General features: G+C 32.5%; 1 protein-coding gene and 1 long non-coding RNA gene across 3 annotated transcripts; one reads left to right on the top strand and one right to left on the bottom strand.

Moving 5' to 3' along the window:
* Window positions 1-32,883: 32,883 nt before the first annotated feature.
* On the bottom strand, window positions 32,884-141,647 carry LOC114338034 (uncharacterized). Of its 2 annotated transcripts, XM_050649824.1 has the most exons (4): window positions 141,508-141,647; window positions 138,013-138,253; window positions 55,421-55,560; window positions 33,221-33,363 (listed from the first exon to the last, which is right to left on the bottom strand). In XM_050649824.1, the coding sequence occupies exons 1-3, from the start codon at window positions 141,590-141,592 to the stop codon at window positions 55,452-55,454; spliced, it is 435 nt and encodes a 144-aa protein (XP_050505781.1). In that variant the 5' UTR covers window positions 141,593-141,647; the 3' UTR covers window positions 33,221-33,363; window positions 55,421-55,451. The 2 variants fall into 2 exon arrangements, with proteins under 2 accessions (XP_050505780.1, XP_050505781.1); XM_050649823.1 differs by lacking the exon at window positions 55,421-55,560 and having other exon boundaries at window positions 32,884-33,363.
* On the top strand, window positions 72,367-76,208 carry LOC126884036 (uncharacterized). Its single transcript, XR_007697812.1, has 3 exons — window positions 72,367-72,822; window positions 73,377-73,530; window positions 75,323-76,208. It is a non-coding gene; the product is annotated as an uncharacterized LOC126884036 (long non-coding RNA).
* Window positions 141,648-144,179: the final 2,532 nt, after the last annotated feature.

Below are 144,179 nucleotides of genomic sequence, written 5' to 3'. Positions count from 1 at the left end.
AGCCGAGAGCCGATTGCAGAGCTAAGAGCAGTACCAAAGCCGAGAGCCGATTGCAGAGCTAAGAGCAGTACCATAGCCGAGAGCCGATTGCAGAGCTAAGAGCAGTACCAAAGCCGAGAGCCGATTGCAGAGTTAAGAGCAGTACCAAAGCCGAGAGCCGATTGCAGAGCTAAGAGCAGTACCATAGCCGAGAGCCGATTGCAGAGCCTACCAGAAGCGAGGGACCCTAGACGTCTAAGGAAACAAAAAAAAACCGTAAGTTTTTGAATAATTACAAAATCTTCCAACTGTTACAAGCGTACAATTTAACAAGTTTGTATTTTTATTATAATTCAACAATCTAGAACAACACTCTCCACTCTATCAATAGTAAAATAATGTACTTTAGAATGTATACCATATAAATAATACAGAGACAAAAATATATTTGAAAAATAATTTGAAAAAAAGAAACGTTCATAAACATATAGCTTGCTTTAATTTCAATTAAATACTTTATTTCGAAAAAATTAAAATACTACGTAACTTATAGAACGATAAAAGTCCACTCTATATAATAATTTCAGTTAAATTTTCACTATTTTAGAAAATGAAAATATTTTACCTATTTCTGTAAAAATTAATCACATAGATATCTAATTGCCAAATTTGAATAAGATTCCAGTATTAATATTACATATATCATTTACAGATCTTTTATAAATACAAAGGTTCATTAAATTATCCAACCAAAGAATTTCAATTTTAGCGTTAGTGAAATCGTAATACTATTCAGTTTATTTACAAACAGAAATCACTTCGTCAGGCAAGCGACCTACGGTAACGTTGAAAAATTGCAAACTTGACAAGGGCATACAATTACATTTTTATTTATATACATTCTGGCTTACGAGAGAGCGTGATAGTACAGGTATAGTAAATAAATATAATTGTTAATAAGCAGATATTTTTTTGTGTGTGAATTTGATGGCCTTGGACTAGCCAATTAGCCAGACATTATAGGCATATTTAAGTACATTGCTTAATAAATAAAATACAGTTCATATTGTTTAATATATTTACCGCTGAATTTAAAATTTTATAAAAATAACCATGGAAAGTGTATACGTTAAGCAAGCGGAGATAGGGGCAGAATTAGCGAAACTAGTTTCAAATACTAAAAAGGATTCTCAATCTCGGAGGACTCAACAATACATCCGGGATAGGCAGGAAAAATTAGAAGAATATTGGGCAAAATTTCTGAATAACCACGAAAAGCTGCTAGAAGGAGGTATAACGAAAGAAAAATATTTTGAAACAAAATACCATGATCAGGTATTTAAGACATATATTGAGGGGAAAACCCTGTTGGAAGAATATGGAAGGGTGCTGAAAAGAGGAAAAGCACCGAAAGTAAAGGAGATACAGATAAGGAAGCAAAGAATCGAGGAATTATTACGGCCAGAAAATGAACAAGATTTGCAGGAGGATGAAGAGCTGCAGTCAGAGTTAAGAGAATACATGGAAAAGGTGAATACACTAATAATTGAAGCAGCAGTAAATGAGGAACTAGACGCTATAGATAATGGAGAAGTAGAGAGAATAAATCAACTAAAGAGGAGAGTCAGGGAAACCTTGAAGAAAATAAGGCCAGGAATGCAACGGCCAGAAAGCACACAGAGGAGGGACGGTGTGACATTACCGCAGGTAAAAATCCCTGTGTATGAAGGCAGGTATGAAACGTGGAGAACTTTCCACGATCTGTTTACTAAAGTAATACATGAAAACGACCAGTTATCAAACGCAGAAAAAATGCAGTACCTAAAAACTCAACTAAGAGGGGAAGCCAACAGAATGATACAACACTTAAACATATCCGAGGCCAACTACGAAGTGGCCTGGAACATGCTAAAAGATAGATATGAGAATCCAAGGATGATATTGTTTAAATTGATAGACAGGATGCTACTAGCACAGAAAGTCAAGGGATCTTCTGCTAGAGCATTGAAATCACTACATGACACCTTCCACGAAAGTCTGGAAGCCATAGGAGGGTTAGGAACAGACACGGAAGCGTGGAGCCCATTGGTAGCCCGAATTATCATAACGAAATGGGACAATGAAACCAGGAGGCTGTACTAAAACCACGTTGGAGACAGTAGAGAGATACCGACGTACAAATCGACACAAACATTCTTACAGCGAAGATTCCAGACACTGGAACTGCTGGAGTCAGAAAAAAGACAAGAGAAGCAAGGAGGATCTGGGAGGAAACCAAGAACACGTTGCGTGATATGCAACGGAGATCACGGAGTACCGAACTGCAGAGAATTTCAGGAACTCAATGTAAGAGACCGAAACAGGATGATAAAAGAAAAAGGATTGTGTGCAAACTGCCTAGCACATAAAAAAGAAAAACAATGTTATGTACAATATAGGTGCAGACACTGTGGCGGAGAACATCACCATATGTTGCATTATGAGAAAGGAACCACAGGCAACAAAAGAAACTCCAATGAAACGAAAGGAGAACAAACACAAGAAAGAAATGGAAGAGATTCGAATAATAGAAGAAACGGGTATCAAGCTAATAGGTACAGAGGAGGAAATAATAATCCATACAACGCCAGAGAACAAAATAACGGAAGGCGAGAAAATACACAAGATACCAATGGGCATAGGAATATCAACGACCACCAAAGAGGGCAGAATTCAGTAAACTGTGCAAGCCATAAGGAAGGTGAAGCATTACTAGCGACAGCTGTTGTACGCATAAGAGGTGCGAAAGGAGATTCACACATAATGAGAGCATTAATCGACCAAGGGTCACAATGCGCATTGATAACGGAACAAGCTGCGACGACGCTAGGAACAACAAGGAAGCCTATACAGGCGACCATATCCGGGATAGGCTCGTCAGGAGAAAAAACAGCCAATTGGAGTATGAAACTTTTAATCGAAACTCATTACGAAAGTGACTTCGAGATGGAAATAGAAGCACTAGTATTACCGAAGATAACAAGGAATTTACCGGAACAGGATATAATTCTACCGGACTATAACGAGAAAAATGCAATACTGGCAGATCCAAGATATTACAAGGTAGGGAAAATAGACTTACTACTAGGAGTAAAAGAATACAGTTACATATTGACAGAAGGGATGCACAGAATAAGTAATGGACTCCTGAGTCAAAACACCAAACTAGGATGGATAGTTTCGGGGATAGCATGAGAGAAGGAGACTACAAAAGCAGAAGTATGCTGTATGATATCCAGACAAGAGATGGACATACAAATAAAGAAATTCTGGGAATTAGAAGAAGTAAATCAGGAAACAAGTTTATCAGTAGAAGAACAAGAATGTGAAGAAATGTATCGACAGACAGTAAAAAGAGATGAAGACGGGAGATACGAAGTGAGAATTCCGTTTAAGGAAGACGTAACAAAGATAAGAGAATCTAAGCAGCAGGCATTCGCCAGATTGATGCAACTAGAAAGGAAGTTTGCAAAAGACAAACAGTTAGAAGCGAATTACAGACAATTCATGGAAGATTATGAAAACCAAGGTCATATGGTAATAGCAGAAAACCAGGGAGATGGGTACTACCTACCTCATCATCCAGTGAGAAAAGAGGACAGTACTACAACGAAAATAAGAGCCGTGTTTGATGCATCAAGTAAAAGCTCATCGGCAGTAAGCCTGAATGATATTATGCACACAGGGCCGAAATTACAACAAGATTTGACAAATATACTATTACGATGGAGATCCAATAAGATAGCATACTCAGCGGATTTGGAAAAAATATTTAGACACATCAGAATGGCAGAAGAAGACCAAAAATATCAAAAAGTTTTGTGGAGAAAGGACACAAAGGACCCAATACAAGAATATAACTTAACGACGGTGACATACGGCACGGCAGCAGCACCATTTTTAGCGTTGAGAACAATACAGCAATTACAAGAAGACGAAGGAGCGAGGTTCCGGTTGGCATCGAAAATTGTAAAAGAAAACATGTATGTAGACGATATACTAGGAGGAGCGGAGACAGTGCAGGAAGCAGAAATAGCCCAAAAGGAATTAATACAACTGTTCAGAAAAGGAGGTTTCATTCTCAGAAAATGGTTGAGCAACGAAGAAAAAATAATGGAGAACGTACCGGAGGAAATGAGGAACGTAGACTCCAAGGCATTCAAACAAGAAGAAGTACGGAAAAAGGTTAGGAATACACTGGTCCCCTAAAGAAGATATAATCACATTCAAAATAGGGATAACGACAGCAAAGAAAATAACGAAAAGACAGGTACTGTCAGAAGTAGCAAAACTATACGACCCACTAGGGTGGATAGCACCTGTAGTAATTCAGGCGAAAATGTTCATACAGGAATTATGGGAGCAAAAAACCAGTTGGGATAAAGAATTAACTAGCAACCAACAAAGCAGGTGGAATAAATACCAGGCGCAATTAGTAAATCTGGAGAAAATAACATTGCCCAGGTGGAACAACTTAAGCAAGACAAACAGAGTAGAACTACATGGATTTGCAGATGCATCTATGAAAGGATATGGAGCGGTAATCTACTCAAGGGTGTTAGGCCCAGAAATCAAAACGAATCTAATGATAGCAAAATCGAAAGTCGCACCATTGAAAGGAAAAACGACATTACCGAGGCTCGAGTTGTGTGCCGCGGTGCTATTAGCAAATTTAATGAAGAAAACCCTACAAGCATTGAATAGGGAAAACATTGAGGTATATGCATGGTCAGACTCAATGATAACCCTGGCTTGGATAAGGGGATCATCAAAAAGGTGGAAAATGTTCGTCGCCAACAGAGTAGAGGAAATAAGAGGCGTTATAGGACCGAAAAATTGGCATAAGGTAGATACGAAGGAAAACCCAGCGGACATCCTCTCACGTGGAAGTACCGCATCAGAATTATTAGAAGCAGAGCTATGGTGGAAGGGACCAACTTGGCTGACTAGTAACAAAACGTTAACGCAGGAATACGAAAATAACGGTGCACACGACAACGATAAAGGAGGACATATGCGAGAGATTCTCAAATTTAGAAAGAATGAGAAGAGTACTTGCATACTGTAGGAGATTTGCAGACAAATGCAGAAAAAAGAAGGACAATGGACAAAGTCAGCTGACAGTCCAAGAATTAGAGGAAACGCTATTAAAGGTGATAAAGCACACACAGCACGCCTACTTCAAACAAGAAATAAAGAAGCTGGAGAAGAAACAGCAGTTAGACAAGAAAAATAAATTAGCGTCATTGGTACCATTCCTGGATAGACAAGGAATTCTAAGAGTCACCGGAAGACTGAGACACACGAATCTAAAGTACGGAGAAAAACATCCGATAATTTTGCCAAAGGATAGTGCATTAACAAAGTTACTTATAGCAGATAGTCACGCAAAAAATCTACATAGCGAATTACAACAAACACTACAGTATATAAAAAGGAAATACTGGATAATCAACGGCAGAAGAACCGTGAAAGATCATCTAGCAAAATGCTTAAGGTGCAGGAGGTATAAAAGCCAAGCAGCACAACAACTAATGGGAGATCTACCGAAAGACAGAGTGAACCCGAGTCATCCCTTTACTAACACAGGGATAGATTATGCCGGGCCAATAAAAATAAGTACCACGAGAGGCAGAGGACAGAGGAGCTATAAGGGCTACATCTCAGTATTTGTGTGTCTGTCAACGAAGGCAGTACACCTCGAAGTAGTAAGCGATATGTCTACGGATGCATTCATCGCGGCGTTCAAGAGATTTACGGCACGCAGAGGACAGTGCAACAACGTATACAGCGATAACGGAACCACATTCGTAGGAACAGCAAATTTGTTGAAAAAAGAAAATCAAAAAATAGATGACGAGATAAAACAAGGATAACTGGCACTAGGTACCCAATGGCATGTCATACCTGCATATGCACCACATTTCGGAGGAATATGGGAGAGCGCAGTGCGGATAATGAAATATCACTTGAAAAGAATCATCGGGGAAACAGTTCTAACATATGAAGAATTGAGTACGGTGCTGACACAAATAGAAGCATGTATGAACTCGAGACCATTATGTGGGTCATCAGAAGACCCTGAAGGGAAAATAGCCCTGACACCAGCTCACTTCCTTATAGGGAGAGAAATTATATCACCAAATCGGGAAGAAGAGCTTACGACTTATTTGAAGATGCCGACGAGGTGGAGATAATTGGAGAAAATAAAAAGAGACTTCTGGAAAATTTGGAAACAGGAATACCTGCACCAATTACAACAGAGAAATAGATGGCATAAGGCGCACTCTAACATAAAAGAAGAAGAAATAGTTATAATAAAAGCTGAAGATACACCTCCAGGCAGATGGCCATTAGCGAGGGTAACAGAAACACACCCTGGAGCGGAGGGACTAACCAGAGTCGTAACAGTGAGAAAGGCGAACGGGAAACTGACAAAAAGACCCATACATAAACTAATACGACTGGAAGAAGAGAAACAGGAAAAGCCGAAGAAGGCAGCAGCACTAAGATGGAAGAAAATACTAGTAGCTATAATGTTTTTAACGATGTTAAAACCCATAAAGGCAGAACCGTATAAAATATATAATCCGGAACCAGGATTTTTCACAGAAGATCTTGGAGAGGTCGTTATAGACCGGGGAACATTTCGAATAAAGGTGTTACTAGAAAAGGGAAGAATTCGAACAGAGCACCAACTAATAGGAAATATGATACAAGGAGTACGAGAACTGTGTCAGGATATAAAAATCGTGAATTGTAAGGATATAATAGGGAAGTTAGAGGAAGGACAAAGAAAGGCGGAATCAGTAAGCGAGGGGTTGACAGTAGAAATAAAAGCGAGGGAAAGAAGAGGAATATTAGGAACAATATTAACCTCAGTATTTGGAGTCAATGACGAAGCCTACAGTAACATTGAAGCATTAGACAATAACCAAAAGGAGCTAATAAAGGGATCACAGCATCAAGCGAAGATAATGTTAGAAACAATAACAGCAATCAATCACACAGAGAACAGGATAAACGAGCAAATGAACAAGTTTAACAAAGCACTAATCACAGGCCTACAAGAAATATCTAAAGCACTTAACGAAGTAGAAGACAAAGCACAGAGACTAGAAACCGAATATAGCACGTTGCGAATACAAACGATAGCGTTGCAAGTTATGGAATTCATAAACGAATATACTCAATTTTACGAGGGAATATTAAACCTTCACTATAACCACGGACACTTCATTGATATAGTGAAACCGGGTGAGATAACCAAATTGATAGAGAAAGCAGGGCAGATACTGCCACAAGGGGTCGAAATACGACGACAGCCCATTATAGAAACAGAAGTCAGTCATGACGACAGATATATAACAGTCATCGGCTATTTCATAGTGACAGGGAAAATTAAGTACAGCATGCTGAAAGTCACGGCCATACCACTTAACGTTGAGGGGTCGGTGTTGCGCACATTTGTCGCCCCAAGGAATCTACTGGTCGTAGATTATAACACACTGCACTACTTCGAATTGACCGCAGAAGATAGGGAAAGATGTTTACTGTTGACAAAGACGCAGATAGCGTGCTCACCAACGGCTATAAGGAACATGGATACCCAACCAAACTGCATACTTGAAGAAATTTATGAGCGATCTAAGAATAGCACATGTCCAGTGGTAGCCAGGACAATACAGACAGCTCAATGGAGTAAGATGGGTACCCCCAACCTCTGGCTCGTTATCACGCCAGTCACGATACACATATCCATTATTTGCGATGGAAATCGGAGCGAAAGAGTACTGGAACGAGTCACATTCCTGAAACTTTCACCCAAATGTATCGCCCAAACGAAAAATATTACATTACTCCCCACTAGCAGTGGGATGGAGAGAGCGGTAACAAGCTACCTGAAGGCGCCAATCACTCCCGTGGCCCAATTGGTGGCGAGGACACCCCGCAGGTTTAACATGCCTCTAAACACCTACCTGGACATACCAGGAGGAGAGCTACGTCACGCGTTACTTGAGGAGGAAAGTCTAGAACAAGAAATGACGCATACGCAGTGGCAATCGATTCCAGAATCTAATTGGCATTATTTTGTAGCCACCGGGACCATTACTATAATGGTAATAATTGGGATACTCACGTTATGGAAATACCGTCCTGTTGTACGACTATGTCGTTCAGGGAATCCACATACTCAGACTAACGAACAGGAAGTACCTGTATTAAGTAGTAATCGGCATAACAATGTACCGTCGACTTCAAAGGCCGACATCCCACTCTCCACATTTTCATCCAATTGCCCTAATTTTAATCTAGAGATAGAGTCGGACATTGATAGCTAGAGTACGGTTGGAAGATTGTTGATTATTCTTAAACTATTTACTTATTAACATGTTTGAATTTGACTATTTTATGTAATACTTATATGTAAACTTTGAGTATGGACACTTGGGCCAGTTTTTGCCCGATTTCGCAGTATGTCCAATATCAAATATTCAGTATTCATATCCGAAATTGGACAGTATCATTTTATCACCCAGTAGATCGAATGCATTTATTTGTTATTAAACACACACACGTAATTAATTAAATTACATACACATTTGGTCAATTATCAATAATATAATTTGGACATCAGCCAAAAGTTGCTGACATAAGATAAACAATTTACCTTAATTAGATACACAAAATCACGCGGGGCCCGTGTTTACATTGACCCAATTTAAACTTATATAAAACTAAGATCTCTTGTCTAGAAATTCAATTATTATTAATTCATTAACGCGAGTGATTGTCTTCAACGCTCATCATTTAAGTCTCTACTCAAATTACCCCGGGTCAACATCCATAGTGTAAGTCTCATCAATAAACTCTGCTACTATTATTTGGTGTTTCCATCACAACTTAAAAACCATCTACACTGAGCCAACGAAGGGAATTTGTTCACTTAGAAACACACAAAAAATACAAAAAAATATTTTGTTTTGCGAAAAATCGCTGTTATGTAATCCCTCAAGTTCTTTGTTTATAACAATTTTATCGACATCCGGATTAATTGTTATCCAAAAAATTCGTGTTCTACGGGTCAAAATACATATTATTAAAAAAAAGTTGGGTAAGTCCATCTGAAATAAGGAGGCAGTTGTACCCCCTCCCTGGCGAGATGACTATATTACGGAATATTACGGTTTTTAATTTAATGTTACGTACTTACCGTGCAATTTGCTATTTTTATTATAAGAGTGCCGTTTTTATTAAGATCTCATAGATAGATACAGATACCTATTGGACACTGATTAAAACGAAAAAGGAGCCACTTCTAAAGATGTTCGTCGTTTTACACTAATTATTTTTATGATTATATTATTTTTATTTAATTACAGTTAACAGTGCAGTCGATATGTGAAACAATTGTGCATTTGATGATAGAAGCATATAATTTGGATCACATATACTACACATATAAGGGTTCAAATTTAGATATGAGGTCATCTCAGATTTTGCCTTTTACAAAAATGGCGCGCATTCAAAATGGCGACTATACATATGTGACTAATAGCACGATAACTTTTGAAAGAAAGGTCTGATTTTAACCAAATTTGGTATATAAGTTCTTTTTTTGATGTGTAAAATTAAGGTCTTAAACCGGAAGAATCAGTTTACCAGAAGTTGTGTTTTTCCTGGTTTTATATGTAAAAATATGTTGTTTTTATGTCAATTATTTCACTCTGTTATTACATATTAATTTTTCAAAAAGGCATAACGCCATTGAAAAAGCGTAAGAATATCTTTTAGGAAATATTTTGAACTTTTTAGTTATGTTAATTACCATTTAATAAATGCATAACTTATCTTCACATGTACCTATGTGCGGCAGATTCGTGCAAATATTATAAGAATTATTGTGCATTTAATGGTAGAAGCACATAATTTGGACCACACATACTACACATCCAAAGGTTCAAACTTAGATATAAGGCCATCTCAGATTTTGCCTTTTACAAAAATGGCGCGCATTCAAAATGGCGACTATACATATGTGACTATTATCACGATAACTTTTGAACAAAAAGTCCGATTTCAACCAAATTTGGTATATAGGTTCTTTTTTTGATGTATAAAATCGACCTTTTGAAACGAAAGAATCGGTTTACCAGAAGTTGTGTTAATTACCATTTAATAAATGCATAACTTATCTTCACATGTACCTATGTGCGGCAGATTCGTGCAAATATTATAAGAATTATTGTGCATTTAATGGTAGAAGCACATAATTTGGACCACACATACTACAAATCCAAAGGTTCAAACTTAGATATAAGGCCATCTCAGATTTTGCCTTTTACAAAAATGGCGCGTATTCAAAATGGCGACTATACATATGTGACTATTATCACGATAACTTTTGAACAAAAAGTCCGATTTCAACCAAATTTGGTATATAGGTTCTTTTTTTGATGTATAAAATCGACCTTTTGAAACGAAAGAATCGGTTTACCAGAAGTTGTGTTTATCCTGATTTTTTGTAAAAATATGTTGTTAATTTTTTCAATTCTTTCACCCTGTATATATTAATTTTTCAAAAAGGTAATACCGGCGTTGAAAAGAGCGTAAAAATATTTTTTAGGAAATATTTGAACTCTTTAGTTATATTAATTACCATTTAATAAATGCTTAACGTATCTTCACATGTAGGTACCAATGTGCGGCAGATTCGTGCAAATAATAATATAATAATTATTGTGCATTTAATGGTAGAAGCATATATAATTTGGATCACACATACTACACATACAATAATTTAAATTTAGATATGAGGCCATCTCACATTCTGTCTTTTACAAAAATGGCGGGTATTCAAAATGAATCTGCCGCTCATAGGTACATGTGCAATGTGCACATACGTTAGGCATTTATTAAATGGTAATTAACATAACTAAAATATTTAAAATATTTCCTAAAAATATATTTACACTCTTTTCTATGGCCGTATTACCTTTTTGAAAAATTTATATATACGGGGTGAAAGAATTGAAAAAGAAACAACATATTTTTACATAAAGAACCAGTAAAAACACAATTTCTGGTAAACCGATTCTTTCGGTTCAAGACCTCGATCTTATTCATCAAAGAAGGAACATATATACCAAATTTGGTTGAAATCTGACGTCTCGTTCAAAAGTTATCGTGCTGTTAGTTACATATGTATAGTCGCCATTTTGAATGCCCGCCATTTTTGTAAAAAGAACAAAAACTGAGATGGCCTCATATCTAAATTTAAACCTTTATGTATGTATTATATGTGGTCCCAATCTTATGTTTTACCATGAAATGCACAATAATCTTATAATATTTGCACGAATCTGCCGCACACAGGTACATGTGAAGATACGTCATGCCTTTATTATATGGTAATGAACATAACTAAAAATTCCAAATATTCACTAAAAACTATTTTTACGCTATTGTCAATGGCGGTATTGTCTTTTTGAAAAATTAATATATACAGGGTGAAAGAATTGAAAAAAAATACAACATATTTTTACATAAAAAATCAGAAAAAACAAAACTTCTGGAAACCGATTCTTCCGGTTCTGAAGCTCAATCTTGCACATCAAATTAAAGATCCTACATACCAAATTTGGTTAAAATTGGATGTTTCGTTCAAAAGTTATCGTGCTATTAGCCACATATGTATAGTCGCCATTTTAAATACCCGCCATTTTTGTGATAAGCAAAATCTGAGATGGCCTCCCATCTAATTTTAAACCTCTATATGTGTAGTATATGTGTTCAAAATTATATGCTTCTATCTATAAATGCACAATTATTCTTATAATATTTGCACGAATCTACCGCACTATAAGGCTTTTAGCTATAAAGATAGCAAAATTTTTGTTACTGAACTGTAAATTTTCTAAAGAAAAAAATAAAAATGATAAATTTGAAAAATTCTTTTTATTTTTTTTATTAACAGAGTTTTAGAGACTTGACGGCAGTCAAGATAAGGCCGGGGAAGGGAAGGGTGTCAAGAGCGATTACGCTCGCATCGGCGTACCTTCCATATGATGCACCTGGTTCTCCTCCAACTAAGGAAGTGGAGCAGCTGGTAAGAGACTGCAGGGGATCCAGAACCCAGCTGATCATCGGCTGTGATGCTAATGCACATCATACAACGTGGGGAAGTACGAACACGAATGTAAGAGGTGAATCTATACTCGAATTTGACATGGAAAACGAGCTGAACATAATAAATTCAGGTAATAAACCGACTTTTGTGACTAGGGCTCGAAAGAAGGTCATAGACATAACGATAGCCACCAACTACGTTAGCAATAAAATTACAAATTGGCGTGTGTCTGATGATGCGAGTTGCTCGGATCACAGACATACAATTTGAAGTAGGGGAAAAAACATGTACCCTAGCAACCTATCGTAACCCTAGGAAAACTAACTGGGAGGCTTATAAAGCAGACCTGGAATATAGTTTAAAACAGACTAAGGATACGATAAGAAATACAACAGACCTCGAAATGGTTGTGGAGCAGCTGCAAGACACAATCATCTCGGCGTATAATGACAACTGTCCTTCAATCAATAAGGAATCCAACAGGAAAGTGCCCTGGTGGAATGAGGGACTTAAAGAATTAAGAAGGAAAGTTCGTAAAAAATTCAACAACGCAATGAACAAGAATGTCAGTTGGGATGAATACAGAAAGGCCCTAACTGAGTACAATAAAACTCTGAGGAAGCAGAAAAGAGAATCATGGAGAAGGTACTGTGAGGATATAGAAAGAACTCCAGAATACGCCAGACTCCATAAGATTCTCTCAAAAGGACCTCAGAGCCCGATATATACTCTCCAAACAGAAAACGGAGAGTACACAGAAACAGGGGAAGGAACTATTAGAGAACTGCTGAAAGTCCACTTCCCCGGTTCCCAAGTTACAGACTTAACTTTGGAGAACTGCCAGAAATCAGAACTAGATACCCCTCTGTGGGCATCCAAGGAGAAATGGCAGGCAGCAAAGAAAGTAGTAATTGGGGAAAAAGTAAAATGGGCATTACACTCATTCGAACCTTATAAATCGCCAGGATTAGATGGGATTTATCCAGTACTGTTGCAGAAGGGATCCGACCTTCTGGCAAATAGAATATGTACAGTGCTTCGGAGCAGTTTGGCTCTAGGATATATTCCAAAGGCATGGAGAATGATCAGAGTAACTTTTATACCAAAACCTGGAAAAACTGGACAGGATGGGGCAAAGTCTGAGACCAATAAGTCTTATGTCTTTTCTGCTTAAGACGCTAGAAAAACTGCTAGATAGGCATATACGGGATGGCGTATTGGAAAACAGACCGATACATAAGAACCAGTATGCATATAGAGCAGGAATGTCAACAGAGACAGCATTACACCAGCTTGTAGAAAAAGCTGAATATGCCCTCAAGCACAAAGAGGTACTATTAGCGACCTTTTTGGACATAGAAGGAGCGTTCAATAACATAACCTTAGAAACAATCTCAAGAGCATCGAAGAGAAAAGGGATCGATGAAATTTGTTGCAAGTGGATAGACCACATGCTACAACAGAGACTCGTATATACGTCCATTCTAGGGGAGAGCATTATCGCCCAGGTCCGACGAGGGTGTCCGCAGGGAGGTGTTCTGTCCCCGCTAATATGGAACCTTGTCATGGACGATTTGCTTGAGTCCCTGGAATTGAACGGCCATGAAACCCTGGGCTATGCAGACGACTTGGTAGTCCTTGTTCAGGGAAAATTCCAAACCATAGTAAGGGAACGCATGCAACAGGCCCTTAATATTGTCACCAAATGGACTGAGGAAGAAGGGCTGAGAGTCAGTCCTTCCAAAACAGTCACAATTGCGTTCACCAGAAGAAGGAAGCTGGAGGAATTAGGGCCTCTGATCCTTAATGGTGAACAATTGGAGCTGTCTAAAGAGGTAAAGTATCTAGGGGTTATACTGGACCCAGAACTTACCTGGAACCGACAGCTTGAAAGAGTAATTAAAAGAGCGGAGGCGACATTAATGCTGACCAGACGCACACATGGAAAAACATGGGGACTCTGTCCGAAAATGGCGTACTGGACATATACAACGATAGTGAGACCCATGATAACATATGCATCCTTGGTATGGTGGACAAAGATGCAGCAAAGAACCGCTATAAACAAGATAAGCAGGATACAAAGACTTGCATGCTTGGGAATAACGGGAGCAATAAAAACAACACCGACGGCGGCACTGGAAACCCTGTTAGACCTACCCCCTCTTGATATATTTATCAAAGGGGAAGCGAGGATGGGAGCATACAGGCTGCAAGGAAAACCAAGGGATAAATACGAGAACCTTGGGCATAATCAGATTTGGAACTATGGTGGGGTAAATATATCTGATACATACACTGACCACATGGTACCAAAATACACATTTAATAGGAACTTCGGAATAGAAATCAATGACCGAAGGGAATGGAACAGCATCAGTAGCAAAATCAGAGGAACGATCTGGTATACAGACGGATTAAAAACCGATGAAGGCACTGGAGCCGGTATTTTTAGTGAAACAGAGAATGTAGGACTCAGTTTCTCACTAGGAACATACACAACTGTGTTTCAAGCGGAAATGTACGCAATTCTGCAGTGTGTCGCAATGAAAAACTTGAGGGCCTATGAAAATAGACGGATCAATATACTCACAGACAGCCAAGCATCACTGAAGGCACTAATGAGCCCGAAAGTGACGTCAAGGCTGGTATGGGAATGCCGGCCAGAACTGGAAGAACTGGCCGAAAGAAATAGTGTAACTCTATTCTGGGTGCCAGGACACACCGGGATAGACGGTAATGAGAAAGCAGATGAGCTGGCAAGGAACGGTTCATCAACTTTATATTTTGGCCCAGAACCTGCTCTAGGAGTACCTAAAACAATAATTAGGGGACAGGTCAGGGAATGGGTCAAAAAAAAACACAAAGAATACTGGGGGAACGTACCTGGTCAGCGACACGGGAGGCCCTTAATAAAGGAACCCTCAAAACGGAGAGCTGAGGAACTAATAAAATTACATAGGAGTCAGCTCCGCATAATGACAGGTCTTCTCACGGGTCACTGTGCCCTAAAAGGACACCTGAATAGAATTGGGCTGTACGAAGGGAACCTTAACTGCAGACTGTGCAATAGGGGAACTGAAACAGCACATCATGTACTGTACGAGTGTGAGGCTTTGGATCACAAAAGGCAGGCTATTTATGGACAACCAAAATTAAGTCCAGCAGAATATGCCACCCAACCCATGCTAGGGATGTACAATTTGGTACGTGGAACCAAGCTTGTGGATTGGGTGACATAAAAGGTAGGATGGTTGGCACAATAAGCCCATGAGGCTGCAGTGTCATCGGAGACATACGTCAGACGACTTCCAAAAAAAAAATTAACAGAGTTGTTAAAAATTATTTTAAAACAAAACCTGAAGAATGTATGGGCTCCTCTAACTCGCCGAACTTCTGCATAACCTTCAGGCATGCTTTCGATCACATTTCGAATAGTTCCTTGATCTAGTTGTTCCTATTCTTTCACGAGAACTTCCTCGACAGGTTCTAGGTTTTTTGGTGGATAACGATCCTCCAAGGGCTTTGCGAGTATATCCCAAATATGTTCAACGAGATTTAAATCTGGACTCCGCGCTGGCTACTCCATAACCTGAATATTGTGGGTAGTCAAAAAATTTTGCTCTATTCTGGCCACGTGCGGTCTCGAATTACCTTGCTGAACCATAAATGCTGGATCCATATTTTCAGCAAATGGGACAACATGTGTTTCAAGAACTTTGTTAATGTACCGCTCTGACGTCATCGCTCCCCGTCGAATAACTACTAAGTCAGAACTGCCATTTAAAGTTATCCCATCCCTAACCATAATGGAACCTCCGCAAAAATCCTGGGTTTCTTAAATTAAGGAATCCAAATAGCCTTTGCCTGGTATTCTCTAGACTCTAGCACGTCCATCAACATGATTTAAAAGAAATCTGGACACACCAGTAAACATCAGGTTACTCCATTGTGCCCTAGTTCAGTTCATGTGTTCTTTTGCAAACAAGCGTCTGGCTCTACGATAGGCAGGGGTCAAATGAGGTACTCTAGCTGACCTTCTTGCATCAAAAATATGTTCGCGCAGCGCATTACGTATAGTTTGAGTAGTTACTCTTTCACACGTAGCTTCCACCAACTAATTTTGTAGCGTTCGAGCAGTACTTCGACGGTATATGACGGCCCTTAGTTGTAAAAGTTGATCATCTCTAGCTGTAGTTGACCTTGCAAGATGCGGTTAAGGTTGTTTTCTGATAACTCCATACATTTCATGTCTGGTCCAGGCTCTATTTATTATCGCAGCACAAATTTAACATTTATTAGGAACGACGTCTTGAGTAACCCTTTTGAACTAAAGTGATTGCCCTAGCAGTTTGTAGCTCTGTGAAATACACTCCGCGCATTCGGGGCCTTCCTAACACATCAAAATCCATCATTAATTTTTAACTACTTTAACGTAGATATCGACAGAAGTTCAAAAACGGAATAAATGTGATTCCAAAATGTTATCAACGTTTGATTTGTGACTGAATAGAAGAAAAACGAAGATAAGAGACTTGTTTTTATCTTTTATTTATAAAAACTATACGTGTTTATTGGGTAGACGTACATTTTTAAGTTTCTATCTAACAAAATAAACAAGTTATATTACATTAAGTTAGTGGCTCCTTTTTCGTTTTGATCAGTGGATTTAGTATCGAAAGTATAAGTAGAAAGAGCTAGAATTAAGATGTGTTGTATAAGATACACTTTATCTACTCTAGGTCATATTATGTATAAGTTTTTAGTTTGTGAAAACTGTCATAGATAGCAGTGCGTGAAGGATTTAAAGTGTGCGTGAAGTAACAATGTATTTTAAATGGGATTTACTTTTTCACACACTTTCAATGGGTTTTTTGGCACACTTTCATATAATCAAATATCCTTAATTTTCGCGTTGTCATGGTGAAGGCAATATGAGCAATGACTTACAACAAAATTTTTGACAGTTATGTGGTTTGAAAGTAGTTAGGATTTTTAAATGTCAAATTCTAAAAATTGTAGAATAGAAATCAATTCCAGTGACGAAGAGTTACAGTTTTTTTATTTGTTTATCGTAGATAAAATATTGTATGAAACTGTGAAGTACTTTTTGCGAACTTACGCAATGTATAGCACGAGCGACAATGGAGCGAGTATTTGACAACTCGCTCCGTTGTCGCTCGTGCTCTAAAAATCGCGTGCGTTCGCAAAAAGCATACTTCACGAACTGTTTCATAAATAACTATTTTGGTTCATTAATAATTAGTCTATGTGCCGTATCCTTCCTTCTTCTTAAATAATTTGAATAAAATCAACAACTTATTTTTTTGTGTTATGACTTTGGTTATAGTTTTTAGACTGTCGTAGTAATGTAGTAAGTACCTATGTGTCTAATTCACTACCACACTCTATTAAAAAAGTTTCGCAAATAAAAACTGTTGAATTAAATGAATTTCTTGTTAGTTGATTTATTTAATTTTCATTAAACTCGAAGTATCCAGGGTGTAACAAAAATACTGGTCATAAATTATACCACATATTCTGGGACCAAAAATAGTTCGATTCAACCTAACTTACCTTAGTACAAAAATGTGCACACAAAAAAAGTTACAGCTCTTTGAAGTTACAAAATGAAAATCGATTTTTTCCAATATATCGAAAACTTTTCAAGATTTTTCATCGAAAATGGACATGTGGTATTCTTATGGCAGGAAAATCTTTAAAAAAATTATAGTGAAATTTGAGCACCCCATATAAATTTTATGGGGGTTTTGTTCCCTCAAACCCCCTCAAACTTTTGCGTACGTTCCAATTAAATTTTTATTGTGGTACTATTAGTTAAAAACAATGTTTTTAAAACTTTTTTGCCTCTTAGTACTTTTTCGCACATCCATTTTTTATCGAGATATTATGTTGAATATTTATCAAATCCACCACATTTTTGTATATTATAGAGACCTGGTAAAAACATGAAAATTTACATTTTGAGGTATGTTTTGAACTAATTTAAAAAATAATCTCGATAAAAGATGCCTTGTCGAAAAAATAGTAAGAGGCAAAAAGTTTTAAAAACACTGTGTTTAACAAATGGTACCACAATAATAGTTTAATTGGAACGTATACAAATATTTGGGGGGATTAAAGGAACAAAATCCCCATAAAATTTTTATGTAAACATATTAAAAAAGAAGCGGCATCTCGATAAAAACTAGATTATTGAAAAAATACTAAGAGGCAAAAAAGTTTTAATAATATTGTGTTTAACTTATGGTACCACAATAATAATCTAATTGGAACGTACGCAGAAGTTTGGGGGGTTTAAGGGAACAAAACCCCCATAAAATTTTTATGAGGTGCGCAAATTTCACTATTATTTTTTTTTAAGATTTTCCTGCCATAAGAATGCCACTTGTCCATTTTCAATAAAAAATCTCTAAGAGTTTTCGATATATGGAAAAAAATCGATTTTCATTTTGTAACTTCAAAGGGCTGTAACTTTTTTATGTGCACATTTGTACTAGTAAGGTTAAATCAATCTATTTTTGGTCCCAGAATATGTGATTTAATTTATGACCTGCATTTTTGTTACACCCTGTATATTTTGCGGTCATATATTTCAAAAACTTTACTTTATTATAGTACAAATAACATATCTGAAATGTTTAACTTCGAAAAAGTATGATATAAAATACGCTCTGGCACTAGTACGCTATGCTAGTGGGACTGTGTAAAATGGCACTCATACCAGAATTGAGCTCCAATATTTCCGATGAACGCTATTCTTGACGCGCAGTCGTCTCCGGATCGTTGGAAAATCTCGAGCGTCATGCTCTTGTCTTAATTCAAGGCGGGAAAATATCGTCCTATTTGCCTTCTTGCTTATATACAAAAATTGTAAAATACTATCGCTACGTGCACATATATCGAGGAGGTCATTGTAAGCTCTGGAGGCTTGTCCCCGAGATAGTATGCTTTCTGTCGGGGGAAAAGTACAGTGGACGTGTTAACCGATGTGCTTCGGGTGACTGGAGAATTGGAGCTGATCACCGATTGGTCATCCTGATCCTGTTTGACGTCCGAAATGAATGCTTTCCATACATTGCAGCGAGGTCTTTAGAAGCAAGAAACTGCCTAGGAGTATTTTAGGAACGTGGACACCCGTTATATTTAGTAGAGGAAGATTATGGTGGAGTAAATTAGTAGTCTGACTATGAAAACATCAGATGTATTTTGTCCGACAGAACTTCCAATTGATTTGTTACGCTTTCATTATACTTTTATGCAAAAGTCAGACTGCTATTACTAACTAACATGATTTTTGCCATTTGACATGTTCTTCGTGTTCCACTCAATAAATTTCCCGGTTGGTGATACATACCAGTCTGATTTTTGCATGAGATTTTAATGAAAGGGCAACAAATCAATTGGAAGTTCTGTCCGACAAAATACATCTGACGTTTTCGTAGTCTGACGTTCCAAATTTTTAACCTGTTCCACCATTAAAACTTCCCCTGTTCCAGTATTCCGATACATCAAAGTTTGTCCGAATAGACACCGTTAAGCTATTAACAAATTTTAAGCTTGCTATTATAGCCCAATAAATGACCGTTTTTAGTGTAATTTCCAGGGGCAACTCCGAATTGCATGAAAATTTGGATTTAGGTTCTACTTACCCTCCACTTCAAAGTTGAATTTGTGCCGTTGGTTGCTTTTACTAGGGGGGTGACATTTACCCCTTCTCGGGGGCTGAAAAACGTGAGTTTAAAATAAGGCCGGAAATGGATAAATTAACTTATTTTAAGCACCTTTTGTTCTATAAAGTTTTTTACGTAAGACTATACTTTTCGAGTTATTCTCGATTTAAAATGTTGATTTTTCGACAAAAAAACTACGTTTTCAGACAGTTTTTCCCAAATAACTCAAAAAGTAAATATTTTATCGAAAAAAATATTTTTAGCAAAAGTGTAGCCCATAAAGAAACGAAAAAAATGGTGTACAAGTAAAGTCTACAGATTGAGTAGAAGCAAAGTTGTAGCTCATGAAAAATACGTTCTTATTCGTCTAATTCCAAATCGAATAATTCAACGCGAAATCACCGAGGAAAGAAGCGTTTTTCGGGAAAACCTTATTAACATTTTTAAAGCAACGAAAAAAAGCTTTTTATTTGTTTTTACAAAAGTTTACAGCATCAAAAATAAACGAGGTACACTGAAAAAAAAAGTTGGCCTCTTTTTTTTGGTAAAAAAATCGTGAAAACCTCCCTCTATTTAGCACCCTAAATGAAATTAATCGTTTGTCTTTACCATCTATTTTAACTGTATGTGTATTGCTTATATGATCTGTAAATTTGATTGGTTTGAAATGCTTATTTTTGAAAACATTTGGTTTTATAGCAAAAAAAAAATTTCTAAAAATTTCTGAAAAATTTCATTTTTTCAAAATAACTTAAAAAGTATTAATGGTTAGAAAAATCTTAAGGAGTAAAAAAATGTAGTTTTTGCTATTATAAATATGTTAGTTTCATTTTGTTTCTCCGTAAGACAAAAATTGGTTAAGATATGGTTGTTCAAAATTTGCATACATTCGTGATTAGTGACCCATTCAAGTTTCTCAATTATAACCCTTTCAAAAATAAACACTTTAAACCGGTGAGACTGACAGATCATATAAAAAAGAGGTAGGTAAGTAAATTGTTTGTAAAGCGGTTGCGATTAATTTCATTTTTGGGAGCTAAACACGGCGAGATTTTCATGATTTTTTACAAAATAAAAGAGGGTCAACATTATTTTGAGCGTAATTCGCTTATTTTTAATGCTAAAACTTTTGTTAACAATTAAAACAAAGCTTTTTATAACACTTTAAAAAAGTTTAAATGGGGTTTTCCCGAAAAGTGCTTAATGTTTCGGTGATTTCACCTTGAAATATTCGATTTGGAGTTAGACGAATAAGAACGTATTTTTCATGAGCTACAACTTTGTTTTTATTTGATTGATATACTTTACTGATACACCATTTTTTTGGGTTTTTTATAAGCTACACTTTTGATAAGGATATTTTTTTCGATAAAATATTTACTTTTTGAGCTATTTGCGAAAAACCGTCTGAAAACGTAGTTTTTTTTGTCGAAAAATCAACATTTTCAATGGCAAATAACTCAAAAAATATTGACTTACGTAAAAAACTCTATAGAAAAAAAGTTGCTTAAAATTAGTCAATTTATCCATTTCCGGTCTTATCGTGGACGTACGTTTTTTCACCCCTGAGAAGGGGTGAATGTTACCCCCCAAGTAAAAGCAACTAACGGCACAATTTCAACTTTAAAGTGGAGGGTAAGTAGAACCTAAATCCAAATTTTCATGCAATTCGGAGTTGCCCCTGAAAATTACACGGTATCGCCGAAATTCCCGTTCATTTACTGGGCTATTATTCAACTTTTTTTTCTTATGCGGGATCCAGACCTATGTGGCAAATATCAAAAACTGCAAACTGTATGGTGTTCCGAATGTTTTTGATAGACAGCGAATGTGTTAAACAATGAAAGTAAAAAATAAAATCAGATTCTACCGTCTAGAGTAGATTTAATTTGTTTAAACTTAGTTTTAATTGATGAAAGCACTTGGAGCCAAAATGATCCCCTCGGGCTTTCTAGGTAGGTATGCTAAGCCAGACTTTCTAGTGTTCAATATAAACGGCACAACTCAGAATAATGCTCTTTCACGCATTCAATAACCCTGAATGTTGATTAACAACTGATTTAATTTTTGATGTCCCCTCTGTGGCTCAGTGGTAAGAGCGCCTACCTTTGGATCGAAAGGTCCGAATAGTCGTGAGTTCGAATTTCACTTGCAAAGTAACAATACTCTTACTCAACACACACACTACACATTACACTAGGTATCTAATTAAAAAAACTTACTGTACCAAGCCAATGGCCATTAGTTTTCGAGGCTTTAGCTAAATGAAACATTTTTTTTTTGATTGTGCCACTTCAGGTGTTGGATTTTAGCGCAGCTACCAGCTGTGTAGAAATGACAGTAGTTACCTCCATATAAGAAAATCCAATTAAGGTTAACATGTGACGTCTCTCCGTATATAGATAGTAGTTTTTTGAAAACGGTAATGCAATAATACAAAAAATTGGAGTTGTGTCATTTCTGAAGTGGGGGAAGGTGGGCAAGCATGCGAAATGGAATATTTGCGAGCGGAAACCGTGCTGACCAGATGTGATCGTATAAGAAACGAAGAAATACGTGACAAACTTGAAACGAAACAGTTATCGTGGTTCGGCCATAATAAGAATGAGTGAAGGTAGAACTGTAAAGAGAGAATAGAAAGCTACATTAGACATTTATTTTATTTTATTTAGCGTATTGCTTAATTACATCACAGAATATTTAGAGTTATGCATTATACAATGCATCATAAACAGATGTCCAGTTTTTTTATATATTCGATTGACCCTTCGGTTGCCATTACAAAGTCTATAGGGTCACCTGTGTATGCTCTGCGTGGGCAGTCCTGAACAATGTGACTGATCGTCTGTCTTGCAGCGCCGCAGTCACAAGAAGGCGAGGGAAGTTTACCCCATCTGTAGAGGGAGTCGGCGCATCTTCCACAGTTTGTTTTAATTCGATTAAGGGCTGCCCAAATCTTACGGGGACGTTCAAATTCGCTAGGTTTTCCTATGATGTCCGGTAGACTACGGTAATGCGGATCTGTCTTACTTTCCCAATCTTCTCTCCATCGGGTATTTATGTCAAAGTTGGATTGCTGCAGCGCTTGAGCAGATTGTAGAGGGGGTAACCTGGATCGGAGAGGGTTTCCAATAATATCGGGGATATCGTTGTGGACTATAAGCTGGCGACTCTCCATTATTTTGTTATATTCTTTAACCAATGCATGTTCGCGGCGTAGGTTGAGTGGTGCTATATTACTAAGGGTAGGTAGCCACATTGTAGGAGTGGGCTTAATTGTGTCTGTTATCATACGCATAGCACGGTTTAGTTGGGTGTCGACCAGGTGGGTGTGCCTGCTATTTAGCCACACTGGTGCACAGTATTCTGCTACCGAATTAATCAGGCCAAGAGAAGAGTATCTTAAAGTTGAGGCTGTGGGCCCCCATGTAGTGCCGCAGAGTTTCTGTATTATATTGTTGCGTGTTTTCAATTTTGCTGCTGTTTTCGTCAGGTGTTCTCTGAATGTGAGCGTTCTGTCTAGAGTAACCCCAAGGTATTTCGGGTATTTATTGTGTTTCAACAGCTTGTTATTAAAATACACTCGCAATTCTCTGTTTGCCAGCTTGTTGTTGAGATGAAAAGCTGATACTTCAGTTTTTGTACTACTTGGTTGTACTCTCCATTTCTTAAGGTATTCGCTGAGGATGGATAAGTTATTCGTGAGAGTGATTTCTGTAGTTTCTAAAGATAGGTGGCTTGTTGCAAGGGTCCAGTCGTCAGCATATCCAAACTCTCGAGATTCGGTTTCAGGCATGTTAGCAATATAGAGGCCGAAAAGTAAAGGGGCAAGGACAGAACCCTGTGGAAGGCCATTGTTAAGTTTCATCTGTCTACTCGTCTCCTTTCCCATTATAACCTGAAAGGCTCTGTTTGTCAGCATGTTGTCAATGAAGCTAATTATCTTTCTGCAGGGAATAATACGGGCCAGTTTATATATTAATCCCTGTCTCCAAACAGTATCATATGCTGCTATTAGATCTATAAATACTGTTGCTGTCTTTTGTTTCTTTTGAAAACTAGCTTCCTATAAAAGTTGTTAATGACAGCACTTGGTCCGTACAGCTTCGATGAGGGCGGAAGCAAGCTTGTTCAATGGGGACATTTTCTAGTATCCTGTGAATAATTCTGTTGAGGAGAAGCTTTTCTAATAGTTTATATACCATGCTGAGTAGAGCAATCGGGCGGCAGTTTTCTGGATTATCGTTTGATTTGCCCGGTTTCGAAATTGCAATTATCTTTGTTCGCTTAAGTGAGAAAGGAATGTTACCTGACTGAAGTATGTTATTAAAGAACATTGCAAGCCAATGTTTCTTATATCAAGAACTTATATCAAGAAGCTTATATCAAGAACTCAGGATGGATACCATCAAACCCAGGTGCTTTACCTGATTTCATTTCTTTCAGCGCATGCGTGATTTCAGAAATAAGTATACTTGCTGAGTATTCGGAGTTCGTTCTGTTTATTTGTTTTAATGCCCTTAAGTCTCTTTTCACGTTGGTAGTATGTGTTCGATCTCGTGAAGCTCTGGATAGAGATACTATATGGTAGGCAACCTTGTTAGAAGACATTTTAGACTCTCTGGATTCCAGCTGGTTAGCTACTCCAATTTTCTGCAACAGGGACCATGCCTGCCGGCTTGATTTTTCGATGTCAAGGTTTTCGACAGTCTTTATCCATTTTTGGCGTCTAGCTGTATCAATATTGTGTAAAAGCTCGTCGGCTATTTCTCGGTCACCACTTTCGAGAAACTTCGCGTATAAGTCTTCTCATGTTTCAGTTTGCATTAGACAAAAAACGACAAAGAGGCTAGCTAGAAAGAACATAGAACGCATATATTAAGAAGGCTTGCTCAAAAAGAAATATTTAGTGGAGAGAGGCAGAGAGACTAGCTACTGATCGAAAGGCATAAATACATCTGATTTCTCTACTTACCTTGACACGGTAAGGTATTAGAGAACTGCTTATGTAAGCAAAATAAATTTTTAACAGTGCTGCGTCTACATTAAAGAAACTATCAGGGTATAGTCAGCGCGGCAATCGGTTGGAATGCGCATTTTATCAATACAATTCGATATGTTTAAGATATTCCTAAAGCCGCTAAAGATAACATGTTTAACAACCCACTATTCATTCTGGATTAGTCGACGGATATTAGTACAGTGAAAATAATTAGACGATAACTGGACAATAATGATTATGCAACAGACATTTAACGTTTTTCTACTTTTAACGACAAAAAAATCATTAGCGGGTCCGAATTCAAAATAATTTTGCACATCATATTTGAAATATTGTTTGGTTAAAATATCTCATTTTTGTTGGCAAAAAATACACTAATTTGTCTGGATTAAATTACAGTTCTGTTTACCTTAGAATAGTGCGACCGATATGTTAAACAATTAAGCGTTTAACGATACAAGCATATAATTTGGACCGCATATACTACACATATAGAGGTGCAAATTTAGATATGAGGCCATCTCAGATTTTGCCGTTTACAAAAATGGCCGATATTCAACATGGCGGCTATACATATGTGTTTAATAGTACGATAACTTTTGAACGAAAACTCCGATTTCAACAAAACTTGGTATATAGGTTCTTTTTTTGATTTATACGAATGATGTAGTTAACCAGAAGAATTGGTTTAACAGAAGCTGTGCTTTTCCTGTTTTTTTTTTAGATAAAAATATGTTTTTTACTCAATTTTTTTACTCTGTATATATCACCGGCTCGGAATAAGAATGACAAAACTGCAAAAAGCCAAATTTCTCAGGAGGGCAAATATACGATTTTCAACGAAAACTTTTCGTTTATAAATTTGCAAAAGTCTGTGTGTTATTGCGTTGCCGCTCCTGCAATACTTAGAGCAGGTGTGTCGATGGATTCTTATGTAGTTTTGCCTTCTGAATCCAAATATGAAAACGGCATTTCGATGTATCTAACCGTCTTCGAGATAATCGACCTCAAATTCTAAAATGTGACGTCACAATCCGGTTATCTCCTACAGACACACTAAACGTCATGTCAGCTCAAATGGTTGGTTAGGAAGTAGGCTACTTTTTTTTAAATCTCGATTTGCCAAGCATAGGTTATTTACATTTGAGTTTGACACTTCGTGAATGTCAAACTAAATTTTAAATTAAGTATTAATAAAACATCAATGACATTTGATAGTGAATTTAATTATTATCTAAAATAAATAAGATGTTCAAAAATACAATTTGAGTATAAATATTTTAAAAGCAATAATTTATTAACAGTTTTAAAAAGGTTTATACCAGTATAAATACGGCCTCCCCTTTATGATAAATGGACTGTTCCATTTGCTATAAAATTAAAATATTATGTATACCTAGTCGTTCCCTAAACTCGACACAACTGGATAGTGATTGTAGAAGGTAATTTTTTTGTTTTTTGAGAATTTTGCCGAAATTGGCAAAATTACTAATTATTTAGTAATAATTATTAACTATTTAGAAATTATTTTTTTGTCGAATTGGCAAAATTATTGACTAAAATCACTAGCCAGTATTGTGTCTGTGTACATCCTTCTAATGGAAAAAAATATTTGAAGATTTTTCTCAAATTATGGATACCAAAAACATTTTCATTTATAACTCTTTTATTTTTAATTTGACAAATAAAAGTTATTCTTCATAAAAAGCTCTTCTTGTTCTAAGATTTATGATGCAACCGTGTCCCAAAAGTAGGGGAACGGTCGAATATTTCGCGAACTAAACATCGGATGAAAAAACTGAAAAATAAGTGTTCAATCATTTTCAAAAATCTATCCAATGACACCAAACACCAACTCCCACTACACCCCCTGGAGGTGGGGTGGGGGGTAACTTTAAAATCTTAAATGGAAACACCTAGTTTTTCTTGCAGATTTGCATTCGTTACGTAAAAGTAAGCAACTTTTATGCAGGACATTTTTTCGAACTGTGGATAGATGGCGCTATAATTGGGAAAAACGATTTATCCTGATACCATAGGTAAATTATAGAAACGGTCTAATATCTCGAGAAATACACTTCCAAATAAGAAACCAAAAAAGAGGTTTTTAATATTTTTCGAAAACCTATCGATAAACACTAAACATGACCCTCCAACCTACCCCCTGGAGGTGGGGTGGGGGTAACTTTAAAATCTTAAATAGCAACCCCCACTTTTTATTGCAGATTCGAATTCGTCATGAAAAATTAAGCAACATTTATTCGAAACATTATTTAAAAATGCTGATAGATGGCGCTAATAAATCGTATTTTTCCAATTAAAGCGCCATCTATCAACAATTCTAAAAAATGTTTCAAATAAATGTTGCTTAGTTTTTCATGACAAATCCGAATCTGTAATAAAAAGTGGGGGTTGCTATTTAATATTTTAAAGTTACCCCCACCCCACCGCCAGGGGGGTGGGTTGAAGGGTCATGTTTAGTGTTGTTCGATAGGTTTTCGAAAAGTATTAAAAAAATTTGTTTGGTTTCTCATTTGGAAGTGTATTTTTAGAGATATTAGACCGTTTCTATAATTTACCCATGGTATCAGGATAAATCGTTTTTCCCAATTATAGCGCCATCTATCCACAGTTCGAAAAAATGTCTTGAATAAAAGTTGCTTACTTTTACGTAACGAATCCAAATCTGCCAGAAAATATAGGGGTTTACATTTGAGATTTTAAAGTTACCCCCTACCCCACCTCCAGGGGGTGTAGTGGAGGTTGGTGTTTGGTGTCATTGGATAGATTTTTGAAAATGATTGAATACGTATTTTTCAGTTTTTCGATCCGATGTTCAGTTCGCGAAATATTCGACCGTTCCACTACTTTTGGCACACCTTGTATAAAATTTTATTAATTTTATACGAGGTATATAAAAAATATGATTTTCGATCAAGAGTAAACTACCTTTATAGTTCATAACATTTAAATTAGAATGATATAATTGCACATTAAAACATAATTATAAATTCTAAACTACTTTTCATAATAGAAATTTTCCATATTATGAATTAAAATACGTAAATATACAAAGTTTTCGTTATGACAATGCTCGCATTTTCAGCTTGTTAAATTATTAAAATATGGATTAGATGAGGAGTAATCGTCCAGGAGCATCGGTATGGCGTTTATTCTTTCAACTATGGCTTTTATTTTTTTCCCTATTGGCTAGAATTTCACCATCTTAATTTACTTCCCCCATTTTCTACCCTTTTTACAGTTGCGTCATTGTTTGAAAATAGTAATCCGTCCGGAGCATCCGTATGGCGTGTGTTCTTACAATAATGACTTTAACGCCCGGTTTCATAATCAGTTAAAGTGGACATTAAGTTTTAGGTTGGTACCCTTGTCAATGCAATTCATATGGGTAAATGTCAACGTTAAAGTGGACTTTAGTTAATGTTCACTTTAAGTTGATTATGAAACCGGGCGTTAGTTTCATCCCTATTAGTTCGAATTTCATTATCTTAATTTAATCCCCCCATTTCAACCCTATCTACAGTTGCGTCATTCTTAACCTTAAAATTTTTCGGTACGAAAATCTATTTATAAATATTTGGTATGCCGTTTATTCTTACAGCGATGGCTTTTTTTTCATCCTAATTGGTCCGAATTTCATTATCTTAATTTAGTGCCTCCATTTTCAACCATATTTACAGATACGTCATTATTCATCGGAAACAAGGTCTAAAATGACGCATGACGTATTTCAATATCGACGCAACTACCCTGTAGTGACTCAGCACATAGTTACAGTTCTGCCGATTTTGCATCATCTGTACACATTATTTTAGAAGTTAATTACGCAATAAACAGGAATTTGACCAAATTGGCAGTTACGTCATTCTTATTCGGGACTGGCGATTATAATTTTTTCAAAAAAGTAATATCGCTATTAAGAAGAGCGCAAAAATGTATTGTAGGAAATATTTTAAACTTTTTAGTTATGTTAATTACCATTAAATAAATACATAACGTATCTTTACAGGTGTTCTTATTAGTGCGGCAAATTCGTGCAAATATTATAAGAATTGAGCATTTCATGATAGAAGCATACAATTTTAAACACATATTCTACAAATGTAGAGCTTTGATTTTGGATATGAGACCATCTTGTATTTTTAATATAACGGTAATGGCAGACATTCAAAATGGCGGCATTCGAATAATTTTATATTATATCAATGTTTTATTGTTTAATGAACTATATCTAATGATCATACTGTGTATACCTATTATTATATCACTACAAATATGTAATTACTACAATCGGTAGTGAGGTTCTAACGGTACACCTTCAAGATGTCTTGAGACTAGCTCCCTGCACACTAAAAGAAACCGACACTAGAATCTAGCAAGAAAATACCAAAGCTGAAATACGCATGGTAGACATAGATGTTTTAGCTCTTGCAATTTTATCAGCACAACGTCTAAATATTGAGGAACTCTGGGTTCCTTTGGAGTGGAAAAGAACTACCGGATCTTTGCTGGACATAATTTAGCAAGATCTTTGGGTGGTAATGGCTGTACTGCCTTGCCATTGTTTCACGCTGTAACTGGGTGTGACACCGTATCGAGCTTTGGAGGAAGAGGGAAAAAACTGCATGGGATACCTGGAATGTATATCCAGGCATTATTAAAACATTTATTATTAAAACAGTTATTATTAAAACATTTTGTGCATTGGCTGACAGACCTACTCAGCAAACTTTACAAGATCTGCTGAAACCATTGGAGAGGTTTGTAGTATTGTTATATGACCGTACTAGCAGTCACGAGTCGGTTAATGATACACGGAAATATTTATTTAGCCAAAAATGTAGAGCAATCGTCAATCTTCCTCCGACACAAGATGCTCTCATTCAGCACATAAATAGTGCGATTTACCAGGCTAGTTACTACTGGGCCCAAATGATGGTCGCAGCCCCAGTGCTCCCGTCACCAGTAGAATGAGGCTGGGAGAGAAAAGTTGAAGGCGGCTGGGAAATGTGTTGGATAACATTACCAGAGGCTTCGCAAGTATACAGAGAACTAATTCGGCGTGGCTGCAATAAAGGCTGCACACGATAGTGTCGGTGTAATAAGCCTGCCTTGTAGTGTACCGCACTTTGAGCTTGTGGCGATATTTGTTTCCAATAACATATTACTTTAAATTTTTTCTTTATACATTGTATCATTCACTCCACTTTGTTATAATTGAGGGGTCTAGATTAAAAACCGGACATTTCCACTTTACGCCATTCCGAGTAAACTAAAAAAAAAAAAAATTTACAACTTTATTGTTCCCTATCTCAAATTGGAAACTACTACTAGGAACTGTCCAATTTTGCTCTTTATCAAATTGTTAATATAATATGGATCTTTAATCATAGATTACACAGGTGTATTCAACTAATTTTGACCAAAAAGTGGAAATGTCCCGTTTTGCATCTAGAATCTAGACCCCTCAATTAGAGTATTATGAATATATATATATATATATATATATATATATATATATATATATATATATATTATGATTAAATTAGTTTTTCTAATAACCCTATCGTAAAAACCTGCGCCTTGACACTAAAACATGAAACTCATACTTTCAGCATTGGACGCAGGGGGAAGTTGCCCTACGAACCCCCCTCCTAGTAATTATTTTTGGACCTCCCATCGACCCATAATAATGTATAATTTCCAATGCAAATATTTAGCCAACTTAGACTTACTTTAAATTGTGTAGTTTTACAGAAAAATATGTTCATAAGAATACATGTAAAGATACGTTATGAATTTATTAAATGGTAATTAACATATCTAAAAAGTTCAAAATATTCCCTAAAAAATACTTTTACGCTATTTCCAATAGCGGTATTACTTTTTTAATAAAATTAATATATACATGGTGAAATTATTGAAAAAAAAACATATTTTTACATAGAGACCAGGAAAACCATAACTTCTAGTAAACCGATCCTTCCAGTTTACGACACCGATATTATATATATCACAAAAAGGACCTATGTATCAAAGCCTATAGCGGGATAAGATGGTCAAAAATGCCCCCGCACCGATCAGCCCCGCTGCTTATGTTTTCGATAAAGGATATAAAATTATGCCCTCGTGCAAATTTTTAGCTTCCCAGAGGTCCTAGAACCTCTTAAATCGAGAAAGGAAATAATTTTTAGGTTTTATTTTTTTGTGAGCGCAATTTTACTTTAAAAAATCTGAAAAATTCAAGAGGATGTATATTTTGAATACAAAACAGCCTGATTTTTTTTCAGATTTTTGTAATGAAAAATGAGCCCAGGAAAAATTTTTGAATTTTTCAAAAATTTTTTAGGTTATGATAATATGATTTGGCCAACTTTTAAATAGTATTTTTTGTGTATTTTTTTGTCGTTATTTTGAATGGCAGAGGCAGAATTTTTAATATCTGAGCAGAAAGAACGAAAAAATTGAAAAACCGTTTTTGGCTATCTCGAGATCCATCTCGGGACAGTCAATTTTGAGATTTAGGATCCTGACTACAGCAACTGAAAATAACACTACAAGTGTGAATTTTGTCATAAAATTTGGCACGTGGGGTTATAATAACATTTGGAACAGCTTTTCCAAATAACTTTTTTCGATCTCTAACGCGAAGCAAATCCAATCGCATATCGAAAATTCATCCTGTTTGTGGATTCGTAGTAAACCGCGTTTAAAATTTAAATTTCAGTTGACTATTTTAAAAATTGTGTTCCATCAACCTGTATAACTGTGCCACATTTCAAATCTGTATATATTTTGATAGCCGAAATATAGGGGTATCTTCATCTTAAATGCGACACACTGTATTTTATCAATTTGATAATTTATTGCAACTAATATAATAATAATATAATATAATAATAGTGACCAAGTCAATTTTGAATGTATATTTTGAATCTAGGTATAAAAATACGACTATATTAATTGCAATAAATTATCAAATTGATAATATACAATGTGTCGCATTTAAGATGAATATTTCGGCTATCAAAATATATACAGATGTGACATTTGGCACAGTCATACAGGTTAATGGTTCACAATTTTTAAAATAGTCAACTGAAATTTAAATTTTAAACGCGGTCTACTGCGAATCCACAAACACTGCGAATTTTCGATATGCGATTCGATTTGCTTCACGTTAGAGATATCGAAAAAAGTTGTTTGGAAAAGCTGTTCCAAATATTATTATAACCCCATATAACAAATTATATGACAAAACTTACACTTTTAGTGTTATTTTCAGTTGTTATAGTCGGGATCCTAAATCCTAAAATTGGCGGTCCCGAGATATATATCGAGACATCCAAAAACTATTTTTTCAATTTTTTCGTACTTTCCGCACAGGTATTAAAAATTCGGCCTCTGCCATTCAAAAGAACGACAAAACAAACACAAAAAATACTATTTAAAAGTTGGCCAAATCGTATATAACCTAAAAACTTTTTGGAAATTTCAAAAATTTGTCCTGGGCTCATTTTTCACTAGAAATATCTGAAAAAAATCAAGCTGTTTTGTATTTAAAAGATACATCCTCTTGAATTTTTTAAGATTTTTTAAAGTAAAATTGCGCTCACAAAAAATAAACACTAAAAATTCTTCTTTTCTCAATTTAAGAGGTTCTAGGACCACTAGGAAGCTAAAAATTTGCGCACCGATAGCGGGGCTGATCGGTGCGGGGTCATTTTTGACCATCTTATCCCGCTATAGTCTTTGGTTGAAATCGGATCTTTCGTTCAAAATATATCGTGCTATTAGGCACATATGTACGTATAGTCGCCATTTTTAATGCCCGCCATATTTGTGACAGGCAAAACCTGAGATGGCCTCATATCTAAATTTGAACCTTTATAGATGTAGTAGATATATGTGGAGCAAATTATATTATATGCTTGTATCATTAAATGCGCAATTCTTATAATATTTGCACGAATCTGCCACACTAGATGGGAATGTTAATAATATAAGCATTCACACGATGTTGCCAAACTAAATTTTATTATATTCTATAGCTACTTCAGTACTCAGACATTATTTTATATTGTTTATCAGTGGCTTATCATAAAAAATAAATAATTTAGAGGTAAAACGTATAATACATAAATATAAACTGCATAGGTATATAGCACAATAATATTTGACATATTCACTACCTTATTATGAATACAACTTTATACTAAATATAAACAAAGACATATTGTATAAATTTCTCTGCAAAATATGTACACATTTTTTGTTAAATCTGTTCGCCACTTGTTTAGTCTAATTAGGGCACAACTTGGAAACATTAAAATAAAATAAACTACTAGGAGCCTTGTAAAATTTTGCTGTTGTTCTTCGCATTAAATTCACAACAGTTGGCGCGTCCTGGATAATCGCAGACTTCCAAAATTTTATTAAAGAGTAGAGGCGGAGGGCAAAATTTGTCTACACATCCTCCATCGCATAGTTCATATTGCCTGCAAAAATGAATAAATTATATTAATGAAAAATACAAATAATTTACTACAATGTAAAAGTTAATTATGACGTATAATAAAGATAAAAGAGAAAGAGGTTGATTATTGAGGAAGGAATGGCGGCTGTAGCTCAGAGGACACGGTTCTTAGACATACTACGGTTGCCCAGATCGACGGTGGTGGGGAGGCTTCAATTTTTGACTTTACGTCACAAGAATAGAGAATCACATATTTTTAAATGATTTTCGATCATTGAATGCGTGTTATTGTGTATATATGTGTAGTATTTTTGTTATTATTAAATAATATGAAAAATAATACACATTTTATCTTATACCGGGTGGTGAATCATCGTAAAACGGGCCATAGAAAACTGAATGTAAAATTATAAACTATTGAATTCCTGCTTCTCTAATTACTTTACATCAAAAGTCATCAGAGAATATTTGTAGAGAATTAAAATCTGTATTCAAATCAAAAGTTAAAATTGTTCTACGATTTAAACGCATTTAACAATTTTGAAAAATATAATTCATTAGCCACAATAGGTATGTGTGTAAAAGTTAGGCCAAACGTTACTATTTAACTGATAGTGCTCAGTGCTCACACCATCGACTGAATAAAAAATATTTATTATTAATACTTTCCACGCAGCTGAGGGTATCTTATCAACTCTATTAGACCAGTGAGGAACTGTGAAAAAACGTCTATTTTTGGATGTGAGAGGTGGCATTCGGATTTTGGCAGATAAAGTTAGGTGACACCTTCAGTAATAATAATTGACTTATGCTCCTTCTCAAATATGCCTATTATTATTCTCAAATAAAAAAATTAAAATATTTAAAAATTTCGAAAAACGTCAATTTTTTCTGCTTTCTTTGCTTATAATTTTAAAACGATTCGTTTTGGAACAAAGTCGTAGAGAAATAAAATAAAGATAATTGAATTTTGTATGATGTACGACTAGTCAAAAATGTCCTAACCTATTACCTTTTCTGCAATATAGCAATAAATACAAAATAAGGGGGCAAAATACGCCTGTTGTTATTCAATGTTTTTAACCACTTTGGTGGCACTTAGATCCTTAATAATTTACTTAGGAAATTCCTTGTAATATACTTAAACCGTGTACCAAACTTCATTAAAATCGACCTAAAAGATTTTGCTTAATAAATTTACCATCTAAATGTTTTCAAAAAAGTTGAAATTATTTAAAATCTTTCTGAACAAAAAGTAGACCATTTAGAAGTTTGCTAATTTTTTTTGCATATATAGAGGTGCCTTACCTATCTAATACACTTTACAGAATTAAAATCGGATTATTTAAGGGGCCTCAGCAATGTTTTAAACTTATAAACAATTTTTTGGCTTATAAACAAATAGCTTTGTTTAATAATAAAAAAAATTAATTTTTAGCAATGCAAATAATTAAAACCGGTATAATTTGACTTAAACTTTCAAATGCTGTCAGCAGAATTGCTATTTTATTTTTTAATAAATAGTTATTCGCGTTCAAAAATTGCAATTTTTCGGTTTTTTGAAAGTTCCACTGCGTTTATCTCGAAAACTATGCATCCTACGAAAAAACTTGTAGGAACATTTTTTGCTTAGAATTACCCAAGGAATACAAAAAAATATATTATTTTGCGAAAAATCGATGTTATGTAATTCCTCAAGTTCTTTGGTTATAACAATCTTATCGACATCCGCATCAACTGTTATCCAAAAAAATCGTGTTCTACGGGTCAAAAAATACATAAAAATATTCTGTAAGTCCATCTAAATAAAGGAGCCCGTAGCACACCCTCCTGGCCACAGCACTAATTTGTTAATAAGCCAAAAAATTGTTTATAACTTTTAAACATTGCTGAGGCTGCTTAAATAATCCGATTTCAATTCTGTAAAGAGTATTAGATAGGTGGAATGCTTCTTCATATGTAAAAAAATTGACAAATCTTTGTATGTTCTAGTTTTTGTTGTGCAAGATTTTAAAAACTTTAATTTTTTAAAAAAAGTTTAGATTGCAAAATTATTATTCAAAATCTAGTAAGTCAATTTTAATGATATTTGGTGTACGGTTTAGCACATTACAAAAATTTTCTAAGCGAATTAGAAGGTTCCAAGTGTAACCTAAGTGATGGAAAATCATTGAATAAGGACATACTTGTTTTGCCCCCTTATTTTATATTTATTGCTATTCTGCAGCAAGGGTGCTAAATTAAGACATTTTTAACTAATCGCATCTGATAGAAATTTTAATTATCTGTTTTATTTCTATACGACTTTGTTCCAAAATGTATCGTTTTAAAGTTATAAGCAAAAAAATAGAAGAAAAACGAAATTTTGTGAAATTTTTGAAATATTTTATTTTTTTTATTAATGTTTTGGGCATATTTGAGAAGGGGCATAAATCAATTATTATTGACGAAGTTATCACTAATTTTATCCGCAAAAATCTGAATGCCACCTCTCACATCCACCTAAAAACAGATCCTTACTGGTCTATATTGCTTTTAATGATAAAATAGAAATATTGACAGTTCAAAAATGTGAAAATAATAACTGCATTGTGGCACATTATTGCACTGTGTGTTGGCTAATTTTGGGCTGGAAAACGTATTTTTACGCAGTTTTACAAAATTTTGGAATATGTTTAATTCGAAGCACAATTTTAACAGTTGTTTTCAATACAGATTTCAATCCTCTACAAATAGTTTCTAACGTCTTTTGATGTAAAATAATTAGGAAAGCACGAATTCAACAGTTTATAATTTTACATTGAGTTTCCTATGGCCCGTTTTCCAATTCACCATCCGGCATATCCTAGCTTACTTTATATTTTTGTATTTGAAATTTTGTTGTTGTTTCCCGTAAAAACTTATTTTGAATTACTCATGAAAGTTGTACATCCTACCTATTGCAAGGAGTTTAAATAAGAATATATAGTCTTAAGGTAGAAAACGTTAAAATCCCATTATGTATTAACGTAATAATAATGTTGATGATATTTTAGAATGTCAGGTACAGGCTGTACTGTGGCCAAATTTATTAGGTACCTATTATTTAAATTCTTACAATAAATTATACAAGTAATTCTAATTCACATAGTCCTAGCTGACCTCTAAGGATAGTATGAATTCAGTAGTTAATCCAGTATTAATGGAAATTCATCGACAAATTTTCAGTGCTGAATGGAGATTGAAGTCCTAGATATCCGTAAATATTGCATGGATAAATATCAACAGTTTTCCATAATCAGGTATTATAATTCACTAAATATCTTTATTTCTTAACTACCTTGACTATTTTCCATACATCAAAGACATATAAATACCTATTAAGGGGAAGGAGCAAAATGCAAAATTTTGACGCACGTCAAAATTCTCAATGTGTTTTAAATGTATTAATTTTTTTGAATCCTGAAAAAACTAATCAATATTTTTGAAAAATTTAAACGCAGAATGAAAGACTACATTATTACCGAGGGCCGAAAGTCCCTGAAAACTACTATAATGTTTATTTTAATAAATTACAGGGCTGAAAATAGACGAGAAGTGTGATTCTTAATTGCAAATATTTCATTCAAAAGAAACCTTTTATTTACTCTAAGGGACTTTCGACCCTCGGTAATAACGTATTCTTTCATTGTGCGTTTAAATTTTTCTAAAATACTTATTATTTTCTCAGGATTCGAAAAAAATCATATTACGATATCACGAGTATACTCGTGACGTCATCGCACCCTTAACGTTCATTGGTTAGTCGATCTGGGCAACCGTAGTAATGTCTAAGAACCGTGCTCAGAAAATACTGGCATTATGGGTCGACTGCAACTGGTCAACTGTCATTAACACTCCTAACTTCACGCGCTACTTTGATACGAGTATTATAAAAAAATTTGTAATAAAATCCAGATCCCGTAACATTTTGAGTATTACAAAGTGAGTACAAAGACATAAACTAGAAGTCGAACAATAAGGAATTTACGTAATTTTCCCATTGTTGCCATATTCTAAATTTGAAAAAATATATAGGGAATAATCAAATTTTTTTGACGTGCCATTCCTATTACAGCGAGCATTTTATTGGCTAGAAGTAGTGACGATTACATATGACGTCATTATTATATAGCCCGTTCCAACATGCTGTCAAAATTAAATCAATATGGCTACTGGGAGTAAAAGATAAATGTTATTCTATCTGTTCTTAATGTATTTTAGAAAATTTTAGTTGTATTTCTTTGTAATTTTGTGTTGTACAAAGATTAATTTAGGACTTGTTTGTGAGACCTGTTAGTAAACACACGTTTTATAATTTACGGTCGATTTAAACAAATTACCGCTAAATAAAAGCCTTTTAATAGTTAAGTTTTACTAGTGCAGTGACATAAAACACCAAGAACAGCAACTGTGAGTAAATTTTTAATATTAACTGCATCCAGACGATTTTTGTTAGGCTGATTGAAGTTAGATATCAGATACACAAGACTGAAAAGTAATTAGCTAGTAAAAACTCGCCTAGCGAAATAAAGAATTTTTAACAACAAAAGGCAGGGTCGGCCTGGGAAAAATGTTTTGGACAATAATTATATTTAACAAAATAACTTAGCAAATTTGAATATTTTAAATAAAATGTCACAACCAACATTTACAAATCAATCTTCATCCACCAACACTCACCCAGATAATAATTTAAATAATATGAATACCTCCAACACATCTTATGCAAGCACTGTCTCAAAAAATATCTACAAGTATCCTAACAAAGACCAGGCACTTATCTTCGGCTCCATTCAGGGAGCAAAACTTCAAGATTATCTTCTCCAATTGGGACCTCTGGTAAAACCAATAAACATAATTTTCTGTAGCAGAATTTCACACAACAGAATATGTGTTTATCTAACCAATAAATCACTGGTTGATGAGTTTTTAACTAATCATGGTCAAATTGTTGTCAATAATGAAGTCATCAAAGCAAGACGTCTAATTTCACCAGCAGACAGACTAGTATTATCGAATGTAAGCCCAACGATCCCACACGAAACTCTTGTAACCTTACTGGAAAATATTGGATTAAAATTAGTTTCTCCAATAAACTTTCTTAGAATAGGTGCATCAAATCCAGAATACCAACACATACTCAGCTTCAGAAGACAGGTGTATATCGCTCCTTCCCCAGATATTACCATACCCGAATTCTTAGAAATAACACATGATAATCTATCATATCATATCTTTTTAGCCCTAGACAGTCAACGCTGCTTCACCTGCAAATTATCGGGTCATGTTGCATCCCAATGCCCTTCGGGCAATATTAACCCACATTCCCAACAATCATCACAACCCACACATAATGTTCCAATCTCGTCAATATCTCAACCGGATGAAACATCTCCTAATGACTTAAATTCCCACTCAATAAATAATATTCTACCCGAAAGTTCCTCAGTAGTAGAAAATTGTGCAAACATCGCCAATACTGCTTTGATCACATCCAATCTGGTAACAAATCCAGATCACACTACTCAATCTGAAAATATCCCAACCTCGGACAAAACTACTAAGTCAACAACTTCATCCGCAACAAAACGAACAGCTGAAGATATGACCCCAGCCACTCCAGAAGAACAAATGCCACCCAATACTTCTACCTTCTCTCTTCCCCAAACAGTCGTTCAGAAAAACAAAAAACCCAAATCTAATACATCAGATCCAGAAATAGAACTTACTGAATCTATTATAAACTATATCGACTCTCATTCTCCTCACTTCATAATCAACAGCCATCAGCTTAAACAGCTCCTAGAAAATACATACGGATCGAGGGATGTTCTTAGCATTGCGGAAGACTTCACAGAAGATATTCCAAAACTAATAGATATGTTAGAAGAACTACATCCTCACGCAAACACTAAGAAACTAAAAACTCGTGTCACAAGGCTAAAAAAGAAATTACTAAAGCAATCCCAAGATTTAAGTGATACCCAATCTGATATCTCAAATACATCTCAAGATACCCAATAAATACATTCGAGTCATTACTCCAGTGGAACTTAAATGGGTACTATACCCGTTTAAATATGCTACAGCATATCATAGCCCTCCATTCTCTGGACATATTGTGTCTACAAGAAACTCACTTCCGAGACGAAAATGTCCACAAAATGAGGGGATACAATGAATTCGTTAAAAACCGAAATGTACAAGTTGCGAGTGGCGGCGTAGCCATTTACGTCTCAAAGAATCTACAAGCAACACAAATTAGAATAAATACAAACCTAGAAGCGATAGCCGTAAAAATTAAAGCACAACTAAATTACACCATCTGCAACATATACATTCCTCCTGACCATTATTTAATTGAGGATGAACTGGAGTCTCTAGTTAATCAACTTCCAACTCCTTTCATTCTTCTAGGAGATTTTAATGCCCACAATTACTCCTGGGGTTCTCAAAAAACAGACAGAAGGGGACGAATTCTATCAAACATATTCAACATCATGAACATAAGTTTACTGAATGATGGCAGCAATACTAGATTCAATATAGCTACTGGCAATTCTTCTTGCATCGATCTTTCATTATGTAGCCCAACTATTAGTCCTTACCTTGAATGGAGAGTTATGGATGACTTACTAGGCAGTGACCACTTTCCTATAAAATTAACGAATTCAATTATAAAAGACAAAATATCAAACGGAGATAGTATCCATCAGAAATGGAAAATAAAGAAAGCCGACTGGAGCTCTTTCTCAAAAACCATTGAGAATAACATAGGTATACAAAATTAATGAGTGGAAGGACGCAAATACAGCAGTAACTCAACTTAACGAAATAATCATAAAAGCCGCTGAATTTTCAATAGGAAAAACAAAACATATCAAGAAATTTAAACCTGTGCCTTGGTGGAATGACGAATGTGCCGAAGCAATACAAAACAGCAAATCTGCTCTAAATAGATGTAGGAGGGAGAAAACCGCAACAAGTATAATTGAATACAAAAAACATAGGGCAAAAGCAAGATATATTACCAGCAAAAGTAAAAAAGAGTCATGGAAGAAGTTCGTAGGAAGCATAAACAGAAACACTACAATATCATCGGCATGGAGGAAGATACAAGGTATTTATGGAAACAAAACTTACCATGTCATTAAAGCATTAGATTATGACGGCAAACGAATAAACCAAACAAAAGAAATAGGTGAAGCATTCGCAGACTATTATCATAAGCTTTCCATAAACAGAAATATAACTAATGATAACATTGCCCTCCCTACGGAATTCAAAGAGCTGGCAAACTTTAATTCTCTAAACAAGCCACTGACAAAAGAAGAAATGGAGGAATCTCTCTCATCACTAAAAGGCAGTTCTTCTGGTCCCGATGACATCCCTCCAGTTTTTCTAAAAAATCTCCCAGAAACGGCGAAACAAATCCTGCTTAATATCTTTAATCACATGTGGAATAATAGTGACTTCCCCTTAATCTGGAAGAAAGCAACAATCATCCCCATACTTAAATCTAACAAATCTTCACTCTTGCCTGAATCTTACAGGCCAATCTCCCTAACCTGCTCCATGAGTAAATTGCTAGAAAAAATAATCAACAAGAGACTAATATGGTTTTTGGAAACTCACAAATTATTAATTCCCGAACAATCCGGATTTCGACCATCTAAAAGCACACTTGATAACATTATTGACCTAGAAAGTCATATTCACGAAGCATTTGCTACTAAAGATAAATGTCTAGCAATTTATTTTGACATTAATAAAGCCTTTGATTCTACATGCCATAAAATCATCCTAAATAAACTACATCACTGGGGATTGAAAGGCAATATAATAAATTTCATACGCAATTTTTTATCTCAAAGAGAATTCCAAGTCCGAATTTCTGGAACAATATCATCAACCAAGAAACAATTAAACGGCACACCACAAGGATCAATTCTCAGCCCAACTTTATTTTTAATTGCTATGAATGATGTCTTAAAAGATTTAAAGAAACCAGTTGTAGCCAGACTTTACGCAGATGACATGATCGTGTTTATCAAGGGAAGATGTCTTAGCACCATGGCTCAAAGCCTTCAGCAATGCATAACATCCTTCGAACGTTGGTCTATAATGTCTGGGTACAATTTCTCCCCAAACAAAACAAATTGCATATTATTCTCAAAAAGAAACATACCAGAGCAGCATCGACCATCAATATTCCTATACAACCAGAAACTAAGCTATACTCCACACATAAATTTTCTGGGCATGATATTCGACGAACGTCTGTCGTGGAAAAATCATATTAAAACACTAACTCTTTCTTGTCAAAAGGGCTTAAATTTATTAAGATGCTTAGCAAACAAGTCTTGGGGATCTGATGGTCTAATGCTGCTAAAAATATACAGAAGCCTTATTCGATCGAAAATTGATTATGGATGTATTGCATACACATCTGCTCGTCCTTCAATATTAAAATGCTTAGATACTATACACAACACCGCAATAAGAATAATTCTAGGGGCTTACAGAACAACGCCTGTAGAAAGCCTATACTGCGAACTGGGCGAACCAGCTCTATCTTTCAGACGACAAATTCTTAGTTTATCCTATGCCTCCAGAATAGCATCAATACCATCAATTCCTGCTCACAAAAACACATTCTGTAATCGTTTCAAATCAACTTTTCAACATAGCACCTCTCCACCACCCTTTTATATTAGAATTCACCGGTATATATCAACGTTAAATCTCCAAAATTTCCCCAGAACGTGGTTAATGAATGAACACAGCATTCCTCCATGGATTATCAGAACCCCACATGTAAACACCCAATTGACGAAATATAATAAATACGATAACAATCCACGTCTTATATATCAAAATTATAAACAAATAGTCGCAAAATATAAAAATTATACCCACTTATTCACTGATTCGTCTAAGTCTTCCCAAGGTGTAGGAGCAGCAGTATACATAAACAATGAAACCAAATATTTATTTAAGCTTCCCAGCTCCTACAGCATCTTAAATGGTGAACTTTATGCCATATTACAAGCGTTGAAACACATTTCCAATGCACAAACCAAACACTCCTTAATAATATCTGACTCACTCAATTCACTGAGACTCATACAACAAACCTATACGAAAAATCCAATAGTCATATTAATCAAAGAAATATTACACAGTCTGCATCAAACAGACTCAAAAATAGTTTTTCTATGGGTTCCCTCTCATTCTGGAATCGAGGGAAATGAAAACGCTGATCGTTGGGCTTACACAGCTGCGCAATTACCAACATTGGCAGAACAATCAATTCCAGCCGCAGATACAAAACAATTACTAAAATCAATGACTCTCAATTTATGGAGTGAAAAATGGAAAACATCCACGAGCAAGTTAAGAGACGTTAAAGAAGATACTGGTCCATGGAATCCACATACAACCAACAGATCGAACCAAGTCATCTTATCTCGTCTTCGGTTAGGACACTGTAAACTTACTCATGAGCATCTCATTACCCATACCGAAGCACCAAAATGCAGAAGATGTAATATACCAGTATCAGTAAAACATGTGCTAACAGAATGTGATGAATTCGCCGCTTACAAACAATCTATATCTGGTTATTCAAACATTATGAAAGACATTCTTAACCTGCAAACCGACTGTAAACCTCTTTTCCAATTCCTTAATAAATGTAACCTAGTAAGTAAGATTTAATTGTACACAATTTCATACTTTTGTAAACTCATTAATTGTATTCTCGTTACCCCGCTGATGACCTTCGTGGTTAATGCGGTTATTTCTAAATAAAAAAAAAAAAAAAGATTAATTTAACATTTTCTCTGGAAGTATTAATTTAGAAAGATAATATGCTTCATTGGTGTTGTGTTTTGAAGTGTGAAATGCAAAGTAATCGTGATAAAGTCAAGATAAAGTTCACTTTTAAACTGAACTAAATAAGGTATCATCTGAGAGACAACAATGGTTAAATGCAATACAATGTAAAGGTTTTACTAGCGAAATGAAAATTCTCCTGTCTGCTGTAATCATTTTATATCTGGTAAGTTACAATTACAACAGTAACGATTTTTGAAGATGTTAACATTTTAATCTTATAGGAAAACCAGCCGACTTAATCGATAATATCAATCCAGATTGGATTCCTTCAATAAATATGGGCTATAAACACAATGAAATAAGTTCCCCAAAATCTAAAATTATCAAAGGAGAATTAAAAGAAAAAATATTCATATTGAAATTATTTATAAGGCACTGGACTGTCTTAAATTCTACAAATACTAGGTCGGTAAATGATTTTAGACATTTTTCATTAATGATTGTAGGTTACTGTTACTTCAGTAGATTTAAGACTTGTTTACACAGGTAGAGTAATGATGCAAGTACTTGATAGAGTAGAGTAACTCTACCTGTAAAAATGCTCATCACAGTAGAATAGCAAGTAGAGTGTATAGTAGGAGTTAAAGTAGAGTGACTAGCAACATATGGCAAAGTAACTACTCTATGACCACCACCACTGCCAAAATGTCTACTCGGCTGCGCACTCTACCCATGGAACACGCTCAATTATGGCAGAGTAGAGTAGGTAGGAGAGTACATGGGGGCGCTGTCATTCTGGCTGGAATTGTGTAAATAGTGAAAATGTAGAACTATTATAGTAATAATAACGGCTTATAATAATACGGCGAATATCAGTATTTATGGAATTTAGGTAGTGTATACTATAGAAATAAAAGTATCCGCAGCAAGCTGCGGAGGATGAAATCGTCGAAAGAATGGCAAAGGGGGGCTTTGGAGTAAACGAGCTCAAGCAAAAAATTAAGAATTTAAGGTGCACTTATAATCAAGAGTGCTTAAAAAATCGGTTTCACTATACTAGCATCAGTACTATACTTTTACTCTCCTCATGTGAATGGTATCAAGCCATTTTTGGTAGAGTACTACTGCTATTCTACTCTCCTCAAAACTCTACCCATGTAAACAAGTCTTTAGAAACAGTGGAAAATAAGGTAGCTAGTTTCATAGGCGTAACCAGGGGGGTTTTGGGGGTTGTAACCCCCCCATTGGGATGTACTTTGAGCTCTATACGCTTAACACCATAGCCCTCAGAGACCTTCCAGTAGTGGTAACCCCCCTTTCAGGTAGTTGTAACCCCCCTTAGGATCATCCTGGTTACGCCTATGGCTAGTTTAGTGTAGCTAGTAGAGTAGCAGTAGAGTAAAATATACTGGTTTAGCAAAATTACAATGTTTTAAGATAGTTTTAATAGTCATTTATGATATCAGTATTAAAAGTACAATTTTAAGACACGCATGTGAAAGTTAACTTGAAAAAATAATTTTATTAATGTTCTGACTTCCACATCAGACGTCATTGTCAAAATAAAAAATATTCATTATTATTAGGTTTGTTCTAGCAAACAGTCAAACTAGTCAAAAACCGTCAGCAAACAGTTGGTCAGTGAGAGAACATAATACAGTCACCAGTGCTATCCCCTCTACTTGCGCTGGTCCACTATTCGCTGATGGTTTCAAACTGTTTGAAACTGATGCTAGAACAAACCTATTATTAAAAAAACAAAAGATGTAGATCTTTGAAACACACTCAGTGATCAAAAGATCCACAGATACTGGTTTAACGACCACTCGTACGAAATCAAACAAATGAAATAGAGAATGTGGAAAAATCCCCTTACGAATAATTCACATATCCACCATTTCGGGCTGAGAAAAATTTTTTGAATAGAATCAAAGATCCAAACACCAGTTTATTATTATGGATATCATTATCTGTAAATAATATTTCTTCTGATTGTTAATTGTAAAGGATAGAAAAATTACCATTTTAATTTTTTTTTAGAATCAGCTGAGAGAAGTGGTGTACAAAAAACCAGGAAGGGAATGGAATATGTGGCTACGAAAGGCAAAAGAAATGATTACAAAGCAAATGTGACACATTTTTTTTTAAATATGTAGGAATATCAGTAAACTACATTAAAAATGTATGAAAAGATTTTGTGCAATAAAAATGTTTATATTTATCAAGGATGTATTATTTGGTATGGCCACATATCGTCGGTGATGTGACAATACATCCTCTCTGTTTTTTTATGTGTTTTGTAAGAGAGACTAAAAACTTGTTTTAGGGTCACCACCTGTTTCATATGATATTTTTAACTTGTTTTGTAGTAAATTACACTATCTATTTACTACAAAACAAGTCAAACCTTACATATGAAAACAGGATGTGACCTTAAAAAAGTTTTTCGTCTCTCCTACAAAACTCATGAAAAACAGATAGGAGGTATTGTCACATCAGCAAGGGATATATTTCTGGCATATCCAGGGAATGTCTAAAAAATATACTTTGAATGACCAAGAACATTCGTGGACATTCATGGATTCAGGGAATGTTTAAAATGCTGACAAAGAATTTTCCTGGGATGTTCAGGGTGCTTTTGGGGATATTCCAGGAATTTTTTCAATGTCCTGTGTGTACCTTCTAGGACATGGAATGTTTTGGTGTTGACGCAGGACTCCACTTGCCATTTGTAATCATGAAGATTGAACACATTGTTTCAAATAGGGCTTTTCATCGATTGTCATTTGTTTCGAGCCTCTGTCAAATGTTGTATAATCCGTGTATAACATTAATATACACGGATTATACGAAATATGACAGAAGCTTGAAACAAATGACTGTGAATGAAAAGCCCTATATAAGTCAATCCATTTGCGACTAAATAATCATGGATTGACTTGTATTTGAAACAATGTGTTCAATCTTCGGGACTACAAATCGCAAGTGGAGTCCAGCAGTGAGGGTTACTTCCTCTTCGGCATTATTATGTATTACACTAAAGAAATCAGGAACTTCCCTCCTAAATATAATGTATGGCCATCAAGCAAATTCTTCCAACCACTTTTTTAATGTTTGCCCTTTCCATGCTGTAGCAAATTTGTCAAATTGTTGATTTTAAATTGTAACAGTTAAGTTTTGCAAGGTATGCTGCCCTCTTGTATCTTCTGCGTTATCTTCATCATATACAGTAGAACCTCGCAAATCCGAACTAATTGGGGAGACAGCCTGTTCGGATTCCGAAAAGTTCGGATTATCCGAAAGTTAGCCTTAACTAGTAGTTCAAAGCTTTCATTCCGATTTTGAGTAGCCAAACGTTCTCGCAAGAGTGTGGACAATATTTTTGGACTCAAGTTGACTATGAGAGAACCAAAGTAAGTTTGTGTTTAACCTTTATAAACACTTTATAAACCTATATATTAAAGTATAATATTTATTTTTAAGAAATTTTAAATGTCAAAAGTCCTATTAATCCTACATTATCCAATTTTCTAGCTTTACTCTGTATAATAAACATGTTTTTAAGTTTTTGTCTTGAATTTTTAAATTTTTTCACTCTCCGTTGGTTCGGATTTGCCGAAAGTTCATATTAGCGGGGTTCGGATTTACGGGGTTCTACTGTAATTACTTCATCTAAAAACTTTCTGCGATATATTTGTTTGGTTGCTAAAATTATTTCCGAATCCATAGGTTGAATAAGCAATGTATTTTTTGGCAAACACATAAAACTAAAGTTGCCATGTTTTGATCATAGAATATTTTCAGAGGGAGGAGAATTGTCTAAAATCAAAAAACATTTCACCTCTTCCGGCAGTATTCCCAGTGTCTTCTCTTGAAATGTTTTCACTGCAGGTACACATTCTTTAAAAAGGCATATTTTGAAGATATCTGAGCTGAACCATGCCTTATTAGAGCTAATAAAATTTAAACTTACATTACCAACCACTATGATGAAATTATTTATTTTAATAGCTCCACAATTATATACAAATCCTGCCTCAAAATATTTGTAAGAATTTAAACTCTTAAATGCCTTCGTTTGTTGAGCTGTGTAGAAACTATTACTAAGCCCTAAATAAGTAACTATGTCCATGTTAGTTACCCTTGGAAAACCTTTTCTACTGTAGGTTAACTCATACCCCTTGAGGGCAAATAGATCTATATACCAACAGCTTTTGAAAATATTCACTCACGTTTATTTATTCACTGCTTAAAATTAAATAAAGTCGTTAAAGAACTTCAACAGTTAAAAGCTACACAATGTCAACAGCAAAATGTTGGGAAAATACAACTAAAAAAAAACTATTTTACAATTATTAAACTATTATATAAAAACTGTTATATAAACCACTATTTTATAACAACAATAACTATTTTATAAAAAAACTATTAAACGTAAAAAACTCAAAAAACTCAATGCAGTACAAATATAAATAATTTCAATGTTTGCCTCCCAGGTTTCATATTAGTGTCATAAACGTCAAAGTCTTGAAACGGCCTATTTGGTCAGATGGTAAATGGTAACTGACGTCTGTCATAATATTGTAGGTTAAATATAATGTCAAATTATATTTTATTTATTTAGTTTATATTATTTTAACAACAGTTTATTCTTTCACCAACTTCACTTTCCCAGTCCTATCCTTGATTGGTCTTGTTGTATGGTAGGTTTAATAAGGCGTTAATTTTAAGAAATATTGCTGCTTAAATAAGCACAGCTCACACAGGCCATAAAAGAAGAAGAAAAAAAATACACAAACAAATATCTTACATAACTTTATATCGGACAATGTCAGTTTGACACTTATAGTAAAGATAAAAACAAAGATAAACAGTGTAGGCTGTAGCAGCTTTGGTAAATAAATGTGTGTTTTTTATTTGGCATCAGCGCTGTCCTGCCAAACTTGACGGTAGCGAAAAAACTAATACATGAGGAAAAATTTGTTGAATTTGTTTGCCGTTAAGTTTATACCGGTGGGTTATGATGTCATTAAATCTATGACGTGCTGTAACGGTCCACCCGTTATAATATCATTTTTAGCGCTTTAATTATTTTTAAAATTATTTTCTCTTGACCACCTAATTAAATTTCTTTAATTTTCTGGTAATTCTCCATTTAGAAATATTATTTTCTCTTATATTTTAAGAAAATATTTATTTTAAATACGTCACCATTAAACCAATTTAAAACTATCTTTTGGATTGGCAGTGGCCCTCTGGTGGTCGACATTCTTTCGCGTTCTGTGAGTTTGACATCGTACTCTTGGAAGGAGAGAGTAATGTTCGTTACTTGACTTGTGGCTGTATGTGAGGGTGGGTGTACCATAAGATGGCGGATGATTTCCATCCTACTTATTTGATGTAACATCAATTTTAAAGTAAAAAGTTACCACCAAGGATTGTCTGGAGTAGGGAGACATGTGTGTGACAAAACTCCTGTTGGAGCCTGAATAGGAATCATTCGGTGAGATTTATTTTTTTGTAGTAATTTTTTAGGTAGCCATTGTCATGTTTTTTGTTGTAGAATATTTAAAATATTAGTCCCATCGTTAAACTTTATTAGTCAATCTATTAAGTAAAGGATGTAGATTATTTCGATTATTGAATATTCATTCAAGGAAAATTATACATTAATACATTTTTTGATTAGACGTAACCAAACATATGCAATTCTCAATCAATATTGGAAATAATTATCACTTCTCTGTAGGTTTTAAATTTATTGAGCATCCAATATTTTATAATTTCAATATATTTTTACAGATATCTCCTCAGATAAATCATATTCAAATTTCAAATTCAATGTCATTATTTGTTCATGTCTTCACACTCAAAATAGTTCAAGGTTGCTTGAGATTGGTTTTTGTTCCATTTTGATGGTCGGTTTTTCTATGTTAATGCTTCTAAAAAGTTTCCTCATTTATTTCTTCTTTTTACTTTTTGCTCATGTTTATATGGGAAATAAAACTGGAAATGTTTTTTAGACATTTTGGAGAAACCACATGGTGAATTCGTAGCCCTTTGACCACCTAGGGAAACCATTACAGCCACAGTCAAGTCACCATTGGGAATATGTCAATTTAGGAAACACACTTTGGGACGTTCCAGTCCCATTTTCTGTCATCTTTCCACCTGCACCTACGGATAGGACAGGTTAGCACTTTCCGTGTGCTCATTCGATGGATTGCAGCATCGAACCTTATCTGGAAGTCGTTCCATAAATGGGTTTGTTTGGGAACATTTAGTGTTGTGCATTGAGTAACTATTGGTTTTTATATTTCAGACATTTGGTTTAATGCACTATGTTAATTAATTTTTTCCAGATTTAGTTTACCTCTGGTTTTTTTTATATGACATATTTGTATACAATTGTATTAGGTTTCCAAACTTATTTACGATCTATGGTAAGTTACTTGTGCACAAGGTAATAAGCCTAGAAAATTAGGTTTTTATATTTTATTACTGGTTTGATATTTAATTTTGTAATATTACTTGCTTGTTTCCCAAATATTTTATTGTTATTCGCTTTATTTCATTTGTTCGGTTAATTCATCGTTACTTTATTTCATTGCATTTGCTCGGTTAATTTAGGTCATCGGTTCGGTATTTATCTTAACTTCATTACTATAACTTTTATTCATTTTTATATTTAACTTTGCTTATTCATTATTGTATTTTCTCTTAGTGAGGCTTTGGCCTATTTATTTGTATTATTTTCATCTTTGTCGGTTTCAATTTAGTGGTACGTAGCAAGCGTACTATAACCATTTGGTAGAAGACTCATGTGAGTTGTACCCTATATGTAAGTAAGAGGTACTTATGTAATTTTTTAACAGATAACGTTATTGTAGTTATCTCAAATATAATTTTGTATAACATATGTCATTTTAGAGTCACATAACATGCACTTTGTGTAACTCAGAGATCGTTAAAGATCTAGTAGTTATTTTTAATAAATATTTACTTATTTTGTATATCATTTATTTTTATTATTCCTTTATGTTCATTATTGCAGGGTTGATATATTTAATATTTGACAGCAGTATAAGATACCTGGGAGAATGATCGAAGATCATTTTCATGGCGCCCATGATTTGTTAGATTTATTTATCTTGTTCGTCTTTAGAAATTATTCATCTTCATTCATTTTCAGTACATTATTCTTATTTTATTATTTCACCTTTTAGTCATCATTACTATCTACTTAGAGCTACTGTTCTTCGACAGGCATGCAAACGAGCCGTATCCATCCTTCAGTGTCAAGTTGTTCTCTTGCATCTCTTGCTAGCCAACTCTACTCAGTTTGCCTCTGTCTCTTCACACTTGTCAATCAGTGTTGTCCCATTAGTTTTTTCCTTTTTCCTTACTTCTGTTGGAGTATATCCTTCTCTTTACTTTCACTCCAACAGAAGTTCTTCTTTTTTGTTACAGTGCACTCCTAATTGTTTGACTTCTAGCTTACATCACAGATCACTTAACTGTCTTAGGTGTTTCACGCAGGTATCTCAAGGCCATCCTAAACTAAATGTCATATGGAGTACTGATTCATTTTTTCAGATGTCGCTATGCACTGGAGTGAAGATTTCTTCTATATCACTGAGTCTGAGTGTCATTATTATCATTATAATTATTTGTCAATTGTCATCATTGTCAGTATGCCTTTCGGCCTTTATGTCAATAATGTTTGTCTTATTGTTAGCAATAATAAAAAATCCTGATTTAGATAAAATGGATTCAAATACAGTTTTTGAAACAAAACGAATATGATTTGAAGATCAGTTTGCATTGTATCATGAAGTAATAGATTATATCCAAAAGAAATTCCTAGCTTACATTTGGCATGGTGAGTTCAACAGTATTTTGATATTGGAGAACAAGTAACACAGTTAGTGGTGTATGGAAGCAAATGAATGTAACAGCAAGTAAGTAACTCCTACTGAAAATATATTATAATTAATAAAAATTATTTTACGTGAAATGATTCATGGTATAAACTATTATATTAATTTTTTGTTTTAGATGAAAGTCCTTCAACAAGGAGAGATACACACATGTTTCAATCATTTGAGATACCCTTTTGTAGAAGTATTTGGAAGGTAACTCACGGTTCCCGGGAAGGGGGGTTATCGTGAGAGGTGTTGTCACTGGGAATTTTCCGGCGTCTACTTATTTCTTAATGATTCTTTAGTCAAAATTCACTGAGAGCGAAATCGCAGCACGTTCTTTTTTTAACTAAGCGAGAAATGAATTTTTTCTGCACAAAGCTCTACTATTCCATAAGTATTTTACATCGTTTGAAATTCACATTATATTACCAATATTTTTTCTGTCAAAAATCATCAGAAGTAGTTTAGGGACATTAGCCTGAATTTTTTCATTTTTTTGACACTTAACGCTTTTGAGATAGTGCTCTTTTTCCAGGTAAAAAAAAATTCAAGAACATACATAATATTATAATGGCAAAGTATTTTCGAGTTTTTTTGGGTCAATAATAAATAATATACATATAATATTGTTTACCAATTTACGTCTGCTTTATAGACTTTCAGAAAGCGTTTGATAGGGTTCAACATGATAGGCTGTTTGAATATCTAGAAATGATTGGAATAGATGATAAAGATCTGAGACTTTACAACATCTATATTGGAATCAAGAAGCTTCTATTCTGGTAGATGGCAAAGAAATAAACAAAATTTGCATTCAAAGAGGTGTCAGACAAGGTTGTGTGTTATCCCGAACTTTGTTTAACGTATACTCTAAAATATTTTTTGACGAAGCCTTGGAAGAACAATGTGGAGTTCGAATCGGGGGAAAAACTATTAACTACATTAGATATGCAGACGACATCGCGATCATGTCTAAAAGTATCGAAGATCTTCAATTCCTTATAGATCGAGCCACAAGAGAATGCTCCAATAACGGACTTAGCATAAACACAACAAAAACAAAGCTACTTGTGGTAAGCAAAGAAGACGTCGGCCCTATGCAACTAATACTTAGGATGTTGGATAAACGAGACACTAAATCCGGATGAAGAAATTAAAACTCGTATATAAATTGTAAGAGGACCATTTATGAAACTTAGAAACAAAAATAAAATTTCTAAAATGTTATGTGTATCCTGTATTACTATATGGATGTGAAACTTAGATCATGAAGGTTAACATTATGAACAGGTTGGAAGCCTTTGAGATGTGGTCATATCGTAGAATGCTCAGAATATCTTGGGTTCAACGCATTTCAAACAGAGAAGTCCTAAACAGAGTAGGTTAAGGCGAAGGTAACTGAATCAAGATGATAAAAACGAGAACACTTGTGTATCTCGGCCATATAATGAGATGTAGCAGATACAGGATGCTGCAGTTAGTACTCAACGGAAAGATCGACGGAAAAAGAGAAGTTTGTAGGTAGAAATATTCGTGGCTCCGAAACCTTCGTCAATGGACTGGCTTATCAGCAGATCAATTGTTACATGTCGCGCAAGATCGAGAACGATATCGGCAAATTGTCATGGAAGCTACCCACGCCTAAAATTTGGGCACGGTACTTAAAAAAGAAAAAGATAATATTGTTTTATTTATATATTAGACGAATATCTACCTACATCATAACTAGATATTGTTTATTATTGACCCAAACAAAGTCGAAAATACTTTGCTATTATATTATGTATGTTATTAAATTTCTACCTGTAACACCTGTAATGCAAAACCCACTTATATATTACCCCACTTATATATTAGTTAATTTTTCAAATTGGCGTATAATTTAAGCTTGTTTTTTGTGTTTTTATACATATTAATAATATATTTAAATTGTATAAAGTATATATTATATACTCACACCCGGAAAAAGAGCACTATCTCAAAAGCGTTTAAAAGTGTCAAAAAAGTGAAAAAATAATTTTCAAAGCCTCAAAAAGTGGTCTTAGTAGTCAGAAAAATCTGAAAAAATTTGGGCTAATGTATTAATGTTCCCAAAACTACTTCTGATGATTTTTGACAGAAAAAAATATTGGTAATGCAATGTGAATTTCAAACGATGTAAAATACTTACGGAATAGTAGAGCTTTGTGCAGAAAAAATTCATTTCTCGTTTAGTTAAAAAAAGAACGTGCTGCGATTTCGCTCGCAGTGAATTTTGACTAAAGAATCATTCAGAAATAAGTAGCCGCCGGAAAATTCCCAGTGACAAGACCTCCCACGATAGCCCCCCTTCCCGGGAACCGTGAACTATTAATAATTTCATTTGTAAAGATACGATTTGTAAAAAAATATATACAAAGTGGTTTTGCTGGTATTAAATAAATAAATAAAAATACGTTGTCATGTCTTATTTTTTCCCAAATGGTATTTTGTATATTTAAAATTAAAAAGAATTTGCATATTTTAAAAGCAAATTATTTTTTTTTTTCAACTATACAAAAATATTTTAACCTAACATTTTCTTCCTACCAAAATTACATTTTGAAATTCCTGCTTGGATTAGTTCCGATACAAACGGCTTGGAGCGCTGTTTTTCATATTTAACCAAAACGTTATCGTGGAACATCTAGAGGAGGTAGGTGATCTGTGGCTTACATATCTTTTTATTATTACATCTTCAATTTACCGTGCATATCTCGTAGACTCTACCGATAGGGTAGAGTCATTGCGCCCTCGCTGAGATGAGAAACGAAAAAATACCGCCTCATGGCTTCATGGTTTAGAAATATGAGAGACTGGACCGGCCCTGATTCAACATCTTTGCTTAAAACCGCATTGGACAGCGACAGATTTGCCAGTGTAGTTGCTAACCTCCACTAAAGAGACTTCTGGAGAAAGCACCACAAAAATAAGTTCAGCTATATGTATACAAAAATATTCAAGATTCTAAACCAGCGTTTCTCAACGTTTTACCATTTGCGCCCCAATTTTCCATAATTATTTTCACCGCGCCAACAAACCCCTAGAATTCTTCGAGTTAAAATTAAAATGGCGTGAAAAGCAAAAATTGGTTTTAATAAAAACTTTGACTATGAATGAAATAGCTTTACTTGGCTCCTATAAAGTCTGATATTAAATAGCCAGATCTAAAAAGCCTAACACTATTGATGAAGATCTTATATTACCAACTGCAATCAAAATTGTAGAAACTGTGTTTGGAGATAATTTTGCTAAAAATTGGATTATACCTCTATCAAATGATACTGTTGCCCGCCGAATTGGTGCTATAGCTGAATATGTACAGGATCAACTAATCAGGAAGTTGCGTGAAAAGCTGTTTTCGATTCAGCTTGATGAGGTAACAGTAGCAATAAATATGCTCATTTTATTGAGTACGTTTGATTTTGTGATGGCAGATCAGTAGTGGAACTACTTTTCCTGCAAACCAATAGAATTGATAGCAAATTCGCTTGCATTATTTGCTATGTTAAAGGATTATATAAATGAAGCAAAAATAGAGACACTGTATGATTAACAGAGAAGCTCTGGCTTGAATATTGTGCTAACTACGGTTGTAACAATAGTTAATTATCTACATAAAAATGAGACCTTTGAAAACTAGAATCTTTTCTGTACTTTGCAAAGACATGGATGCGGTACATTCAGCATTATTGTTTATTGTGAGGTAAGCTGGTTATTACTTGGGAAACTTTTACAACGTGTTTTAAATTTAGACATGAAATCGCCATTTTTCTAGAAGAAGAAAAGAGGCCGCAAGCCAAGATGTTTCACGATGGTTTATTTTTGATGAAATTGAGTTGTATGTATACACCGTTCTTAGGCGTCAACGCCCTTCGGTAGGGATCTATGGAGGAGTATCACCAAGCCGGAAGCCCTTATCCCTTCCCGTACCGCTCCTCCATAGGCCGATCAGACGCCAGTTTATTCCAGACCAAGCCGTAGACTCTATTGAGTTTTATACTACGGCGTTGGCCTTTTATAAATTTCATGACCTAGCTGAGGCTCGAACCAGCGACCGCAAATCGCAAATCCACTAAACTTGTCGATCGACTGAGCCCCAGCTAACTGGACCGTCAAGACCGACAATTGAAATTGAGTTACTTGGTTGATATATTCGAGAAACTAAATATATACAACACGTGAAAGTTGTTTTTGTAACCATTGCAAATCATTTAGCAATGCTGACAAAAAATTTAAAAGATACTTTTTTGCCTACGACCAATTAATACGTACCTAATAGTTATGAGTCGGTCTGGAATCCGTATTAAATTACAGCCGAAGAGCTCTCTACTGCAGAAGAAGGAACCTTCATAGACTTCACAGCAAATGCCGAAATCAAGAAACAGTTTAATATTAGATCCCTCAACTTTGCTCTGCAAAACAGGCCCAAGAAAGTCACTAATTTACATTAAACTTGTTGATTTAGTATTCAGTGCTCATAAATATGTATAGCTCCTTGTTCATGGGTATTTTATTTTTTTGTTTGTCAGAATTTTGTTTTGCTTTAATTTTAGTAAATCAGTGAATGTTTTAGGTGTTTTTTTATATTTTCACGCCCCCCATTGCTAAAAGCGCGCCCCCTAGGGGGGCGCGCCCCACAGGTTGAGAATCACTGTTCTAAACCCATTTATTTTTAGAGATCAGTCTATTGAACGTGAAAAATTCCAAACCATTATTAAACATATATGTTTATTATTAACGTAATTATACAGGGTGTCCCGAAAAGATTGGTCATAAATGATACCACAGATTCTGGGGTCAAAAATAGGTTGATTAAACCTCATTTACCTATATACAATAGTGCACACAAAAAAAGTTACATCCCTTTGAAGTTACAAACTGAAAATCGATTTTTTTTCATATAATGAAAACTCCTAGAGGTTTTTTTATTGAAAATGGACATGCGGCATCCTTATAGTAGCAGCATCTTAAAAAAAATTAAAGTGAAATTTGTGCACCCCACAAAAATTGTATGGGGGTTTTGTTCCGTTAAACCCCCCCCCCCCCAACTTTTGTGTACTTTCCAATTAAATTATTATTGTTGCAGTATTAGATAAACACAATATCTTTAAAACTTTTCTGGCTCTTAGTACTTTTTCGATAAGCCAGTGGTTATCGAGATATTTTGAATATTGGTCGAATCCACCACATATTTGTATATGGTTAAGTACGATTATAGAAAGCTGTTAATAATCTGAAAATTTATTTATAATTTACATTATTAGGTATATTTTGAAAAAGAAGCCACATCTCGATAAAAGCTGACTTATCAAGAAAAGACTGAGAGGAAGAAAAGTTTTAAAAACACTGTATTTACCTAATCGTACCACAATAATAGTTTAATTGAAACGTTCACAAACATTTGGGGGGTTTAAAGGAAAAAAATCCCCATAAAATTTTTATGTAAATATATTAAAAAAGAAGCCGCATCCCGATAAAAACTGCCTTATCTAAAAAATACTAAGAGGCAAAAAAATTTTAGAAACGTTGTGTTGAACTAATGGTACCACAATAATGAATTAATTGGAACGTATATAAAAGTTTGGGGGGGTTTAAGAGAACAAAACCCCCATAAATTTTTTATGGGGTGGACAAATTTCACTATAATTTTGTTTTAAGATGTTCATGCCATAAGAATGCCCCATGTCCATTTTCAATAAAAAATCTCTAATAGTTTTCGATATATTGAAAAAAATCGATTTTCATTTTGTAACTTCAAAGGGCTGTAACTTTTTTTATGAGCACATTTGTACTAAGGTAAATTAGGTTCAATCGAACTATTTTTACCCCCAGAATGTGTGGTATAATTTATGACCAATATTTTCGGAACACCCTGTATATATATTTATTATTAACATAATTATAAAAACTTACGATTTATAAATTCGGTTTGTTAAAAACTAAAGTTTTAAAAATATTTAACTACAAATTACTTGTCTAAAACAACGTCGACCGCAATCTCTCGTATACTACAAATTTTCTTTTATGAGTAGTTAAATCCTAGACGTCTGGTCCAAAAGTAGAACAAAAGGCAGACAAGTTTTACAAAATTACGTATTGTCGAGCTCTAACAGCAACTATAAGGTTTCCCTTGTTTAAATTTAATTTAATTTATCTTTTAGAAATCAAAATTTTGCTAGTGCATTTAATATACTTTTCTGTTTATACTCTTTGAGGGTAGTCGGGATTTAAACTAGACATTTTATATGTCTATCCATTTTTATTAAATCTAGGAAAGGTAACAATTTAAATAATAAACGAATAACTTATGCTTTATAATGAAAAACTGCTGCTGAAATAGTAGGTATATTATGCAACGAGCATTTAATGATAGCCATTATGATGCGAGCATGACGGATAGAAAACCGGCGTAGCGGTGAGTTTCGTGTAGAATACGAGCTTCATAATGATACCTAAGTGCAAGTTGTTACATGATTTTTTCTATGATTATTTACAACAAAAATTATATTCAAATTTATTATTGTAACGCGAACAATTAAGTAGATATATGGTTAAAGTATTAATTTTGAGGATAAATTTTTAATATCCCTATCTAGCCCAGTAAATGAACGGGAAATACGTGTAATTTACAGGGGCAACTCCAAATTGCATGAAAATTTGGATTTAGGCTCTACTTACCCTCCACTTCAAAGTTGAATTTGTGCCGTTGGTTGCTTATACTTGGGGGGTGATAGTCACCCCTTCTCGGGGGTAAACAAACAAACGTTCATGATAATAAGCACTAATTATAAGCAACTTTCGTCCTATAGAGTTTTTCATGTAAGTCAATACTTATTGAGATATTTGCGATTGAAAATGTTTGTTTTTCGACAAAAAAAAACTACGTTCTCGAACGGTTTTCCCCAAATAACTCAAGTAAATATTTTATCGAAAATAAAATTCGTAGCAAAAGTGTAGATTATAAAAAAACTAAAAACATGATGTATCAGTTAAATCTATAAACTGAGTTAAAGCAAAGTTGTAGCTCATGAAAAATACGTTGTTAGTCGTTTAGTTGCAAATCGAATATTTTAACGTGAAATTACCGAAAAATTAAGCACTTTTCGGGAAAAATCCGTTTAAACTTTTTAAAGTGTTTACAGAAAGCTTTATTTTAATCGTTTATAAAAGTTTCTAGCATTAATAATAAGCAAGTTACGCTCAAAATAAAGTTGGCCCCCTTTTTTTGGTAAAAAAATCATGAAAATCTTCCCGTGTTTTGCTCCCCAAATAAACTAAATCGTTACCGCTTTACAAACAATTTACTTTACTTTTCTATTTCTTATATGATCTGTCAGTTTCACCGCCTTAAAGTGCTTATTTTTGAAAGTGTTATAGTTGAAAGGGCTTGAACTAGTCACTATGAAAGAGTGTATGCAAATTTTAAATAGCCATATCCTAACCAATTTTGGTCTTACGGAAAAGCAAAATAAAACTGTCATATTTATAACAGCAAAACCTACATTTTTTGCTGTTTGAGATTTTTCGTATCACTAATACTTTTTAAGTTATTTCTAAAAAAGGATAATTTTCCAAAATTTGTAGAATTTTTTTTTACAACCTTTTTTTTCAAAGATAAGCACGTCAAACCGGTCAAACCTATAAATTATATAAACAACATACATACATTTAAGGTAAATGGTAAAGTGGTAACGATTAATTTAATTTAGGGTGCTAAGTAGAGGGAGATTGTGTTAATTTTTTTTACCAAAAAAAGGCGAACATTTTTTTCAGCGTAACTCGTTTATATTTGACGCTATAAACTTTTGTAAAAAAATAAAAAGAGAGCTTTTTTAAACACTTTAAAAAATTTTAATCAGTTTTTGCCGAGAATTTCTTAATTTTTCGGTGATTTCACGTTGAAATATTCGATTTGGAATTAGACTAATAAGAACTTATGTTTCATGAGCTACACCGGTTCTAAATCGGTTTTGATTTTCACTTAAAACAGAGAAAAAATCAGATCAGTTTAACTTTTCCACACACATTATGTACATATCCACAAACATTTTCCCCTAATTAAATTGAGTCAAATTTCTTAGCTCGGCAACTTTTGAATGGTATAACCGATTTCCAAATTAGACATGATATTCAAAGCAATAAAACACTGAACCTCCAAAAAAAAAACGACAGGACGGATCTTAAAATAATTCTTTTTGCATTTGATTGGTAAATACGCCAGAAAACTTTGTTACCCCGAGCCATGTTATAATATTGAAAAACTGCATACAAAAAATGCATTCCTAAAGTGCATATCAAACAGACCATAAAAAAATTCAGAACTCGTCAACTATCGGCAGAAATGAGTTCAATTATGTTACTCTGGGGTTTTTGGGGTCGCAGAAAACGAATATGAAGTCATAAATGATCTCCTGAGTACCTGGTGCCCAGGGAACCTACTGTTTACCTCGTTAATAAAATTCGTTAAAAAATTAGTCAAAAATCATAACTAGGGGTTTTTAGGGTCACTAACGATGAATATGAGATTAGAAGTGATCTACGGAGTACCTGGTGCCCAGGGTACCTACTGTTTACCTCGTCTTGTGGAGTTTTCGAAAAAAAATTATCAAAACATTGGTCAAAAATCATTACTTGGGGGTTTTTGGGGTCTCTAACGATGAATATGACATCGAAAGTGATCTCAGGAATACCTGGTGCCCAGAGTACCTACTGTTTATCTCGTCTTCGGGAGTTTTCGGAAAATTCATTAAAAAAATAGTCAAAAATTATTACTCAGGGGATTTTTGGGGTCGCTGACGACAAATAAGACATCGGAAGTGATCTCCGGAGTAACTGATGCCTAGAGTACCTACTGTTTATCTCGTGGACCCTGGACAACCCTGGACCAAAATAGATGGTTCATATATTGATTGGCTGGTCTTTCCCATACCCTAAGATCGGTTTTGGCCTATTTTTCAATTAAGTCAGGTTGACGGAATCCAAAGCTTCCCGTACATTATAGTGTCGCATATATAGGGGGGTGTGCGTCACTGGCGAGAACTACGGTTATCTGGGATATTTTGTAAGCAATCCTTAATATCCTGAATCAAACTAAAAAAATCAGTTTTGATTTAAAAACTAAAGGCCTTTGTTAATTATGTACATACTGACAATGAATTTACAATGATGAATTGAGCATTTTAAATCAACAGTGTCACTGCTTCATTTAATAATCTTCAAATGCTATTATAATACTTTTTCGTAATTTTCGTTTATTATTCGTAAAATGCAATCTGTGCATGCTGCTTTTGTTTTGGCCAATAAATGATAATTAAAACAGCCGAAGGTAACAATATTAGAGCGGGTGATTAAAGTAGGCTTTAGTTCCATTCAGTTTCATTTATAAACGCTCTAAGCAGAACACTTTTTTGTTTTTAACTATTTAACAGGAAGTCCAGCCGACTAAAAATTACCGGATTTTTCAGAACAGATGTGTTATCTAGATACGTATTTGAACAACAGTTTCCATAACTGGAAAAATGTATATCATTTTCGCTAGGTATTTGTCTCTTTTTTGAGCAAAAATTATGCACTGTAATTATACTGTTTCTTCTATTTTTATCTTCCTTAAAGTATACTTAATAAATTTTTATCAAAATATTATAATGATAATATATGAGCACTACTAGTCGAGGAAATGAATCATTTTGGCTCGCAATTTTTTCGTCCAACATGGATTTATTGAAATTTTCACAGAAGGTAGGGAATACTGCCGTCCGTTAGCTAAAACATCGCTAAGCCACCATAGGCCGATTTTGAGTTATAGATGCCACACTATATAAAAAAAAAATTCTCTATCGATCTGTCCTGGATTCGTATTTCTAAGTTTTGTAGTTTCAAAGATAGCATAAGCAAAAACATCGTTATCTACAACAAAAATTTAACTTTACACAGCTTAAACTACGTTTATCCACATTACTCAACTAAAACATCAGGAACCGCCTTCAATGATAGTATTTTGTTTAAATTTTCATTTAAGATACTTAGCTAAAACCACGTTGCCCAAAGTTATACAACTATAAGACCGTTAACATACTTTAACTTTTTTTTAGTCAAGGTTTATTTCACTACATCGCGAAACAATACTTAACTAAAAACCCGGTATACACAATTACTACCTACACTAAAATATCGATAAACTTTCTTAACGATATTAAAGCTAAGGAACATTTAAAATATTGCTGTACGATGTTAAACTTAAACATCGCTAACCCCCCTTAGCGTGTTTTGCGATAAATAATCTCCTAGAAGTTCCATAACTAAAACACCTTTAAGTAACAATACTACGCTAAAACATCACTAGGCGACCTCCCACTCACCGTCTCACCTGTCCTACACTGCGGTCATATGTCATATCGTATATCGTCAGTGTCAGTATTCTATTGTTGGTCGGAGAAAGTACGTCACGCGCTTTTGGTGAACAGGATATTTCACGCCAAATCATCAATATGGCTAAGAAAATTTCTTAATAAGTTCCTCCTTGCTATTATTACTAAAATTTTTAACAAATGCGCTTAAAAGTTAATGGAATCTTAATTACTACTTGTACTGTACAAGATGAAAGATTGTATATTTTTTATGTTTTCATGATAGTGTGTTTGTGTGTATGACAGTTTATGTTGTTTAAGAAATATTTATTTGTTTTCTAATCCTATTCCAATAATACCTATTATTATTCCTAGTAAATGTAATTTTTCGTTTTTTGCAGTTCTAAAATTTCCCGGCGATCTCAACTCATATTAGAATAGTAAAGCCAAAAATACCAAGTTCGGATTACTTTAAGATGCGAACAGGAAACATAATTTGTAAACAATTTGTATGCTCGACCATATTCCATGACGTCGGCAGTTTTTAACAAATTTAGTGAGATTCAAAATAGTTTAACATCTTACCAATCCCGAAATTTGATAAACGAAATTACTATGCTAAACAAAGCCTCTCACAACGTATCATTAGAAAACACTGATATGTTTTGTAATGAAGAAATGCCAGCAGATGATTTTCCTTCTGATAATGCACCTGATTCTATCCAACATAATTCTTTTCACCCTGATAATAATACAAAACCATCATTATGCCCTAATATATTAGATTTTAATTCAGACGACTCAGTTCTTGACGAAGATTATATTCCGGATTCAAGCGAAGATTCAGACGATTTAAATTTGCCAGAAAACGTTCCTTCGCGCCGAAAATTGCCAAAGAAAAGTCAATTACGAACTTACCTACAAATCTAACTGAGCCTTCTACTTATACAGCTACAATCACCAAATCTTCACCATCTCATACATTCCGTAATTCACTGTCCTCAAATAAACATAAAAAAAGACGCGTTACGACAGATTTTCGAGAACTAAGATGCATTTAAAATGGGAAAAAAAAGAGCCAAGAAAACACACTGTAGATTGGACTAATAAAAACAAAAATAGTCACACTATGCAAACGAAAAGCACTGGTACGGGGAGAAGTGAACTTGATGTCCAACCATAGAAACGAAAGAAGTATGACACTGGCCTAGGTGAACGGATTAAAGAGAAGAGAGCTAAAAAGCAATTAGAATACTGAGCAATTTACTGAGCAAGATAGAGCACAGTTAAACTCTGATTTTTGGAGTTTGTCTTTTGAACAGCGAAGAGTTTTTGTTATGTCTCAAGTGGCTGTAGCAGTTCCGAAAAAAAAAATACACAAGTGAACCTAAAAGAAAGCCGAAAATATGTTTTGCGTTTAAGAAGAAAAGAAGTGGATATGTTATTGACGTGTGTAAAATTTTTTTTTGACTACCTTGGGTTAAAAAAAATAACGACGCGATATTGAGGTCACTTGGTGTTACAAATCCCATTCATTCCGACATGCGTGGAAAACACCAGAAAACGCCTCGTATAGATCGCCAATTAATTAATAACCACAAACAATCATTCAATCCCGCATAGTGCACTACAGACGCGAGCACGCGTCATTGAGACGATATTTACCGAGCGATATCAATATAACTTCTATGTACAAAGATTTTTGTTCAAAATATCCAGAAGAAAATAAAATATGTCCTATGAGGTTTATCGCAAACAACTCAAAACTTTGAATATTTCATTCACTCGACTTGGTAATGAGGAGTGCGAAATGTGTGAGTCTTTTAATTTACATAAAAAGCAAACATCACATGATTGTAATACTGTAGTAGATTGCAATCCTTGTGTCGAATTTCGAAAACATCGCCTTAAGTATACACAAGCCAGGGAGTTGTATACTAAGCAAAAAAATCTGGCTCAAAGTGACAATGTAATTTATATACCTTCAGACTTAGAAAAGATCATAATGCTACCAAGATTAGAATCCTTCAAGGGCCGGTTGTTCGACCGCTAATCAACATCGATCACTATCAAATACTTAATTACTGTCACAACTGTCAATGTCAACTTTGGTTGGGTTGCCGAAAATAATAATTATTGATGACAATTATGAAATTAGTTAATCAATTATGTTAATAATTGTTATGTTAATTGACTAACTAATCTCATAATTATAATTAACTATGTTTTCAGCAACCCAACCAAAGTTGACATTGACAGTTGTGGCAGTAATTAAATATTTGATAGTGATCAATGTTGATTAGCGTTCGAACAACCGGCCCTAAAAATATAATCTTTTGCCCACGTTTAATTACTTACAATCAAACTTTTGCTCCACTGGGAACAATAACATCTAATTAAAAACCGTTAACCGTTTTGTGGCATGATGGCATAGCTGGACGGACACAAGAAGATATAATGAGCGCCTTCTAAGTATGTTTAATGACAAATCGCGATATCCAGAACATTAATATATGGTTAGATAATTGTATAGCGCAAAATAAGAATTGGCTAATTTTATCTAAATTAGTTCATATGGTAAACAGTGACTTAATATCTACAGAAGAAATTTCCTTATTTTATTTTTAACCTGATCATACGTTTATGAGCGCTGATCAAGTTCACCATCAGGTAGAACTTGCAATGAAGAAGAAGGGTAATATGTATGACTTTACCGATTTCGAAGACGCAGTTGCTTCGATAAATAACTCCAAAGTGATAGTCAAATCTATTTCACCACAAAATTTTGTTAATGTTCAAAATTTGAAAAGTGAGAGGCGTATACAAAAAAGTAACCCAAGAGGTCACTCATAAAATATGAAACATGTTTGTTTTAAACGAAATTCATTTGGGTTACTATATAAAAATAATTTTAATGAAGATTTTATATATCTGCAATTTATGACTGACAGATATTTAAAAAATCCAAGTTGTATGATTCTCACATTTAGCACTTCTCCAAAAGGCGTTGAACTTAACCGAAAAACTACGTCAATTGACAAATTAACGCCTATAGTACCGCCACATAAATTGACATTTTGGAAAACATTGCCAACAAAAACTGATGACGAGGAGGGGAATGAAACTAGATTTATGTTAACGTTGATAACTTTTAAATATTGTTAATGATAATATTAAAAGATAAACAATTTCTATGATTGGGAGACGGGAGGAGAGGACGGATAACAATGTTTTAAAATACGGCATTTAAAAATAAATCTAGTTCCTGATTGATGAAACAAGTATAAGTACTATATTATTAGTGCTTTCGGATTCACGCGAAATACAGTAGGAAAAATGAAAGAATACCCATGAACGAACATATAAAACACGCTGTATTTTCCTGTCACCGTGTCACACAAAATTTTTTGTGTGACACGGTGACAGGAAAATACAGCGTGTTTTATATGTTCGTTCATGCGTATTCTTTCATTTCTCCTACTGTATGTCTCATCAAAATCTTATCCATCATATCCACTCAATCCCTTATGTGTTTTGTTATTTTTCTTAAACCAGTCTACGAAATTAAGTACATAAATAATTACATTCTTTTCATCTAAGAATTTGATATTCATTTGATAAGTTTTATTTTTTGTTCGATTTTTTATTTTGTTTTGTTGTGTTTTGTTATTTTTCTTAAACCAGTCTACGAAATTAAGTACATAAATAATTACATTCTTTTCATCTAAGAATTTGATATTCATTTGATAAGTTTTATTTTTTGTTCGATTTTTTATTTTGCCTATGACTGCTACTTTGTTTTTATACCTACCTTCTTCATTTCTTTAATAATAATAAATGTTTCTTGTCCAAAGTTTGCCGTTTTATTTTGTTGGTTAACGACATTTTGCTGTATTGCTTCAAACCTAAGGCATTATTACTTAGCTAAAACATCGCTATTAAGGAAAGGTTATCAAATAAGTGATGTTTTAGTTAAGCATATAATATAAAAAATGGCTACTGGAGTAAACTATTTTAGCCAATAAGCAATTAAACACCTTTAGTGATGTTTTAGACAAGGTTTTGTTTTAAAAATTAAATCAAAACCTTAACTATAACGTCATTAAATACCGTAGCGATATTATAGTGTCGGAATTATTGATAATTTAGTTATGTAAAAATTGTATCAAATATTTGTTCCAAAATACTAAACTAAAAAGTCATTAAAGTACGGTTAGCGATGTTTTAGTAAAGGTTTTCATATGTAATAAATAATAAATGACACAGCTAAAACCACTTCTATTGTTTTTTTATACCATAAAATAAGTAAATTTTGTTTGAAACTCTATTTAATTGGAAGAGAATTAAAACACGTTCCTTTCGAAGTAACATACATACTTCTACGATAAATAGTTGTAAAGTAGCAATGTCTTGAAAATTTTCCCCCGTTTTTTGCTCATATCCATATCTCAAAATCGGTCTCTGTGGCTTAGTGATGTTTTAGCTAACGGACGGCAGAATAGTCCAAGGATCATTTTCTATATCATGCCGCTGTACGCTAAAACCTTGGGGGTGGATGCCACCCCATCTCGGGGGTGGGAGTTTTTTATTACATTTTAACAATGTAAATCGATGTAAAACGTGATTCTAAAAAAAAATGTTTTTTACATTTTCTCCGTAAAACTAATATTTTTCGAGTTATTCGCGCTTTAAAGTAACAGTTTTTCGTCGAAAAAATCGACTTTGTAGCGGGTTTTTTGAGAATACCTCGAAAAATATGCATTTCATAAAAAAAAAAACTGTAGATAACAAAATTATATCTTTTAGTAACACAAACTAAATTCTTTTTCTATAATATCTTTAAGACTAATACAAACCGAGATACGGCATGTTAAAGGTTAGTTTTTTTCGTCAAATGCATAATGTGAAATATTCAAAGCCAAATAACGGGAAAAATTGGCATTTTTCGAGGAAAACTTAAATTATCTATTTTCAAGTATACAATTAAACCTTTCAAATAATAATAATAGAAAATTTATAATATGAAAATAGAGCGACTTATGATCAAAAAAGTCGATACCTGCTTTTGCTCTACGAAAAAATCAGTGAAAATAACCCCCTAACTACCCTCCTAATTAAAAATTGGTCTTCACATTTCTGCAATTTTTTTGTATATTTGTATTTTCAATATAACCAAGAAGTTTGACCTATTTAAAAGGCCTAATTTGAGAAAAATTGGAGTTTAAAAAAAATAGATTTTTTGCAATTTCGTATTTTTCACCGTTTACTTCGAAATATCTCCGAAAATAGTGGAGACACGAAAAAAATGATAAATTACTAAACTGTAGATTTTTTAATAACTAAAATTATATTGTGCATATATTTTTATTACAGTGAATAGTTAGCGAAATATAGCTGTTTAAAGCCTCTATTTACGAGAAAATACCCCCTTGTTCGAGCCCTTTAAACCCACCCCAATTAAAAAGTAAGGGATCTAACGGAATTTAATTTACACAGTCTTATTGTTCTTCAAAAATCCTACAAAATCATTTTTGAAAACACTTTTTATTGCCAAAAGTGAAGGAGCTATGTTTTTAAAACCAATTTTTTTTTCGAAATATTCGAATAGTCCGCTTATGGAACATTTTCAATGCATGTACAGTTGAGTCCGCGAGTCTTTACCCGTGCGTCATCACTTAAAGCATACGAAATAAGTCGGAAATCTATTTCACGCAACAACAACTGACAGAAAGTGGCTACTGTTCCGATTACGGGTTTTATTATAAAATTTGAAGTTTTCAAATATATAGAATGTCAAATGTAAGTTTTGCTTCAAAATTTTTGCGCAGAATTACAGCTACATTTGAAGTAGCTTAATAAATTATTTTATTACTATTGACTAATAAATAAATAAACAATTTATAAAAAAATCCAATAACATATTTTATTTTTGTTATTTTATTCACTTTGACGGAAATCTAAATACAGTCATTTCTTTACTGTGTGAATGACGTTAGCTTTGTATGTTTTAAATATTATTTGCCTAAATATAATTATTTACCTTAAAATTTCAAAGCCCAATATAAAATTAGTTGTGAAAACAACTGTTTGTGTAATATAAAGAAACTTCAAAACGCAAAAATTCGACAAAAACCGCAAAAAGTTCAACTGACTGACAGCCACAAAATTAAACAAATCAGAAACGTCAAACAAATTGTGCTTAAAATACGAAAACATACCGAATCGTCTTTTTTTGTACCTATCTCTTTTCAATGCACTGAGTCTAGATGGTTCATAAAAGTTACATGTGTTGTTACTTAATAACAAACGTCAGCTGGTTTGTCATGAGTTTCATGCATGGAAGAGAATGATGCTAGATAAAAAGTATGTGTTTTATCTCGCCAGGTATTAATGACGCACGGGTAAAGACTCGCGGACTCAACTGTATAATACCACAGAACTGGTTCGTATAGCGAAAGATGACGTAAAAACTATTTGTATTTGTACTTCTACATATTTGTAAATTCGTATTTTTGTGTAAATAAATGTTTTTGTAATTATTTAATTCTATTTTTTTTCTGTATAGATCTATTAAATTATCTACTTATAAAAATTGTAATGTTTTTATGGGTGGTTTTTAAGGGTTAAAATATTATGATATTATATCCTAAAGCATAAAACAATCATTATTCTTAGCCAATCAAAACCAAATTTTACTCATATTAAAGTTTACAATGTTTTTATATAATTTTTGACAATAAGGGATAGTTCACATCCCTAAAAATAATTGACGTCCTTGAGCATGTTATAGAATATGAAGTACAGGGTAAGTTGATCCTAATCCCAAATTTTTATGTAAATCGATGCAAGCCGAAATTATTCTTTTTGGATAAGTAATTTTTTATATATAGCTCCAACAAGGGTTGAAATATTATGATAGTATATCTTAAAGCATAAAACAATCATGATGTAATTAATTAGAACCAAACTTTGACAATATTGAAGTTTAAAATGGTATTTTATAATTTTTTTAAAATTAGGGGTAGTTTTCACCCTTAAAAAATCAAAAGCGTACAACGGCTCAATATAGAAAATGAACTAGATGGTGAAATGAGCCTAATCCCAAATTTTTGTACAAATCGATGCTGGACGAAAAAATGGCGAGGTTTTGTCATTTTTTCAGTTTCAGTTCTTCGACTATTCAGGCCTAGCAGGCCCATGGCTTGATGTACCTACTTATTCTCTTACATTCTCGCTTATCGTTAGCCTTCCCCTTCCAGTTAGTTATGTTAAGTCTTCTCATGTCCTCTTTGACCTCATTGCTCCATCTTGACTGTGGTCTTCCCCTTCTTCTTCCTGCCAACGCAATAGATATTATTATTTTTAGGACTTTCGCTCAACTCATTCTCTGGACGTGACAAAGCCATCTAATTCTTTGAGCTCTTGTTACTGCTAGTATACTAGGCTTTTAATAAAGCTCTGATAGCTCCTTATTTGTTCTTCGCATCCAATGTCCACTTACGTTCTTCCCACCAAAGATTTTGCGCAGCACTTTTCGCTCCCAAACTAAAAGCATTTCTTGCTGTTATTTTAATGTTGCCCATGTCTCAGATACATAAGTTACGATTGGCCTTATTACGGTTTTGTAGGTTCTTAACTTTGCTTCTCGGGATATTTAAGCTTCTCAACAGCTTGTTGAGAGCATTTACGGCAGGGTTACTTGACATATTTTTTTAGGTAGTTCTTTGTAAATATTAGAGTCCCTTGTGAAAATATTTCCTAAGTATTCAAACCTTTCTACTTCTTCGAATTTGTATCGGATTCCTTTTGTTATTTTCATCGTTGCGTATTGACTTTGAATAAGTTGTTTGACCATTCCATATATTTTGCATTTTCTTCGTTGATATGTAATCCTTTGGTCACCGCTTTCTTCTCGAGCTTCTTGGCTGTTTCCATCAGTTCTGCTCTACTCCTAGCCAATATTACCAGGTCGTCGGCAGACGCTGGTTCTTCTTATGATATATAAGAGCAGTTCTATTAATATTTACTTTCTGTATAACCTTTTCCAATATGGTGATAAACATTACAGATGATATTGGATCACTTTGACATCAAAGCTTTTTGTTAGACTATCCTATCGTAACTTTATTCGATGTTCTTTGTAGAGTTAATTTTATAATCCTAACAAATTTTGGATAAACACAATATCCTGCAATGCTGTGAATAGTTATTTTCTTCCGACTCAAAAGCCTGCTTAAAATCAATGAAAAGAACCATCGTGGTTTCTTGTGTTCATGGCTTTCCGCTTGTATTTCCCTCAGCGTGAAAATTTGATCTACGGTGCTTCTATCTTTCCTGAACTGTCACTGATATTCTCCTATGTTATTATTTGTCGTTGCTGTTAATCTATTTCTAATATTTATGGCTGGCATTTAATACGGCCTGTTAAGTAGCACTATGCCTCGATAGTTCTGGCATTCTGCCTTACTTCCTTTTTTATGTATAGGGCATAACATTGCATCTATCTGTCCATTCAGCAGGTATCACTTCTTCTTTCTATACCTTTTCAAGTAGTTTCTGAATTTTCTCTGTTAGCTGGTACCCTCCATATTTAACTGTTGTTGATTTTTTGCGTTAGCTGGTGGCTCTATTATTTCATCTTTATTCTCATCTTTCTCGTGTGTTACATTCAAGAGACCGTCAAAATATTCTTTCCAGAGCTCTAATACTTCCATTTCGCCCATGACTATGTCTCAATTTTACATTTGTGCATAATTTTCGACTAGTAAACTTGTTTCTCATTTTTAGCCCTTTGTTCAAGTTCTTAATTTCTTTAATATATTGTTTTCCTGCATATTTCTCAACTTTAGTTCATAGTTGTTCCTTTTTTCTCTAAGTATTCTTTTAGTTCTATTTATCTGCTCTTCTCTACCCTTTTAGTTCTTTTATTCAAAAATACAAGCATATATAAATGGTAAGTTCCATTTAGTTTCATTGATAAATGCTCTAAGCAGAGGTAATGGAGTTTTTAGAACAGATTTGTTATCTAGAAACATATTTAAACAACGGTTTCCATAACTGGAAAAATGTACTTATCTCTTTCCCTAGTTATTTGTCTCTTTGTTAAGCAAAAATATGCACTGTATTTTTATATTGTTTCATCTATCTACACTTGAGACCAAAAAAATCGACCTACTAAATGAATTATAAAAGTTAGAAAAATATCGCTGTAATAATAATGTTGCTAGGCAGGTAAATGTCATTTTATACCGGGTGTATCAATCATACTGCCTTTTTCCTTAAAGTTTGGAACTCCTTGTTCGGTCCTTGTGAAATATTCTAGCACATATCAAATATTGAATTTAAAACTTATTTGTAGCCTTAGGTTTTATTAACATTTTCTTTTTGATTCATTTGCTTATGTTGGACAATAAAAAAGTTAGGTCATTAACAACTAGCGATGTTTTTCATCAATAAATCCCCATTTTCTGTTTATATTGGCAATAAACAAGCCTAAGGCCCGGCGCAAATTGAACCTAAGCGAGACACAACCTGCGCAGGCGGGAAGGGTGACCCGTGCAGTTATTTTTCTAGTGCACCGCATATTGAACACAAGCCAACCCGACCGTTGTTTGTCGCCGTAACAAATAGAGACGGGCAAAATCAGTGCGGACGTATAACGGTTACTTTTGATACCGGTTCTCAGTGGTACTGAGTACAAAAACTGACTACAAAATACTGATGTATCTTATCCTTGTACTGAATTGAGTAGGCAACTTTAAATCCATATTTCCGTACTTGTAACGTTTTACATACCTACCTAACATCTCCCTAGTACTCGTAGCGGCATGACTTTAGAAAACATCGAATTTGATCATAATAGGGCGCATAAAAAGATATCTTATAGTGAATATTTTATTTCTGCACACAATACATATATATTTAAAATAATACCAGATTTGTTTAATGATCCCTCGGTTATATTTTCAATTTTATATATTCAATGTATTTAAAATATTAGTAATATCTCTAATTATGATTTTAACTGTGTAATAAATTACTACCAACTACCACACCAACAACACATTATTTGCATGAGTGCGTCTTTCTATATTCAAAACTGCTTACCTATTATATTTATATCTCGTCTACATATTTTGTTTTTAAGCATAAACAAAAATGTAGATACCTAATATTATGATGACAAATTTTATTTGAGGGTATTGCGATATTCACAGATATCCTTAACGGTTTTTAAATAATGAATCATTTTTCAATGATAATGTTGTGTAGATTGAAGAAATTAATAATAAAATTTTTTTATACCTATATAAAGGGGATTACGCCATCATTTGTGACATTGTATTTCTAGGCCTGGATCCCGCGTACCAAAAGAAGTTGATTAATAGCAAGCTGAAAATTTGTTACCTAATAGCTTAACGGTGTCTCGTCAGACAAACTTTGATGTATGGGAACACTGGAATAGAAGAAGTTTTAATTGTAGAACAGGTTAAACATTTGGAACGTCATACTACGAAAACGTCCCATGTATTTTGTCGGACAGAACATCCAATTGATTTGTTACCCTTTCATTAAATTCTCATGCAAAAATCAGACTGCTATTTATCACCAACTGTGCATTTTAGTAAGTCCGACACGTAGAACATGTTAAATGAGAGGAATTATGTCAGGTGATAAATAGCAGTCTAATTTTTGCATGAGAGTTTAATGAAAGGGTAAGAAATCAATTGAAAGTTCTGTCCGATAAAATACATGGGAAGTTTTTGTAGTCTGACGTTCCAAATCTTGTTCCACAGTTAACCTGTTCCACAATTAAAACTTCCCCTGTTCCAGTATTTCCATATATTAAAGTTTGTCCGAGCAGATACCCTAACAACACACAACATTCCAGGAATGTACTACCAAAGTTCTATCAATATTTGAATGTCCTGGACATTTAGGGAACATTCGGTGAACATCTGATTAAATTATTCGTGGAATGTTACCATAAGACATTCTGTGAACATACTACCAATGTTCCTATATGTTCATTTTCAAATTCACGGCGCATGTATTTGTGCATGGTGCTTAGAGAGGGCATCACGTGACTAAAAACGACCAATGACCTCACTTCAGACTTCGGTGCTTCGGCCATCTTGACATGCATCTTGGCCTTGGCCACCTTGCCGTGCGTGATCGTTGTTTGTTTTTATTTGTGCTTTTTAAGAATATTTTTTAATTCGGATACTTTTATAATAACTTTAATAGTATTATTAATATAGTGCATAAAATCAGTTGGAGTAGCAGAAGCAATGTAGATAAAAAATCTGCAGGAATAATGTTTCAAAGGTTAGTATATGCAAATATGTAAACAAAGGCATGCCCCTATTTCAGAAAATATCCATTTATTATTTTAATAATTGCGAATAAGCCACAAACTTGCTTATTCCTAACTAAAATAGTAAATAGAGTTAATAACAAACGGATTATTTGTAAAATTAAATTTTTTTTTGCGTTTTTGCTAATGTATGCGTTTATAAACAGGATGGTAGACCACACACTATAATAGTACCAACTAATGAATACACAGTATGAATAGTACAGTCGATTCGCTAAACTTAGTCTCAGACACAACTGGCTAGTGATTTTAGTAAATAATTTTGACAATTTGGTAAAATTGGCAAAAAAATAACTAAATAGTTAGTAATTTTGGCAAAAATGGCCAAAAACAAAAAAATTACCTACTAAAATCACTAGCCAGTTGTGGCTAGGGAAACGACTATACTAATAAACAATTTCTAAGCTGCTTTTTATAATATTTTGTGAGTTCAATAATCATATTTTTTATTTAAAACTAAAATTTGTTAATAATGCTCAGTAATGCATATATTTTGTATTTTTAGCTTTCCAGAAGATCCTGCAAAGAAGGCATGAAGTATTGATCAGATTTGTTAATAGAGCAGTATGTTCAAAACATTTTTTAGAAAAAGATATTGACAGAACTTCACTTTCAACCGTTTGAGAGACTGTGCTGTTCCAATAGCTTATATCACACAGGTAATATGCTTAACCCAATTAAGAATACAATTACAATATACAGTTGGAAAAATTAAAGAATAGGGCTTTTCATTTACAGTCATTTGTTTCGAGCTACTGTCATATGTCGTATAATCCGTGTTGTATTAATATTATACACAGATTATATAACATATGACAGAAGCTCGAAACAAATGACAATCGATGAAAAGCAATATAGGGCTTTGTTCATTGTCATTTGTTTCGAGCTTCTGTCATGTGTCACATATATTAATATATCTACGTCATACGTCTTTGGTTTGTATCATTGATTATATCAATAACGTATGACGTAGATATATTAATATTATGTGACACATGACAGAAGCTCGAAACAAATGACTGAATGAAAAACCCTATAACCATGAACGATCACATCAATCACTTATTTTGTATAGGGCTTTTCATTCACAGTCATTTGTTTCGAGCTTCTGTCATGTGTCACACAATATTACTATATCTATGTCATAAGTTATTGGCATATACCAATGATACAAACCAAAGACGTATGACGTAGATATATTAATATTATGTGACACATGACAGAAGCTCGAAACAAATGACAGTTGATGAAAAGCCCTATTTGCTGTCTTTTTCTATAAATCACAAACGTTTGTTACCTATAGAAAAAGATCATCATCATCATTGGCTCGACAGCCCTTTCTGGGTCTTGGCCTGTTCCAGGATTCTTCTCCACTCTGATCTGTTTCGTGCTTTTTTTCTCCAGTTTTTTATTTTTAATGTTTTTATATCATTTTCTATTTGTTCTAAAATAGAAAAAGATAGCAAATACAAAATAAGTGATTGATGTGATCGTTCATGGGTATAGGGCTTTTCATCGATTGTCATTTGTTTCGAGCTTCTGTCATGTGTCACATAATATTAATATATCTACGTCATACGTCTTTGGTGTGTATCATGGGTATATGCCAATAACGTATGACGTAGATATATTAATATTATGTGACACATGACAGAAGCTCGAAACAAATGACTGTGAATGAAAATCCCTATAGGGCTTTTCATTCACAGTCATTTGTTTCGAGCTTTTGTCATGTGTCACATAATATTAATATATCTACGACATACGTTATTGGTATATACAATAATAGATACAAACCAAAGACATATGACTAGATATATTAATATTATGTGACACATGACAGAAGCTCGAAACAAATGACAATTGATGAAAAGCCATATTCTTTCATTTTTCCAACTGTAGATATCGTTGTTCTTCATTATCTACATCAGAGATCTAAGTTGACATTGTTGCCCAATTACAAAAAATTTTTGAATTCATTTTAAGTCCAATATATCACATAATTATTGCGAAGTAGATTATACAAGAAAACAGATTAATATTGAATGCAAATAAATAAAAACATCAGAAATAGAAAACAAGAATTAAGTTATAATCTTAAGTTAAAGTAAATAATAAAAACAATAAATATAATAAAACAAAATACTTATTAGTTTGTGAAAAAGCTATTTCTTTGTGGCATTTTTGTAATTATTGTAACTATTTTAATGGGGAAATAAGCCAGAATTTACTTGAAAAAATAACTTTATTATGGTTTCTACTTCCACATCGGACGTCGTTGTCAAAATACAAAATGTTTTATTATTTTCTTTATTAAATATTATTTATTGTTTATTTAAATATTATTTAATTTATTATTATTATTATATGCATATTATTACCTGTAAATATTTCTTCTGATTGTTAATTGTAAAGGATAGAAAAATTACCATTTATTTTATTTTCTTTTAGAATCAGCTGAGAGAAGTGGTCTACAAAAAACCAGGAAGGAAATGGAATATGTGGCTATGAAAGGCAAAAGAAAGGTTTACAAAGCAAATGTGACACATTTTTTTATAGGAATATCAGTAAATTACATTAAAAAAATGTATGAAAAGATTTTTTGCAATAAAAATGTTTATATTTATCAAGGATGCATTATTTGGTATGGCCACATATCGTCAGTGATGTGACAATACCTCCTATCTGTTTTTTCATGAGATTTGTAAGATAGACTAAAAACTTGTTTGGGCCACCTCCTGTTTTCATATATTTTTTGACTTGTTTTGCAGTAAATTTAACTATCTATTTACTACAAAACAAGCCAGAACTTACGTATGCAAACAGGAGGTGACCTTAAAAAATGTTTTTCGTCTCCTGCAAACCTCATGAAAAAAGATATAGGAGGTATTGTCACAGCACTGACGATATATTTCAGAGAATGTCTAAAAAATATACTGTGAATGTTCAAAGAACGTTCGTAGACATTCATGGAATGTTCCAACAAGACATTTAGTCTAAAAAATATACTGTGAATGTCCAAAGAACATTCATGGAATGTTCCAACATTCATGGAATGTCCCAACAAGACATTCAGTCTAAAAAATATACTGTGAATGTCCAAAGAACATTCATGGAATGTTCCAACAAGACATTCAGTCTAAAACATATACTGTGAATGTCCAAAGAACATTCGTAGACATTCATGGAATGTTCCAACAGAACATTCTAAGAATATTTAAAATGCTGACACAGCACATTCCAGGGACTTTCCAGGGACATTCGTGTGCATTTGGGGACATTCCAGGAATGTTTGGAATGTCCTGTGAGTACATTCTAGGAACATTCATGGAATGTTTTGTGTTATTAGGGTACCGTTACGCTATTAACAAATTTTCAGCTTGCTATTAATCAACTTTTTTTTGTTACGCGGGATCCAGGCCTATTCGTTTTAAGTAACCTTTTTTCTAATAATGTGTTGTTGTAAAGGCATATCTGGTATCGCCGTTTATTTTATCTACGAGTACCTAATAAAATTAGCAGAATTTTAATGACAAAGCGGTGTTGGGTTTTGATTATATGTACTAATATTTTTATTTATCACAGTAAATTGTATTTACCATTCGTATTCAGTTCGTTTCCTATCTTCTCCCATACCTCGTCTTTTAATTTCGTCCTCATATAATCGTCGTGGCTGGTATCATATACGATGGGATAATTTCGAACGAGTTCTATCAGCTTTTCAACGTCTATCTCGCAAACAAAAACACAACTGAGAATTGAGTCACGCGTCCCACGATCCAAGAAAACTGTACGCCGATGACAAACCTTCCCAAGCTAGATCTGCGAACGCATGAACTGATAGTAGGATGCGCAGAACGGTCTACGCAGTCCGCCGGTGCAGGTTGTGTCTCGCTTAGGTTCAATTTGCGCCTGGCCTAAAGAAGCCTATGAGAAATTAACAATTTAATGGATGTCAAATTGTTAACAGTAAAAAGTGATTGTTGTGAAAATTAATTGATTTACTATTAAAAGAGTCAATTAAGTCCGTATTTTGTTTTGTTGTTTGGTGGAAATATAATGCTCTACAAGGAATTTGACCCACACTTGAGTGTGTTCAAGCAGTGATCTTACATAGCGAAGGACTTAGCTACCGTGCTATCGGCTCCTTATATTGGTAACAATTTTTTGCTAATGCACGATAATGCAAGACCTCACGTCCACGAACTGTAACCGAATATTTACAATAATTAAATCTTACAATTCTGGAACATAATTGGCAGAAGACTACGACTTAGTTAGCCACCCCTTATAACCTTAAAAGAGGTAGAAACAGGAGTTCTCGAGGTTTGAAATGATATTGAACAAGACCAAGTAGCATACCTCATTTGTAATATAAAAGTACATATCTCTTTTATCATCGAACATAAGCGAATGAGGATTCATAAGAGGAAAAAAAACTGAAATTAAAGCCTTATATTGAAAGCGAATCGCAATAATAAACAATAATGTAAAGAATACCTCAAAAACATGTCTGTGAACCGAAGAACAGACATTGACAAGATACCTGTATTATCAAAAACGATATCAAAGAAGTAAACTGAAATAACGGAAAATTAATTGATATAAGGTCAAGATAATAAGAAAAATAGAAATATTCCAGATAAATGTGAAATGGTAAATATTTTTTTGGCAACCTGCAATTTTACCTGTGACTCTAAATTTTTTTTAAATTCCCAAAATTTTTTTGACATCCTCCAATTTTTCCTGACTCCCTCTAGTTTATTTTTATTATATTATGTAGATTTCAAAAACCAAATATAATACATAACGGTGCGTGACACTTGGGGAGTGTCGACAGAAGTGACTACTTCTTATAGCGCGTTATTACTATTATGAGAGTTAATGAAATTTTATGTCTGATTATACTGATGATTTCTAGTAATCATAAATAATGAAGACTTGCTGAATCTATTTTACTCTGGGCTAATTAGCAAAATTTATGGAAAAGTTATTTACCAGCAAGTTTATTGCTGGAATCGAATTATAAGATCCTATATATTAATAACATAGGTATGCAAAGTCCGCAGATAGTGTGCTACTTTTTTTATAAACAAAATGGCGCCGACAAATCGTATTTTTTTCAATTATTGCTCTATAACTCCGAAGATTTTAACTTTACAACAAAAGCACTCAAATAAAAATTCACTGCAATTAAATTCTGCATAGAGATATGTTTTTCACGATTTGCTCCGACGAAAATTTTCCTCGGAAAATGCGGGTTTTCCTAACAAAAACTCTAATTTTCAAATAACGTTTTAGGTAGGTAATTATTAATTAATAATTAAATAACTTAGTGATATCAAAGCCTTCTTGGTATAGATTGTAATTCCAGAAGCCGGTGAAAATTAAACGAATGTTTTAGCAACAATTCAATTGTAAATTAACAATTTACGATCGCAATAATAACCAAAATTATCATGACACATTGATCAAACTTATAAAGATTATAAAGATGAGATGTTTATTTAACATTTTATCGACAAAATATAAATTTCCCTTTTTTTTGCATAATCTTTAAATTTTGAAAAAAAAATAGTTATAATACGCTGGTCTAATTAGTAAAGTACAAAGAAATGTTATTTACCAGCAATTTTATTGCTGGAATCGAATTCTAAGATCCTATATATTATTAATATAGGTATGCAAAGTCCGCAGATAGTGTGCTACTTTTTTTATAAACAAAATGGCGCCGACAAATCTTATTTTTTTCAATTATTGCTCTATAACTCCGAAGATTTTAACTTTACACCAAAAATTAAATAAAAATTCACCCCAATTTAATTCTACATAGAAGCATGTATTTTCCGATTTGCTGCGATGAAAATTTTCCTCGGAAAATGTAGGTTTTCCCAACAAAATCTCGAATTTTCAAATAAATTTTTTGGGCCAGTAATTATTTATCAATAATTATACAGCTTGGTTAAATAGAAGCTTTCTTGGTATATATTATAAATTCAGAAGCCGGTGAAAATAAAACGAATATTTTAGCAACAATTCAATTTTTAATTAACAATTTACAGTCGCAATAACAACCAAAATAATCATGAGACATTGATCAAACTTAGAAAGATTATAAAGATGTGATGCCTATTTAATATTTTGTCGACAAAATATAAATTTTTCATTATTTTGCATAATCTTCAAAAGTTAAAAAAAATTGTTATAAAAAAATTAACATTTCTCAGAAATTGTTTATTATATTCTAGTTTTATAAGATACTTAAAATGCGTATTTCATAGGTCTTGAAAATGAATGCTTTAAAAAAATTTTCCAACCATTTGCAAAAAAGTTATGAAACAGCAAAATAAATATACAATTTCTCCGTTGTTTATAATTTGTTTTAATTGTTTCAAAGCTTAAAAGTGAGTCTATGGTACAATCTAATTACTCAGAAAGAATGTCAAAAATTAGTGCAATGGTTATATTTTAATCAAAGATTAAAAATACTTTTTTTGTAATTTTTAGCGCAAAAGTAGGCCTGATACAGAATCGGAGCTAAAATGTTCACTCGAAGCGACTGACACGCAGCATACATTATTTATAAAAGTGTACGTCTTGCGCGGCCGGTCGTCGCTCCGAGTGAAAATTTTAGCTACAGTACTGTATGATTCTACTTTCGCGCGTGTAAATTACAAAAAAATATATTTATAATCTTTAATTAAAATATAACCATTAAACTGATAATCGATATTTTTTGTAAATAATTAGCTTGTACTTTAAACTCACTTCTACGCTTTGAAAGAAATAAAAAAAATTATAAACACCGTAGTAATCGTATGTTTATTTTGCTGTTTCATAACTTTTTTGCAAATGGTTGCAAGAAAGTTTTAAAGCATTTATTTTCAAGATATTTGAAATGCTCATTTTAGCTATTTTTTAAAATTACAATATAATAAAAACTTTCTGAGAAACGTTAATTTGTTTATAACTATTTTTTTTAAACATTTAAAGATTATGCAAAAAAATAAAAAATTAATATTTTGTCGACAAAATGTTAAATAGATATCTCATCTTTATAAGATTTCAAAGTTTGATCAGTGTATCATAATTATTTTGGTTATTATTGCGACCGTAAATTATTAATTAACAATTGAATTGTTGCTAAAATATTCGTTTAATTTTCATCAGCTTCTGGAACTATAATATAATCCAAGAAGGCTTTTACGTCACCAAATTATTTAATTATGGTAGATAATTACTTATCTAAAACTTTATTTGAAAATTAGAGATTTTGTTGGGAAAACCCGCATTTTCCGAGGAAAATTTTCATCCGAGCAGATCAGGAAAAACACGTTTCTATGCAGAATTTAATCACGGTGAATTTTTATTTGAGTGTTTTTGTTGTAAAATTAAAATCTTCGGAGTTATAGAGCAATAATTGAAAAAAACACGATTTTCGGGCGCCATTTTGTTTATAAAAAAGTAGCACACTATCTGAGGACTTTGCATACCTATATTATTAATATATAGGATCTTATAATTCGATTCCAGCAATAAAATTGCTGGTAAATAACTTTTCCCAAAAATGGCCTATTCTCCGATAATCAGCCCAGACTATTTGTGAGTTATCACAATATGATCTTAATTTTGCAATAAAATGTTGCAAATTTGTATCATAATTTTTTTTATTATTTTTACTATTATTTTAATTATTTTAATTTTTAATGAATTAAATTATTCATTTATTTAATTATGACTGTATTCAGTTGAATTCCCATTGAAAGTAGTTGATGACTATTCATTTGCTATCGATACGGTGTTTATTTGTCGAAAGTCAAATGAATTTATCTGTCGGGTAAATTCAATTCGATAAATGAACTGTTCTAATTTTTTTACTTTAATGCAATGATAACTGTTTGATTAATCTAGAAATAAAATAACAATACAAATAATAATTGGTCGACGATTTCTCCATTTAATAAATCCCTTTCTCGTCTATTTGAGTTTTCATTAAAAAGGGTTGTGCAGCATTATTTTTCTTTTATTACTAGCAATAAATTGATAATTAAAATTATGAAAGAAGGAAGCTCGCTTTCGAGTTGTTCTTCTGTTTTTGTGCTTTGTCCAAATTAAAAGATATTTCAATGATGGAGCCATAGTTTTTTCATTAAATGCTAAAAATGTTTCTATCAACAAAAATGTTAATTTTCATTACTAATAACAGGGGAGTCAATGAAGTTTTTGCTTACGGAAAAAATCAACGAAGATAGAACTTTTTGTAATTTCACTAAGAAATGTTTGTTAAACAACATATCAAAAAGTTCTACTCCAAAAGTGTTTGCTTATTTTTTTATTAAAGAAATGAACTGCGAAATTAGTTGTTTTCTTAAATACCTACGAAAATATAAAAAAAAAACTGACTTGGCCATTGAAATATTTGGAAAATTTTACACAAAAAACCTTATCTAAAGATTTTTCTAAAATTAATTATACAGCTTCTATAATTTTTTAATTATAAAGCTCAAGTCACCTGTCTCACAGTAGGCCAGGAACCGAAGCTTCTCACCTCGCAATTTTTACAGAATGGATCGATTTGCTTGAAAATTTGAGAATAAGTATTGGCTAGTCCAAGGAACAAAATCTATATGATTCCGAAAGGCGCTTTTTGCCATGGGGGTGGTTGCCACCCCATCTCGGGAGGTTAAATTTTTTTAATAATATTTTGACCGCAAGAGTTGATAAAAACATTCATTCTGAGCAAAAAATGTTCTATACATTTTTTTGATAAAATTAATAGTTTTCGATTTATTCGCTATTGAAAGTGTTAGTTCTGTATAGAAAAAAACAATATTTTTCCAAATACTCATTTACGATTCACTCAATTTTTGCCCTAGAAAAATTTTTTTCCACCAAATTCTTGGGAATTAAATAACCTTTTTATATTAAAACACTTTTTAGTATGTCTGATGCTAATCTTTCTATTCTGAAGAAAATGGCATTTTTTACCAAACTACAAAAATTCGTTTTTAGCTTTTAACACCAGTTTTTTTAAAACTTATCATTCTAAGCCACTTCTAGAATCTATTAATAATACATAAATAAATAGGAATTAATAAGGCCAATGACTAAAAACACCGCTAACTTACATTATGATGCTTCCAATTGGATTTCTCCTTTTTTTTTCAAAAAAATATATTGATTTTTAACCGTAACTTTTTATGTTTTATCTTAGGAAGTTTGGTAAAAAATAATTTTGTAGGTTTTTACAAGATTTATAAGCCTATAAATATTAAATTTTTTTAAAATGCTCAGTTGCAAAAAGAGGTGACTTTGAAAGGGTTGATAAAGGTGGTTTTTGCATGTTATTATACGTTTTAATTGTCAATAGCTCACTCAATTTTTGCCGTAGAAAAAATTTTTGCAAATAAGATTTTTGGGAATTAAATAAGCTACAATTTCATATTTAAACATTTTTTCGTATCTCTGATGCTAATCTTGCTATTCTGAAAAAGAGGCCATTTTTACAAACTACAAAAATTCGTTATTCGCTTCAACTCGCATTTTTTTTTAAAAACTAATCATTCTAAGCCGGTCAAACTTTTTGAAGCTATACATAAATAAAAAAGACTAAATAAGGTCAAGGACTTATTTTAATTCGGGTGGTGATTAGGGTGTTGCTTGCGATCACTTTTTCGCTGAAAAAAATAGGGACTGACATTCTTTTCATTATAAGTCACTTAATTTTTGAGCTAGAGATTATTTCTGGAGATAGATATTTTTAAGTACTTTAAATTAGTTTGAACAGGTTGTCCTCGAAAAATGCATAGTTTTCCCCTATTTTGACTTTGAAACTTCAATATTTAGCATTTGGCGAAGAAGAGCCAACATGTAATAAAATATAGCTCGATTACTATTTTGGTCTTAAAGAAATTAAAAAAAAACGGTTTTGTTTATTTTCCAAAAGGTACATTTTTGTTAAGAAAAGTTGTTTTGATAAAACGAAAACTTTTGGAGTTAGCACAAAACTTATTAAAAACATTGGTTTTTTTCCGATATAAAACTAATACTTTCGATAGCGAATACATCAAAAACTATCAATTTTATCAAAAAAATTTATAGAACGTTTTTTGCTTAGAATGAATGTTTTTACCAACTTTTGCGATTAAAATATAATAAAAAATTTCCACTACCGAGATGGGGTGGCAACCACCCACATGGTGAAAGCGCTTTTCGGCATAATATAAATTTTGATCCCTGGACTATCCACTACTTATTCTCAAATTTTTCAGCAAAACGATCCATTCTGTAAAAATTGCGAGGTTTTGTCCTATTTTAAGCTTCATTACTAGGACTACAGGCATTGGCGCACTGTATAGCAGCGTTCGACGCAGCGCGCGTTTGAGTTACCTAATTTAAAATAATTCTGTAAATAATTGATCAAAAGAAATTTTACAAATTGGAAATGAAAGAAGAATATTAAGGCTATCGTATATTTGTAACAAAAAGAAAACAAATATGGGCAAAGTACGGTGTGAGCGAAAAGAGAGACATAAATGAATTTTGTTTGAAAATGATTTAAAAATGTGAAATAATACAGCTTTACCTATAAAACTCTAAAACTTGCATAATTTTCTTTTCAAATATCTTGCTTAACGATGCTTCATTAAAAAAAGTCTCAAAAATTAATTTAAATGATACGACGTCTCAAAAAATGAGCGTTTATTCGGAAGTGCTCCTTTTAACTCAGCGTGTGTTGATTTATCTATTTCTAGTGCACCTTTATTGTGATTTTAGTATAGTTAGTTTTGATTTGTTTGATGTTAGTTTTAGATAAATATGCCTGAGACGGCATACTTTTTTAAAATGTTTTGTAATCGATAACCGATAGAGTTAGACTCGTAATGAAAATCAAAGTCAGTGAGCAACATTTACTTGAATATAACATTATTTTTTAATAAGGTACATATTATAGTTTTCTTTTGAAAAAACAAATTTTAAAGTATTACATGTGCCATATTAGGTACCCACATACATGTGGGTGAGATGGCATACCCTTGAAATTAAGGCAGTAATCTCGACATAAATCACAAATATTTTTTTTTAGTCCTGGGTACACCGGCACACCGGAATATGACCACTTGCCACACATTTGGCATCTTAGCCAAGTTTCTCGAGAACGAGATATTGAAAAAAGGTCATTACAAAAAATGCAAGCAGCATCTTCCTCGCCACTTGTTTCAACATCGACGGAATCGACTTTCTCCTTTCGAATTCCTCTTATAACGACTTAATGAAAAACTCTAATCATATAACAAAATTAATGCAGTAAAAAACCCGTAAGGGTAAGATGGCATACCTACGCCATCTTATCCTCTTGCTTACTATGGGCATACCTACGCTATCTTATCCTCTTGCTTACTATGCCATTTCAGGCAACATTGCATTTACCGGAGGGACCGCAGACGTTCGGATACAATTAGCGTCTCTTTGCAAAGATAATGACGTCGACTTTGCAAAGTAACAAGACACTTACTCAACACACACACTACACATTACACCTGAGTTAGTGATAAGTTATACAATTACGTGGCTAAAGGTTCTAGTTCTAAACCAAAGCCAAAATCAGAGAAAAATAAAAACATTGCATTTAGACGGTTTTTTAACCTAATTTTTCTTAACCCGCGAGTAGTCGCGCCGTTAGATAGAATCTCACATTTTATCATTTTTCGCGATAACCTGATGAAAAATTTTGCAATCTTTAAAAAAATTCGTAAGTGCCTCGGGGAAGGGTGTTGTAATGCGTAGGATTTTTTTTATTTTTTTTTATTTTTTTTCTTTTTCTTCTTTTTTTGGAATTTATGGCTTTGAGGACATACGTTTACTTATAACAAGTAAATAAAAATACTATAAAATAAAAATGTGTTGTAAATTCGTACAGTAAAACCTCGATATAACGGACTAATTGGGGGGACGGGATGTCTGTTAAAGCCGAAAGTCCGTTGTATAAAAATAGGTTTAAAATCAATCAACTCTTTTTTAAATTATGTAGGTACTGCATTTAGATACAGTGTACAAATCTGTAAGTTAAAAAAGGAATAAAGTTTTGTTCACTACTTTCTTACTTTTCTACTTTATCTAAAAACTTTCTGCAATATACTCATTTGGTTGACAAACGAATTGAATAAGCAATGTATTTTTTGGCAAAACATACAATTAAAGTTGCCACCTTCTGAATTTAGAATGCTTTCAGGGGGATTAGCAGGAGCTTTGTCTAAAATTAATAAACATTTCACCTCTTTAGGCGGTATTACCAGTTTTTCTCTTGAAATTTTCTCACTGCAGGTACATAAATCCTTTAAAAACCGATTTTTGAAAATATCTCTAGTGAACCATACGCTATTAGAGCTATAATAAATATGAAACGAGCAGTGATGATGCCTTTTGATGATTATATCTTTGACAACACTAGGTTTACGAGATTTACCAAAAATTATAGTAGTAAATACATGCGATCCATCGGCGTTAGCACAAAGCAGTGCCGAGATCCTGTCCTTGTTGTTTTTCCTCCCAGAATTCGATTTTTCATATTTTTGCATTCAAATTTTTTTACATTGATCTGATTTTTTGTCCGTTATATCCGAAGTCCTTTAATACAGGTCCGTTCTATCGAGGTTTTACTGTATTTAAATTCGTATTTTGAGATAGAATCTAACACGCGACTATTCACGTTACAGAAGTGAGCGCGACTACTCCCGGGTTAAACACATTTTTAAGATATAAATCGATACAGGCGTGATAGGCATCAGGTAAAATAACATCACAAAATTGAAAAACTTAACTTAGGTGTAAATACTTGCGAATTATAATGTGATACAAGAAAAGCCAATAAATATATTGTCCTACTTATTAAACACTCCAAAGGCTACTGCTGCCAAAACAAAACTAACATGCATAAGTGCAACAATGTTGGCAAATGCTAACTTGAGGAACTCAAAACTGTCACACAAGTCACCAAATAGTTTACGAAAAACGCGAGATATGCCATCTAAGCCAGTATGCCGCCTTGCCGTATCAGGCATATCTCCCCTAATGTTGGTAGGAATTGTTTTATTAGGAGATTACAACAAGTAATCTGCCTATTCATTCACAGCAACAGGCTAGCAAAGAAAGAAATATAACTGCACTTTCCTGACAAACTATTGAAACATAATAAATACTCGAAATAATTTTGAGATATTCTAGGTAGAACGCTAAAATTTATAGAACACCTGACGGAAACAGCAGCAAAATGGAAAACATGTAATAATTTAATACCTACAGAAACTCTGCAGCAATACATGAACGTCTGTAGCACCTAATGTTGGAAAATTCTCGAGAATGAAAAATCGGAGATTATTCTCAAGAATATTCTCGAGAATATTCTCGATATGGAGAATTTTTTGAGAATGAACCCTATGACGCGCTTAGGGATGTTGTTACAGATGTAATAGGGTATTAAAGATCACGAAATTATATACAAAATTATAAGATGACACAACAGTATTCTTTATATATACAGTATGTCCCTGTAAGTTGTATCCATATCGAAAACTTTTATTCGAAAAACTCGAAATTTGTTATTATTAATTTTACGAAAAAAAGTTATTTCTTATAAAAAGCTCTGCATGGTCCACCACCTAAAATTTAACCATCAAATATCAAATTTTTTGAATAGTATACGAGGTATGTCAAAAAGTTTGAATTTCACTCAAGAGTAAAGTAGCTTTGTTTTTCACAATATTGAAAATTGCTATTATTAAAAGTTGTTTGGAATTAAAAACTATATTCTAGCATGCAATTACATCCTTCTAATTAATTTTTTTTTTGAAAAATTATGGATAACTAACATTATTTTCAGTTATTTCAATTCAGATAACTCTTTTATTATTAATTTTACGAGATAAAGTGATTCTTAATAAAAAGTTATGCATGGTTTAAAACCTAAAATACAACTATCTTATGTCAAATTTTATCAATTTTTTATGAGGTATGTCAAAAAATATTAATTTCGCTCAAGAGTAAAATACGTATGTTTTTCAAAATATCGGTACTATAAAGGTACTTTTAGACAAGGCGAAAACGGCGGGTTCGTTAGAAAAAATATTCCCATGAGATTTTTTTGCATAATTACATTCGTGAGACATCCCAGAATAAGGTTCAAGAAGTCGCCCACGTGAAAAGTGGGCCAAATTTTTTTTAACAATTTTTTTTTAATCAAATTGCAAGAATCAATATTTTTCTCCCGGACAATTTTTTTATAGGTTTTTTGGACCATTCTGGATAAAAAATATCTCTTATAATTTTTCTCTAAAGTTGATTGTTTTCGAGTTATAAGCAATTTAAAATTGAAAAAAACGAAAAATGGCGATTTTCAAGGCTTAATAACTCGGTTAAAAGTTATTATTATGAAAGTCAGAAAGTGACTAAATCAAAGTTTAATGCTTTCCCTACAACATCCCGAAGAAATTTTTGTCATTATTTTATTACTAAGCTGTTATTTTTAAGTGATAATATTGAGCGCCATGCACGTGGTAGCCGCCTGTAAATGCTGAGTACGAGAGAGATGCCACTCCGGCAGTTCAATTGTGCATCTTACTTGCACTCACATTTACGGACATCTACCACGTGCATGGCGCTCAATATTATTACTTAAAAATAACAGCTTAGTAATAAAATAATGACAAAAATTTCTTCGGGATCTTGTAGGAGGGCCATTACACTTTGATTTAGTCACTTTCTCACTTTCATAGTAATAACTTTTAACCGAGTTATTAAGCCTTGAAAATCGCCATTTTTCGTTTTTTTCAATTTTAAATTGGTTATAACTCGAAAACGGTCAATTTTAGAGAAAAATTATAAGAGACATTTTTTATCCAGTATGGTCCAAAAAACCTATAAAAAAATTGTCCGGGCCAAAAATATTGATTTTTGCAATTTGAATAAAAAAAAATTGTTAAAAAAAATTTGGCCCACTTTTCACGTGGGCGACTTCTTGAACCTTATTCTGGGATGTCGCACGAATGTAATTATGCAAAAAAATCTCATGGGAATATTTTTCCCAACAAACCCGCCGTTTTCGCCTTGTCTATTTACTCTTGATCAAAATTCATCTTTTTTGACATACCTAGTATAAAATTGATAAAATTTGATATAATATGGTTGTATTTTAGGTTTTAGACCATCCAGAACTTTTTATTAAGAATCACTTTTTTTCGTAAAATTAATAATAAAAGAGTTATCAGAATTGAAATAACTGAAAATAATGTTACTCATAATTTTTCAATTTTTTTTTTCAATTATAAGGATGTAATTGCATATTAGAATGTAGTTTTTAATTTCAAACAACTTTTCATAATAGCAATTTTCAATATTGTGAAAAATAAAGCTACTTTACTCTTGAGTGGAATTCAAACTTTTTGACATACCTCGTATAACATTAATAAAATTTGACAGCTGATGGTTAAATCTTGGGTTTTGGACCATGCAGAACTTTTTAAAAAGAATAACTTTTTTTCGTAAAATTAATAATAAAAAAGTTTTCCATATGGATACAACTTACAGGGACATACTGTATAAAAAAAATACAAAAACAACAGAAAACACCAAATTTACTTGATAAAAAAAAATGAAATTTTCTTCTTAACAATAAATAATGAATGTGGTGATTTAATGTGAAAAAGATGAGGCCTTAGATTCAGAATCTATTTCCATCATTAGCTCATCCTATGGTCATCTACATTTTGCACTTCAATGTACTGATGAGAAGTTGTGGGATTTTGTTTTTCACGTGTCGCCAACTCACTCATACAGAGTTCAGCAGTAAGCCGGTTTCGTTTAGACGAATGGATAAAAAAACAATAAGAACTGAAACTTCTTTCAGTCGCTGCACTGGATGAAGGCATGCTTAATATATCAACTGCTATTTTAGTTCATTTTGTTCCGAAATATGTACCTTTTCAAAATACGATCGAATCTAGTTTTTCAAATGATTTTACAACGTATGGTTTTCCAAAAAAATCGGTAAAGTGCCAAATCTGCCATTATTTCAGCCGAGTCATTACCTTATTTTAAAGTTGCTAAATTATCTATAAACTCAGTTCCCTCAACTTGTTCTTCTCTGCTTAAATGAACACCATTCTAAATATTTGAACGTTTATGGCACCAAAACAATAAATACTGACACTGTAAACACCCTAGCTAGTAGTTCATGGGATTCCCCAACCCCGACTACTTCGATTTTGGTGGATTTTAACTAAAATCGCGTGATTCCCCGGCCGGCCAAAGCGAAGAAGCATTTCATGAGCGGAGCGGCAAGTAGGTGTTTGGGCTTCAAGAATAATAATGTTTAAGATGCAAAAAAATATATAAGGTGAATTGGCAAAAACAATATACATATTTTTTAAATAATAATAATTTGACCCTTATCTACTTTTTGTAAATATAGAAAGTTCTCGCAGAAAATTTTCTGGCCGAGAATATTTTCGAGAATATTCCCGTTCTCGAGAATATTCTCTTGAAAATATTCTCTTCTTATATAACTAGTAGCACCAAACTAAAAATTAAAAAGATTAAATTAAAACTGTTTCAGAAAGGCAAACTAAAATTTTAAGATTCCTATGCGTTTAAGTTTATTTGATATACTATTAGTCCTGTCGCCAGGGGGGGGGGGGTACAACAGCCTCCTTAATTCAGATGGAGTTACCCAAGTTTTTTTTATTTATTTTGACCCGTAGAATACGAATTTTTTGGGTAACAGTTGATCCGGATGTCGATAAAATTGTTATAGACAAAGAACTTGAGGAATTACATAACAGTGATTTCTCGCAAAACAAAACATCTTTTTGTATTTTTTGGGTCATTGTAGGCAAAAAATGCTCTGACAAGTTTTTTCGTAGGATGCATAGTTTTCGAGATAACCGCGGTTGAACTTTCAAAAAATCGAAAAATTGCAATTTTTGAACCCGAATAACTTTTGATTAAAAAATAAAGTAGCAATTCTGTTTACCGCATTTGAAAGTTTAAGTCAAATTATATCGGTTTTGATTATTTGCATTGCTAAAAATTTATTATTTTATTGGTAAACAAAGCTACAAACACCTAGTGCGTGAGTGATGTTTTCAATTATTTCTCATTTAAAATCTAACGAGTAGGTAGAGTAGCTACAAGTGCAAGCGAGGCAATTTCTACGTAGCATGCGTTAAAACGCATGTATTAGGCACGGGAAACACTATGTGCTTATAGCTTTGTTCAGCAGTAAAAAAATTAATTTTTAGCAATGCAAATAATCAAAACCGATATAATTTGACTTAAACTTTCAAATGCGGTAAGCAGAATTGCTACTTTATTTTTTAACAAAAAGTTATTCGGGTTCAAAAATTGCTATCTTTCGATTTTTTGAAAGTTCAACCGCGGTTATCTCGAAAACTATGCATTCTACGAAAAAACTTGTAGGAATATTTTTTGCTTAAAATGACCCAAAAAATACAGAAATATGTTTTGTTTTGCGAGAAATCGCTGTTATGTAATTCCTCAAGTTCTTTGTCTATAACAATCTTATCGACATCCGGATCAACTGTTATCCAAAAAATTCGTATTCTACGGGTCAAAATATATAAAAAAAACTTGGGTAAGTCCATCTGAATTAAGGAGGCCGTTGTACCCCCCCTGGCTACAGGACTATATAGCTAATACGCATATTAATCCTAAAATTGTAGATTGCCTTTCTAAAACAATTTTAATTTAATCTCTTTGATGTTCGATTATAAATTCTTTTTGATAAAATCGGTATCACCGCGCTAAAAAGGCAATACCATATTTATATAAAAGGACTCTCCGAGAAACTTAAAACAGTAGGAAAAAAATCAACATTTCAACAACATTTAAAACAACAAAGACATTTTAGATCTATTTTATCTAAAACTAAACCTAACAATAAACAAGAAAAAATAAAGAATTGTATTTTTATAAAATACCTTGTGAATGCGAACAATTTTATTTAGGTGAAACATCAAGATCAATAAACGTAGTAATAAGTGAACATCAGTCTTATATTAAAAATAGAGAATTTGTTAGATGTCAAATATGTCAACACGCATGGGATAATCAACATAAAGTTCAGTGGAGAGATCCAAGTATAGTCCTGGAAGAAACAGATAGTAAAAAGAGAAAAATCAAAGAAGCGGCTGTAATTATGCTAAATGAAACCAATTGTGTTGCAATTCCCTCGTTAGAGTGCAGTAGGATGTGGTTACCCATACTAAAAGAGGAAGTCAATAGAAAGAAAATACCACGATTAGTAAGTCAATAACATATCGAGGACAGTAGCTACATATTTTTAATTTTAGTATTATTTATATATCTATGTCCAAATAGTAGAAGCAGGAAAAATCAAACAGAAAACGCTAGAAGAAATGAAACTAATAGCACAGGACCGAAAAGAATGGAAGAGATGGGTGAATATGTAGCTAAATTAAACCCAAATACGACACCTGAAAGGGTATAAGGAAGGGGAGAAAGAAAGAAAGATATATCTATGTATTATTAATATTATTATCATTTAAAATAACATACATATAAAGTCAGAATTTGGTGTTAGTTTTGAGAGTAAACTAAATGCAAGAACAAATACTTACAACGTCGGGATAGTGTCACGAGGGTTTTTCCTGGTTTTTCCTCGTGATTTACTATGAAATCACTAACGCGAGAATTTTACTGTCACCGTTGCATATGGTTGTCTTTCTAAAGACAGACCACATGCTATGATTTTTTTGTGACGGATATTATTGAGTTAAAGTTGATTTCACGTAATCGAATGAACTATCTTTCAATAAAGTCGCCCCAGGAACGCAACTCATAAATATTGGCAATATCATTTTAAAGTTTCTACTTTAAAATATATAATATAATGTCTGAATTGCCGATGTAATTAAGTCAGATTAAGAGGCTACAGTAGCGATCAACAGGTAGCAACAAACGCGTTCCAAGTTTGCGGCTCTAATTTCGAATATTTTGTCGAGATATTTAGCACACATATTCGTAATATAATAAAGAATGGCGGTACAGAGCCCAATTTCAGAAATATGTTAGTACGTGAAAATTACTCTATAACTAAATAAAATATTGAAAAAGGAGCCTGTTCCGCCATTAAGAAGAAAAAAAAACTTTCTTCAAATAAACTTTTTTATCCCTTGCCTAGATTTTGTGTAATCTTGGAACTACTAAAATTTTTTATTTCTAGCAAGAAATCGAGCAATAACTAATTAGGCAACATAGAGAAATTATCACTGTCATTTTCACAAACCTGCGTTAGATTTTCTCTAATCAGTTCTGTCATCTTTATCGATATCTGTTCAGTGCAGTAGTGTGTTCATTTAAGAATTCGTTACTGTTGTTTCATAGGAAAGGAATGTTTATTGATAGTTAATTTATTATATATTTGTTGTTGTTGTATAAGTTGTTGGCCTCTTTGAAAGAATAGATTGTAGTTAATTGTGAGTTTTAGTTATATGTAGGTAGGTAAGTATATTTTACGTAAAAATATTTCGAATTCTAATGCGAGTATATCCTCCTAACTTTTAGGAGGATTTTTTATTCTAAAAATATTATCAATAGTTTAACAAAATGGAAAAAGTAAATCAAACGAAAAATAAAGTGATACCTTCCAAGAAAAAGTCCATTAAAAACCGTGCCAAAATTATGCGAAAATCAAAATTTGTTTCGCTTCACAACAAAAAATGATTATTTATTATTGTTTTATTATTAGATATTTCATGCAAATACCTTTCTAAATACCTATCTTAATATAAAATTTTCACCCAATTTGGTTTATCTTTATATCTATTTATTAATAATAAAATCGTTTTCTATTACTTCCATTTAGCGCGACTATGATATTGTCAAAATATTATTCTTAGATAATGCCAAAGATTGCCAAAGTTTATGATACTATCTCCCGAAGTTATATTTTGTTGCTACCTGTTGATCGCTACTGTTTACTCTTAAATTAAATTATTAAAAGGATTTTTTACTAAGCAACCACATTTTTTTAAATTCATTAATATTTTGTATTTTGACAACGACGTCCGATGTGGATGTTTAAACGTTAATAAAATTATTTTTTTCAAGTTAAATTATGGCTTATTTCCCAATTAGAATAGTTAGAATTAGAATTACAAAAATGCCAAAAAGAAATAGCTTCAGAACAATATTAAGTAAAACCGTAAAGATATTAAGTTTCGAGTTCAGAACTTCAAAAAGTTTTTTGAAGTATTGAATCCAAGATTTTTCCAAACGTATTGAAAAGAAATATAATGTATGTTATTTTTGAAAAGGTAATCGAACGAGCTTTAAAATGAGGTATCACTCATCCCCTTCTTCTAATTAAATATTTTGGGAGTTGCCTCTGCCTCTGCTAAAGGTTTGATGTAATTTACTGGAAAACTGGTCTACAAAATGTCCTTATCATAAATAAATTTCACGCATTTTCGCATATTTTGAGATTTTCTGTAGAGTACTAATTATATAGGGCAGCCGATATGTGAAACAATTGTGAATTTAATGATAGAAGTATATAATTTGGACCACATATACTATACATATTATAAAGGTTTAAATTTAGATATGAGGCCATCTCCGATTTTGCCTTTTACAAAAATGGCGGGGATTCAAATTGGCGACTATACATATGTGACTAATAACACGATAACTTTTGAACAAGACGTCAGCTTTCAACCAAATTTGGTATATAGGTTCTATTTTTGATTTACAAGATTGAGGTCTTGAACCAGAAGAATCGGTTTACCTAAAGTTGTGTTTTTCCTGGTTTTTAGGAAAAATATGTTGTTTTTTGTCAATTCTTTAACCCTGTATGTATTAATTGTTCAAAAAGATAATACCGCCATTGAAAAAAGCGTCAAAATATTTTTTAGGAAATATTTTCAACTTATTAATTATGTTAATTACTAATTAATAAATGCATAACGTATCTTTACATGTACTTATGTGCGGCAGATTCGTGCAAATATTATAAGACTTATTGTGCACTTACTGATAGAAGCATATAATTTGGACTACATACACTACACATATTAAAGGTTCAAATATAGATATGATGCCATCTCAGTTTTTGTTCCTTTTACAAAATCGGCGTGCATTCAAAATGGCGACTATGTGACTAATAGCAAGAGAACTTTTGAACGAGACGTCAGATTTCAACCAAATTTGGTATAAAGGTTCTACTTTTGATGAGTAATATCGAGATTTTGAACCGGATGAATCGGTTTACCAAAAGTTGTGTTTTTACTGTTTTTTTTATGTAAAAATATGTTGCTTTTTTTTCAATTCTTTTACCCTGTATATATAAATTTTTTTAAAAAATAATACCGCCATTGAAAAGAGTAAAAAAATAGTTTTTAGCAAATACTTTGAAATTTTTGTTATGTTAATTACCATTTAATAAATGCATAACGTATATTCACATGTACCTATGGGCGGCAGATTCATTTTGAATGCCCGCCATTTTTGTAGAAGACAAAATCTGAGATGGCCCCGTATCTAAATTTGAATCTTTGTATGTGTAGTATCTGTTGTCCAAATTATATGCTTGTACCATTAAATGCACAATAATTCTTATATTATTATTTGCACGAATCTGCCGCACGTAGGTACCTATAAGTGAAGATACGTTATGCATTTATTAAATGGTAATTAATTTAACTAAAAAGTTCAAAATATTTCCAAAATAATATTTTTACGATCTTTTCATCGCCGGTATTACCTTTTTTAAAAATTAATATATACAGGGGGAAAATTGAAAAACTAAACAACATATTTTTACAAAAAAATCAGGAAAACCCAACTTCTGGTAAATCGATCCTTCCGGATCAAGAACTCGACCTTATACATCAAACAAAGAACTTTTTTTTTTTTTTTTTTTTTTATTTAAAATTATTTTGCAATCTGTTGAGTGTCAACAATAAACAAAAGTAATTAAATTGACTAAGGACAAGGAAGATTTTACCCACTGGCAAAATCAAAGTACAATTTTTATAAAGTTGTGTACAAAATAATTACATTTCATAACTACTAACTCATTAGTTTAAAAGTTTACTCTAAATGGTAAGTCCAATGGTTTGAACCTCTTTAACCTACGCTGTTCTTGGGAATTATCTAGGAGGTTAAGTGCAAACTGGTTTTTATGATCCTCCAACTTGGCAATGTAAGCAGCGCTACGTTTTGTGATGACTTCTTGTACCGTATCAGTTTTAAGGTCTCGATGAATAATTCTGTTGTTGATGTACCAAGGTGCATTAGTGATGGTTCTGAGGGTTTTTGATTGGAAGCGTTGGATGATTTCGATGTTGGAGTGACTGGCTGTTCCCCATAGTTCCAACCCATATGTCCAGATTGGCATAAGTATTGCCTTATAGAGCAGCAATTTATTATCCAGAGATAGTCTTGATGAACGGCCCAATAACCAATACATATTTCTGAATTGGAGACCTAGTTGCTTTCTCTTGGTCCAGATATGTTTCCTCCATGTGAGACTTCTGTCCAAATGAATACCAAGATATTTTACCTCGTTGGCTGATGGTAATTGGTGATTGTTTAAAGTTACAGGAGGACAAGTTCCTCTTCGTGTTGTAAATGTAACTTGAATAGATTTTCCTTCATTCACTTTAATTTTCCATTCCAAAAACCAAATTTGTACTCTGTCTAGATACGCTTGAAGAATATGCGAGGCATAAATAAGGTCTGTGTGTGAGGCTAGGATTGCAGTATCGTCGGCAAATGTTCCTAGCATCATTTCTTCTGTAAGTGGTCTCTCCTCTAGTGGTTCCTGAAGAGGTGGAGGTATATCTGCGGTAAACAAGAGATACAAGGTAGGTCCCAGTACGCTACCCTGTGGTACGCCAGCTTTGATAGAATAGAGTTTGGAAATTGCATCTTGGTATTTAATAAAGTAACACCTACCTGACAAATATGACTCAAGAAGAATGTAAAAGCTGTGCGGTAATGCCTTTTTTAGCTTGTATAGGAGGCCTTCATGCCATACCTTGTCAAATGCCTGCCTAACGTCAAGAAATGCAGCTGAACAGTACCTTTTGGCCTCAAAATCAGCATTTATATGTTTTACCACTCTGTGAACTTGTTGGATTGTTGAGTGATGGGATCTAAATCCAAACTGGTGGTCTGGAATTAGATTTTTGATCCAGGGTTCGAGTTTTTTTACTAATAGTTTTTCGAAAACTTTAGACGTGATTGGCAAGAGGCTGATTGGCCTGTACGATGTAGTTTCTTCTTGAGGTTTCCCCGGTTTAAGAATGGTTATTATCTGAGACACTTTCCATTGATCAGGAAAGTAACCTAAGTTTAATATGGCATTGAATATAAACGTTATAAGTTTTATGCATTTGATAGGTAATTCTTTCAATACTTTTCCACTGATCAAGTCGTACCCTGGAGATTTTTTATCGTTTAAATTATTAATAGCCAAGATGACTTCGGACGATTTAAATTTCGGAATAGGCAAACTCATTTGATATGGACTTTGAAGAAATGAGAATACGTCTACTTCCACAGGTGAATTCACTTGATTGGGAGTAAATACTTCGGAAAAATACTCTGCAAAACAACTTGCTTTCTCTTGTGCACTACGAGCCCATTCTCTGTCCGATTTTCTAATTGGAGGTGACGGTTTCTGGGGTTGTTTCAGTTTTCTCGTGGCTTTCCATAGCGAATAATCGGTATCTTTAGTGGAATCTAAATTTTCCAAGTAGTACTGAAGTGATTGGTTTTTGAGATCTTCGAAGAGCTTTTTTAATTCCCTTGATGCACTATTGAATCTACGCTTATCAGCAGGATCTCTGGTCTGTTGCCATCTTTTCCTCAGTCTTCTCTTTAGAAAAATTTTTTCTTTGACAACTTGTGGGCAGTCATTTATTATGCATTTATTTTGTATTGTTGGTGTAGCTTGCCAGGCAGCTGATTGGATATTTGTAGTTAGTTGTTCCACAGCAAGAAAAATGTCCTCTTTGGTTTTTAGTGGAATGTCTAGAGACACCTTGTTCTCCAGGATAGATCTGAATTTTGGCCAGTGTGTGCGTCTGTTATAAAGTGAGGGGGATATTTCTTTAATAAGTACCTGGGTTCCAACTGTGAATAGTATAGGCGAGTGATCAGAAGATAAGCATGATGTAGCTTTTATATTAGACCTAGGGATGTTCTTAACTACAGCAAAATCGACCAAATCGGGGATTTTATTTCTGTCCGAGGGCCAGTATGTTGGTTCGCCGGTTGATGAATAATCCATATTATTTGACTCTATGATATTTAAGAGAACTCTACCTCTCGGAGTGATTAGTCTTGATCCCCACCTGGTATGTTTGGCATTATAGTCCCCTGCTGCTATGAAGCGGCTCCCAAGTGAATTGTAATATTCTTTAAATTGTTCGTTTGTGATAGAGTGTCGTGGGGGGGCAATAAAGCGCAGATACTGTAAGTGGTCCATCCCAGTCTTCAACCACAATATTGGTTGCTTGAATATGATTTGTTTGGTACTCGCCAGCATTATGATGTTTTATTGTATTTCTAACTATAATAGCATAGCCTCCATGTGCTGATCCATCTGGATAATTAGTAGTATATATAGTATAGTTTGGAATTTTAAGGTAACTTTTTTGTGTAAAGTGAGTTTCGGATACTAGCAGTATATCTATTTTATGAAGGTGTAGAAAGTATTTGATTTCCTGTGTATGTTGTGATAAGCCATTGGCGTTCCATGAAGCTAGTTTTAGAAACGCCTCCATCTTAGGGTTTTTTAGCAATGAGAGCGGTTAAGAGGTTTAACATTGTGCTCATTTGTTCTACCAATTGTTTGATCATATTTTTAAGTTCGAGCATGTCAGTGGATTGTTGAAGACTGGGAGCTGTATTTGATGGTATTTGATTACCAGCGGTTGCTACCTGAGCATAGGTTACATTCGGGACTACTAAGTGTTGGTTTGATTGGACAGGCTGACTTGTTGGTTTGCTTCTCAGTTGTGGAAATGCTCTTTTTTGCAGCTCTTTGTGAACTAAGCACCCACGATAGTTTGCTGGGTGATTTCCTTCACACAGCACGCATTTCACCTGGTTGTTTCTTTCTTTGTAAGAGCACTGATCAGATCTGTGGTTACCCGCGCATTTAACACATCTTGGAGAAAGGTAGCAAACATTTTTGGTGTGGCCGTAGCGTTGGCATTTTATGCACTGAGGTACTACACGTTTTTTATGTGGAGGTTCAAAAATTACTTTATAGTTCAACAATGAATCGATCTCATATATATCTTTGTTATTCTCGGCTTGTTTTAGTTCAACGTAGAACAGTGGTAATGGCTTTTTAGTACCTGATTGACGAATGTTATTGATATTTATGACTTCGTGCCCTACGCTTTGGATTTCCGCCTTAATTTCGTTGATATCTGTAGATGGATGTACATTTCTTAGTACAACTCTGAATGAGCGATCTTCCTTGAGTTGGTAGGTATGAAATTCAGTATTTTTGTCTTCTAGTGCTTTTGTTATGACAGAGTAGACTTTATTATTTTGAGGCATTATTTTTACTTGGTCATTGGCGAGAGTTTTTAATACATAAGCATCTTTTGCAATCGTTTGTAGTAGTTTGGTAAGCGGAGTAATATTTTTAACACTGTAGACAAATATTGGTGGCGTTTTAGTAGTTGTATTTGTATTTTGGCTCTGGTTTTCTTCTGTAGTTGTATCCTGATTTGCATCGTTTTGTTCTTCTGTAGCTGTATCCTGATTTGCATCGTTTTGTTCTTTTTGTAATACAGAGAATTTGTTGGAGGTCGATATTGGTGAGATTAACCAGTAATCATCTATTTTGGATTGTTTTGTTGCTCTAATATATTTTTCCGGGCTTTCAATTCGATTTCTTTTTTTGTTATGTACGTGTTTCCAATCATCTGGTGCAGATTCAGCTTGGGATTGCGATTGAACAGGTAGTACAGGATAATATTGTGCTGCACTAGTAGAAGGCTGCATCGGTTGTGAAACTAAATGCGGTTGCACGTTTTGAATACTCTGAGCTGTGTTATTATATAAGGACTGTTGAATTGGTACATATTGAATTTGCGCGTACGGTCCTGCACATTGGTTTAGTGAATTTAGTGATGGATTTATAGTAATGTCCTGTTGTGGATACTGTACATACTGAGTATTATAATTTTGACTCATGGTTTAAAGTCGTTTAGATCTGAAGCATATTCTCATGCGTTATTAAATAATATATTTTATTATCAATAATTTTGAATCTAAACACTAACCTCTTATTTACAGTTAACAGTTTTTGGTATAATAAAATATTGTTCTACTTTTCTTATTTTTTTTTAATTTTTGTTATTTTTCTTGATTTGATGTAAAAAAAAACCGCGAGAGGGGTTAATTTCAGTTCAACCCTGCGGAAAATTAACCCCCGTCGGCTTTTTTAATGCTTTTGTAATCTCTATATTTATAAAATTGCAATATTTATTTAAATAATAATAATGAAATAATACGTTACTTTGGAGCGGTGATTCCCACCTTTATACTGTTGTCAACACTTACAACAAACCGAAGAATGTTTTGACACAAAGTTCGAGTTTTTTCTCACTAATTAGCACTCGCGCGGAACAAAAACACTCTTGAAAATGACATAAATGTTTCTTATGAGACAACGGAAACTTTGCATGTTCGAGTAGGTACATCTAATTCGCGTGAAAAGTTCTCCAAACACTTTTAAATAACACTACTACTTTAAACAAAGAACCTATGTACCAAATTTGGCTGAAATCGGACTTTTCGTTCAAAAGTTATCGTGCTATGAGTCACATATATTTATATAGTCGCAATTTTGAATGCCCGCCTTTTTTGTAAAAGGCAAAATCTGAGATGGCATCGTATCTAAATTTGAACCTTAGTATGTGCAGTATATATTATGTGGTCCAAATTATATGCTTCTTCCAGAAAATGCACAATAATTCATAAAATATTTGCACGAATCTGCCGCACATAGGTACATGTGAAGATACATGTTCAAAATATTTCCTAAAAATATTTTTACGCTCTTCTCAATGTTTGTATTACCTTTTTGAAAAATTAATATGTACAGGGTGAAAGAATGTATATATTAACTTTTCGAAAAGTGATACCGGCATTGAAAAGAGCGTATAAATATTTTTTAGAAAATATTTTGAACTTTCTAGTAATATTAATTACCGTGTAATAAATGCATAAATTATCTTCACATGTACTTATGTGCGGCAGATTCGTGCAAATATTATAAGAATTATTGTGCATTTTCTGGTAGAAGCATATAATTTGGACCACATATAGTACACATAAAAAGGCTATCTCAGATTTTGCCTTTTACAAAAAAGGCGGGTATTCAAATTGGCGACAATACATATGTGACTAATAGCACGATAACTTTTGGACGAAAAGTCCGATTTCAAGCAAGTTTGGTATATAGGTCCTTTTTTATGTATAACATCTAACTCTTGAACCGGAAGAGGTTTACCAGAAGTTGTGTTTTTCCTGATTTTTTTGTAAAAATATGTTGTTTACTTTTTCAATTTTTTCGCCCTGTATATATTAATTTTTCAAAAGGGTGACACTAGCGTTGAAAAGAGCGTAAATATATTTTTTAGGAAATATTTTGAACTCTTTAGTTATATTAATTACCATTTAATAAACGCATAACTTATCTTCCCATGTAGGTACCTTTGTGCGGCAGATTCGTGCAAATAATAATATAAGAATTATTGTGCATTTAATGGTAGAACCATATAATTTGAACCACACATACTAAACGTACAAAGATTCAAATTTAGATACGAGGCCATCTCAGATTTTGTCTTTTACAAAAATGGCGGACATTCAAAATGAATCTGCCGCCCATAGGTACATGTGAACATACGTTATGCATTTATTAAATGGTAATTAACATAACCAAAAAGTTCAAAATATTTCCTAAAAAATATTTTTACGCTATCTTCAATGGGGGTATTGCCTTTTTGAAAAATTTATATATACAGGGTGAAATAATTAAAAAAAAACAATATATTTTAATATAAAAAACAGTAAAAACACAACTTCTGGTACACCGATTCTTCCGGTACAAGACCTCGATTTTACTCATCAAAGAAATAGCCTATGTACCAAATTTGGTTGAAATCTGATGTCTCGTTCAAAAGTTATCGTGCTATTAGTCACACATGTATAGTCGCCATTTTTAATGCCCGAAAGTTTTGTAAAAGAAACAAAAACTGAGATGGCCTCATATCTAAATTTGAACTTTTATATGTGTAGTATATGTGGTCCAAATTATATGCTTCTACCATTAAATGCACAATAATTCTTATAATATTTGCACGAATCTGCCGCACAAAGGTACATGTCAAGATACGTTATGCATTTGTTAAATGGTAATTAACATAACTAAATGAGTTAGAAATATTTTTTTTGTCGCCATTTTGAATGCCTGTCATTTTTGTAAAAGGGACAAAAACTGAGATGGCCTCATATCTAAATTTGAACTTTTATATATGTAGTATATGTGGTCCAATTTATATGCTTCTACCATTAAATGCACCATAATTCTTATAATATTTGCAGGAATCTGCCTTAAAAAGGTACATGTGAATGTACGTTATGCATTTATTAAATGGTAACTAACATAACTAAAAAGTTAAAAATATTTTTACGCTATTTTCAATGGCGGTATTAGCTTTTTGAAAAATTAATACATACAGGGTGAAGGAATTGAAAAAAAAAACAAGATATTTTTGCATAAAAACCAGGAAAAGCACAACTTCTGGTAAACCGATTCTTCCGGTTCAATGCCTCGATCTTATACATAAAAAACCTACACTGTGGGCCGAAATAAAGGAGTACATTTTTTAGAAGAAAATTACTTTTTTGTTTTTTTGGCGATTTAATTTCTTTTCACAGCGCTAATAGCTTAACATGTCCTCAACATGACTCCAAATTTGGAAGCAAGAATGACGAACAGGGTGGGACTTATAACAAAAATTATGTAACGGTGCATTTGAGCTCGTTGCAAATGAAAACTGTCTTAGCTAAAATTGAACTAATATGCTCCTTTGGTAGGTTTACTATCCAGAACTCTTCAGTAAAAAGGAATTTTTTTTTAAAAATTGACGGATTCACAAAATATCATTATTTTATTTAAATAATGTTCAGAGCACGCCTTCGCCATAAAAATATTAAAAAATCCCGAATTTGTAAAATATCATATTTTACTTAAATTAGGAAATCGTATTCGAGTACTTCTCTAATATGTTCACCAGAACTAAACCCTCTTAATACTAAATTACATCTTTTTCATCGTTTTTAACTCATATTAATAGTAATTTTTGTTAAATATTTTAAGAATTTCTCAAACGCTCAAATATGTAAATTTTACTTAGTAAGCCGTGACTGCTTAGGTTGCCATAGAAATTGTTTGACATTTACAGTTAAATAAGTAAATTTGCCAATTCATAATGCCACTTTTAAGCAAAGAGAACACCCAAAATATTAGGATGTATTCTGACGTACAATTTAAGAGAGAAATTCCTCTAGAGCATCTTTTAATTGAAAAATGTCATTTCTCAAAAGGTGTAATGGTGTCTGTTGCAGTATCCATGTTGGTAAAATGTCGTCTGATTTTTGTTAATGCCGGGGTAAAACTTAATTCAAAAACATATCAAGAACAAATCTTGCAGCACCTATTACCTGAAATTTAAGAAGCATATTATGATTACACTTTCCAGCAGGATGGTGCTCCTTCGCACATTTCACACAATACAAGGATATTCTTGAGTGAAAATTGCCCAGACTATATTGAGCCAGAGATGTGGCCGCCTAACAGCCCATAATTAAATCCGGTTGACTATTAAATTTGGGGAATTTTCGAACAAAATTTGTATGACGGACAATAATTTGAAACCATCGAACAGCTCAAAGAACGAATGCAGTTTGTTTGGAACTATTTTGAACAGGGTGTAATAAATAGGGCTATCAATTTATGACGCAGACGACTTCAAGAAGTGGTAAAAAATAATGGTGGCCACATTCATAATATTTTAGTCTAAGTTTTAAAATTATTAAACTGTTTTCATAAATGTGTTATTTGGTAAAATGGTATATTTTCCTAATTTAATAAAAAAATGATACTTTGCTAATCCGGTAATTTTGAAAAATTTCTCTTTTACTGAAATCTTCTGGATAGCTAACCTACCAAAAGAGCATATCAGTTCAATTTTAGCTAAGACAGTTTTTATTTGCAACGAGCTCAAATGCACCGTTACATAAATTACATTTTTTATAAGTCCGACCCTGTACGTTATTTTTACTTCCAAATTTGCAGTCATGTTGAGGATATGTTAGGCTATTATCCCTGCAAAAAGAAATTAAATCGGCCATAAAACAAACAAGTTATTTTCAACTAAAAATGTACTCCTTTATTTCGGCCCACAGTGTATATACCAAATTTGGTTGAAACCTGATATCTTATTCAAAAGATATCGTGCTATTAGTCACATATTTATAGTCGCCATTTTGAATGCCCGCCATTTTTGTAAAAGGCAAAATCTGAGATGGCCTCATATCTAAATTTAAATTTTTGTATGTGTAGTATATGTGGTCCAAATTATATATTTCTATCATTAAATAAAACCAGATATCACAAAAGAAGAAATAGCACACGCATTAAAAACAATGAAGAACGGAAAAAGCCCTGGGCCTGACATGCTCCCTATTGAATTAATAAAAATTATAGATGAACAGCACATTGATGTTCTTTTGAACCAAATTTATAGATCAGGCGTATTACCCAAATAATGGTTAACGTCGATCTTTGTTTGTCTCCCCAAAAAGAAAAACGCAAGAGAATGCGCCGACTACCGCACCATCAGCTTGATGTCCCATGTGCTGAAGTTGCTACTGAAAATCATCCATAACCGAATATATCATAAATTGGACATAGATATTAATGATACACAATTTGGGTTTCGCAAAGGCCTAGGAACGCGTGAAGCTCTTTTCTCACTTCATATCATAATACAAAGGTGCCTAGACGTCAATCAAGATATATATGTCTGTTTTATTGACTACAATAAAGCTTTCGATAAAGTACGACATGAACAATTAATGAACGTCCTGAAATTAAAGAAGATAGACTACAATGACCTCAGGATCATATCTAATTTATACTATAAGCAGCGAGCAAAAGAACGTGTAAACGAACAGTTGTCAGAGGAAATTAAAATTAGACGTGGGGTGAGACAGGGATGCGTATTGTCTCCAGTTCTCTTTAATGCCTACTCGGAAGAGATCCTAAAACAAGCTCTTGAGGGTTAAACGGCTGGAATAAAGGTGAACGGAGTTCCCATTAACAATATTAGATATGCGGATGACACTGTCGTCTTAGCTGAAAATATTGAAGATCTTCAGAGATTGGTTAACAGAATAGCGACATATAGCCAAGTTTAACAATGAACATCAAGAAGACAAAAGTTATGAGAATATCTAAAACTCAAAGAAATAACGAGAATCTTCTCATAAACTGAACCAACGTCGAACAATATGCATATCTTGGAACAATGATCAACTCCACAAATGATTACTTCCAGGAAATTAAAATTAGAATAGAAAAGGCTAGAGCGAATTTTAACAAAATGAGAAAAGTGCTCTGCACAAGAGATCTAAGGTTAGAGCTAAGAATAAGGTTGGCTAGGTGCTACGTTTTCTCGACTCTGTTTTACGGAATGGAAGCTTGGACCGTGAATGCGGCATCAATGAAAAAACTGGAATCATTCGAGATGTGGGTATATAGAAGAATTCTAAAAATATCATGGACAGAACACGTCACAAACAAAGAGGTTCTGAGAAAGATGAATAAAGAAATGGAAGTCTTAAATACAATTAAAACCAGAAAATTGGAATATCTCAGACATATTACACGTGGAGAGAGATACAACTTGCTCCTACTCATTATGCAGGGAAAGATTCAAGGAGAAAGAAGCATAGGGAGACGCAGAATATCGTAGCTGCGCAACCTGAGAGAATGGTACGGATGTACATCAAACGAACTTTTCAGAGCAGCCGTCTCCAAAGTCCGAATAGCTGTGATGATTGCCGACCTCCGTCGCGGAGATGGCACTTGAAGATCATTAAATGCACAGTTGTTTCACTTATCGGCTTCTCTATTCAAGTTATTATTTTCATCGCATGGTGGATCTGCGTCTATGTGGAAGATTGAACTTTGACGAGTAATAATAATTAGTCATGGATATAGCTAAAATGTTATTTATTTGCATTATTTTATTTATATTTATGTTTGAAAGCTGGAAGTTTTAACGTATTTCAGCTTGTATATTTTATCGGGTTTTTTTTGTATGATCCAACTATAATCCTTAACCCAGCCGCACACCAAAGAAACATGAAACGTAAATTACGTTTCATGGAAATAAAACAGTGCTAAACAAATAAACGTCCGCCCATTTATGAAACTCTCCGAAAATAAAAACGTGTCATGAGCATGAATCACACTCGTTTCATTGGTAGGCGGACTTTGAGATTTGTTTAGCAGTGTTTTAGGTTCATGAACATGTTTTTCGTTTCGTGTTTCATGTTTTTCGTTTCATGTTCCTTTGGTGTGCGGCTGGTCTTAAAGAGCATAACCTTGTTTTAGTGAAACAAAGTAATAATTTTTGTCACATCTTGAATCTCAATTTAATTACTTTTAAAAATATATCGACAAATGGTTTCCTAAATTTTGGTCTTTATTTGTATATTTACCTTATATAATAATAACTTAATAGTTTCCTCTATTTTAAATGTCTGATCCTTTTATATTAAAAATCTACACTCAATATATCTTCCTATATATATTCTGATACCATTTTGCTATATAACTTCCTAAACTATTCTTGAGGTAACATCAATTTTTTATCCTTTTTGTCGATGATGATAATGAATGTTTACCGCAGGTTGTTTGTCAAACTAGAAACAAGCAACTAGTTTAACACGAAACTTGCTCGGAAGTTTTATCCCTTCCTTCAACACACCGTCACTTTTTCGGTTTCTTCTTTTTGTTGTCTGTAAACTATTAACGGTAAAGTTACAGAATAACGTAAATTGTGCTCTATTGATTAAAATTGCAAATTACTTATAAACTTAAGCCAAATATTAAATAAATATGTTTTAAACTCGCCCGATCAACTTCATAACCTAATTAGTTTCTTGAAAGACATTCAATTATTTAACACAATATAATCTTTTGTCTTTATAATCTCTATCTATTATTCAAAATTCAGTGATTAATAATTAATCATTATAATTAATAATTATTGTAATAATTAGTTGCCAGTTTCTATAGTATCTAATGATTGTACAATACAATATTTTTGTCATAATTTTTACCTAATGTTATTTAAGATTTATAAATTAACTGTTGTATTAATTAGTTTTAAGTCCTCATTGTAATTTATTATTGTATAACCAATATTGTTTGTGTCATTGGCCATTGCAGCCGAGATACATAAATTAAAATAAAAAAAAAATGTCCGGAGCGGACTGAAGTTGAAGTATGTAAATTAAATTTATAATAAATAAAAAGTTAATTGGTTCAATGATGCTTTGAGAGAAATGCCTGAGGACTTTAATTTATTATAGCATTAAATAAAAATGATCCCATTACTATACCTAAAAGCACCATTATTGCATATGTAGAAAATAGTACAAAAAAGCTATTAGTTCATTTAATTTTTTTGCTGTTAATTTTAAAAAACCTCTTGGATTAACATGAAATTTGGCACATACATACAGTAGGAAAAATGAAAGAATGCCCATAAACGAACATATAAAACACGCTGTATTTTCCTGTCACCGTGTCATACAAGAATTGGCCAGCGCAAGTTCATGTAATAATTATTATTACATGCAGGCCCGACCAGAGGGGGGGGCAGGGGGGGCAAAATCCCCGGGGCCCGGGGCCCAAGGGGGCCCGGGCCCGGCCGTTAGCAAATTTAAAAAAAAATTCCTTTTATTAAAATATTTTACAACAGATTGAATTTGCTTGCGGTTTTAATTATGAAATTATTATAAGGAATATTATGCATTTGGAAAAGGCAATATGCAAGAAATTATTTCTTTGCATAAGTTACAATTAATAAAAATATATCGGGAATACATTGCGCGTGGGAGCCCCTGATCGGAAGCTCGCTCTATCGGCCACTGCCACACGATTCGCAGAAGCGCTGACCTTGGCGCGACGTCTGTTTGTTTGCAACGAAATGGACGAGAATACGATCTCAGAAAGTTGTGTAAGATTCGCCGAAGAGTACAATTCAGATGTAAGCAGGGATCTAGTTGATAAAATGATTTACTTGAAAACTGTTAGTAAATCAAACATCTCAGATACGTCGCTGAAACCAGCAAAACTTTTGAATAAGCTCGTGTCCCTTAATGTGAGAAATCTTTTCCCCAATGTGTGCATTGCTCTTCGCATATTCTGTTGCCTACCAGTATCCGTTGCTCAGGCCGAGAGATCATTTAGTGTTTTGAGCCGAACTAAGAATTGTTTAAGATCTACTATGGGTCAACAACGATTATCTGATTTGGGACTGTTAAGCATAGAGTCGAAACTTGCAAAAGCTCTTGATTGCGACCACGTGATCCAAAACTTTGCGGATATGAAAGCAAGAAAAGTTATGTTGTAACTAACAGTTCTACTGTAAATAATTAAAAACAAAGTTTAATAGTTAAAACTGTTTTAATTTTCTTCCTTCCTGTATCAATAGCATGAGTGTTCACTATTACATATCCCAGTTTATGAGTTATCAGATTTTTGGGAATTTTCGTTCAACTGGGTTTGGGGGGGGCCCGGCCGGGTCTCATCCCCGGGGCCCGGCCTGGCTCTGGGTGGCCCTGATTACATGTACTTGCTCCGGGCAATTTTCTTTGTGACACGGTGACAAGAAAATACAGCGTGTTTTATACGTTTGTTCATGGGTATTCTTTCATTTTTCTGACTGTAGCTAACATGTCAAAGAAAAGAAGTGATACCATGCCGATGCGATGTGTGCTTTCGACCTGGATGTGTGCTTTTGACCTGGGGATGAGTATAACCCCTACTCCAGTGTGGAAAAACATACATTTAAAATAAATCCTGAGTATAATAAAATCAGTAATTCTAAGCGACTTTGGTTCTGTCGAGTTTTATACTAAGTCAATACTTTTCGAGTTATTTGCTAGTAATAATGTTCATTTTTCTCCAAAAAATCGCGTTTTTTGCAAATAACTCAAAAAGTAATGGTAGGGGAGCCCAATCGGGGATTTTTGCAGTTACTCGAGCGCGTCATATTATCCCATGGGAAGAAACCTTACCCTGTAAATGTACATCTACCATATATTGGCTCTTAATAGAGGGGAGTTCGTTAAGGGGTTTCCGAAACAATAATCTATCCTTAGAAAAACTCGAAACTGTTAAGATTGATCTCTGAAGATTAAGATCGTGTACGTTAACGACGTTCTACACCTTCGTTGCGGGGTATGCCTCTCAGAGGAAAGGGGGGAAGCTTATATGCAAGCGTAACAGTATTTTCGAAGGAGTATTTTCACTTTTATTTAATAATGGTACAGTAAACATCCTCATTTTTTAATATGTTATTCCTTACAAAAAAATATTTAATTTAAGAACAAATAATTAAAAATCGTAAATTTGGGTAAAAAGTTATTAATTTTTTAAGAGCGAAACAGTATTTTTGAAAGAGTATTTTCACTTTTATTTAATAAAGGCACGGTAAACAATCCTCATTTTTTAATATGTTATTCCTTACAAGAAAACCTTTAATTTAAGCACAAATAATTAAAAATCGTAAATTTGGGTCAAAAGTTATTAACTTTTTAAAAATTCCCATAAGAGCCCATGTTAAAATTTAACTTTGAACCTTATGGTAGGGGAGCCCAAGCGGGGATTTTTGCAGTTATCGAGCGCGTCAGATTATCATATGGGGAGAAACCTGGTACCCTGCAGATGTACCTCTACCATATATTGGCTCTTAACACAGGGGAGTTCGTTAAGGTGGGCCCGAAAAAAAATTTATCCTTAAAAAAAATTCTAAATTGTCAGATTAAGATAAGGTAAGTTAAATACACGCAAAAGAGTGTATATTTCAAAAATCTGACGATTTCAGCCGGGCGTAAGGAAATGGGCGAGTCCCAAAATTTCACAAGAAAAAAGCGAATATTTCGCGAAATAAATGACAGATCGAAAAACTAGAAAATTTGTGCTCAATATTTTTTAAAAATCTATCGAATGGTACTAAACACGACTTCCCACGGAGATGGGTGGGGGGTAAATTTAATATTTTAAATACGAATTTCGCGATATTTCGCGAAATGAACATCAGATCGAAAAACTGTAAAATACACTTATTCAATATTTTTAAAAAATCTCTACAATGGCACCATACACGACATCCCACGGAGGTGGGGTGGGGGGTTACTTTAAAATCCTAAATAAGAGCCCCCATTTTTTATTGCAGATTTGGAATCTTTACGTAAAAATAAGTATTGTGTATTCGAAACATTTTTTAGAATTATGGATAGATGGCGTTATAATCGGAAAAAACGATTGTTGGAAATGGAAAATTAAATTAAAAATGGCAAGCGTGCACTAAAATGGAAAACTTAACTTAAATTTTTTTGATTTTAGGACCTACTCTTCACAACCCAATAGGCCCCCAAAGCGCTCGAGTGACTGCACATTTAGCATACTGTGCTCCCCTACCATTAATATTAATTAAACGGCACGGTAATTTTTTTTTTAAAATCAAGTCTTAGTTTTTTGAAGTAAACTGTAACATACTAAAATTTCATGCAAATCCTTAATTCTTTGCCGAAGGTGTAGAACGTCGTTAAGTACATGCCAAACAGTGTATATTTAAAAAATCTGACGATTTGAGCGGGGCTTAAGGAAATGGGTGAGTCACAAAATTTCACAAAAAAAAAACATCAGATCGAAAAACTGAAAAATACACGTATTTAATATTTTTTTAAAATATATCGAATGACACAAAACACGAACCCCACGGAGGTGGGGTGGGGGTTACTTTGAAATCTTAAATAGGAATTTGTTATTGCAGACTTGGATTCCCTACATAAAAATAAGTAAATTTCATTCGGGACATTCTTTAGAATTGTGGATAGATCGTCCTATAATAGGAAAAAACGATTATTGGAATTGAAAAATTAAATTAAGAAATGTAAAGTTCCCCACTTTATGGTAAACTTAACTTACCTTTTTTTGGTTTTAGGACCTACTCTTCACGACCCAATAGGTCCCCACAACGCTGGAGTAACTGCAAATTTAGCATACACTCCTCCCCTACTTTTATTTTATCTAAAAAATATTCTTAGCAAAAATATAACTAAAAAAGTAAAAAAAAATGGTGTATATATTATGAATAATGAAGACCGAGTACTCCAGAGAAATAAGACAAAAATATACCATGTTCGGGACACTTGAGCAGCCAGGTTGCAAATGGGTTTTTGGGTACTATATACCTAATAAATTATATATACAAAATTGCCCGTCACAGTTCGGACGAGAAATTTAGTTATTAACAAATAAGTGTCAAAAATGGCAGTTTTTTCGTTTAAATCGCTACGGGTAAAAATATGGTAATTAAATATCTTATTTATACTGTTACTCTCGTAGTAGATGAGCCAAGGTTTAAAATGGCAGTTTTTGAATTTCAGTTCGATCATTTGTTGCTTCAGAAATTGCAAAGTAAAACTAAAATTTCGAAAATTAAAAAAGTTGCTATAACTTTTGTGAAAATGACCTTAATACTTTCATATTGCACGAAAAGTTGAGACAAGCAGTCCATATAATGCACAAACAATTTTAAGACGATTCGTCAATTAGTTTAAATTTTATTCAATTTGTTTATCCCAATGAGCTTTTTTTCGCAACAATATTGGTCAAAAAATAGTAATGTAATAGCAATTATGTGAAAACCACATGAAAGAAGAAAAGTCAGGATTTCAAAGTGTTAAAAAAAAATCATTAAAAAGTCATTTTTGTCATTCCGAAAACATTTTACTAAAGTAGGGTCATTTTTAGTTCATAAACAATTTGAATAACTTTGTTAACATTGACTGTATATTAAAACTACTTTGGGATTTGAAAATGTGGTATTTTTATACGAATTTTTAAAAAACACTTTTTGCCTACGTTAATTACAGTCAAAGTTAGCCACTTTTTTTATTTAATTGACAGCTACTTTGTTTATAACAATTAAGCAACCCAACTAGCGCCATTTCGAATAAACGTATATAGTTTATGTGTAAAAGTTTAAGTAAACTTTAAACTTCAACAAAGTTGTTAATAAAGCTTTAAAAATAACATTCTAACCAAATCGATTTGTGATCGGTGGAAACGAATTATTAAAATCCGTGCACTCAAAAAATGAAACTGATTCTTCAAACATATGCTGCGATTAATATCTCCAGAGCTTGTTGATGGATTTTGATCATAATTTTTTTAAATTGTATGTACTCGTAGTCTTGTAGAGTACGTTATGTACGTAAATCCCCACCTAACAGTTCAAAATGTTAGGGAGAGTTCCCCTTATCACTCAGGGATATGAAAAATAGATTACGACCGATTCTTAGACCTACAGAATATACATATATAATTTCATAAAAATCGGTCAAGCGGTCTCGGAGGAGTATGACAACTAACACTGTGACAGGAGAATTTTATAGATGTAAATATATAGATGGGTATTAAAAAATAGGGGTTGGTGATGGAAAAGTGTAAATTAAGGGTTTTATGTATTTTTTAATCCTACATCATATAAAATTAAGATAGACAATTTTGTCCAAAAAAATAAAAAAAAATGTCATGGGGGGCAACACCCTTTATAACTTAGGGATATGAAAAATGTATTAAAACCTATTCTCAGTCACATAGGATACACTTGTAAAATTTCATATAAATCGGCCAAGCCGTTTCGGAGTAGTATGGTAACTAACACTGTTACAGGAGAATTTTATGTATATTGAAGTACCTAACTGTGAATTAAATAAAAAAAGTGGCTAACTTTGACCGTAATTAATATAGGCGAAATTTTTTTATTTTAATTCGTGTAAAAATACCTGCTTTTGAAATTCCAAGGTAAATTTACTCTACAGTCAATATTAACCAAGCTATTCAAATTGTTTTTAAGCCAAAAATGACTCTACTTTAGTAAAATGTTTTCTTAGTGACAAAAATTACTTTTTAATGATTTTCTTCAACAACTTGAAAACAAGACTATTGTTATTTCATGTGGTTTTCACGGAATTTCTATATAATTATTATTTTCTGAACAATAACATTACTAAGAAAAAGCTCTTTGGGATAAACAAATTGAATAAAATTTAAATTAATTGATGAATCGTCTTATAATTTTTTGTGCAATATATGGTCCCTTCGATTCAACTTTTTGTGAAATATAAAAGTCATAAGGTCACTTTCGCGAAAGTTATAGCAAATTTTTTATTTTCGAAATTTTAGTTTTATTTTGCAATTTTCGAAGCAACAAATGATCGGACCAAAATTAAAAGACTGCCATTTTAAACATTGGCTCATCTACTAAAAGAAGAATACTATAAAAATAAGATATTTATTTACCCTATTTTTACCTGTAGCGATTTAAACGAAAAAACTGCCATTTTTGACCCTTATTTCTTAATAACTAAAATTCTCGTCCGAACTGTGACGGGCATTTTTGTATGTATTAGGTATATAGTACCCAAAAAACCCATTTGCAACCTGGCTGCTCAAGTGTCCCGACAAAAACCTTATTTCCCTGGAGTAGATTAGAAGTAGAGTGGTAGCAAATGAAAAGTATGTAGGTTCTTATTCGTCAAATTTCAAATCGAAGATTTCAACGTAAAATACCCAAAAAATGATGCACTTTTCGGAGAAAACTAATCACAACCTTTTCAAAGTGTTAAAAAAACCTTTATTTTTGTTAACACGTTGACGGACAGTGCGTCAAATATATAAGCAAATGTTGTGACACTATATGTATTTTGCAAAGTAGAATAGGGAAATTGGTGAATTTCTTTTAGCGATTATAGTTTATGAAAACAATTAGTTTTTTAACATTTTTTGTAAACATGTGGACGACGACCGTGGACGTAACATTTAATATGCATCTGAATCTATGTAATGTGACAGTTTTTGACACCGATTTTTGGTCAACACCCGTTATTTTAAAAATGTCGTCTATAGACGTCGTGTCACATAACATCAATGGAAATTAGATGTCTATATACATTCTGTCTATCAACGTGTTAAGAGGTAATTACGTTTTTTTGTTAATTTCGTAGCAATATTCACACCATCTAGAAGTGTAATGATATAACATAAAAATTTCTATTTATGGTTAATGGATTTTTAATATAGTCTACTGTTGTAACACATTATTTAATAGCGAAATGATTAATTTTAATATACAGGGTTGGTCGAAACTCGGAATAAGTGTTTTTGAGTTTTCTTAAATGGAATACCCTCTATTTTAGTATTGGAATGAAATGATATTTTATAGTACTTTTTTATTTCTTAAGCATTTTCTATACCTAACTGCTTTAGTTCTTGAGTTATTCATGATTTATTAAGCCAAACATTAATTGCAACAAAAATCACGTAAAATTGTATTAGGTGGCCGTGAAAATATTAAATCAAAAATAATTTTTCGAAAAAAAAAATATTAATCTAGACTCATTTCTTAGTTTATTAATATTGGATGAGATATCCAAAAACCTACGTAGTTAAGATTGATGGTGCGTAAAATATTAATAACAACATACATACACACCTAGATGGCTATGGCAATTTTGCTAAAACATTTGATATTATACTATTTTTGTAGTTTCAGTTGCTTTGTTACCATTACTTATAAACATTTTTCTAATGAGGAACTGATTAAAATGGTTTTTGTGATAGGAGAGTATAACAAAAATGTGCTACTAGCAATAAGAAATTGTCATCAGCAATTCCCTAATAGACGACAATCAAGAAGAGAAACTTTTGAAAGTATACTAGAATGTTTTCAACGGATTGGATACCTAAATTACGAGAAACCTGATCGAACAAAAACTATTGTAAATGAATAAAATGAATTAAATGTAATCCGTAGTGTCACTGAGGATCTGCATATTAGGATGACTGTTCTTATAGTCTAAGTGTCTATTCTGTTGAAACCGTTTTAGTTTACTTTAAAAAGTTTCTTTTCTTGGTTCGCGTCTATCAGGGAATTTCTGATGAAAAATTCTGATTGCTGGTAGCATATTTTTGTTATACTCTATCACAAAAACCATTCTAATCAGTTCTTTATTAGAAAAATTCATATAAGTAATGGTAACAAAGCAATTGGAACTATAAAAAATAGTATCATGTCAAATGTTTAAGCAAATTTAGTATCATAGCCAACTAGGTAGAATATTGTATGTTTTTATTAACATTTTACGCACCAACAATCTTAACTACGTATTTATTTGGATATCTCATCCAATATTAATAAATTAAGGATCAGTCTAGATTAATATGTATCTTTTTCCAAAAATTTTTTTGATTTAATATTTTCACAGCCACCCAATATAATTTCACGTAATTTTGTTGCAATTAATATTTGGCTTAAAAAATCACGAATAACTCAAAAATTGAACCAGATAGGTATAGGGAATGCTTAAGAAATAAAATGGTACCATAAAATATCATTTCATTACAATACTAAAATACAGGGTGTTCCATTTAAGAAAACTCAGAAGATACTCATTCCGAATTTCGACCAACCCTGTATATTAAAATTAAACATGTCGCTATATTAATAATGTTTAATAATAACATACTATATTGGAAATCGTTTGAACATAAATAGAAATTTTGATGTCAAATCACTACAATTCTACAGGGTGTGAAAATTGCTACGAAATTAACATAAAAACGTAATTTTCTTTTAAACCACCCCGTATAATATAATAAAATCCTATATTTTAAAAAGAAATACATCGAGAAGATTCCAAAGATGTAAAAATATACAGGGTGTTCTATTTAAAAAAACAAAAGTTTGTATCACTGTGTCAATACAGGTGGCCCTGTATATTTGAAAATATTTTTAGATTATGGTCCTATCCGTGCTCCAACTTTTACCTAAATAACTTTTTTTCGCATCTCTTACGACAAACGAGTAAATGGACTTTTTCACAAAAATAAGTTTGACGGATTTGTGCATATTTTTAGATTTTCTATAGGGATCAATTTATAGAGTTTAGTACCCTCTATTTTTGGAGTTGTGAACTAGAAACTTAACATTTTTACGGATTTACCTGATTTTTCCAAAAATACTCCAAGATATACTCAAAATACTCCAATACTCCAATACTCCAAAAAAATTCAATTCGGAGTTCAATACTGAAATTTTGGAATTCTGAACTCGATACTTAATATCTGCACGGTTTCAGTTAATTTTTCCGAAATTTCTGAAAACAAATATAATGTACGAGGTATTTTTGAAAAGGCGGTTCTACGACCATTAAAATGAGGTATCACTCAATCCCCCTTTTCATTAATGATTTTGGGGGTTGAGTCCGTTCCCTCAAGAGAATTGATGTAAGATGTAATGTAATTGAAAACTGGTCTAAAAAATGTCCCCCTCACAAATAAATTTAACGCGTTTTGCATATTTTTAGATTTTCTATAGGAACCAAATTATAGAGTAGAGGGTTGTACCTTTTCAAATTGATACAATGTATATCGAACCATCTGGAAACCATTTTCTAATGAATTTAGAATATCTTGTCCATACATCAATTATCACGAACATTATAAATGCTAATATTTCTAAGGAATACCGTCGGGTTATTTGTTCCATACGCCAAATTCTCATTTTTAGATATTATTTCCATTTAAATATTTTGGTAATATTTACTCGTTTATTTTAAAACTCATGAAAATGATGTTAATTCTAAAAAAAAATAATTAAAATGGTGTGCTGGATTATGACTTCAAAATTTTTACTGATTCTTTTTAAATTAAAAAAAAAATAAAAACTTTGCTTATGGAACAAAAACTAAAATTATTACAGGAATTTGCACATTTGTTCCATATGCAATGAAGCACAAAACTGAATTATTTTATAACGTTTTAAGTAAAACACTTTAGTTTGCGTTTCTATATGTATCATTCTACAGTTAGATCACAGTTTATTACATTATTTCTAATCTTATATTACTGCACCTTTAAAAAAATACAAGGGTACGTCAAAAAGAAAACTGCTTCTTTTTTCAAAATTTATTCAAAATTAAAACGTGTTTATGTGAAACAAAAAATAAAAGTTTTACATTCTTCGCGGTAGGTACATGTCATGTAACTGAAATAAATGAATAATTATTGTAATTAAAAGAATGAACCTTATATTATTATTACTGCATCATTTTTTTTTCTTACAAGGGTACATCAAAAAGAAAACTCCTTTTTGCTTTTAAAATTTATTAATAATCAAAACATGTGTATATGGAACAAACAGTAAATAAAAGTTTAATATTCTTCGCGGTAGGTACCTACTCATAACGTAATTGAAACAAATAATTGCAGTTGGAAGAAATAAAATTATTTATTTAGTGAAGAAAATATTGTTCTGTACAATATTTTGTCAACCTCAGGCATGCAGGCAAACATAGACTCGATATGCTTTATTTTTTTAGCATCGACTGTAGGTTTTTGCGGTAATAACATTAACCATGGAAAAGTTAATAATAATATTATTATGATCGTTTTTGCCCTGTTTTTTAGCAGAACCGCGTGTCTCAGGTTTATTAAGTCTAATACAAATAACATTGTCATTATTTTTATTAAAATCACATTTAAAACTAATATGCAAGGTGTGATCTTTTTTATAGTTAATTTGTTTAACTTTAGTAAAAGGTAGATTTTAAAATTTAGAGCTTGGCTTACTCTTTGAAAATTTAAAAAATCTGCTTTTTTAGTTACAGCACCTTGAGAGGTGCTTTACCGGGGGGTATATTTACGAGGTGTCTTAAGAGTGAAACAGGGCTGTATATTTCCCTATGTTTCAAATACTTTTCTATTTTACTGTGAACCTAGTCGATTTCTTGAACTAAACTATATCCGGGCTCTGAAAATTTTTGTTCAACTGTACTAACGCGAATATTGATATGTACGAAATACTTTATAGCTAAGGCCATGTGTGAATTGCGGTTTTGGGGGACACAAAAATCCGACCATAATATAAACTTATTTACATTAGGTTTTTTTTGAAATTTTGTTTAATAGTTTTATAAGAGCACTGGCAATGTGATTACCATCATGGCTTGAAATGGCTTCATGCCGTAGAGCACAGTAGGTAATTTTATCTGTGGAGCAGTGAACAGTTAAATTATATACTGAAAATTTTTTTTATAAACAAAGTTTGACACCTCAGCTTTTGGTAGAGCAAAAACATTTTGCATATCAAAGCATAAAACAGCAGTAGACTGGCCAAATTTGTAGGCGTTCCTATCAAAGTCTCTTTCTATTTTTCCTTCGATTTTATTTTTTATGTGAAAATCATAATATTTTTTATTTTCTTCAGTTTTATTTTCAATTAATTTGTATTTCTCGCAGGTATCACATCTATCCTTTTTTGGTAGAAGAAAACCAAAATTATATTCTCTTGTAAAATTTTCTCTATACTTATGTGATTTAAGACGAAAAAAAGTAAAGTGAAGAAAAAAGTAAGACAACCTCAACTCACTGCGTAACACTGACATGGCACAAACAAGCACCGAAGCACCGAATACGCGTGTGAAATACTGGCTTCCTATTGGCCTTTGCATATGGAACACTTAAGCACTGAAATAACCCATAAAATAATCATATGGCACAAAGTTACAAAGGTATTACAGAAAAGTCTTGGCTGTTAGAGTTATCAGGGCCAAATTGCATACATTATTATGTTGGCAATTTTTCATTACAGCTTCTAACCCGAAAAAGTAGAAAATGTGGTATTGAACAAATAAGCACTAACCCGACGATACTTTAAGAAAAAATATAATAAATGTTAAATATAATGAACTGTGTATTTGACGAAGGAAATTAAGTTGCATTAAAAATGTTTAAAGACTGCATATTCAAAACAAAAATAAATAAAATTGGTAATTTTAACTGTACCCAATCACACTTTTTAAAACGTTTTTATTTACTTGGCTTTGTCTTTGTCACTGTCTCCGCAAATTTTGTAATCCTTTTTAAACAGAGTTCTAGGCTACCTAGGCACCTGAAATTTTCAGAATAGCTCAGAACTTGCTAAAAATGCAATATTTAGCTGCTACTAAATGGATAACTCTTCTTCTTCTTTTTCATGCGATTAGGATTACTCCTGTTTGTCTACCTCTTATTCTGTTTCAGTTGCTGTTGACTGTACATTGTCTTTCCACCTTTTCGGCGGCCTTCCAACGGATCTTCTGCTATACGGCTTAATGTTTTTACAGATGTTTGATAATATATATGGGTCCATTCGTTTTACATGTTCGTTCCAATTTTTCATTATGGATAAATAGAATTTTTTAATTTCAAACTATTTTAAAAATGTGACTAATGCAATGACATTTAGATTCCATTTTAAAGAACGTCAACAAATCGATAATTACAAATCGATGGTGGCTCAGTGGTAGATCATATCATTAGACTGCAGATCGAGAGGTCCCGAGTTCGAAACCCGGCTGATGCGTATCTTTTTTTAATTTTTTAAATAAATAATTAAATATTAATATACTTAAAGTTCATATTTTATAAGTTAATTATTATATATACTTCGTCTAATTTATTAACCGTTGCACGTCATCCGCGTCATAGCCTGTGACGTCACATGGTACCAACACGAAATATTTAGGGGTAGGTGTGTTCCTTTTTAGAATCATTTTGCCTAGGACACTGGAATTACAGCCACTAGACATATTTTATTATATACGCGTAGAAATAATATTTGACGATTTCTATTAATGTTAACCTAAAGAAATACACAGTAATATGTTTCATTTAATTTGTATAAATGGATTATAAAACGTTTTTATGAAGCAGATTTGTTCGGACCACACTGTAACTGTAATCGAACGAAGGTGACATTTTAGAAAAAATTGGTAACGTTTATTTGACAGTTGCGGTGATGACACTTCATAGTTGTTTATATTCTTTACTATAAGTATCTGTTTTATTATATTTACTCTTTTTATTATTTACTTTACTACAAAAAGATACTATAAAATTATAAATTTCACCTAATTTTATCACGACTTGAAATAATCGAGGTATCTGACAACTTTTTTAGTTGTTATTGTAGACATATACAAAGAAACCTACCGGCTTCATGCCAAGAGTTCGGAGCCATTTTTTAATTATTAACAATGCAGTGCAAAAACGCTTGCACTGAAAATCTTAAAAGATTGTAACTTAATTATTGTTCTCTATTTCTTAAGTTTTTACTTATTTACATTGAATATTAATTTGTTTTGTTGTATAATCCACGTTTACAATAATTATGTGATATATTTGATTTAAAATGGATTCAGGATTTTTTCATTCTTTTAGATCTCTGGCGTAGATAATGACGTGCAACGGTAAGTAAATTAGATGGACTGTAAATATTTTATATACCATTCTAAACATTTTGTTGGTTTATATAAACTTAAATCCCATAGAGAAAATAAGCCTCTAAAATAATCGATTTCAAAATTATTTTACGGCAGAAATTGAAACAACAAAATAGTTTATAATTATATATTCAGTCCTATAAATAATGAAAACGTTTTATTATAAAAAGTTATTTTTTTAAAGTGTAATTATTAACACAGTTATTACGAAAATGGCAAAAAACGAAATATTCCAATACAAACAAAATATCTATTCCTCGAAACAACCCGATTTAAATAATATGGAACTTTTATCAGCTAAACTGAAAGGTTCTCTGGCAAAGAAAAATACTAGATATAGAATAAACAAGCTGAAAATGCGAGCATTATCATAACGAAAACTTTGTTTATTTACGTATTTAAATTCATAATATGGAAAATTTCTATTATGAAAAGTTGTTTTATATCCTAATTTAAATATCGTGAACTATAAAGGTACTCTACTCTCGAACGAAATTAATATTTTTTGACAAACCTCCAATAAAATTGATAAAATTTGATATATGATGATTACATCTTAGATTTTAGACCATGCAGATCTTTTTATGAAGAATAACTTTTCTTCGTAAAATTAATAATAAAAGAGTTATTAATGAAAATGATATTGGTATCCGTAATTTGAGAATAATTTTCAAATATTTTTTTTATCTTTAGAAGGATGTACAAGTAATATTGCATATTAGAACATAGTTTTTAACTCCAAACAACTTTTTATAATAACACTTTTCAATATTGTGAAAAATAAAGATACCTTAACCCATTTATGCCCACAACTATTTTTGTCAAATATATCAATAATTTTCTCAAGATTGTAATAAAATACCCTAAAATGCATTGAAAAATTACTAAAAAAAATTTTCAAAAACTGGTTTTTGAAAAACTTGCTGGGTCCTTAACGACCCGTTGGGCACATAGTGGTACAAAATAAAAATAATAACCTTTATGCAATTATGTTTTATTTTATTATTAAAACAATGAAGCAGGCATAGATTAATTATATTACTTAAGGCTTCAAATAGTTTGTATGATAATCTTTGAAGAATTTATCGTGGAGTGCAATTTCACATTTACCGGATGCTTTGGTATTTTTATTTGAACATACACGACATATTCTTCTTTGAGCACCAGTAATAATTAGATGCTGTGTTGATGTGGATGGAGCAGGAATTATTGCAATATTTTGAGGTCCAGTAGAACGAATAGAACGACTTTACATAATTAGACAATAATGTATGAACTATATGTCTTCTAAATTATAAGTTGTCATTTTTATATCCAAACTGTCGTGCTGGTGCCCACCATTAGTTACACAAACATCCACCACCCATATACATATTGGAAAGTACCATTTTTGTCCATGCATATTTATTCTGAAGTTTGAAAGTTGTTGTCCATCAAGTCGACTCCGCCCATAAATTTGTTGTATTGCGAAAATACAAATGGTTGATCTATTTGAATTTTTAGTTTTTCTTTTGCTGAATATCCGCTTGCTTTTTGGATTGGCTGTTCCATGCTCATTAGATAACATGTTGATACAACACTTATAGACTAAACCGTATGTACCAATAAAAATAGCCGATTTTTTTGGTTCAGAAGGCATCAAAACATGATTGTTGTGAAATTCTGACTTAAGCCATTGATCCCAAACATAAGACATAATATATTTTTTATCATCCGGTATAGTTTCACTATTTTCAATTTTTTCTATTTCCTCCAGAATTTCTGCAATACATAATGGTTTCTTACAAAAAAAAAACATTTTCTGATTATTTGTCATGTGCCCAACGGGTCGTTAACGACCCATCAAAATATAATATTATATTTATGACATATATCAAATTATTTTCATACTAGTAATATTATAATGTGTTAATACAACTTATGTTTAACTATATAAAATTAATTTAAATAATAAAATGATTTATTTAAATGTACTTACAAATTTTTGAATGAATCCATGCTGCGAACGTTATTCAAGTTCTATTTTGATGTACCCTATAGGAACATTAGGAACGAAATTAACGGTTTGCACTAAATAAATTGCTTACTTGCATAGTCTGGAATGAACTTGTAAACAAACGGCGACTGGTAAATTCGGCATATTTGCTTGGAACATATTTTTGTTAGTTGGGTCGTTAACGACCCGTTGGGCATAAATGGGTTAATCTTGATCGAACTTCATATTTTTTGACATACCTCGTATAATATAGATTTGATATCTAATAAAAATAAACAAATACAAAATAAACAGTTTTCCTTGAAAATAGTGAACTGTAATTTAACATTATAGTCCTGTCGCCAGGGAGGGTACAAAGGCCTCCTTTATTCAGATGGACTTACCCAAGTTTTTTTATGTATTTTGACCCGTAGAACACGAATTTTTTGGGTAACAGTTGATCCGGATGTCGATAAGATTGTTATAAGCCAAGAACTTGAGGAATTACATAACAGCGATTTTTCGCAAAACAAAACATTTTTTTGTATTTTTTGGGTAATTATAAGAAAAAAATGTTCTTAGAAGTTTTTTCGTAGGATGCATAGTTTTCGAGATAAACGCGGTTGAACTTTAAAAAAATCGAAAAATTGCAATTTTTGAACCCGAATAACTTCTGATTAAGAAATAAAATAGCAATTCTGCTTACCGCATTTGAAAGTTCAAGTCAAATTATATCGATTTTGATTATTTTCAGTGTTAAAAATTTATTTTTTTATTGTTTAAACAAAGCTATAAACATATAGTGCTTGAGTGATGTTTTCAATGATCTCCCATTTAAAATCGAACGAGGATGTAGAGTAGGTACAAGTGCAAGCGAGACTATTTCTACGTAGAATGCATTAAAACGCATGTATTAGGCACGGGAAACACTATGTGTTTATAGCTTTGGTTAACAATAAAAAAATAAATTTTTAGCAATGCAAATAATCAAAACCGGTAAAATTTGACTTGAAATTTTAAATACGGTAAGCAGAATTGCTATTTTATTTTTTATTTAAAAGTTGGTCGGGTTCAAAAATTGCAATTTTTCGATTGTTTGAAAGTTTAACCGCGTTTATTTCGAAAACTATGCATTCTACCAAAAAACTTGTAGGAACATTTTTTGCTTAGAATGATCCAAAAAATAAAAAAAATGTTTTGATTTGCGAGAAATCGCTTTTATGTGATTCCTCAAGTTCTTTGTTTATAACAATCTTATCGACATCCGGATCGACTGTTACCCAAAAAATTCGTGTTCTGCGGGTCAAAATAAATAAAAAAAACTTGGGTAAGTCCATCTGAATAAAGGAGGCCGTTGTACCCCCCCTGGTGGCAGGATTATTACATTAACATAAATAAATAAAATTTGTTTATCTGACATTTCAATTTTATGTTAACGTTTAATTGCGTCAAACGAAAACAAAGTAGAGTTGAAGTTTCTATGTCGGAAGAAAATGACAATTTAAAAGAGGCTTGTGACGTCACAATGACGAATTTGAGGTCGGATATCTCGAAGATGGTTAGAGATAGCGAAATGCCGTTTTCAGATTTGGATTCAGAAGACAAAACTACATAGGAATTCATTGCTAGGTGGCCTCTGGATATTTCAGGAGCGGCAACGCAATAACACACACATACTTTTGCTAATTTATAAACGAAAAATTTTCGTTGAAAATATTTAGAATAAGTACGTTTTTAGAGAAATCAACGCAGAAATGTCTAAAACATGTTAAAATAAAGAGCACAAAATGTGTGAATCAGAAAGTTATCATCATCCAAAAACCGTAAAACTTGCTCAAGTAAGTAGATAATAGTAAGTAATATACATAAAAAGGATATACATATACACATTTTATAAATAAGCTTGAAGTATACAGACTATGCCGACAATTTCCAATAATTTGTTTATTTTATGAATAATTTAGAAAATATATCGATACTAAATCAATTATCTGATCAGTTAGCATTGATATTTCTGCAAATAACAATGACTGCAGAAATGAGCTTATATTGTTTTGGGATTTAAATGCATTTAATTAAAAGCAGGATTGTCAAACTAACGTCAGAACGTGTATGTATCGATCTGTAAATTGGTGCCGAAATTTGTAATTATTACTGTAAATACTAGTTATCAAAATTAGTTTTCGCTCAAATAGTGACTAATAACAATTGTGTTACGTATTAATCATCAAGAACAAGCTGTAACTTCGGTCAGTAAGAGATGTTTTACTTAATAATCTTCCAAATTAAACAGATTCAGTGTCAAATTGTCAATAGTTTTTCACTGTTGCTATCTTGTCCCAACGGACGCCAACGGTAGGCAAGCAGTAGGTATTGCAGTGATGTATCCAAGGTTATCACTTATTTCCAGACATCCAAAGCGTTAATATAAACAAATTCAAGTTACTTTTGACTACATGAGTAACAATTTAAATCAATGTTCCCCCACTTTTAGTAACACCTTGTCTGGATCCAATTCTTCCAGTAATCTTACTAGTTCATAATGCAACTGCTACTATTACTAAACAACGTCCCAATATCCCAAGAAGACAGAAGCAATTTTAAAATTAGTTGTACGTCTCTATAGTATCTAATGATTGTATATCCAATCTTTTTTCTTCATAATTTTTACCTAATGTTATTTAAGTTTTAGAAATTAACTGTTATAATATTTAGTTTAAGTCCTTATTGTAATTAATTATTGTATAACCAATATTGCTTGTGTCAATGGCCATTGCTGCCGAGACACATAAATTTAAATAAAAAAAAATTAAAAGCAAAAATATTTTGATATTACTATATTGTTTGCAAATTTAATCTAATAAATTCGAGTGTTGATTTCGAATAAATATAGATATACTCTTCCTTTAAACCGGTAGAGAGCACCGTTTTCTAGAAAAATCAATTTTAAAATTTTTCGTTTTTTAAATTTGAAAAAGAAAAAATTAAAGACGATTAAAAATATTGCCGTGTTTTACCGACTTTAATAAAGACTAACTACTTTTAGTACTAGAACATCTCATAATTTAATAACCAAGTGTCAAAAATGCTTCAAATTAAAGATAAAAAGGTTATGTGATAAAACAACAGTTGACATACCCAATAAGAACGCATATTACAGGTATTAGAAATTCTCAATTGAGGAAATCGATTTATATTAGGAAGAAAAATAAACGTACCAGTTTTCGTTTTTCTAGATAGTTTTTTTGAAATTTTTCTTCTTGTTCTTCTTCTTTCCTCTTCTATGTAGGCCTTAAAGCCTCTTTCTTCTTCAATATTAGTCTCCTAAATTGTTTAAGTTATCACACCATCTTTTTCTTGGTCTGCTAATACTTCTGCTCTACTTCTTTGTCCATTTGGTGACATATCTCATGCTATTCGTACTATCCCATTCTCTGCTATCCTAGTAATGTGTTCATTCCACTCCTTTATGTCTTCTACATTGCATGATCTTCTTATGTTTTCTCTTCTCTCCCTATCCAACATACTTTTCCCTGATGTTCGTCGGAGTATTTTCATCTCTGTTGTTTCTAGTAGTCGTCTCGTTTTAGATGTGCCAGGTCTTGTCTCCGCTGTGTATATCAATATAGGTCTAATTGTTGCATTATAGATTCTTAATCTTGTATCTTGTCTTAGGTGTTTGCTCTTCCAGATTGTGTCATTAAGAGATTCCGCCGCTTTTAGGCTTTGTTGTCGTACTTCCTCTTCAATATCTCCGTAACTGGATATATCTATTCCCAGATATCCCAACCTTGCTTCCTGCTTTATTATTTTCCCATTAATTTCGATTTTATATCGTAGTGGGTATTTACCTGTTGTCATATATTTGTTTTTTTTTCTGCTGATATTATCATATTGTATTTCTTGGCTGTTGTATTGAAGATGTGTGTTAATCTCTGGAGATCGTCTTCTGTCTCGGCGATTAATGCGGCGTCGTCTGCATACTATAATATTTGGATTTCTTTGTTTCCCATTCTATAATCATGGATTTTTTTTCGAATTTAGAAAACGATGCAAATTTTTAAATCGATTTTGCCAGAAAAGAATGTATCCTACCAATTTAAAGCAAGAGTATCTTCTAATACTAAAATACCTCACAATTTAATAATCAAGTGCCAAAAATTCTTAAATGTTAAAGACAAACAAATTATGTGATATAATAACTGTTGCCCTATCCAGAACGAACACCCATGGCCGGTACTAGAAATTCGCAATTGATGAAATCAATATCTTTGAAATATAAATAGGCATATCAGTTTTTGATTTTCTAAATAGAAGTGGTCTGGAGGTATTAAAAAAAAACTAATTCCAAGAGGCTACCTTTAAAGAGCTCTAGCTCACTTAGGAAGAACATTCGGACCAGGTGAATTGGGATCAATAACTTACGTAAGTAATATCACATTTTAAATTATTCTAACCGTTTTAATGCATTTTATGTGAGACTCCAGCTTTCTACTCCGTAGAGGAGGACACTAAAACCATAACATAATATAAGAATTGAGCTCCATATAAGAGAACCCTCGAAACTCCAGAAGATGACGTTCCTCAGCAATAACCCTGGACACCGGGCGCTCCGCGTGTTAGGTTTTGATTGAGTATTGGTGTGCAGTGACCCCAAAAATCCCCGGATAACAAAATATAGCTCTTAATATACTGATTTTGACATGTCTATGTACTTTTCGAACGCATGTTATGCACTTTAAAATGCATTTCCATCCATTTTTGTATTGCAGACTTTTTTCCTTACGTCATCCTGACTAAACACAATTCAATAAGATGCAAATTTCTAGGGGCTGTATTTAAAAATCGATTTATTTTGTACCAAACGCCCTGGTCTATATTACTATACAGGGTGTTTCATTAATAATTGTCCATATATTAACTGGAGAAACCTTAGCACAAAATACGAAGATTTAGCCTAAAACACTTAAATAAAATATCGTTCCTTACTGAGTTACAGGGTGTTTTATCTAAAAATTTAAAAATTATTTTTGCTCAGCATTTTAAAACTATTAGACGTATCCTTTTCATACTTGGCAAGAAGTATAGGTATTGTACAGACTACTAAATTATGGTAAACAAACGTTTCTGGTTATTACCAGAGGCGTACGACGGGGGAAAGTGAATGGTTGACCATTTCCAAATTCTAAGCCACTAGCGAAATTGCTATTTTAGTTCAAAATTTTTGGATTCTCCAATACTTTCTACGAAAATAATATACTCTTCATTCGTAACGATAAAGTCATTAGTTTTCGAGAAATTTGAAGTTAAATATGAAACGGCACAGTTATTTTGATTAATGTATTGTGTCGCTTCATTTTTAAATTTCAAATATCTCGAAAACTAATCATTTTATCGTTACGAATGAAGAGTACATTATTTACATAAAAAGTAATGCAAAATCAAAAAGTTACACTAAAATAGCAATTTCTTCAGTGGCGTAGAATTTGGAAAGGTTCAACCAGCCACGATCCCCTGTCGTACGGCTCTGGTAGTAGCTAGAAACGTTTATTTATCTTAATTTAGTAGGGTGTACAGTACCTACACTTTCTGCCAAGTATGATAGGGATACACCAAATAGTTTTAAAGTACTGGGAACAAATAATTTTTTAAATTTAATCATACAAGTATGAATCGTATTATCATGAATTAATCAAAATAACTGTGCCGTTTCATATTTAACTTCAAATATCTCGAAAATTAATGACTTTATCGCTACCAATGAAGAGTATATTATTTACTTGAAAAGTATTGGAGAATCAAAAATGGCATTAAAATAGTTATTCCTCCAGTCGCGTAGAATTTGAGAAGGGTCAACCATTCACCATTCCCTGTTGTACGCCTCTGGTAGCAGCTAGAAACGTTTGTTTATCATTATTTAGTAGGGTGTCTAGTAGTTGCACTTACTGCCAAGTATGAAAAGGATACGTCGAATAGTTTTAAAATGCTGAGCAGAAATAATTTTTACATTTTTAGATAAAACACCCTGTAACTCAGTAAGGAACCATATTTTATTTAAGTGTTTCTGGTTAAATCTTCGTATTTTGTGCTAAGGTTTCTCCAGTTGCTATATGGACAATTATTAATGAAACACCCTGTATACAGTCTAGATACAATTGGCCTCGTGTTCCCTCTACTACTATGTTTTATGATTCTTCCCCCAAAGAATATCCATTTGGAAAAAATATTACGTCAGTTTCTTTTTGTTGCGAATATACTATGCCATTTTGACAAAAATACCCTTTTTAGCTTGTGAGCTTAAAATTTGTCCCATCCGGTACGGTATAAATCTATTCAAATAATTTAATAAATTTTTAAAACATAATAAAATAAAAAATGCCAATACAAATGTGGTATTGGAAGCTTTTAATGCAAAATTTAGAAATACGAAATCTCACACAGTTGCAGTTTGTACCTACCCATAACGCAAAAAAGAACAATAACAAAATAAATATGTACCTACATATTTATAATATTTTGTCTCAATCGTTTACAAACCACAAGTTCATTTTAACTGAGCAGTATATGCGATATATGCAATATTACAGCGACGTATTTAAGAAACGACAAAAACTGAGGTAAAAACATGTTATTTTGGTATGTGTTATTTATCCCTTATCGAAATGAGTAATTTTGTCAGTAAATCGGCCGCGTTTGTACGAGTAGGTACGGTTAGTTTATTAGAATAGTTAAGTGATGTGGGACAGAAACAATTTCTTCTAACTATTTATGTGTAATTTTACATGTTTTGGAAGAAAATGGTAAGTTTTTCAATTAAATTCCATTTAATTTTTTATTTTTTTATTTAGCTAATGCCTCGACAAATAATGGTCGTTGGCACGGTAAGTACGGTAAATTTTTGCAGTTACGTACCTAGTGTCATATGTAGTGTGTGTGTTGAGTAAGTGTCTTGTTACTTTGCAAAGTCGACGTCATTGTCTTTGCAAAGAGACGCTAATTGTATCCGAACGTCTGCGGTCCCTCCGGTGTAATTTATTACACAGGATCTTATACTATTATTTAATGCGATACAGTATTTAACAAGTATAATAACTACAGTCGGAAAAGTGAAAGAATACCCATGAAGGAACATATAAAGCACGCTGTATTTTCCTGTCACCCTCTCACAAAGAAAATTGCCCAGCGCAAGTACATGTAATAATAATTATTACATGTACTTGCGCTGGCCAATTTTTTGTGTGACACGGTGACAGGAAAATTCAGCGTGTTTTGTATGTTCGTTCATGGGTATTCTTTCATTTCTCCTACTGTAACTACTCCGTAATTTTATGTTTTAATTGCTGGTGTAAATGTTTGGTTTTTCAGGATTATTTGTTGGTTTTCCTCACACTATTTTGAATTGAATCCAATACACTATTTGAATTTAAAAATTAAAATTTATTGTGAACTCTTGTTTTAAAACAAAGATGAGCTGGGTATTACTCATTTTTTAATGACGTAATTAGGCTATTGATTATGTACTATATAAAGGAACTACAACGTTAACGGGGTTTTATTACTTCATATGGTCGATGAATCTCTATATATGAAAAAACAGCGGAGTGCTACCATTTAAAGGGGTGCGTTTTTGAGAAATGGGTGAATTAGTCCCTGGGCACAGGTTACATTAGGGTGAGTTCTATGCACTTTTGGTACAAACACGTCTACATAAAAATTGTACCTGGTTAAATTTCCTATCTAAATATAACTTTTTAAAGTCAAAGATACTTTTTTTTACAAAAATATATTCAAAAGAAAAAGCCCAAAGAAGCCCAAAAGAAAGAAATTTTGTTTTTTGTCCCATAACTTTTGTCCACGGGGATATAGGTATAGACATTGCTTCACAGAAAACAAACTTACATATTTTCTTACTTATATATTTACTTACTTATATATTTAAAATGATGCTTAGTAGAGGTCGTTAGGATTTACAGTTTTCGCAATATGATTTTTCAAAGTTCGCCACTCACAGCAATTTTGGGCAATTTTCCTTGTTATTTCGCAAATATTGTTCTGTAACTTTTTTCTACGCAACTTTAGGCATATGCAATGTTACATGTAAGAGGAATAGAAATCAATTACCTTTAAAATGTTCTACTGTATAATGTTGTACGACTTCTTTTAAAGAGGTTAGTTATCTTTTTCAAGATTTTATACTTTTAACAAGTTTTTATATTTTTTACGATTATTTTTTAAATTTCCCATTATAACTTTTTTTCTTCTACATTTAGGTATATATTATATAATAAAAAAGAAAGCTTATTCTGTTTACTGTAAAATGGTGTATTATAAAAAATTCTAGGATTATTTTTGAATAAGATATGCTTTTTCAAAATGTAATAAGTACTTGCAACGATTTTTGATTTTAGGATTATTTTTTAAATTTCTCCTTATAACTTTTTTATGTGATTGTGTGTTATGATTGAATCTTATTTTTTATAGGTAATAATTTGGATCCACTTGACTCGGCCGGGCAAACTTCAAAATATGGATTAATTCCAATATTTACTGTCAAAGCTCCTGCACCACAAGCTTTGCTTGAAAAAATAGCATGTAAATGTACCAAAGGATGTACAAAAAACTGCGGTTGTAGGAAGATAGGAATTAGTTTTTCAATATTCTGCAAAGGGAGCATGTGCCTGGGTACTAATTGTGGGACTCTAAGATAACTGAGGTGTCGGAGGAAGATATTGAAGCTAATGCTAACGAAGAGATGGACTTTGATTTTGAAATTTTTTAAATGTCAACGTTTAAATAATTTTAACTAAAGTGATGTTTTCTAAGACTAATGTTATGTAATTTTTGTAAAAGAAATAATTTTAAATAATACAGGTAAAAAAATATCAAAGAATCACTCGGTTTCCATTATTTAAATATAGATGATACACCATTTTAAAGAACAGAAAATAAGCCCTCTTTATTCAGCAATATATAGTATATTCATGTACAAGAAAAAAAAAGTTGTAATGAGAAATTTAAAAAATAAACCTAAAATCAAAAAGCGTTGCAAGTACTTATTACATTTTGAAAAATAATATATTATTCAAAAATAATCCTGGAATTTTTTGTAATTAAAAATTTTAAAGTAAACAAAATAAGCTTTTTTTATTATATAATATAATATATACCTAAATGTAGAAGAAAAAAAGTTATAATGAGAAATTTTAAAAATAATCGTAAAAAATGTAAAAAATAATATTTTTTTTATATTAGGTATTATATATTATATAATATAATATTATATTGTATATACTATATATAATATAATATTATATAATATACAATATATCATATAATAATATAATTTTATTTTTATATTATATTATAAAAAATCGTTATAAGTATAAAACTTTGAAAAACCATAATCTCTTTAAAAAAAAGTCGTACAACGTTAGACAGTAGACCATTTTAAAGCTAATTGATTTCTATTTCTATTACGTGTACCATTTCATATACCTAAAGTTACGTGGAAAAAAGTTACAGAACAATATTTGCGAAATTACAAGGAAAATTGCCCAAAATTGCTGTGAGTGGCGAAATTTGAAAAATCATATTTCGAAAACTATAAATCCTAATTACCTCTACTATACAACATTTTAAAGAAAAAATATGTAGGTTTTTTTTCTGTAAATCAATATCTATACCTATATCCTCGTGGACAAAAGTTATGGGACAAAAAACAAAATTTCTTTCTTTTGGGTTTCTTTGTGCTTTTTCTTTTGAATATATTTTTGTAAAAAAAAGTATCGTTGACTTTAAAAAGCGATATTTAGATAGGAAATTTAACCAGGAACAATTTTTATGTAGGTATGTTTATACCAAAAGTGCATAGAACTCACCCTAATGTAACCTGTGCCCAGGGACTAATTCACCCATTTCTCAAAAACGCACCCCTTTAAATGGTAGCACTCCGCGGTTTTTTCATATATAGATGTCCATTGACCATATGAAATAATAAAACCCCGTTAACGTTGTAGATCCTTTTAGCTATCTTATTTTGAATATAATCAATAGCCTAAATGTTACTATCATTATATCTTTAAAAAAATATTTGACATCTAATCGAAAACATGAAAAAATTAATTTGATTAACGCAAATATAAGCAACTAGAAAACTGCCAAGTACTAACCAATCAAAAATTATTTTGATGATTTTCTTCAATTTTATTGTTGTAATTTTATTCTTCATCTTCGTCTTCTTTTTTATAAGCAACTCTGATTTGTTCATTGGCTGATTAATACCTCTCTTGTCACTCCATCTTTGCGCGGTCGGCCGATACTTGTTCTATCGATTAGTAATTTATCTCTTGCTATTTTGACCACACGTGTCTTCTCCATTTTGCTTATGTGGTTATTCCATTTTTTTCTCTTTAGTGTTTATTCGTTTATAAACTGTAATGTTTTTATTACATTTATTACATTTTCTTTTAAAGTCTTCACTTCTCATTCGATTTCTCAGCGTATATTCTCCAGTCAATATTCTCCTGTCAAATTCTTTTCAATACTCTCTTCTCTGCTGTTTCCAGTAGTCTTTCTGTTCTGGCTGTATCGAGTCTTGTTTCTGATGCATAATATCTCATTATTGGTCTTAGATTGGCTTTAGAGATCCTTAAGTTCATCTTGGTTAGTCTAAAATACGATATAAGGTCGATGGGCACCGATCTGTTTATTGGATAAAAATTGGATATGTTGGAAAGTTGGATATGTAATTTAGTATATTAAATTGAAAAATGACTATTTACTTTTAGTCCAGGAACCGAAGCTTTTCACCTCGCAATTTTTACAGAATGGATCGATTTGCTTGAAAATTTGAGAATAAGAAGTAGTGGATAGTCCAAGGATCAAAATCTATATGATGCCAAAAGGCGCTTTTACCATGAGGGTGGTTGCCACCCCATCTAGGAGTGTTTTTAAAAACGTTTTATATATTTTTTTGATAAAATTAATAGATTTCGATTTATTCCCTGTCGAAAGCGTTAGTTTTATACAAAAAAAAACAATGTTTTTCGATGGTATACTCATTTACGATTCACTCAATTATTGCCGTAAAAAAATTTTTTTCAAACCAAGTTCTTGGGAATTAAATAACCCTACAATTTCATATTTAAACATTTTTTCGTATCTCTGATGCTAATCTTTCTACTCTGAAGAAAATGGCATTTTTTCGAAAATACAAAAATTCGTTATTTGCTTTAAATTCCAGTTTTTTTAAACTAATCATTCTAAGCCAGTTAAACTTCTAGAATCTATTAGTAATACATAAATAAAGAAGAATTAATAAGGTCAACGCCCCAAAACACCGATAAATTACTTTATTATGATTCCAATTGGATTTCTCCTTTTTTTTTCAAAAAAAGTGTTGATTTTTTAACCGTAACTTTTTTATCTTTTATCTTAGAAAGTTTGTTAAAAAAGAATTTTGTAGATTTTACAAGATCTATAAGTACTTTTTTTGACATTTTGATCTCCAATCCAAAAAATATTTTCAAAAAGCATTATTACAAAACAAGGTTATAATAATAAAAAAAAATATTATGAAACAGATGTAGATTGTAGATTGGTAGACCTGCTTGGTCTCGATTTTGTAGTCAAATAGATATGTTTGGACTTGAACCCATCAGAATAAAAACCTGCTAAATCCAAATTTTTTGTTCTGCTAGATCCAAACTAAAAGTACAAATTTCGAGAGATGTTAAGGATATGCAGAAAAATGACATATTAGTGTGCCATTGTATGATATTGATTTATGCTCCTTTGATTGAGTAATGCCGGATACTCTTTGGAAAATTTACATTTTTAATTTAAGGTTTTTTTAGCCTAGTGACAAAACTTCAAGACATGGATTTAGCAGGATTTGATTCTATAGGCCTCACTTGAAATTTTGAGGGAGATGTTGTAAAACACACATACACATAGGCAATTTATTATATTTAAAAGTTGTTAATACAGGGTGCCGCAGATAAACGGCCAATTAGAAATATCTCGAGAAATAAAGATAATTGAATCGTGAAAATTGGAGGGAAGAGGTTCTGAAAAGTGACCTGTTTATTGAAAATATTTTCATCCAGTATATTATAGTTACATTTCTAATTAATATACCGGGAGTTGCTTATTGGGACCGTGCAAGTTCGGCAAAGCGACCCCTATTTCTACGCTCTGTACTATTATTCGCACTTTTAATTATATTGGCCAATTATATTAGTCCTGGTTACTGGATAATTGTCAAGGCCATAGTCCAAAAAAATAACAAGAAGAAAAAATAAGATTCAGGTTATGTTATGAAAACATCAACAATTGTATGTAGTAAATAAAATTAGTTATTAAAATGCAGTACTGCAAGCAAAATACAATTAATTAAATTTACCTTTATATAATAATTGCATATCATATCAATATTGTGAAGCAATATATAATTTTTCTGCTTCATTGACAGAAGGTATGAAATATACGTCAATTTGACAATTTCAATTGACAATATGTATTATTTAAGATAGTTGCAATATTTCTCCGCGACTCGCGCAGGGTCGTTTCTCGTTTCCCTTTCCAAGTACTTGCACACCGCGAATAACTTCGTTTTTTAATGGGACAAGCTGTATATTTTTGTATTTTTGAATTCTCCTCGATGTCTTCTTTCTTAAAATATATGCTTCGTGATGTTATACGGGGTAGTTTAAATGATAACTACGTTTTTTTATTATTACAATGTAGAAATTGTACTCATTTGACATCAAAAACTCTATTTATGTTCAAATTATTTTTAATATAGTCGACTATGGTGAAAAATAATTAGTAAAGAAAAATTTAATTTTAGTATACAGGGTTGGTCGAAACTCGGAAGTATTTTCTAAGTTTTATTAAATGGCACACCCTGTATTTTAGTATTGTAATGCAATGCTATTTTGTTGTACTTTTTTATTTCTTAATCGTTCCCTATATTTGATATAATTTATGACTTATCTAAGTCAAACAATAATTATTGTAACGAAAATTATGTAAAATTTTATTAGGTTGGCCGTGAAAATATTCAATCAAAAATAATTTTTCGAATATAAATATATATTAATCTAGAAATTTAGACTGATCCTTAATAAGTAGATAATATTGGTTGAGATATCAAAATACCTACGTAGTTAAGATTGTTGGTGGGTAAAATATTAATAAAAACATACACTCTTCTATCTAGTCGGTTATGACTTTGACAATAAACTTGCTTAAACATTTGACATTATACTATTTGTAAATTTCCAGTTGCTTTGTTTCCATTACTAATTTGAATATTTCTAGTGAGGAGCTGATTAATATGGCTTTTGTGCTAGGAGAGTATAATGAAAATGTGCCATTAGCAATAAGAATTTTTATTATCATAATTTCCCTAGAATAACAACCAAGAAGAGAAACTTTAAAGTTTTCAAATCTGATCGAACAAAAACCATTAGAAATAAATAAAATAAATTAAATGTAATCCTTAGTGACACTGAGAATCAGCATATTGGTACGACCGTTCTCGTAATCTAAGTGTCTAGTCCGTCGAAATCGTTTTAGTAAACTTTGAAAAGTTTGTCTTCTTGGTTGTCGTCTATCAGAAAATTGCTGATGATAAATTCTTATTGCTAGTAGCCCATTTTTGTTCTACTTTTCCAAAACAAAACGATACTAATCAGTTTCTGATTAAAAAATTTATATTAATAAGTTGCAGTTGCAAGTTTAGTATCAAAGCCAACAATACTAAATTTACAATTAAGCTGCAGTAGAAATAAACAGATCAAGACACTTTAAATGCTACTAGAAGCACTCCCGGATCATATTTTACAATGTATAACCTTTGGAAATCATGATTTGGGATTTACAATGTATATACATTGTAAATTATGATTCGGGAATGCACCTAGTAGCATTTAACGTGCCTTAGATTGTTTATTTCTACTGTATCTTGATCGTAAATTTAGTATAGGTAGAATATTGTGTGTTTTCATTACAATTTTACGCACCAACAATTTTATCTACGTAGGTATTTTGATATCGACGATGATATCGATCTGAGATCGATTTGAGATCGATATTGATGATTTTATATTTACAAAAAATTATTTTTGATTTAATATTTTCACGAACAATTAAATAAGTTTTTTGTTACAATTAATAATTGCTTAATGAGTCACGAATAACTCACAAATTAAAGGTGGTAGGTATAGGGAATGCTGAAGAAATAAAAAGGTACCATAAAATAATATTTTATTAAAATCAATATCATATTATACAGTTTACCATTTAAGAAAACGAGTTTCGATCAACTCTGTATAGTAAGATTAAACATTTTTTTTATATTAATAATTTTTAACAATGGTAGACTATACTAAAAGTCATTTTAATATAATTATAATTTTTAATGTCAAATCACTACAATTCTACAGGATGTGAATATTTTTACGCGACTAATAAAAACACCTAATTATCTTTTAAGTACCCCATATAACATTATAAAACCATATATTTTAAGAAAGAAGACATCGAGCAAAATCCAAAAATGTAAAAATATGAAGGGCGTCCAATTAAAAAAAATACTTAATTATAATCAACTATTCTAAATGGGAAATAAGCCAAAATTTAACTACAAAAATGATCTTATTAACGTTCCGACGCTCAAATCGGATGTCGTTGTCAAAATACAAAATATTAATAAATTAAACAAAAATGTTGCTTAGTAAAAAACTCTTCAAATAATTTATTAAATCTCACTCATTTATATCGGCAATTCAGACATATATTGTACATGTTAAAGTAGAAGACTTTAAAATGATATTGCCAATATTTATGAGTTGCGTTCCTGGGACGACTTTACTGCAAGATAGATCATTAAATTACATGAAATCAACTTCAATTCAAAAATGTCCGTCACAAAAAAAAATTGTAGCATGTGATCTGTCTTTAATAGTATGATACAATTGATCCAAAAGATGGCATATCCCAGACATCCAAAGTGAAAGTTATCCTCCAATACCAAATTGTTCTACATGGTCCACATAATGTTCAGAAAAAAGTCACACCATTTTAAGTGTTGGGTTTGGGAGGAGGGGGAGAGGGGGAGAAATTGGTAAATTCGTAGTAGTTTTTTTTTAAGTTTTTCGTCAATATTTCTAAAACTGTGCGGTTTAGCATGAACAACCTTGTATACAAAAATGTTCTACATTAAATTTGAAATAAAAAAGGTTCTAAGAATAATCCTAAAATGAACGGTTCCAAAGTTACGGAGGGTGAAATATGGAGGTTTTCGATACATTTATATTTTTTGGGCAATAATTGATGATGATTTTGGGTGGTGAGGTTGACGTTTCTTCAAAGGCTTATCACTATTATACCATTGGCCACTAAAAAGCAAATTTTATTTACAAAACACAAGCCTGTTAAAGAAAATTTCTTTCATCAGTAATAAATATTATAAATTGCCCGAAAAATATAAAAGGTATCGAAAACCTTCACTTTTCACAATCCGTAACTCTGGAACCGTTGATTTTATAATAATTATGTATAGGACATTTTTTGTTTTAAATTTTATGTAGAACATTTTTGTATACAAAAAAGTTTTTGTAAAAACGTAAAAATGTGTAAAAAAATTTTTTACTGAACAATATGTGGACCGTATAGAACAATTTGGTGTTGGAGGAAAACTTTTACTTTGGATGTCTGGGTTAGGCCTTTTTTGGACCAATTATACTATACTACCTCCGTAACTTTGGAACCGTTCATTTTAGAAGGATTATGCATCAGGCCCTTTTTATTTAAAATTTAATGTAGAACATTTTTGTATAGAAGGTTGTTCATGCTAAACCGCATAGTTTTACAAAAAAATATTGACAAGGAACCTAAAAAAACTAGGAATTTACCGATTTCTTATGAATATTATTATGAACAATACAGGGTGAAATTTTCAAATTATTAAGTATGCAAACCTCTTGGGGAATTAAATTGTTTGTGTCCAATGCCCGTCCTCTTTTAAATTCAAATGGACTCCTTATAAACTTAAATTTAAATATACAGGCTAAGTCACGAAAGTCTAGCATAGTCCATGATCATTAGTTTTAATGATCCACCCTTATGTTATTACAAGCTACTTAACAACCTCATTTCAAAATTGTATTATGTAGGATCTATTAAGAATACTACTAAATTTATGGACTATGCTAGTCTTGCGTGAATCACTTTATATGTACATTTAAATTTATGTTTAAAAAGCGCATATTTACATATAAAAATTGATGGATCTCAAACTTTTTTTAAAATTGCTTAAAACAGGGGCAGAAATAATTTTATTCCATAAGTGCCTTCCACCCTATATATTGTATAGATAAAAAATATATACCTGCAATTGTTGTCGCAAGGTTTGATTTCATTTACTAAATTGCGACTATCTGCTTGTGATTTAAAATCACAGGTCAATGTATCCTTGTTGAGAATGGTATCATCTGGACAAATTATAGTAACGTTTTCTCCATTAGGAAGATGACGAACTAAGTTATTACCAATTATTTCTTGCGTCGGAAATATTGGTAACAAATCCTGCGTTATTGTATAACAATTAGAAAAAGCTACTGCTAGAAAACCTGCAACAACGAAGGTAATACCCTTAATTTAAAATTTTTGAAAAAAAAGCAACTTACACTATTACTAGTAATATATTATATTATACTCTATTACTAGTGATTTTTGCCCGTTGCCATGCGACGGGGGATACAATAAATTGAAATCAATTGTTAAACAAACGTTATTGTATTTATTTTTATTTTATTATTTAGCAATAAAACATTGGAAACGTTTCTTTTCTATACTTCCACAAAATTTATTACAACTATGTGACTACAGCTGTTTCGGCAGAGTGCCTTTCTCAAGTGATTTAGATTACTATGGGTTTGCCTTTTTAAAGTTTTTAACTCAACAGGTTGAGGAGTGGGGAGCTGTTTGTCTCGAGTTGGTCATTCAGAATTATATCTGTATTTTTCAATTTATTAATTTCCACAGATTCTTATAAAGATATCTTAAGGCCTTTATTTTGAATATGCAGAATTTGAAACTGTTCATTAAAAGAATGATTATGATCTAGAAGGTGAAGTGCTTATGTAGAAGTGTCTGTTTTTCTATTGTTGATAGCTCTTTTGTTTTTTGCTATCCGTTTATCAAAGGTTCTGCCAGTTTGATCTACCTATTTAAGTTTTCGGACAGTCACCACAAGTTAGTTTGTAAACACTTACTCTCTTGTAAACACTTTTTTCTTTCGGCTCTTATTATTCTTAATATATTTGCTTAAGTTGTTGTTAGTTCTGAAAGCTGGTGTTATTCCTTTCTTTTTTATGTATCTGGCTATTTTTGTTGCTATCTTGCCAGTATATGTGATAGAGCAGAAGGTACTGGGTTCTTTCTGTGGTGGAGGTTAGACTAATTTCAGGGCTTTCTTATGGAGTTTTTGGTTTAAAATTTTGTTAGTTGTTTGTTCGTTATAGCCATTGTTTACTGCTATTTTTTTAATGATGTTCAGTTCTATCTCGAAATTATTTTTTGACATGGGAATTTCTGTCAGTCTATGTATCATGCTGACAGAAATTCCCATGACAAAAAATAACTTTGAGATAGAAGTTTTATAGAGATGTTTATTCAGACCCAGCTTTTTATGTTTTCTAGGAGGTTCTTCGGAATGACTCCAGTAGTAGAGAGTATTGTCTGCGTACTGGTGATCTTTTTCGTTGTGCTTAACACACATATTATTGTTGTTAGGTGTCGCCATATCTATTAATGCTGTTTGTCTAGTAAGTTTACTAAGTACATACTGGTAAGACCAGTTCACTATGTGCCACTCATTAGCCTGTGAGCACAGTGCGGATCCACTATAGCTTGTAGTTGTCATTTTCAAGCATTTTATCAGGGACGTATTGTATTGGTAATAAGGGAGATGGTCAGTCTGAAGAAGTCCATGTTGGCTATCTAGTTCTTGGTGAAGAATCTTTCCTAGTGAGTAATGACGTTCTTTATAATCGGTTCCGACACACGCCTGGCAGCCCCTGGTAAGATGTTGACATCCATGTCGGCATTGGTTATTTTAGACCTGAGGATCTTTGACAATATACTTCAGGTAATTTTTAGTTGGAATAACCTGACTATTTTTGATATTAAATCTTTAATATGCTTCTTCTATTCTCATACTATAATATATCAATTATGATGTCACTACCTATATCATAATGAACAGATATCCATTATGATACAGATTTTCATTAAGATACAGATTTTTAACCAAAAGAATCGCGATATGGCATTCACGATAAAGGTGGTATGAACACGCGCAGTGACCAATGGCGAGTCAGCACATACGCTTTAAAAGTTCTTAATATGTAAACAAACCATAAAACTGACAAACTACTGAATTTATTTGTGTTAAAAAATTAATAAATTTGAATATATTTTTTGTTGTGAATGATCATAGAAAAAATAGTGTATACAACTTGCATGTAATTATTATTATGAAGCTCGTACTCTATACGAAACTCGCCGCATACTGCTCGTTTCGTAACCCTCATACTCGCTTCATAATTACCATCATTAAATGCTCGTTGCATAATATACTATTATAAGATTAATTAATATAAATTTTTATTTGTTATTTCAAGAAAATACATATATCTGCTAATCAATTTTAATGAATAATTTAACTGAACAAAGGCACCACCGGGAAAATACTTATATTATTAGATGGTGTATATAAATACTAGTAAATACTAAGAAGCGTACATTTTCTGTTTTTCTTCTAATCTACCAAAAGGATCTTTTCTGTGACTCTTTGAGTTTTGAAAATATAATTAATTAATAAATCCGAAATCCGAATAAGGTTATTTTACCGGTCGGTTATTCGTATATAATATCACAAGAGAGAAAATTTTACCGGCAATATTTTCGACTGGTATGAAAGTTTGTTGCCTGGCAATTTTCGCGAATTAAATTTTGACTTAAATCACGAGACGTCAGTCGAGTGATTTTGTCAAAATTTCATAAGCGAAAATTACCAAAAGGCACCGAACTTGAATGAAACCAGGAGAAAATTTTGCCGGTAAATAATTTTCTCTCCAATGATATTCGACACGAGTATCTCACGAGACAATTAATGAACCATATCAACGAAATATAATCTTTATTTATTTGTTATTACCAGACACTTTCGTGACGGATCTTTCATAATTTTGTCGCTGAGAAATCACGTCGCTAAGGAGTTTTGTCAGTAGGAAACGATGCATTGCTATGCAATGCATCGCAGTTTTTCAGTTCGGGATATAATATGTATATTTTGGGCTTTTTGCCGCCTGCGTCTGTCTTTTTAAGATTAACTTTCATTATGGATTGTAATATTATATTATGTCCAATAATTAACAGAGCTTTGATAAATAGACTTATTCCTCTAATTTCGAGAGCATTAGTTAAATGATTATTGAAAAGAAGTTATTTTAACCTGCAGTTATTCTGAGGGCAATTTTGTACCTCTCTCATGAAATTGATCAGCGAGCTGGATTTACAGCTGGAAGATCTTGCGTAGACCACATATTTACTCTAACACAACTTAATGATAAGAAAGTTGCAAGAAGTCAGGAAACACATCTTTTATTTGTTGATCTCACAAAAGCGTGTGTGACGATTGCTGTGAGAAAATTATGGCAGTTAAAGCGCCGTTAAATAGCACGATCATCACCGCAGTCAAACAATTATTTAATAAAGCAAAATCGAACATCAAACTAAACAACACCTTATCAGACGAAACTAAAAACTTTTCTGTATAATATGTGATAGGTAAAACAAAATAAATTAGAATAGCACTTACTTAAAAATAATACTGTAAAAGCCATGGTAGTACATCCAGGTAACTCCAAAACGTAACTAATTTTTATATTACTAAACAGAATCATAATGAAATTTATCTCAATAAAGATAAGATAGGTAGTTTTTTAAGATTTTTCATATGTGTTGATTGCAATCACTTAGATTGAGATATTAATTATTTTTTATTATCGGCGAACATATTTTATATCTCATCATTCCTATCTTTAATATCCATTGAAGCAAATATTTGTTTATACAAAATAACTTAATAATATGTTGTATGTAGCTTTTTTACTGGCATTTTAGGCCCAGAGCTTTGTTGTCCTTTTCCATAGCTTTCTGTTATTTTTGTCAACTTCTTCCAGTCTGTTATTACCTTTTCATTTAGGTCTTTTACTACCGCCTCTCTCCATCACTTTCGTGGTTTTCCTCTCTTTCTTTTATAATCTGGTACCCTCCATGCTATTTTCTTGACCACTCTGTCATCGTTCATTCTTTCTATATGGCCCAGTCACTGCAACCTTCTTAATTTTATTACGTTATCTATTTGTGGTTCTTTGTAGCTATTATATACTTCCTCATTCTTCCTTCTTAAAAACCCTTCCTCTCTTTTCTTTCCTCCTGATATTCTTCTGAGTATTTTCCTTTCCCAACTTCTTACTGTTTCTTTTGTCGTTTGGTTGAGTATCCATGTCTCACATCCGTATGTCGCTGTAGGTCTTATTATAGTCTTGTAAATCCTTAATTTCGTATTCCGTGACATCTGTTTTGATCTTAGTAAATAATTCATGACTCCCGAAGATCGATTGGCTTTACTTAATCTGGCATAAATTTCTTTCATTTCTTCACACTTGTTTGTTATCCTTGGTCCTAAATATACCAATTCGTCAAACTTAAACTCTCTTAACTATATGCTTACATTGAACTTTGTCCCGTCTCGCCTTTCTCTTCCTACTTTCAAAACCTTACTTTTCTTTTGATTTATGTGTATACCCACCTTATATAGACCAGGGCGCATCTGTAAAAATATTAGTACATTTGGACGTTGAGAGGTGACTCAAATTTTTTTGCAGAAATTGCTTGAAAATAAATCAAATAATAATATTTGAGTTATCCTCCCTCTCAAAAAGGTGCGGAACATTGTTTAAATAATCAAAATGTCAAAAAATTAAGCAAAAATTCGATTTTTTTCTTGGTTTTTTCATTATAACTTTAAAAGTATTCATTTCCGAGAAAAGTTGTACTGAGATAAAAGTTGCGTAATTAAATTTCCTACAATATAGAATTGGCTAAAAATTTAAGAAATAGTCAACCTTGTTGGAAAATAGCAAAAATTGTGAAAAAAACATACAAAAACAAGTATTCGCATTTTACATTTTTCAACCATTTATGCTAGACTTAGGACCTTCATGTTTCACCCTGAAAAATTTTATGATACAGTAAAACAATATTGTAAATTTCATTAAGATCGGTTCGATAGATTTTGCAAAATAAATTTTGCAATCCAGCTTTCGTAAAAAAAATTCATTTTTTCAAAATGTTACAGGACTGAAAATAAAGCAGATAGCAAGTTGAAAATTTTTTTCCATATAGAAGTGTACTGTACCTATCATATGCAATTTCGCAAAATTAAAATCGCTTAACACCACGGCGTCAGGAATTTTTTTAAATAAACATTAATTATTGGTGCTACGCGCAGGACAGCGGATAGGTTGCTCTGATTGGGCATTCCAATGACCTTTGATAATATTTGATAAATTTTAATTTTTATGACATTTCGATATAAATAAATAAATTTGTTTATTGCAAAATAAAAACACATACTCTATCCTTTGAAATAACACTTTTATTAGCAAAAACTTTCTTTGTTCATATATTTTAATTTAAATAATAAAAGTTTATTATTTTTAAACATATGCAATTGTTTAAACAATATTTCACAAACAATAATAAAATTAGTTTGATTTTTGTGGAATTAAAAAATTAAAATACAACAAAATATAGAGTAAGAAAATAATATATTAGATAAAGATTGGAAGAAATTTTGGTGGAAATCAACCTGTGTGAATCGAACACCGCTGTCCTGCGCGTAGCACCAAAAATTATTGTTTATTTCAAAAATTTTCTGACGCCGTGGTAATTAATCGATTTTAATTTTGATAATTGCAAATGAAAGGTACAGTACACTTCTATAAGCAAAAAAAAAAATTCAACTTGCTATCTGCTTTATTTTCAGTCCTGTAACATTTTGAATAAATGAATTTTTTTTGCGAAAGCTGTATTGCAAAATTTATTTTGCAAAATCTATTGAACCGATCTTAATGAAATTTACAGTATTATATTACTGTATCATAAAGTTTTTCTGGGTGAAATATGAAGGTCCTAAGTGTAGCATAAATGGTTGAAAAACGTAAAATGCGAATACTTGTTTTTGTATGGTTTTTTCGCAATTATTGCTATTTTGCAAGTAGGGTGACTATTTTTTAAATTTTTAACCAATTTTATTTTGTAGTAAATTGAATTACGCAACTTTTATGTCAGTACAACTTTTCTCGGAAATGAATACTGTTAAAGTTATAATCAAAATACGAAGAAAAAAAATCGAATTTTTCCTTCAATTCTTGACATTTTGATTATTTAAACAATGTTCCGGTTCTTTTTGAGAGGGAGGAT

Source organism: Diabrotica virgifera, chromosome 4 (genome assembly GCF_917563875.1).
Source record: "Diabrotica virgifera virgifera chromosome 4, PGI_DIABVI_V3a".
Lineage (NCBI taxonomy): Eukaryota > Metazoa > Arthropoda > Insecta > Coleoptera > Chrysomelidae > Diabrotica > Diabrotica virgifera.
This window is presented reverse-complemented; position numbering and strand designations above follow the sequence as displayed.

Bases quoted from the DNA above. Each gene is read 5' to 3' on its own strand.
- LOC114338034 (XM_050649823.1), bottom strand. From the start codon at position 141,592: ATGATTCTGTTTAGTAATATAAAAATTAGTTACGTTTTGGAGTTACCT. The intron at 138,254-141,507 runs GTAAGTGCTATT...TCGTTGTTGCAG, and splicing joins TTTTACAGTATTATTTTTAA to GTTTTCTAGCAGTAGCTTTT. The intron at 33,364-138,012 runs GTATATATTTTT...TCATTTTTGCAG, and splicing joins CCTTGCGACAACAATTGCAG to GCAATATGAACTATGCGATG.